The sequence below is a fragment of the Gavia stellata genome, chromosome 11 (genome assembly GCF_030936135.1).
Source record: "Gavia stellata isolate bGavSte3 chromosome 11, bGavSte3.hap2, whole genome shotgun sequence".
In the NCBI taxonomy this organism is placed as follows: domain Eukaryota; kingdom Metazoa; phylum Chordata; class Aves; order Gaviiformes; family Gaviidae; genus Gavia; species Gavia stellata.
The window spans coordinates 30841141-30983547 of record NC_082604.1 but is presented as its reverse complement, the minus strand read 5'-3'; the positions used below and the strand labels follow the sequence as shown (position 1 = coordinate 30983547).

Here is a 142407-nt window from a genome sequence, read left to right as displayed (position 1 = left end):
CCTAGGATCAAATATTTACCATGTAAGAGGAATACCTTGAACAGCAGTGCCCTCTCCAGCCTAGTTCTGCAACACTAAGACATGATCACATACATCTAGTCTTTACATGAATGAAACCAGCTCATTCAACCTCTCCTGGCAGGATCAAGAACAAATCAGGAGATGACTTTTTCCTTGCAGATAGGAATCAAACAGCTCAGGATTACAGAGCAATGCTACTGCTCCTTTCAGGTTTCTGGAAAGATCTTCGCCTTCCCAGTGAATTTTTGCTTTTCACTTGATGGGTAGCCTGCCAAATCAATAATCTACAAAGACGCACTCTTTCCAGAAACACCAAACACACTCTCATTTGCCTCACTCTTATGGGGCTTCCTAGACACATAGCCTTGCTCGCTCACGCACTACACAGCCATACCGTGCTCTGGGTTACACATACAGACCCTATGGTGCACGTTGGTGGTCTGGCCTGCTGCGGACTATGAAGAGGGATCCTTCCTCACCCGGAGAGGCAGGGTCTCTCTTGCCTGCAGCGGGAGAGGCAGCTGCCAGCCGGACGACCTTCGATTTCTTCCCCTTTACCTTTCTCCGGCCTCTCCGGCCTCAGCCGCAGCAGCCCCTGCCCACAGCCAGTAAGTGCTCCGCCCGTCCCTTTTCCACGACGCCGCGAGGAGAGGGAGGCCGGGCAGAGACAACCCACGCAAGCCGGAGGCGGGCACAGTCAACGGCATCCCCGGGGGAGGAACAGACAACCCTGCCCTCGGCGCAGCCTCTGGGAGAGGGAAAGAAGCAGCAGCGACTGTTACTACCGTAGCTCCTTCCCCGCACGGCTGGAGGCCCTCCTTCCGCAGGGACTTCTGGAGACCCCGCTCCTTCCCCGCACGGCTGCTACCGGCACCCGCCTCCTTAAGGGAGAACCAAGCGCATTTGAGGGCCAGCTTACTGCGAGCTTACTGCCGCCGGGACAGGGCTTGCTGGTGGCCTGGGGCTACGGGACAGGCCTCAGGGGAGGTGCCGGCGCTGGGGGCAGCTGCACGGGGGGCAGCTGTGGGGCTGGGGGAGGCTCGGGGGCAGGCCTGGTGAGCTGGGGGGAAAGCCGGGGGCTGCGCCTGGGCGGCCGTCCGCCTCCTTCCCCTCTGCCCTTCCACCAGCCCTCACCTGGCTCCCGGGGTCTGCCCGGACCCGGCCCGCCTCCAGCCGAGCGGGAGCCTGCCGCAGCGGGCGGTTGGCAGCCTCCCGCCCCGCCACCCCCGGGCGGCCGGCGGGCAGGAGACACCCCCGCACGCTCCAAAGGAGCTCGCTCGCCTCACCGGTGGCCTCGGCCCTCACACGCCGCCGGGAACCGCGCCCGGCGCGCCGCCATGCTCCTGGGTACCGCGGATGCGCCGGACGCCCACGACGCGCCGGAGGGACCAGAGCCGGCGCGCGCACGCCGGGCCGCAGTTCCGCGCTTCGGCCACGAGGCGGGAGCAGCAGCGAGCACCCGGCAGAAGGCGCTTGCCCAGGGCCGGCACCGGCGCCGCGGTTCCAGGCTTTGCGCGCCCAGCACCCGCCGACAGCGCGCACGTCGGGCGGCAGCGGCGTTTCCTTACCGGGGGGCAGCAACGAGCGCGGCGGCAGCACCTCGCAGCACCTTACCGGCACGCGGCCGCGCACCCGCGGCGCCCCTCCTGCAGTACCGGCTTTTGGTCGCCGGGCGGCAGCAGCGAGCGCTCCCCAGCGCGGCTCCCGGCAGCCCCCGCCGCCGCCGCAACGGCGCGGCCTCCCCCGCGCCCCCGCTGCCCGGGGATGACAAGGGCAAACTCAACAGACCAGGAGATGACAAGGGCAAACAGACTCTGGGAGCACAAGGCGAAGGGAGAGCCCTGAAAGAAAAACAGGCGGCCCTGAAGCACACCAGCAGGCAGCGATGAGAGGCAGAGTGCGGACCACACCAAGCTGGCAGGAGCGGCTGATAAGCCAGAGCATCATGCTGCCATCCAGAGGGACCTCGACAGGCTCGAGAGATGGGCTGACACGAACCTCGTGAAGTTCAGCAAGAGGTGTAACCGCCAGCCTGCTTTTTCCTTCAAGGGTAGGACTCAGTTCTGTTATTTGAGGAAAAACCCTCATCTCACCTGTCTGTGCTTCTGCCCTACACCCAGACTAGAGCCCTGCAAGAAACTTCGACAGTTCTCAACTCGTCCACCCTCTCAGCAATGGCAGTGTGTCGTGACTGCACAGTATCGAACGGAGACCTCAGATCTTGCTGCCCAGAGAAGCTGTGGGTGCCCCATCCTTGGAAGTGTTCAAGGCCAGGTTGGACGGGCCTTTGGGCAACCTGACTGAGTGAAAGATGTCCCTGCCCATGGCAGGGGGGTTGGAGCTAGATGGTCTTCAAGGTCCCTTCCAACCCAAACCGTTCTATGACTCTATGATGATTCTGTGATCTGAGAGCACTGAGGGGAACGCAGGGTGGCACAGGGGAAGGTTACTGTAGTGATCCTAACCGGAAGACTAATGTACAGTTGAGGAGTTAGAGATCAACATAACAGTCAACCTGAGAAGGCACACGTCCCTGCGGTGCTATGCTGCAGGTATAGCTTGGCCTTCAGGCATGTGTTGTGCTGCACATAGACCTTGGGCACAGGATAAACTTAGCTGACTAATAGTGGCAAAGGAGCCTGTAGGCAGTTCCTACTTGGCACTGGTGATTACATGTATTTGTCTTTAACTTACACTGAAGCAGCAGGTTCTTACGTGAACACTCTCTCGTTTGACAGTAAAAGGATGAATAGAATTCTTTCTTACAAGAAAATCCTGTAAGAGCTCTAAAGACCAAGATGTCAACAGAACCTCCCCACAGACAGGAGCTGCACTGTGGGCCATGCCTTAATTGGAGGTCTCTCTGGTTCTGCACAATGTGATGTTCCCAGCATCTGAAGGAATGTAAGATCACACTATGCTCTTTTTTCCTGCTAGTATTAGCTTCAGTAAATGGAGTTTTGAGCAATAATTTGCAGAGTCTGAGTGCCTTTCTTAGTGGAATCACAATGAACATTAGCTCTGGTGCATGATGGTTACAAACCTCAGGGAAGGTCCTGTTTAGGGTTCAGGGCTTACAGTTGATTATCTAGGGACTTACTTAGACTTTTACATTTAACACAGTAAGTCCTAAAGTGATAAACTACAAATCTCAGAACCCAAGCGGTCATTGGGGATTTAGAGCTTATGGATGAGATTAGTTTTTTACATCCGGTGCCCTGATCAATAAACGAGTCAACAGTAAACCCTGATAAATAAAGAGCCCCACAAAATAAAGTAATAAACAGTAAACCCCTGAGTGAGAAACCACTGAAATCCACAAAATCTAAACAATAAACCATAAGTTAGAAACTCTGAGCACTCAGTTTTAAGCAAGAAATGCCAAAGAATATGCAAGCAGGAAAACGGTAAAGAGAAAAGTAAAAAGAAGATGAGAATTTTTGCCTGTAGCTTTACAAGTTTCCCCTTCATGTGGAAGGGCACCAGAATTGGAATACACACATACCACAAACACTTTGCAATTGCTGTTTATAGGCTTGGTTTCAGCCACCATTCATAAGTGACCATATGTAAGAATCAATCCATAGATTGATTCACTGTACTAAGCTGCACTTCCACTGAGCCTATCTGCAACACAGCAAGCACTAAATCTCCATTACAGACAATTAACTTAATATTTGTGGTACTCTCAGCTCTGTGGGCAAATATCCAGAGCCAGTGACACCTGTAACCACCAACGAGCCTCTCCTTAAGGGAAGTGGTACCTGCTGAGAGAAAGTGTTTGTGACAACTGGTAACACCATTCCTGCAGTCACTAACACCACCCCAAAAGCCTTTTCCTCTGTCAAGTAAATCCCACTCTAAAGACTGACCAGAAAATGCCTCACAGAGTTGCCAGAACAAGGGTAAAACACTGCAGCTGGGAAAACACTTTTTATTATGTAAAATAGACTGGGTTTTTTAGCCTGTTACTCACATGATGAACATTTGTAGTCCAAGGTACCTAAACACTTTGCACATCAAGCAAATTCCCATTGCCAGGCCTGCACATCACTCACCAAACACCCAAACTTCAGCCTCCCAGACACGATTTCCAGCTCCCTCCACCCAGTGGTACCCAGACCGCCACACATCTGTCTCATCCCCAACTAGGGCACAACTGCCTTCCACCCACCCAGTCTCCCTCACCTATGATGCAGCCCCAGGACTTAGCCGTGCCCACACTGCAAGTTGGAGCTTGTCCTTTGCGTCTGGCCGCAGATCCTGCAGAGCTAATCTGTGATGCTCCTTCAACCACCAGACTATGCTTCAGCACCTGCAAAAGGCCAGAATGGCTGTTACCGAGAGGCCAAGCAACTGCACAGCCCTTCCAGAACTATCCCAAATACAAGGCCCATTATTGCTCCCACAATTACAACTGACCCTCTGTGCTGCTTCAGGCATGTTTTCTAGCTCTCCTTCAACACCAAGATGCCACAGCAGTCGTCACAGATGGTCAGGCTTGCTCAGGCACCCAGTTAACTCCAGCCCATGGCAGATGGTACTCCTCAGGGCAACTGCACCACAGGCACTGCAATACTGGAAGTGTCTGTCTATCTTGGCGTAAACATGTAGACAGGTCAAACAGAAAGGAGAAATGAGCAGTCCCCGCTGATCTAGCCACCCTCTCATTCACCACAGGCAGGAGAAGGAAAGTAAAGATTTCAGACTCCAAAGTGACCACCCACCACTGTGCCTGACAGCGCTAGATATTCAGTGAGCTGTCACCAGAAACACTCCTCTCATCCACCCCGAGAGCAAGGAAGCCAGCCAGTCCCGTGCCACCTCTCCAGCCCTTCATCTTTCACATGCAACCCATGCTTCTTCACTTAGCACAGCCCTAGCCCTTCTCCCACTGAAAACACAGGCACACGACACCCATAGCACCCAAAGTTTTAGGTCATCTTCAGACTGCTCAGAAAGCAGCATTCAGCAAAGATAGGGAAAAAAACCCATGGCCTTTAAAAACTCTAAACACAGGAGAGACTCAGCTAGCAGGAAACAAGACTCTATCCAAGACAGTGACAGAAGCAGGGTTTTGCTTTACTCATGTTGCTTAAGAGACAACACAAGCGGCCCAAGTCAAACAGACCTTGCTAGAAAGTCCTAGTGACAGAATGGTGTGCCAGAAAGCAGATTCGGGTCCAGGTTTCTGCTGCACACAGGCAGAAGAGGAGCAGAAAGAGGCTGATGCAAGGAAGACACCGGTTTGCATAAAGACAGATCCATTGGGAAACGGGGCTTGATGCCGGTATCACAAGTATGATTCAAGCCGCAGTGGGAGGCAACCCTGCCTGGGCACTGCCTCATGTACCCCAGGGCCGAGTGTGGCTGGGCTGAGATCCTCAATGTGTTGTCTCCAGGGAGCGACAGCCCCAGCAAGTGGGAGGCATCCCCAAGCTCACAGCCACCGAAGGGTCTTGCTCGCCTCAGTGGTGTCCCCAGGCACTCAGCACCGAGCAGTCCTGAAACAACAAAGTCGGTACCGAGCCCGCGATCGGGACGGTTTTCCGAGATGAATAACTCAATAACAACTAGTTTGTTATTAAGCAGGCATTCTTTAATACAGCGCTGGGCAGCACTGGGGATTTGTCCACCACGAGTGCTCCAACGGGTTAGCAAAGCACCTCAGTTTATATACAGAAAAATCATACATATTCATCAGAATTCTAAAAAGGGCGGTCTTATGTGGATGAGTTCCCGGAATTCATTTGCATAGTCCAAGCATGCGCAGTAAAATTAGAGTTAGGGTCTTTTCACCCTCTGGTGGTCATTCATAGTCTTCCTCACACTGTCCGCTAATTGAACTTCGGGCTTCCTTTGTCCATACATGGTCATGGAATTGGCTCATCCATCCTTTGGCCTCAGAATGTTACAAAAGGGTCAGTTTGAACTAGTTCTTTAGCACTTATCTTGACACAAACGTCTCGAGTCCCTGTTATCAATGATATATTCAGGAGACATAACGAGCTACCTCAAGGCCCATTTGATCTTGCCAGGAAGGGAGTTACACGTCTTGAAACATCCTATTATCAACTCTGCTCAGCAAATAATTAAAACTATGCAAGTAAAGCTTTTATGTATCACACTAGGGTCTCAGCCAGGGACCGTCAGTGATTTAACCCTTCATTCAGTCCCAACCTTCGAAGCCTGCACGCCACTGTCATGCTGGTTGCAGGCACCGCGCATGCACCGGCTGCCAACGTTGCGGGTGGGGGAAGGCAAGGTAGAGGCAGCGAGAAGCGCCCACAGCACGGTACCGCACGGCTCCTGTTCTCTGACGCTCGCCCCCGGCGCTCACAGCGCTGTACCACACCTGTGCCGCTCTCTGTAGTATCGGCCCGCCCCAGCGTCCTCAGCACGGCGGGCTCACACATGCGCACTGGAGCCCGCTGCGCATGCCTCTGCACTGCAGCCCGTCCGCAAGCAGAGGGTGCTGAGGTACAGGTGCGTGAGCACCGCGGAGCAGCTCCGAGACTGCCCGTCCCCACGACGGGAGGGAGCACCAAGAAGCCGACACAGTCTGCTGCCGAGCTGAGCAGCAGGAAGGAGCAGCGAATGTAGTTGGTGCTCTTCCTCGTTACTTGCGGAACATGGCGGGTACTGCGCATGCGGCGAACTGCAGTACTGGGTTGTGATGAACTGAGGGCAGCAGTGAGCCGGACGGCGGCGCTGCACATGCGTGTGCCCCCCACGCTGCAGTACTGGACTGTGATCGAGGGAGGGCAGCAGTGAGTACTGGGTTGTGGTCAAGACGGCGGCCGCTATGAAGACGGCGGCACTGCGCGTGCATGAGAGAGCAGGCTGAAGCACTGTGCTGCGATGAGCCGAGGGCAGCAGTGAGCCCCGCGGCAGTACTCCGCATGCGTACACCACCTCCACCCCTCCCACCACCCCCCGCACAGTAGTGAATTGTGATCAGCTGTAAGCAACCTTGAGGCGGCGGCGGAAGGGAACTGCGCATGCGTAAGAAAGCAGGCTGCAGTACTGTGCTGGGATCAACCGGGGGCAAGAGGGAGCGGGGCGCCGGCACTGCGCATGCGTGTCCCCCCACCTCTGCAGTACTCGCTGTTTATCAACTGGTGGCAACAGCGAGCACGATGGCGGCAGTGTGCATGCGTGCCTCCAGCGGCAGTACCGCGTTGTGACGAGCGGAGGGCAGGTGGGAGTGCGGTGGCGGCACTGCGCATGCGTGAGGTGGAGAGCTGGCAGGAGGGCGCGGAAGCCATCAACGGGGGCTGGAGAGATTGATAGAGAAGAAGAGAGACAATGAGCAGGAGAGAGCGACTGGGAGAGGAAAAGAAGGGCGGCGAGCAAGCTGGACAGACGGCTAGAGTTGGTGGGAAGCATCGTCAGGCAGAGGGATAGAAACAGAGGAACAGGGAGCTGGACAGAGGGATGGAGCTGCTTCTGCAGCTGCAGAAGACCTCTCGAGTCCAGCCGGGTGAGCCGTATGCACCAATGCCTACTGCTCAAGGCTAGCAGGTGCTTTCCAGCATCTATCAGCTCTGCTGCCGTGGTATCCATTGTGACAATAACTTGTGATCTGCTGCTTGCTGACAGATATAATAAAAGACGACATTCTATAAAAGCATAAAGCACTGCAAAAACCGAAAACCCCGCAGAAAAACACAAGAAACCACATTTAGTATACAAATATAAACACTAACCTAATACACACAAACAAGGTAAAGGAGAACACGCAAGCCACAAACACTGCCCCTCCACCCCCATTTTGAAGACTAACACATTCAGGTTTGCTGCAAGAAAGAAATCAGACTAGTCCCTGCGGGTTAACCTTTCAGGAACTTCCTGTGTCCACGTTTTTGGCATGACCATGTCATGCCCCTCCTTAAATTCAGGCATGCACAAGCAGATCCACTTCTTCAAACGCTTGCCTGGTTACCTCCTGCTCATTGCCTCAGATCAGACTACAGAGCTGAATGCTGGCTGGCACCAGGGGAAAGGTACGAACCCCCCAGAATGGTTCATAGCCTCCTGTTTAGGGATCAGGGCCTACAAATCATTGTCCAAGGATTTGGACCTTTTCATTTAACAGTAAGCTATAAATGCTGAACTTTAAGTGTTTGTTAAACTACATATCTTGGAACTCAAATGATCGTTGGTGCTTTACAGCTTATGGATGAGGTTAGATTTTAAATCCCGTGCCCTCATCAGTAAGTAAGTAAACTGTGAGCCCTGACTGATAGATATGGAGTCCCACAGAATAAAGTCATAAACCTTAACCCCTGAGTGAGAAACTGTAAACAATGAACTCTAAACAACTGATGGAACATGAGTGACTGGACTCTCAGTTTTGAGCAATACAGACCACAGCACATAAAAGCAGGAAAACAGTAAGAAGAGGAATTTTTGCCTACAGCTTTTACAGTTTCCACTTCCTTTGGAAGCGTAGCGGAACAGGAGGATACACACCAGGAACGTGATACAGATGCTGTTTATAGGTCTGATTTTAGCCACCATATGCAAGAATCAATCCACAGGATTGCAGTAATACGCACTTCCGCTCAACCTACCTGCACCACCGCGAGCACAAACTCATCTCCATTAGAGACAATTAACATAATATTTTTGGTCTGTTCAGCTCCATGCTCCAACATCCAGAGGCAGTGCCACTGAAAACCATCAGCTGATTTTAAACCATCTTGTCACCTAGCAGGACTCTCAGGCAGGCCTGCCAACAGGCACTTCACTACAAGAAGGACATTGAGGTGCTGGAGCGTGTCCAGAGAAGAGCGACGGAGCTGGTGAGGGGTCTGGAGCACAAGTCTGATGAGGAGCGGCTGAGGGAGCTGGGGTTGTTCAGTCTGGAGAAGAGGAGGTCGAGGGGGGACCTCATCGCTCTCTACAACTACCTGAAATGGGGTTGTGGTGAGGTGGGTGTTGGTCTCTTCTCCCAAGTGACTAGCGACAGGACAAGAGGAAATGGCCTCAAGTTGTGCCAGGGGAGGTTCAGGCTGGATATTAGGAAAAATGTCTTTCCTGAGAGAGTGGTGGAACACTGGAACAGGCTGCCCAGGGAGGTGGTGGAGTCACCATCCCTGGAGGTGTTCAAGGAACGTGTGGACATGGCACTATGGGACATGGTTTAATGGGCATGGTGGTGTTGGTTGATGGTTGGACTTGATGATCTTACAGGTCTTTTCCAACCATAGTGATTCTGTGATTCTGTGAACAGCAGGACCGTCTGTGCCCCAGAGCCACCACGCTCCAGGGTCTGCCTTCCTCCCCACAGCACCCGACTGTCCGTGTCCACAGGGCCGACTGCACACCCTGGCTGGTGCTGGGGAAGAACCGGGGCCTTAAAGTCAGGATGAGGGATGGGAAAGTCAGATCTGCGCTCTCAGCAGACCCTGCCCCGCACGCCCCTGCACTGAGTGGGCCTGGGCCGAGACCCCCCCAGGCCGCACCTCCGCTTCCAGGCAGCCACAGCCACAGCAGGCAGGAGCCATCCCCGAGCCTGTGACTGCCAAAGGTCTCGCTCACCCGACTGGTGTCTCTGACCCTCACCTGCCCCTGCCACGGGGAAAGGGGCCCTGCCCTCTGCCACACTCCTCCCAGGCACCGCACGTGCACTGGCCACAAATCAAGGAGGAGGGCATGTTCCCAGGCACCGTGAGGTAAATTGAGACCTCAGTCTTCTTTTTTTCTGTCTCATACAAGATTCCTCGAGGATTAAGGCAGCCTCCTCTGTCTTCTACTTGCCAGCCTCAATATAGCACATGCAACTTAAATAACTGCGTTAACCGCAAAGAGAAGGCTGAGGAATACGTTACTTTGATTTAAGAGTTACGTTTTTTCCCAAATCTATATAGTCAGCAGAGAAAGTCAACACTGAAAATACACAACAGCATGTGGTTTTAGCACAGTTCCTCTTCTGTGCAGTACTTTACAAATCTAACATCCTTAAGTTGTATCAGATACTATAACCAAATCTTGCAGAATAAGCAATTTACAGTGGTCAGTATTTAGAAGAAAAGCAAGACCAACTGAATGCTCTTCAAGGCAAAATTAAAATCTTTTTTTGACAAAAACTTCAAACAGCAACATAGAAAGAAAGACTCCAAAGATAATTCATCTTCATTAACAGTGCTTTCTCCACCCATTCTTAAATATAGTTGCACTCAAACCTTTGCTCGTGAAATGAGAAGTATTTATGAGGAGAGACTGACTGTACAGGCCCAGCATCAAAATCATACATGGGCTTCAATACGAATGGAGCTTTGACAACACATATCATCTGAACCGAGCTAATGAAATCTGTCAACATTATACACTGAATCTAAGACATGTGGATTAAAGTGGAAGAGAAAAGTCAAATTCTAAATCTCTCAAAGCAAATGTTTCAGTTCCTACAAGGAGCAACAGCTGAGGAAGTTCTGGAGTGGTTAAATGTGTTGTCCAGGTTTGGATCTCCTCCTCCTCCTCCATGCTGATGGACAGGAATTCCCCTTCCCTCTGGGGTACATTTTATACCACATGGGTAAATACGGGGTGGCTTGAAAATACCTCTTTCCTGAAGTCTTACTGTTCTACAGGCAGCACTGTTTTTGATACAGGATGGGCTCTCCACCAAAATGAAAAAGGAAAGATTCAGTCCTCAGCAAAAGTACAATTTCAAAAGTGGCTATGTCTGTGCATGTCAGTTTTCAGACCCATAGCTTGGCTGGGAAAATGAACACTTACAAAAATTTAAGTTGAATTTTCAGATTTTAAAAGATTTGTTTACAGCCAGATAAGATGCATACTTGTTTCTTGCTATTTCAGCCATTAGTAACAAGAAGGGTAATGTTATCTAAGTATTGAATTTTTTATCGTCATACTAAATGCAAGTACAATGTAAGACAATGAAACTTACGCTGCATATAGACCCACCAAGAATTGTTCCAGTTAATTCCATTCCTTTATTGGAAAGTGAACAGAGTTGTAGCTCTGTTAAGGGAAGATGGAGCACAAAATACCTAATTGGAGCAAAATGGGATGCAAAGTATCTTGCAGCATTAGTAGCTGTAAGCCAGCCCCAGTGAAACTGCTGACTGTATCTCACTCTTACATATCACAATCCACTGGTTTCCTAGGGAGGTCTTGCTGTAAAGAAGCTTGGCTAGAGCCCCTCTTATTTTCCACAAGTCTTTCTGGGCAATGGTTTCAAGAGATACTGCCAAATGTCCCTACCTAACAAAACACTCCAGCCTGTCTTCAGACTTCTCTCCCATACAATTATTTAGCTTCCCTGTTCTCTTAGCCTCAACACTGAAGCCTTTTTAAAATTCATCTCATTTGGTGTCCCAGCCAAAGTCCCTGATTTTGTCTCTCCTCTCTTCACTATATCATTGTCATCTCATTGCCAAAAACCCTGAAAGAAACATTATTTTTATTCTTACGGGCCTCTTCCTTTTCCAATTCTGAAAACTCCTTAGAGCTGAAATTCTTTTCAGCCTTTCTTCTCTTTCAATTTCACTTATTCTCATTTATGCTATGACCTCTCCAGCCTCTTCTCAGTTTCCAGAAATCCTCTCCTTTTCCCAGGCCTACCTCATGTTTTTCTTTCTCTCAACCATTTCCCTTTCCTTTACAGCTTTTCCTGCATTCCAACTCGCTATATAGATGCAGAGAAATTGGTTTTTACTCCACTGCAAACCCAGCAACCAAGTGAGTCTCAGGCCCATTTAGTTCAGCTGAGCTCCATCATTGTTTGGCCTGGCTACTCTCTTCCATTCCATAATAAAAGAAATCAGGGAGCTAGGCCACAGCCTATAGAAAATATTATCTGCTGTATGTTCTCTGTCTTTGCTGAAAAGGAACTCTGAGAAATCTAAATGGACAGTTTCAGCTGGCATTGTGAGGGCAAAAGGTAGAGCGAGAGTTATGTCTCTCTATAATTACAACTGGGGCAACCTTGAAACCAAGAATAAAAATATTCTTGTTGCAATGTCCTAACATCCTGGGTCATTCAAAGACTGCAACATAGCAAATAACAGATGCTGAGAAGGCACAAAATATTCAAACACTTCTGTTTTGATGTTATAAAGGACTAATTTATCATTAAGTGTTTATCACTGAATGTATTCGTAGCAAACTCAGCCATGTGAAACGTATTTTCAAAGAATTAGAAGTCCTGCAATGGAGCCCCAACAGAAAGTTGGGAAAAGCAGAGGAAAAACAACATTGGAAATGCGCATGACTTATGCCCTGTAAAGATTCACCCCAAGGAGATGGGGGGGTATCATTTTACTGGTTTGATCTGATTAACTAAAGTTCTAACAACAAAGGGCTGGGAACAACCTCAGTGGTGGCCCTCACATGAGCATGCGTGTTTGCGTGTCCAGGTTTATTCATAGCCTACTCGAGAACTCTACTAGGGTCACGTAGTGGTGCCAGGAGTGGTACCAGATGATCTATACAAATATTGAGAGCCTGCCTGGTTGGATGGGATAACAGTTCGTTGTTTTACAGGAGGTTTACTCCTATAAATGATGTGACTGAATAAACAGCTTCAGAAAAGCTGGGATGTTCAATAACCTTGTTGTTGCAAAGGACAGAAAGCAAAGCTGTAGAAGTTGCACTAATTACTTCTCCTATATCCCAGCACATTTCAGAAGACTGCATGCTGGAAGGCAACAAATACAAGCTTCTGTCCCACTAAGCCCACCAGAGTACAGCCAAAGGTCTAAGTATCAATTAATATGCCTAAGGAAACAAGAAAAAGGTGAGAAATGCACTTAAACCAGAAACTGATACCAAGATCTGTCACAAATGTTACGTGACCCTGGAAAACGTTTTTGCCTTCACAATGTTCAGAATAAGACATACTTGTATTAGGGATTGTGAAGATCAGCATTTCTGGACTGCTTCTGTATATGGTAACCAGTACAATTGCAAGGCTTGAAGACAAACGTAAAAAGTAATAGTTCTTAAATGACTAAAACTCCTGTCACTGCTGTTTTCAGTCTGGTGGGTCCAGTATGCATTCAAGTTTTTCTTCATTCCTTTTCTCATCCCTCAAAAATTAAACATTAGATTTGCAGACAGAGGTATTATGCTGCATTAAACCAGTTGCTATAGCTGTTAAAAAAAAGACAAGCTTTTGAACACTCAGAGGCCTTCATCAGGTCCAAAACAGATGTGGCAGACCTAAATAAAATTAGCTGAGCTAAATACAACTAGAAAGCAATTGCTCAGAGTTTAGCTAGGTGCGTATCAGCTAGATTGTCTCTGAAAGACAAGATAGCTGACAGCTTTGAAATAAAAGAGAAGTTATTAAGGGCGTAAGAGAGGAGACAATGTTAGGGAAGAGAAACAGGCAGTTTGTTGCCTGTGGAACAGAGAGGTTAATGAGAAGGTATATTATGATATGCCGTAAAACCAGTAAGGCTACTGAGTCCACGGTTTTATTCGAGACTAAAGAAGGGCTCATGTGTCCAAAAGCTTGTCTACTTTCTCCTAATAAATCAGCTGATCTAGTAAAAGACCTCTACCTACAAATTCTGTTTCTTATGTCCTGCTCTATTGTCCATGGTCATGTTTCACTATCACAGATGTCATATTTAAGGAAGTGCAACCAGCACTAAAACTCTCTTCGTACCAACCATGATTAGCTCTGAAGGTACATTTGGACATTGAGGTCTTTGAAAGATGTGATGAGCAGTTACAAGACAAGCATTATACAGATTTCCCTATCAGAGTTGTTTAATATGAGCAGCTTTTAAAAAGCTAGATTAAAAATTTAAAGCAGCCTACTGTAATCTATAGCTTCTGGTCCTGTCCATCTTCATTGATCATCTTTATAGTTTAATGACCACGTTCTCCAGCATGACTCTGCAGTGCATAAGAGCTCTCCCACTGATTATCTGACATCTCCCAATCCTTTCTCCTGTCACAGATGCTCCAAATCACTGCTGTCTCACTTCCTGATCTTTTTTCACTTCTTGTCTGGACCAATGCACAGCTTTGATCTCTCTTAACTCTCCAAGTTCAGGTAAGAAGCAATACAAAACTGAACAGAAAATATAGTAATCATTAGGAAAATGCAGCACTCTCTCCTTCATTTCTATTACTCCAGAACAAAACTCTGTCCTCTCTAATACAACCAATCACAAAAGGGTCTCATTAAAGATTTTTATATAATATTTGAAGCCTACCAGTGGCTCTAAATATACCTAAAATGCTAGAAGGAAAAAACACATTAATTTAAGTGAAGCTACGGGCATTAAGTGTGCCAGGGCTGAAGGAGATGCTGGAATCAAAATATTTTCCACTATGCTTTTCATAATTGTTACTGGCTTCGTAAAGAGAGGTTTACTCTGATGTACCTTTTCCTAAATGAAACACATTTCCTCAACATATATTCACATAAGTGATACTGTGCTTCATCCAAATGGGCTTCCTGAACATAAGCCATATCAATGTTAAGTGCTTAATAACTACAGGCTAAATCCTATGATCTCTCAGCTGGACCTTTATACCCATTAAACATTTAAATAAAACCATTTTCAACTTATGTACAAGTGGGGTGGTTTTATTTTTTTTTAAGCAAGAATCATGTCACAAATAATTCTGTACTATAGCACTTATAAAAGCTATAAAATATACATTTAGATTAAAAATAATGTCTGTCAATTCCTACCTCCAAAATTTTTATGCCTCTTGTAGCAGAGAACACGGCAATAAAATCCAGAAACTTCGTAGCAGTCATCCCTATGTGATCTAAAATATTTAGAACATCCCTTGTAAATAATGATTATTAGAAGAACATATAGGACCCCTCAAATAACAAAAAAGATGCCTTAAACCTTTCCTGAAACACTAAAACTGTCCCTTTAAGCAGGGTTTCTTCAGAAGATACTGGGGAACACAGAATGGGAAGGATCTGTAGCCTATACTTAGCACTGACAAAATGTTAACCAGTGGAGTTCACTTCATAAGATGTTATAGTCAGAAGCATTGCAAGGCTTCTAAATGTTTTGTATATTTACGGAAAACAAAAATACAGCCACAAAAATAGTACTGAAAAACTCTAAGGTGTAAAACCCACTCAAACCCACCCGCCTCAGATCTTAAGTGCCAGCCACAACAGCTACATCAGTGTAAACTGCTATAACAAACTGACCTTCATAGGCAATAGGCTGCATCAAAATATAAAGTCACTAGCAAAAGCATCAGAAAGAAGCAAATGGAGCTTCGGCCTTCTTACTATGTCAGTCGTGGCTTTTAAAACAAACAACTAAGTGTCCGTCCGTCCCCAGTTAGTACTAGCTATAATTAAATTTGTCTTCCTATGAGCAACTAATGTAAAGAATGCAGGGCATGGGTAATGTGATTGCTGTTGCCCAGCCCAGTGAACGGAACTGCTGCATCTGCATTGTGAACAATCTGGAAGCTGTGGGGAAACATTGATGAAAATCCTGATAAAAGACAATGAAAAAATAACCAGACTGTACAGTGAGAAAACCATGAGATGTTGTTTCAATGTTTGCACAGGATAAATAATGCTATGGTCTGTGTGAACTGTGCAGCTAGGAAATCATCATTGAGCCACCCCTGGTATACGGGGACCAATTCGTAAGAGAAGGCATTGTCAAACTAATTATGCTCAGCTTCCTAATATAGCTCCAAAACATTTTTAAGAAACCCACTTCATACGGCATATACTGCAGGGTAGCTACATGGCAACTATGATGGAGAGTAAACTTAAGGATCAACCTTTTAACATGGGGATATTTACTTGGAATGATACACCTGAGATAGCAAATGCACCCAGCGCAGTCAACATGGATGCTGTAAATATGACACAGCAAGAAGGTGTTTTCTGCAGACTTTCAACAGAAGAACAATCACCCATCTCTTAAGTGGAATTTACAGTGCTACTGAACACGTCAATCAGCGTGAATGAGGAATTTGTAAGGATGACTCAGTTAGCACTCCTTTAACTGTTCACCAGATACATTTCTGTTTATGTCCAGCCTAAGTATTTTTCAGCACTGTGACAAGACCTCTGTCCTTCAGCCTGTATGACATCGATTTCAGCAGAGAGATGGGGTTTAACACCTACAGACCATTTTGCACTGCGATGGTTTTGATAACAAGGACTTCCGATTAACATCTTGTAACCTTGACTAATGACCTCTTTCTTGCGCAAACCTTAGCATCCTAAGATAAAACTCCACTTAAAGAAGACCTGACTAATTAGCCCTCGAGCACACTGGCACACTTAGGTCAAGAAGCCAGGAATGTGTACCTCTAGGCTCACATCATTCTGCGCTGATGAGTACAAGACCTTGTCGGTGAGGTCAGGTGTGGAAGCCGTTACACCACAGATCTGTATTGCTGATGTTCTGTGCAGTCCTGAGGAAGTCCTGTAAGACAGATCAGTGTTGCCTGAACTGATGGTGTCATGCGGAAACAATGCCTTTGAGGGCAATTAAAATGTCCTCCCAAGCAACACTGCTGTTGCTTTATGCTAGCATAAACTGCAAACTATCTAAATGAGCCCTATAATCTTCTTCAGTAAAAATGGATGTGGTAATAGCTAACTGCTCAGAGATGTGGAATTAATGCTTATATAGGTTTTTGACAACTATAATTGCTGAGCATTATTGTTAATGTATCACTTCTCTAGTAACATTCTAGTCCTAGACAAGGACTCTGGGTTTGTCTAGTTTGGAGAAAAGGAGGCTGAGGGGCAACCTCAACCTCATTGCTCTCTACAGCTTCCTGAGGAGAAGTGGAAAGGGAGGTGCTGATCTCTTCTCCCTGGGAACCAGGGACAGAACACCTGGGAATGCCTCAAAGCTGTGCGCCAGAGGAGGTTTAGACTGGACATGAGGAAGCATTTCTTTACGGAGAGGGTGGTCACACACTGAAAAAGGCTTCCTAGAGTGGTGGTCAATGCCCCACGCCTGCCAGTGTTTAAGAGGGGTTTGGACAATGCCCTTAATGATACGCTTTAACATTGGGTCAGCCCTGAAGTGGTCAGGCAGTTGGACTAGATAATCGGTCCCTTCCAACTGAACTACTTCTATTCTATTCTATTCTATTCTATTCTATTCTATTCTATTCTATTCTATTCTATTCTTGATGCTATTATACTTCTTTAGCTATGAAAAGGGTTGAAGCATCTGAACTTAATGATACTAAGGTTTTCCAAAAGGGAGTATCTGAATTCACTTAATATTAATCAGAAATGTCATTCTCAGTATATCATTCTGATTTTTTTTTTATTTTCACATGAGACTAAAGTTAATTACATGGCCTGAACTGGAGGAAGTACTAGCTTGAAATTCAGCACAACTCTAGCATGGAACTAGAGCATTGTTGTAAGTCTGAGCAACTTGGTGGAAGTATTATCACTGCTTCTTCCCAAATCCCTGCTAGAATCTCTACATCTTGAGAGCTTTGCATCTCCAGGAATTTTATCATCTGCTAGTTTGTTTGTTTCAAGTATTAAAAGTTTTAGTGCTTCCTGTAGTAAGGAATGAAATGCATATTAACATGAGGTACTAAAAGTCTTCTATTTTGGGAGAGTTTAAGATTCTGGTCAGCACGTCTGTGCAGGTAAGAAACTGTGAGATTGATTATTATCTACTGAGGCAGTAGTACCTACAGCTTGGATACATGACTGGGAGTCCCCTGTACAAACACTGAGCAAGAGATGGACTTAACTGTCTTTAGTCAAGTGGTAAAGAGAGAAAAAAAGGGAAACAAATATGTAGCTGCATTGTCTGCCCTTAGCCTCATTGCAAATGAGGAGTGGAACTGGTGACAAACCCCTGCTTTCTGCTCCCAGCCACATGTCCTAACCTGTAGGTCTTGTGGCCCCCCCATCCCAGAAGAATCCCTAGCAAAGGGGAGCAGAGGTAGAATGGAGGGCAGGTTAGGAGGAAAACACACATATGCGTGCCTTCTTTAGCCTATTTGCTGAAGGAGAGGAGGCTCGTGAAATCATTTATACATGGTTCTGTGTTCTCCAATAACATTTAAACCTTTTCATTAAATTTAAGAAAGCGGAGAGAGGTCTCAGCATTACCACTTTTTAACAGTTTTGTAAAGACTGATGAGAGAGGTACCTATTTCTCCAATGAGAGAAAAGGCTTAGCATCAATTTACTTAATAGATGCCAGGTTATTCGTGCAACCAGGAGAAACGCTTCTATTTTAGCTTGCATTATAGTCCACTGAGAATCAAACCAAAAGATAATATAAATTGAAAGAAACTGAGACCTACTTGCTTCACTGCTTCTAAGAGTGTTTATTTTATCATGTTAGCTAGAAGAAATTGTAAGAATTCCTTAGTCCACTAAACACGTGCTCACTGCCCTGTGTTAAGTAACACACACCAAGCAAATGCAAGATTTACAAGATAGAGCCTAGCTTTTCAGAAGACTATCACATTTATGTAACAGGTGGATTTTTTTGAAGGAAACGAGGCCAAAACGATAACTGGCTCTGGGACAGGCAAAGAGAATGCCCATTAGGAAAGGAGACTGTGAAAGGTTGAAAATAAGCTGGAGTGACAGCATAATATTGTGATTATTGAAATAGAAACACCAAAGCCTTTTCAGTCCCATTGGAATAAGATACATTATATTGAAATCATAGCACTATGAAAAATTTGTGCCAAATTTTAAAATTCTATGCAGACTGTTCTAAGTTCTCAAATAATAAGTGTCCAGCCTAGCTTCACAGTAAGGTCAAGGTGAGAAGGGCTTCAAAAAGCAGAGGGGATGACCCCAAACAGCTTCTGTCATCAGGGAGGTTTATGACAGGGCAAGACAGACATGGCAGGACAAAAATGGAATCAAACCTCTCAGTACAGTCTTGAATCGGGCTATATTCTTCTTATATATCCAGCTATGCACTTCACACCGTGGAAATCTCTTTCTTAAGCACACAGATTACCATTTCAGTTGCAGTGTTGTAAAAACTGAATTACAGTACTTTAAACTTGGACTGAATGCACGGAGTTGACCATTTTTCTTTTTTTCTCCAGATGTTGCAGGGGCAGAAATAATGCTTTATTCAATGTTTTATTACTTTAATGGTTGGAGTCACGGTGCACATTTGCAAAATTATTATATAGCTTAAGTATAAATGGCTAATTAAGTGCTTTAGATGTTTACACTTAAGACAGTCTCATTACAGGGGTAGCAGTTTCTGTTACTGCTATGTAAATCCTAACTATATTTCAAAGCTACTTCTTAGTATTTGGTGTTTTGAAATGTCTTTTTACTTAAGTTATAGACAAGCTCCTACTAAAATAACCCTAATACTCAGTCATTAAAAGCAGGAAGTTCTATAATGTGCAATGGTAATTTGACTTCTGTGACATGCATTGTGATGTAATTTTTTAATTGCATGATCACAGGCTCGTTTTCTACAGGACTTGCACCTCATTCAGTGCACCAGTATTCACCTACTGAGCTGCTATGCAGCACTTTGTCCATTCTTTCGGAATGCTGTCTGTCTCTTTATCCAGCAAAATACACTCCTTCCTCCTCCTCACCAGATTTTTATCAAGCCCTGTGGTCTGCTGACAAGTAACACAGTTTCCTTGGCTAGTTCCCATCCTCATATACTTATCTTTCACCTAGTCTTAAATTTATCCTCTTCCATCAAAATTGAGGCCAAGCTTTTTTTTTTGCTCAGCTTGTCCTAGGCTTAGATGTTTTCCCATCTTAGCCCTCATCTCATGAGAGCTTGTCCCAAGCATTCCTCTCTTTTTTCCCTGGCTTTTTTCCTTCTATCCTCATGTCACACGATCTTTTCTTCCACTTGATCTGGAAGCCAATGGGACACCTGATTATCTCTCAGGTTCTTCCTGTTACTTTTCCCCTCCAGATTGTGGGGAAAGGAGCGTAACCAGTCAGCGCAGGGGCACGGATGTATGTGCAATCTAGTCACACGAAGGAACCATAGAATTTACAGCCTGTTCAGCCACGAACATCTGACAGATCTCAAACAAGCACGTGCAAACAGGGATGGGGGGAGCACTTCTCTGTCACACTTTCAAGCTTAACACTGACAAACCTACGTTTTTGGGTTTGTTTGTTTGTTTAACATGGAAACCAGAAGGAATGATGCTCTTTTGCCCCACTCCAACATACTACAAAGGAGCCGGGGGGGCGGGCGGGGAGGGCAGTCACCAACTGTGGCTATTCTATTGTCTTCTCGCAAAAACTTGGCAAAGCAACAAGCTAGACACAGCTGAAATGTGCTGGCTAAAAATTTCTCAAAACTTTCATCTGAGACAGACACAAACCATGGCCAACACCATCACAAAGTTTGTCAAAGCCATGGATACCTGAAAAAGGGCCACATACCAGAAAATATTAGTAATCCCTACTCACATACAACATTACCAGCATCGCCTAGAATTATGATTCAAGCATTTTTATGCATGTGATGTTTTATAAATTACTGGTATGCACTAAAAGGTTTTTTTTTGTTGTTGGTCAAGGAGCTCTTCCCTGATTTGGGTATTTTTTAAAGTAAGCAATTTGATTTTAAAACAGGTGTACAAAAATTGTCTCAGGTCAAACATAATTTCCCATATTGGGGAAGTTTGGAGGTGGAACGTTCTTTGTTCATCAGTTTGCATTTGAGGGTTTGTTTAGTTTTTAAATCCTTTCATGACAAAACCCATTTGCCATTTCAGGTTAGAAAGGAATCCCCTCCCTAACAGACTTTCCTCAGTGTATTCTGGTGAAAAAGCAGGTATAGGTCATTCTCTCGAGGAAGACAATGGATTGCAGAAAATGACCTGGGGGTCCTGGTAAACACCAAATTGAACATGAGCCAGCAATGTGCCCTTGCTGAAAAGAAGGTGGATGGTATCCTGGGCTCCATTAGGCAAAGTATCGTCAGCAGGTCAAGGGAGGAGATCCTTCCCCTCTGCTCAGCACTCGTGAGGCCACACCTGGAGGACTGTGTCCAGTGCTGGGTAGCCCAATACAAGAGAGACACGGACATTACTGGAGAGAGACCAACAAAGAGCCACCAGGATGATGAAGGGACCAGAAATAATCTCTCCTGTGAGGAAAGGCTGAGAGAGCTGGGACTGTTCAGCCCGGGGAAGAGAAGGCTCAGGGGGATCTCATCAATGTATACAAATACCTGCAGGGAGGGCGTAAAGAAGATGGAGCCCGGCTCTTCCCAGTGGTGCCCAGTGACAGGACCAGAGGCGACAGGCACAAAGTGACACACCAGAGGTTCCCTCTGAACATCGGGAAACACTTTGTCACTGTGAGGGTGACCCAGCACCAGCACAGGTTGCCCAGGGAGGTGGTGGAGTCTCCATCCTTGGAGGTATTCAGAAGCCATCTGGACATGGTCCTGGGCAACCGGCTCTGGGTGACCCTGCTTGAACAGGGGGGTTGGACCAGACGACCTCCACAGGTCCCTGCCAACCTCAACCAGTCTGCAATTCTGTGATTCTTTGGACTAACTCATCTCTTCAGTTAGGGTATCTTGTGTATCTATACCCCTCAGTATTTGTCATCATCTTTAATTGCTCAGTTTTGACTAGTAGGTAGTCGTGTGAATAATAAAGGACCTGTCCTACAGTCTTAATACTCGTAATGTTTGCAAGGGTGATAAAGAAGAGCACAAGAAGCTTATGAGCACCCTTCCTATATTCCTGAAAAGGTACAGCTTAAATTTCTTCAAGGACTGAAATCGAGCCATAAATAAAATATCTAAGCATGGGCCTATCTCCTCATTCTTCTCACCTGCTGACACATGCTCCCCAGAGGTGCCAAGCGTTGCCAACAGTACCAGCTGTGCTACCTTAACAGAGGCATGACGGTGTATGCCTTCCAACGAAGGCACTTGCCTCACCCCATTTCTAGGGCCCCTCCTGCCACCCCCAGCCCCCTGCAGCGACCACCACCAAACCGCCTGTAACGCTGCACGCACCAACAGTTGCATTTCAAAGCCCGACAGCGATGCCAACCCTGCCTGCAGCTGCCTGCATCCAGCCCAAGGCGCTTCATGGGAACACCATCCCCAGCTGCCATTTTGCGGCAGCAGCAGGGACGGCTCGCCCCTGGCCGCACTACCCTAAGGCGGCTGCGGGACGGGGGTGTCTGGCAGGTGCGCGTACTGTAAACGCGCTCCCCGCAGCTGCAGGTGGCCTTGGGCCAGGCCTGGGTTCCCCCCTCTTCCTGCAGGGCGTGGCGACCCCGGCGGCAGCGCCCTCCTCCTGCCGCCGCTGCCGCCAGCCGAAGCCTCAGCACCCCGACCTGGGCTGCCGCGCCCGTCCGCGCAGCGGAACGCGCCCGAGCTCCGCTCGGCCTAGGAGGCACCGGGCGCGTAAGAGGCCCTCCGGGCGCGGCCCCAGACGCCATCTCCACGCCCGGCCGGGCGGGCGGGCGGCCCTCACCGCCCAGCCCCGCAGCCCCCGCGCGGACCCACCCCTGGCCGACGGCGGGATGACGTGCCACGGCCGCGGGAGAACATGGCAGAGACCCCGCCCCGCGGGGACTCCTTAGGGCGGGGCCTCCGCCTCCGGCCGAAGACGCGTCGCGCGCGGCCCCGCCCCTATATAAGGGGCGGCCTTGGCGCAGCCCTGGCAGCGCGGCCGCCGTCTCTGCCGCAGCCGTTCCGCGGAGCTGGCGCCATGGCAGGTCAGTGCGCGCGGCCACACCTCCGCGCGGACGCCCAACGCGCGCGCCGCGGTGCGCCAGGGCTGCCGGCGGCGCGGGCCGCGCTTGCGGAGCCGCCGCGCGCTCCCGGCTCGCGCTCTGGCGGCGGCGCGGGAGCAGGGCGGGCCTCGGCGGCGCCTATTTTTAGGCGGTGGCCCCTGCCAGCGGCGAGCTCCGGCGGGCGGGCGGGGGCGCGGAGAGCCGGTGCCGCGGGCGGTGGGGGCGGGCGCCGCCCGCGGGGGGGGGGGCGGAGGCGTCCCGCGGGCACCGCCGTGCAGCGCGAGCGGACGCCCGCGGTTCAGCCTCGCCCCGCGCCGCCTGCCTCGGTGCCTGGCCCGGGCCCCGTCCCCGAATTGGGGGGGGGGGGGGGCGGAGGGGCCGCCGGAGGGCCGCAGCGACTCGCGGGAGAAAGCCGAGCGCTCCCCTGAGACGCCGAAGGGAGCGCGTAACTTCCGCGCCTCGTGGCACCTCACGGCGGGCAGTTCCTTACCGCAACGCCGGGCGCCCGCCTGCCGGGCTTTCCCCCGGCTCAACCCTTACCTGAAGCTGTCGGCGGAGTCGGTTTCGCTTTCAGGTCGGGAAGGCGGCGGGAAGTCCGGTGCTCTGCCTCCCGCTGCACGCCGTGCTCAGGTGCGCCCGTCTCTCTAGCAGTCCTGGGCTCCACGAAGGTCGGGTGTGCTGCACCTGAACAGGGGAGGGGGCGAACAGCGGCGAGCTCTGGCTGCGCCGGTGAGGGTGCTTCTGGGGGAAGTTTTAGAACGCCTGGGGCGAGCGCTCTACTCCCCCCCGCATGCCGTCGAATGAAAGACTGCTCCTAGCTCGGGCTTCCCGGGTGCGCTCAGGTGCGTAAGGGCTGGCGCAAAGACTCTTGCCTACGGATACTGTAGCCTATGACCTGGGTAGCCAAAGATGCCTCCGAAGCAGCTTGGGTGTCCTTGGGTAAATCAGTTATGGAGCTGTGCAGCTGTCTCGCAGTACTGCCTTGCTGTGTTAACTTAGTGGTGAAGGTGCATCCTGGACAAGCATTCTTCTCCTTTTTACATACAGGACTCATGGTGGTTGTGTGCTTTAGTTTCTAGCGTAGGCTAAAACCAGTTCCTTAATTTCACAGCTCGCTGTTGTCCTCTAATAGCTAGCAAGGCTTGCTGTCATGTACTATAGCTGCACCTTGGCTTGCGACGCAAATCCTTGATCCTTGTGCCTTTGCAGCCACGCTACTACTAATAGTTCAGTACGTTTCAGGCATAACAGTGACTGCGGTATGAACATAATCTATGGTGGAGGAAGTGTTTACAGAGAATGGAGAAGGGGGAGAGGGTGGGAAGGGAGACCCACACAACTGAAATACTTGTAGTTTAGGTAGAATGGGCTAGCCTCTTGCAGATGTAACTTCTGTATTAAGCAGCAAGTGGTCTTGCCCAAATTGTAGTATGGGTTAATACATAACAAGTCTGAATGCACTTTAGAGAAGGTATGAAATAGAACATAGTTTATTCAAAACTTTAGAAAGCTGTATGGACTTGGATGCTCTACAAGTTGCCAGTATCCTCCTCCTGTCAAGCAGTTTCCTACTGCAGGTGGGATTTAATAGGGGGCTTCTTAGCCTTTATTCCATCATTAAATTGACTTCATTTCTCTCAGACCTTTGTGTATGAATACTTGGTAAGATGAGAAGACATGGTAGAAGTATACCTGCTAACAGGCCAATGAAAAAGGCTAGTCTTTCAGTGGCAAGGTCACTTTAAGAATTAGTCTTATACTGCTGGGGAAAAACCCAAAACAACATTCAGATGAATGTCGGGTACAATTCCACTTTGTCTACACTGGATTTTTAGTGAGCTGTCTGTCAGCATAGAGTGGCAAACTTCTATTTATTGAGTAGTTGAGGAGTAACATGCAAAGTAAGTAATGAAAAATGCTGCCCTATTAGGAGGATGTTCACACCACTTAAAATGCTACACACTTGCCATTTGTACAGCTTCAAAGAAACACAAAATTGTTCTGTAGATGTGCTGAATTATATGAACTATTACAAATTGGTAACTAAAGTGAATTAAGGAAAAAAAACTATTCCTGACATTATAGAAGCTTTTTTGAACTTTGTAATTGACAACTATAATCTCAATCCCTTGGGACTAGTTGGTTTTGCTGCTAAGCAAAATAGAACATTTTGTAGCTGATCTGTAGAGCTTGCAAACCAGGTTTGTAGAGCTTATAGACAATTATGCTACATGACTTTCTGTCATCAACTGTTAAGATGGTATTAAGTTAAAAAGATATTGATGATGACGGTCTCATGGGCTGAGGAGTTGTACCAAACAACAATCTCTCTGAAAGTAGAGCAGTCACTATTTAATCTTACTACTAGACTTGGTAGTAAGCCTCCAAGTGCTCAGAACCTTCACTCTCAATCTTGATCTAACCTCGTTAACAATTTCTGTAAAGAAAAGAAATCACAGCTTCTAAAATAAATTTGAATGTGAAAATCTACTCTTGAAATTCTTAGGAAGAAGCTGTTTTATTGATGGTGTCAAAAATGGTTTGGTAGAAAAGAGCACACTTCTTTATAAAGTGCTGTAGCTTGGAAAGGAGTACTACATGACGATAGTGAACTGAAGAAGTTCAGAAGTTCCTTGTTTGCTTTTTTCAGTCCCACCCTGGCAGATTAAAACAACATGACAATTGAAAGAATGCAAAGCTTGTATTGTATGGCTTCAATAAGCAGTATATGGTAAAGTGATACATCTTAATCTATTTTTAAGATACACCTGGAGCAGAAGATTATAGTAACAATCCAACCTTACCTCTCTTTGTTTGAAGAGTGAAAACTGTTGCTGCAAGTCTTAAATTGCTTACTGTATCACTGGTTACTTCCCATTTAAATCTTGCATTCTTGTGATAGACCTGCAGCCATGGGTTGCAGAACAACTCATCTGCAAAATCCTGAGCTAGCAAAACTTAATACTGCTGTCCAAGATCTAATTCAATGCTTGCTTTCATTTGAGTATGAAATGTAAGTTTTACGCTGCCCTAGCTTCAGGGTTCAGAGCTGAACCTAGAATAACTCTACATAACTCTACTGTTACTAACTTTAGACCAAACTCAGGCTCACTGACTCCCAATACTTCTAGCTTGAGAACAGTGTATTAATGGCCAAAATAAGGCTCTTTAGACCTTTTAGATTGTCTCTATCATTTGGCATGACTTATTTAACCTGCAGGCAAACTGGGCCTGGTTTTCTCTTTCAACAATCTTGATTTTGGGTTTTTACTGCATTTTGCTGTGTGTCAAGTTACTAAGAGCAAGTATAGCTATGCAAGTATAATCTGCTTCATTGAGCCATGTAGGTAGGCCCCATACAGAGAGTTAAAGAGCATGTCTTAGAGAACTCACAGCACAATTACCTAACAGTATTAGGTTTCTAGTATGTCTGTCTCAGAATAAAGTATTGGATCATGCTAACTTGACTAAGTTCATTTCTTCCAGACCAGTCTTTTGTGACTCTAGCCACAAATGACTCCTATGTGAAAGGAGCACTGGTACTTGGTTCATCTTTGCAACAGTACAGAACAACAAGGAAGCTGACTGCACTCATAACTCCTCAGGTCTCAGATCTTATGAGGTAAGGTCACTTACATACTTCAAACTGCCACAGTTCCTGCTCATGTAAAGGTTGAAAAACAGAAGTCAAATTCCTTAGTAGTAATCTTCCAAAACTCTGGAAGCTTAACAGCTAAACTTAGCAGAATTCAACTGCTAAGTTGAATTAGCAACAATTCAATTTAACTGTGGAATTCTGTAAGTTCTTCAAACATGAAACTGTTGTTTTTTTTCCTTCCATAGGATGAGTTAACAAATACTCTGTAGTTAGAGCAGTAAACCGTGACTTGATACTGATATTTCAACTGGATCTTTGCTCTTTCATAGTCCTACTTAGAACTGTCCAATAATACAACATTGTCTGTGTGTTCACTAGCACTGTGTGTATGCATGTGGAGGTGGGAGTAGGGGATTGGTATTTATTTGTCTTGCAGAAGCATTCCAGACTGAGATAATGTAACACAAGTTCTCTTGAAATCTAGCAGACACTTCAAATCAAATCTTATCATGAGAGAAGGGAATGAGTAGAACTAAAGTAGCACCAAGTACGTCAAATCAGCAGATCAACAGAGGCATCTAATGAGGTCACTGCAGTACAACAAATGACATTAACAGGCAACTGCTTCCTACAGACTCTCTAGAAAGAGTCTCAGTATGGAGCGGACTAGATGCTCTTTCTACATGTAAGAGGAGGGTTAAAAACCAATTAACGTAATAGCTACATGAACTACGGATGATAGATCAAGATTCTCTACATGGAGAAGTTCTTCTGAAAAGATCTCTGAGTTTATAGAGACAGTAGAGGAGTGGCTCAATAAATGGAGTGACTCTCCCTGGGGTCTCAGAGCAGCTAAACAGCCTTATCAACATAAAGATGTTTCATATAGGAACATCCATTCTAGCTTATTAGGTGAGTGAGCTCTTTAAGATGAATCATAAATGTGCTTGTGTACTAGTGTAAGCCAGCTAGTACTGTGTACTAGTGTAAGCCAGCTAGTACTGTGCCCTTAGACCAGCGATACCTACCTACCCAGTGGTGTAACTGGAACTTGCGTTTCTCACTCTGTATCCACTAATGAGGTATGCCTTAAGTTCAGAAGCAACTGTCTATCCAAGCTGTCAGTATCAAGTCAGCCTTGCAAGGCAGAGTTCTAAAACTCACTGACAAGCTCTGTGACTCAAATTGTACTGATAATTGCTGAGCATTCAAGATACACTAGAATAGTGAGACTTTACAGATGCTTCATATTTTAAGCAGCATGAACTCCTTAACCTCTCCAGAACTAATGGTAATGCTTTACTGATGGTAAAGCAAAGGCTGGGTATCTGCCACAAAATTTCACTACGCGGTGTGAAAGTGTCAGTCTTGGGTGAACATGATGCTGGGTCAAAACACTGCTGTACCCACAGCCATGATTAAGTAAGTCTTTAAAACTTTATGGGATAAAGAAAGTTTTAGCAACTGGGTCTAGTCAGCTGTCCCTAACAGTCACAAATCCAGAACAGTGTTGTCATAACTATTGTATAAACTTCTGTTTCAGCTGTTCAGGATTCAGCTACTGTCCTCCTCAAGCTACTCTAACAGCTTCCCATTTCTTAATCGCCTGCTCAAAGTAGACAGTTAACTTGCCAAAAATGAGAGTCTGGCTGAAAAAAAGCTGTGTGGAAAGTTTGTACTACATAGCCATGACCTACTGGACTTGGTAGCAATGCCAACTAAAGCCCTGTTTGCAGAAGAAAAAAACCCAAACCAACTTCTTTGTTCCCCAAAATGTGCCCATTACAAACCTGCACAAACAGGTGTACTTGTGCATTCCAACACATGCAGTCAACTCTTACTGATGGCATAAGAAATACTGCCAGGTTCCCTGTTATTCCATTTCTCTTTATGGCATCTGTCATGTGGTCTGGTGATGGAGTAACAATAGAACTAAATCTTGGCAATTCACTCTTTCCCCAGGAGCGTGCTGGAAAAAGTCTTCGATGAAGTCATACTGGTAAATGTCTTGGATAGTGGGGATTCAGCACACTTGGCGTTAATGAAAAGACCTGAGCTGGGTGTGACACTAACAAAGCTTCACTGCTGGGAACTGACCCAGTTTTCAAAATGTGTTTTCATGGATGCAGACACAATGGTAAGTGGTCATGTCTCATGGTACCTCTTAATGACCTAGTATGGGGGATGTTGGATTTTCTGTGGGTTGTTTTTGGTTTTGTTGTTTGGGGTTTTTTGAGGGGGGAGGGTTGGTGTTTTGGTTTTTTTGTCTTTTTTAAGAGGAGGGGTAACAGAGGCCTTTTTGCTATTTGGACTAGTAACTCTAAAAAGGTTATGTGCCTTTTTATCTAAATTAATTGTAACATAGTCTGTGGGGACTATATCCATAAAGTACTGTCTTCCATAAGACAAGAGCATCAACATGAGAACTTCCTTTCATGTCTTAAGGTGTATATCAAAATCCATTAAAACGTGATACCCCAATTCCTAACCTAAAAACCAGAGAACAATTTTTTTTATCCCCTTTATAACTAGGTTTTGTCAAATATTGATGAGCTTTTTGAGAGAGAAGAGCTGTCTGCAGCACCAGACCCAGGCTGGCCTGACTGTTTTAATTCTGGAGTTTTTGTTTACCGACCTTCCATTGAAACATACAATCAGCTGTTACAGTTTGCCACAGAGAAAGGCAGCTTTGATGGTATGTATTAATTTGTATTTCAATATAAGTTAGACCAAAAACGGTGGTAGTGGTTGGGATGGCTCAGTTAACTACATACATGTCATGGGGACTCTGTATGATAGAATTCTGAACTCAATGTAACTACACAAAAATTATCCTTCTCACAATAGAGGCTATCATTACAATATGTAGTAAAACTACTTTTTTCAGACTTCATGAAATAAAAAACCTAAAAGTTTGGCCTCCAAACTAGCAGCAGTAAGCATTAGCAATGTAGAATCATGTAATAAGAAATCTTAAGCTGCAGCAAGCACAATGCATGCATTAACAAATAAAACATCAGTACTATGCTTCATGAGTTCCTAACACTCAAGGCTTGAATGTTCTATGCTGACTCAAGTTGATGTGGAAAAAAATAGTACTGATCAACTCGTATGCAGCTTCAGAGAAACAAACGTTTGAAGATGCAACTATCTCTTCATATGCTGTGTGATAGCTTCCTGTCATTATAGGGTGGTGACCGTCTTTTTCCCAATATCAAGTGCATGTAGCCTTGGCTGCTTCCCACTATAGGTCACTTGGGATTGGTCACTGTGCCAGATTTAAGCTTGAGAAGCCAAGTTCTGCTGTCCTGTAAGTCTCCTTACCAATCTATTACCATTGTAGTAAACACATGTGTTGCTTGAAGACTGCTGTAGTTAAAGGCTTCTGAATGACTATCACTGTCTCCTGTCACTTAATTTCATTATGTAACTACTGTGGTACAAAACAAAGTCTAACTGAAAAAGCTACAGAAAATTACATAACTAAGACTGTAAAATGGAACTCTTAATAGAAGCTAATTAGCCAGCCTGTTGACTTTCAGTACTTTGTGTGTTAAAAAAAGAAAAAATTTCTAGATGTCACTCCTAGTCTGCAGAATAATCCCTGTTACTGTGTGGACTCCTATGTGTGGTCTCTTAAAGAACATGAGTCACAGTTTGATGCTTAATGCTACCACGTGAATAAACTCTAGTGAAAATGAGTATTGCAATACGATTAAGGGTCTGTCTGTACCTCGCTACTGACAAGGTAGCAGTTGGTAGCTCTGGGAGAGCTCTGAAATGTTGGGTGTAAATTGATCACCAGCTATGGCAAAAGCTGTAGCACAGTACTGAATTTTTGCGTTTAAAAAACCCAAACAAAACAACCTCAAACCAACCCACATCTTTGTGCAAACTGACTTTTGAGTAGCTCCAGAAACATCTGAGATTTGGTTGCTGTTTCCTGAGCTTTGTGCTTGACTGTTAGCAGACCCCTTCTTCTAGGTCTAAGGCCCCTGTCCTTTAAAATAGTAGAGCTGCTTCCACAATATACTTTCTGACTTGAAAGCTAAAGCCACACAATTGTGAAACTTCCTCAATGTCCTAAATATGAAGCAATTGTTGCAGCTCTTAATGGCAAAAATGGTGGGTTAATGGTTTAGGTACCAAATTTCTAGAACTGTAATTTGTACTTAGGCTTTAAAATTAATCAGTTTTTATTAAATGGTAGCACTGATCTGAGAAATGAGACCAGAGACTTATACTACCTGCATAAGCTGCTGCTGCTGAGCTCACAAACTCAGTGGGGAGAAAGGGGATTTTAAGTTTAAATTGATCTAGACAGTAAGAAAAGTTCCTAGGAAACTTCTTGTAAGAGAAACACCTGTGAAGGGTCACTGCCCTTAATAGGACACAGGAATACAAACTCAACAGGCTACCAAGCTATGCATAATTGAAGTCAAGTTCTAAGTGCACCATCTGCAGTAGTAGTAACTAGGGAATGCAAGACTTTCCAGAGTATTTCCTAACAGCAGACAGATGCCTCCTATGTATTGCTGTTGTCCAGAAATGGCAGAGTGATGGCTACTTATGTAGACAACTACTTTGTCTATTTGAACTTTGCCTTTCTAGATAATGAGCAATATGTCATGCAGTAATTCTAGATAACATCTAAAAATGGGGGGGGGGGGGAAGTTTGGTTTTAAAAGAAACCTGGTAGTACTGATACTGATACCTTAAGAATATTGCTTTGACAATCCTCTGGCTCTTTAGACTGGGATCTAAAATGGTTGCTTTTACATATAAAGATATAATGCAGCAAGACTGTATCTGTCGATATGCAGCTAATGTAACTACTGCCTCCTTCACCTTATGTCTAAGGTCCAGTTGATACAACAAGACTGTTGAAGTCTGAACTAGGACGGCTAAATGCTGCTTTCAGTGACTGCTTTGGCACAAAAGCATGCAATGTGAAAAAAGCCAAGTATGTAAAACAATCTGAGTGAGAGAAAGTCCTGTAGAGTAAGTTAAATCCATTGTTGCTGCCCCTTCAGTTATGAGCTATCTTCTCAGAGAGGGCATCCCAGACTTTCTTCTCTTTTAGGTGATCGTACTGTTAACATATGCATTTAGAAGTTATAATGAAACATAGCTGAGTAAAGACCAGAGGATTTGTCTGATTTCTTTGAATCTCTTCTCTTGTGATGGGCACAACTTCTTCAAAAGTGTTTTCCTTCCTTTATGGGTTGAGAGGCAAGTCAGAGGTTTGAAATGACTGGACTGAGTCCCTAGGCAATTTCTCACTCTGCAGTGTGCATGTATGCTGACAGCTGTAACAGGATACTTTAGAATTTATATTGCCAGTGTACTGTCTGTACATCTAAGTTTATGCCCAGTGCCTAGATACTTCAGTTGCAAAAAGCAAATTCTGCTCAAACAGCAGTAAGGGTGTAAACCTCAGTACTGCCCTAAACCTAATCATAGGCCAATAAATAAAACCTTTTCTGAGTCAGCAGAGTCTGAGTGCTTTAGAAAATTAAAGCTTAAAATAAAATGTTGTCTCTTTTCTAAGCTATCCATTTACCTACTCTTTAGCAGTACTACTTGTGAATGCAGTTACAGGCGAAGGGAAGACAGCAAATGAAAGTTGAGGGACTCCCTTCAATCTCTGTCATAAAGAGGAACTATTAGCACTTAAAGACTAAGTATATTCACTGCAATAAAGAATAAATGGATATAAATAAGTAGGTTTTACTTCTTAGTAGCTGCTTATAAACTAGTCTGTACTACTGACATACCAAGCAACTTCAGACTCATTTGACCTCGTTAGATCTCCTACTTGCAAACTAAGAGGTGACCCCTCCCACCACAGTAGATCTGGCCATAACTTAGATTGTCATCCTCACTTAGGGGTTAGTCAGCAGCTTTTTAATACAGAACTAGGAACATCTATTGCCTGTTAAGGGATTTGATGAAGTTTTACTAGAGTTGTCAGCAAGATGGAACATGCTTTCCCTATCATATCACAGTGTAGGTAGATGCATCCAGACCACTGATACATGAACTCTGGTGTTGAGATGTTGGTCATGCATCTGTAAGCATAAGTAATAAAACTAATTGTTGGTACTTGATCTTCTGAGCTACAGCTTTCCTGATGCTGAACATACTCGGTTGTCAAGTCCTGTTTTTGTGCTGCCTTATACAGCTTGAACTTAAGCTGTAAAAGAAACTGAATGGCAGGGTTTGTGAGCAGCTTGCTATCTTTTAGCAAAAGTAACCCTACATATACTACCTTTTTCATTCTCTGCAGTTTTTGGATTTTCAAAGGCTGCAAGGTTTACAGGGTTGTTCACAAATAGAACTCTAGTACTCTACTGGACATGACAACTGCATTACCAACTCTTAATTAGTGAAGTGATTAAAAAAGATCCTAAAACAGCTATCTGATGCTTGTAGCCTATTAATGCTTTCTCTTTCAGGTGCGGATCAGGGGTTATTAAACACCTTCTTCAGCAGCTGGGCAACAACAGACATGAGCAAACATCTACCATTTATTTATAACTTGAGCAGCACTTCTGTATATTCCTACCTTCCAGCATTTAAAGCGTAAGTTCAAAATTCTAAGATGGCTTTCAGAGCTTATATAAACTAATTTCTTGTAACAGAATTAACAGGCACAATGTGAACTTACAGTTTTTCTAAAGGTAGACCATTATTGTCACTAAAAGAAGGTATAATAGTTTCCATTCTTTTTGAAAAAAAACCAAACCCTTGAATTAATACTAGTTAAATGAATCATCTCATGATAAATGCGGAGAGAAAGCTGTATCTGTAGCTTAAACCACTTGTCCCTGGTGGTAACACCGAAGTTGATTTAGAGTAAGCGCATTTGACAAAGGAAAATGTCTTCCTTTGCAAAAGGAAGAACCACTACTTCAGTATGGGATACTATTTATTACGGCTCTAACCAAAGGCAGTAGTTCTTGGATCAGCTTGAGCTGAACTTCAGCATGTCACTGGTGGTATTGTTCCCACCTAGATAACTTGCCCTTTCCTCACTCAAGTTACTTAAGGTATTTAACAACCAGTACAGTTCAGCTAATCAACCTATACCATTCAAATGAACATGGTGAACAGACTTGTATAAACCTAGAATTCTCTCCCAAAAGTCTTTCTAGATCTCAGACAGTTCCTTACATAATAGCGAGATAGAACAAAGACTGCATGCCAACCACCACACCATTGCACGTTTCCTGTGTAAGGAAAACAACTGTATCCTCCCTAGCTAGCAGTGTTAGAGTTGGCATGTGAGTAAACCATGTGTCAGTGGCAGGGTCACTCAAAGCATTATAATAAACACAGGAGGAAGGGGGAAAAGCATGGGAAGCTGAAATGTTACACAGAAACTCTTACTAAGAGCTGCAAAAGTTGGGGGGGGCAGAGGGAAAGTACCAATTGCATAAAAACAATCTGATCTCTGAATGACATCAGGTTACCAGTGTCTAAAGCAGCAGCTAGCATAAGCAGGACTGTTGCTGGCTCAAGATCAAACTATGTCTTGTGATCAGCATACCATTTGAAATCCTGTCATGCTAAAAGTGGAACACTTATTTAAAGAAATATATGCAAGCCTAAGAATGACTAAGTAGTTGGATAGCATTTGATAAGCTAACATCTATTGTAAAGTATGTCCTCTTTCCATGTCTGGCTGGTTGTTAGTCATAGGACTTTAAATTTACAAATGACCTTGTTGCCACAAAAGACTAATGAGATTTGGGGGCTCCTGACAAAAATTCCATTTAACGGATTGAATCACTTGCCTAACTGAATTCAGCAGACCTTCAAAAGTAGAATGTTGGAAGTGCAGCCCTTTTAAGTAGAATGCCCTGCTCAACAGGTGGAACAATTTCCCTTGGTTAGATCAGCAGCTACACTCCTGATAATCAGCAGTTGGAATAAAGTGAAATTTAAACCTACTGACATCAATAGCTAAGTTTTTCACAGCTTTGTACAGCGAGACTAGATTTCACAGCAGTCTCAGTAATCCTTTTTCCAAAAGAAAATGCCAATTCATGACAAATGCTAAGTTCAAAACATGGATGAAGGACTTTTCTGGGAAATGGGGAAAGACAGATTAGTTGCTGAGGCCAGTGTGGACATAAAGCTTCCTAACAGTTGAGCTTAAATGGCAAAGAAGGTATCTAGAAAGCAAGTATTGAAAATGTTGTAGAGGTGTGGCATCTGTCAACTGTTGTACAGGTCCTAAGTGGACAGAATACCAAGAATACACTTCTCCCTTTGCAGCAAGTGTAACATAACACTTCTTAGGCATTCTCTATCTTAAATAGCCTTGATTTTTAAACAATGGCAAGTTTCCTCAGAACAGCTGCAGAAAATGAAGAAAATTCAGGCTGTTAAACAGTGCTGTGACAGCTAATAAAACTAAGGTAGTCCTCTTATGCCAAATCTTGACATGGAGTTTGAAGTTAAAGCCCAGGAACTGACCTCTTGAAGAGAGATTTATATTATTTTTCTTGAAATTAGCGCAAATACTTGACCTTGCTTCACACATGCCTAGGTTTTCATTCTGCAATAAGGTCATTTGTGTTCAAAACATTGAACATGAATATTGAAATACAGTTGAGGATTTTACAATAGTACTGCTTCCCCCCCCCCAATGCATGCTACCTTGTTTTTAATATTCTGAAGTTTTTGAAACGTGGCTCCATAGCCTCCGTATGTAAAACTCCTTAAACATCTGAGTCCTGGTCAAAAGGACCAGGGTGTGTTTAACAAAACGGTAGACAAACTAGTTTGGCATTATTATCCATTTTAATTGTATTATGTTGAGAAGAAATCCTAATGTGATGCAAACTGAACTAGGCGAGACAGTCTCTGTTACTAGAGAGTCTGGTATTGCTTGTTCACAAAACTGACTCGAGCTGAACTCTAGTTCTGGAACCATAGAATAATGGAATGAATGCTGTCTCTTTCAGTTATAAGTTCTTTACTTCAAAAGGGGTGCATCTCATCTACACTCTTAATGCAAAAGAACATCCTCATAACATTTGGGACAAAGCTAGAAGTCCATGTCGAAAATGGAGTTAAAATAGTTTTTAAAAGAAACAAACAAAAAACCCCACCCATGGCTAAACTAAGGTTATTTAGAAAAACAATGGTTGGCTGTCTAGCAAGACCCTGCTGCACCAACATCAGAAGTCCTCTGAAATGCCTAGGTTATACAAAGCAATTATTTTGCAGGGACACAGTCTTCCTGCAGCAGGGCCTTCCAACGATCCTTTTCTATAGGGATGTAAACTGAAAGGGTAACTTTAAAACTGACCCTTCTCTACATAATGCTTGTAATGCCTATCTGGATCACTGACTTTGGAGTAGAATCTTTTTCACTTTTAAAACCAGTTCCGATTGCAACGGCTGCTTGAGACTGCTCTCTCCTGAGCTATGGACATCACTCTACCTAAAGACTTGAGTTGGCTGTAAGTACTTAAATAGCCCAGACCATTAGGTTTTGGCTGTATTCTGACTAGCATAATGTAGAATTCAGTTTGCATTTTTTCTGTTGTATAGCAATGCTTTCAGTCCCAGTAGGCATTGGCCCTTTGATCATTTAGTGTTTAGCCTCCTAAGTATATTAATATGTCTGTTTTCTGGACACCTACAGAAACTGCAGGTTACAAAATTGTCTGCCAGTCAAAACTCTTGTTTTCTAGACACCTGCACAAACTGTGAGTTCTAACTGTTTCTGTCCAACAGGTTTGGTGCAAATACTAAAGTGGTGCATTTCCTGGGAAGCACAAAGCCATGGAACTATACATATGACTCCAGAACAAAAAGCATAAAAGGCAACATGGATGACCCTAAAATAGTTCACCCAGAATTCCTCAACATGTGGTGGGATACCTATACAGCTAACATTTTACCATTACTAGAACAGCATGGAGTTGTTAAAGAAACTACTACAGGTGTAAACACGGTATGTGCTTTAATATTCTTGTAGAAACTACCAAAGTATGGATGACAGGTTCCTTACCATTCCACTTATTTCCCTTCCCTCTGTCCAACTCAAAGCATGAGTGTGGTTTAGTTTGTGGGATGCAGGGTTTTTTGGTTTTGTTCTTTTAAGCTTGCAATAAATAATACTACAGAAGAGAAGCATGCTATAGTGGTCTTGAATGTAGTTGTCTGCTTGCCTAAAACAAACTATGTCAGTAGCTAACGGTGCACCAGAAATTATACTGTAGTAACTTCTTTAATATATAGAGAAGGGCCCTAACTCTTAATGTGTTTCAGCTAATAAGGTTCTCAAGCAGAAGAACCCCAGTTCAGCATGCAATATGTACATACAGATCTTGCATGGTGAAACAAATCTAGGATAACTAGAGAATTAGTACTTATGTAGACTGGCAGTGATAAATCCCAATTCTTATCAAAGCCAAAGTAATGCTTCTAACTCAGTTCTCATTCAGAGTTTAGTAGCTTGCATCTGACTGAAGATATTACAGTCTTAGCTTAGTACATGGGCCAGTTTAAGTTCTCAGCCTTTCTAAGACCAAAGTTACTGATCTCTTAAGATGTGCTTTCTCTTGTTAATCTTGCATCTTTCTAACAAACTATTTGCAGCTATCGGGCTTGGTCTATACTCTGGCTTTCTCTTGTGGCTTCTGTAGAGAGGTATGAAGAACTTAAACTTTTTTCTTTTTTTTTCTCTCCCTGCTAGCTTCTGTAACTGCTTTGTTATTTTGCTAGGAAAGCTGCACAATCCCTGCCCATTGGCAATGCTTGCTGCTGCGCATGAGAACATCTACTTCGTTGTCCCCTTCTATGGCCTGTTGCTCACTTTTAGGTATGCAAAGTATTTCTGTATTTTGACTCTGCCTTTCCTTTTAGGCAGAGGTTACAGAGGCAGTGTCCCACATATCAATATCAGCACCATCACCGGTATTACCAACTGTATCATCAGAAGAACGCAAGGAACGGTGGGAACAGGGCCAAGCTGACTATATGGGAGTGGATTCCTTTGATAACATCAAGAAGAAACTTGATACCTACCTACAGTAGAAATGCCTGTCTCAAACAGCGGTGATGCAAGGACTTGTTCCAGAACTAACAGCTAGAAAGTTGTAGATGGTGGTCAGTTACACTTGCTAGTAGCTTGATGAAAAACTTCTCGGCTGAAGGCCTCTGCAAGTGCTACAGATGAAGACTGAGCAAAAGCTAGGAAGCAGAATTCCTTGGGCCACTTTAACTGCCCAATTTCCAATTCTCCCTACTAGATAAAACCAGGTATTTTCAGCTTAAATTTTCTTCTGTTGTGATCAATTGGCTCAACATATTCCTTGAAACTGGGTTTGTAACCTCACCTCATTAAGGTGATTAGCATTGATTCCTTTGCTTGCTGTTTTAGATGTAAAATCTAATTCCTGGGATTGCTCATACACTAGAGTGGTAGCCATTCTGCTTTACCATAAATGTATTAATGACACTGGGATACATAAACATGTAACAGTAATAGCACTGCTTTGCTCTTCTAGTCACAATTGCACTGAAGTTTTGACCAGGTTCTTACACACAGTGCCTACAGCACGGCAGAATGCATTTTTCAGTTCTGTATACTATGGGACTAGTAAACTGAGTTTTATCTGTTACTTGCAATGTTGCACTTGATACAAAAATAAAAAGTTGTCATGCATTTCTGGCTTCCCTATACTCTTGAGCAATTAAAAAAAAAGAGGGAGCTCTGAAGCAGTCTAAAATATTCACCAGGCATAACCCTTAAGCTTTGTTAATGCTACTCTAGCTACCATTAGCAAGTGTACAGCTTTTAGTTCTGTAATTATTTACAGAGTATATAGTCATTTACCAGGGCTTGCCCTAAGTATAGGACAGGGCAGTGGAGGAAGTACCTCCTGAAGCTACTCACATAAGCAACACAGAGCTTGGGAAGAGGGAATTTATCTTTTGGTGACTAAAGAAAGATCATCCCTAACATAACCCCTGTACACTGTGAATTTGTTCTTAAACACAATGGTGATGCTATTTGGGCAAAGAAAGACTAAATAGCTGCTTAAGTAACTGTACCCATCCTGATAAGGAAAACTACTCTTTCCATGTGTGCAGAGTAAAAGAAAGTGCTTTTTTGCCCCCCTCAGGCTACACATTGTATTCTAAGACACATGGAAAAGCAGTAAAAATACCACGCTAACAAGCATGCTGAAGACAGACAGAGATCAGCTGTTATCTATACAAAGTTTCAGATCCATCCCTTAGCCAAAAGTCTAAATAGAATGAAATTACTTAGTGTTTCTGCACTAGTACACAGTATAGCTGTCAGAGACAGAACACTAAGAAAGTATTATTTCCTAATGAAGGAGGATTTTGGCAGGAAGCTAGTGAGGGTGCTAAACTTTTAGCCTAGAGATAAAATAAACAATCAACAAGGTCTCACCCTTTGCTGGTAAAGCAGAAGACAATCTGGGTAGAAGAGTGAGTTTGGTTTAACTTGTTTTTGCTACTTAATTGCTCTAAGATTCCTTAGTCACCATTTAGCAACAATGCTAAAGATGAGGTCCAAACCAAAGTAGTTTGCAGCTATTTAAAACTACAGAGCATCTTAACTCCTAGCTGTAACTACCCCTTTCCTCTGTGGGTTTTTCTTCTACTGTGTTGGGTTTTTTTTAACAGAGACATTTGAAGTTGTGTGAAAGCAGGATGGATTATTAGTTACCATCTGTAGTGACAAAAGTATACTTTATCCAACAAGTATTGGAGTTCTGCATGCTCACAAAATACTCTCTGGAAAAGGGTAAAATAGTCTTTTGAAGACTGCTGAACAGTCTTAGTTTTGCTCCCCTTGTCTGCATTTGTAGTAGAGAATAGGCACATTATTCCTTTTTAAGCTTAGTTGGAGAGAATTGAAAGTGTAAACACATGAGACTATACCAACTTGAAAGTTTGGTTTAGCATGTAACTTTGTTATGTTAATATGAGAAGATAAGGAGATGCTGAATAAGATGAAAAGCTGCATGTTTTGGGTTAACATATTAGTTAGTAAAGAAAGAAAACCTATAAAACCATTCTGCCCTAGCCTCTGTCACTCATACTATGGTCAAATGTTTACCCACAGCCTCAGGAAAGCTAAAGGTACAGCATCTATACCAAAGTCTATGCAGCTTATTTTCAATAAAATGACCTTTATGTCATTATCTGCCACTATATCCTTCATAATTACTGCAGGCAGCATTTGCAGAAAAATAGAGATCCCTTTTTATCCCTTGTAGTAGTATCACCTGATACATCAAACAATTTTCTGCTCTAAACTGTAGGTACTCAAACAATAACTGAATTAAAGCACTATACTCAAAACATCATTATTCAAAAAAATCATAGACCTGCTTAGATCGTGACTCAAGTATTGGAACTCCATTTACCTTTAAAAAAACATATAACCTAAGGTGTTCCTTAGATGGTGACAACTCAGAGCAACTCTTAGAAGTTTAGAAGCTTTTTTTTTTTGTTTACATCTTTATGTAGGTGGTAAAAAAAAAAACCAAACAGAATGATGGACTACTAACTCAGTCTTTGGAATTAAAAATGTTAAGTTCATAATTCCAGAAGCTCATTTCTAGAACATGCCACAGAACATACTGTTAGAACTCCAAGCAAGAGAATACCAATAGCCAAAGACTACTTACTTGCTGATCATGAAAAGCAAGAATAAACCCCAAACAACCAAAACACTGATTTTTAACCACCTGAGTAACTGAACAGCTCCATCAAATCAAACAGGACTTCTCTGCTCTCAGCTTTGACCTTCGGCTGTTCTCTTGAATACATTAATGGCTTTCTTGGGAGAGACCTTAACTAGTCATACAGCTTAATACTAACTCCAGGAAGTTTTTATTTGGCTTTGGAACATGGAAACCATCTAGTAGAAGAAAAATGATACTAGTAATTGTTTTCATAATCATAACTCAGCCACTCTACAAAATGTCACCATATTTTAACAGAAGTAATGATGTAGCTTGACTAGCCATTGAAATGGGTCTCTTCCTCATGGAATTTTAACTTGGAAAATGGAAAGAATGGCCAAATCTCTCATTCATAATCAGGATTTTTTTTCTCCAGCTTATCTCTAAACATCAGAATCTGAACCACAAAAACCTAAAGAAAGTTTAACTTACATAAACTCTATGATTTTTTTTCTTTTTTTTTCCCAATCAGGCGTTGCTCTGTTTTCTTGTTCTTTCGTCAACTTTCCAGTGACACCCAGTTACTGGGGTTCACTCTTGTCTTCCGTCATGCATGTCGTCTTCTGTCATTCATGTCTTTTTAATTCTTTCTCTAACAGACTTAAAACACACTTTTTTCCATAGCTAAGATGCTGGCTCCCCAAAAACTGCATCAACTTGTTACGTTACGTATTTTGAATTCCTTTCTCACTCCTTCCATTGGCTCACTGTTTCTTCAAATATCAGGCATCTTCCCTTTATTTCTCAGTCCTTTTCCACTTCCTATGTTTGCAATTCATCTTATAATCAGCTGCCTGGTATTCTAAGACATAAGAAAAGGTGAAAGGCATTAGAAGCAAATCAGATTTCATTTCTCTGCTGCAAATACACTGCTGAATCTAAACACAAGATCTAAACAGGACCTAAACATAGCAATCTCTGCCTCCAATTCTAAGTCTGAGTGTTATAGGGAAGGCAGCATAGTGTTAAGAAACCACATAACACAGAATCACGTGGAAAGAGATAGAAGGAACAGACAAGAATATTCAACTAATACTCAACTGAGATTCTTCAGTGCTATTTATTACTTCGCAGTACATGAACATGAGTAGTTTACCAAATTCTTCCTCTATAAATCAAGAAGCATGCAGATCAGCATTCCATTAAGACATATATGTGGGATTGGAAAAGCACTTAGCAGTACAAGAAAACTGTTAGAAAGTGGCAGCTATTAAAATAGTTGGTTTTGTTTACTTTATTTTGCAAGTGCTAACTGATTCACTGACAAGTAAGTGAGTGGGTCATATTCTACTTTGAACAAGATGACTGTGCTATATGCAAAGCGTGTACAGAAATTATTAGAAAGCATGTTATCAATACAAGCCTATGAGTCTAGCATTTTATCTAAATCAAAAAACCTTTACATTTACAAAAATCAGTGGAATTCTGTTTAAGGGAAGTAAAATACTAAAAGAAAGTGTTTTACAAATTTAAGTACTTAATTTTAACTAGCTCCTGGGAAGTAAGCAACAGAGGAACTCCCTGCTGCACCTGTGTATTATTCAGAAATAGTAAAAAAATATTTTAATTTTTGCATTAAATACCATCTTTGAACATAGTCTGCAAAAGTAAGAATTCCTTATAAAGTGATCACTGACCAAGTATTCCGAAACAAACAATCCAGATGATCTGTTTGGTTATCAGGAAACATGTCCTTCAGACAAAACCCTTACATTATTTACCTTTTGTTACCTTGTGACCTCTAAAAAGAGATTAAATTCTTAGAATACATGACCACGCATTTCTGGTTTGAGGGATTTTTATGTATTCTTAAGCATTGTACATAATAAGCAGCATTTCAAAGAAATTAACACTGGAAAGATTTCAAGAGTGCAGAACAAGTTTGTGAATTTCTAAATTTACATTTAGGAACAAATTAGTTTTTATAATTTATTTGAAGCATTTCTGTTTTGACCACAAAGACAGCAAAACTAAAAGTTAGCATGAGACATGTAACTTGAAGAGCAATATTAACTAAAATATTAAAAATAGTATTTACTAAAAATACCACCGTTTTAAACTATAAATCAATTAGAGCCTTAATTTCATTAATTTTGGTTTGTTTTACTTCACTTGCTGAAGGCTTTTTGGTAGCAAAGGCTCCTGCTGCAAGTTCCCTCTTTTTGTTCTGAATTTTCAGCATATTTTCTTCCACCGAATCCTTCACAATGAACTGAAATACAAAAAAAGCCCCAGTGAAATGAAGGTTGTTTTGTTTTTTTAAATTAAAAGTTTAAGATGAGAAATTTAGGTACTTTGGGGGAAAAAAATTAAGAAGCTGGAGTACCCTAAAGCATAGTTACATTATTTCGTTATCAGTTTGTAAAGAAATCACAAGAGGGAAGGGTTATAAAGCAGCTAGAGGAAAAGGTTTGGCATTTTAATTTTTTTGCCTTTTTTTTTTTTTTAGACATTTATTGGAAGAATATCTCTCTCTTCTTTCCTACTTATATTAGAAGAGAACCTGTCTTCAATTTCCCAAGTAATATTTTTGTGACTGGGTATTAATGAGACAGACCAGCTGCTCTTCTGCAGCTAAACAAGCTGCTATGACAAAAGCAAAGCATTCTACATACCTTCGAGACAATAAACTGGCTGTTGCCAGGCTAGGCAACAGTAATACTACCCCAACTTAGTCACTCCAAATAGCTCAAGAGGGACTTCTAATTTCTAAAATTATTATTTCACAGGAAATAGGTTACATTTAATAAAATCTTAAAATCAAAACCCCACACTTCAAAAAAAAAAAAAAAAATCACACCACAATTTAAGTTTACTGGTGAGACATATGTTGTCACAATTCTTTTAAAAATACCGTAAAGCTTTTTGGAAATTAAATTATTTATTCATAACCAGAAAACTGTTCAAACAAATAATCTCTCAACTCACCTTAGTAATAACAACATTATGCTTCTGACCCAGCCTGTGACACCTGTCAAAACACTGGTCTTCTGCAGCGGGATTCCAAGCCTATCAGTAGCAGCAATAAACAAGTTAAATAAACAAGTTAAATAACGTCCCTTCAAAATACATAGTAAGATGCACATGGAATCACAAAGAAGTTATTGTACCATCAGGTCTTGAACAAATACCACTTGCAGATTAACTACTCCCAACCTAATGTCTCACTCCAAGTATCCCACTGTAAAGAAAGCTTTGAGACCTTCTGGTTATATATTCATACAAGCAGGAACTTCAGGTAAATGCTTTAAAAAATAAGTTTGTGAGGAGTTTGGAAGACATTGAAACAATCTCATTATCATTTTAATTCTTAAATAAACACTGCATCTACTAACCGCCTCAGTACCCTTTTCCTGATAGCAAAATCTAAACCAGCTGAACACCAGCAGTTACTTATCAGTAGACTAAGTCCCCTGACTGTTAAGAAAGCCCATGTACACTTCCATTAGTATATGCAATAATTGCCAAGTTAGGTAAACAAGAAACCTGCTGAACACAGAATGGTAGTGTAGCTGTTCCTACTTATGCTTAGGATATAACACTAAATACAAGGATTTGTGAAATGCCAAGTCTGTGCGCTGCATTTTTCCAGCATGTTTTTTTCTATCTAAAGGTATAGTGCTACTAGTTCTTACAGAATGGATATTTAAGTCTACCTAAAATGTAATAAAGTTCTGTCTGTGATAGGCAAGTCTTGTGCAATGGGCTCACCTTGCCATGTCACCCACATACTGACAGTTATCTAGGAACTCATTTCTTAAGGACTCCTTTCTATAGAAGGGGGGGGAAACAGCACTAGGCTAGCACAAAGAATTAATTTTAGATTGCAAGAACCTCTGATGCCTAAACGCACTTATGACATCAAGCTGCAAGATAAAAGCTAAACAAGCCTGGTTTCTCCAATCTAAGGTCGTGAGCAGAAGCGCAACAAATGATCTGTCACTGCAAGATGAACATTCCTGGCAAGCTATGTACGCAAACCATTCTAATACTAATCTGACTGTACAAACACGATGATGTATTAAGGAAAGACCTAGCCCAAACACACACACACACACACACACACGGATGTTCCATTCTATCTTTGCCGTAGTCGAGGAGGACCAAAGTGTACTACTCCTACTCGTCTTCTCTCATCAGTCCAGCAAAGGAAAACTGAATTGCAATACCTCTATGCCTTTCTGCAATGTATCATACAAAGGATAGTGTATTTTACATGGGAAAATATGGAGAAACTTAAGCCTCAGAGAAACACCTGTATACTTGTTATACTCTCACATTAAAGGTTTGTATTTCTTCCTAAAGGTGAGAATTCAGCAGGTATGATTGTATGTAAACAAACAATTAAAAAAAAGGGAAGAAAGTAGTCTATGGTTCGATAAATGTTTCTCTCTTGCACTATGGTATAACACCTCTCAGAGAAAGAATGCAGACCTCTAAGCTACAGAGATATTTCTACTTCTTAAATCCTATTACTGCTGCTAATTCACCTCAAGGAATGCTAATGCATGACCAAATCTCATTTGGCACTGAACATTCCAAAGTGAGATCATAAAGGATCATATAGTCCCACCACCACTTCATCAAATACAAGCAGTCAGCCACTGCCACTTGGGATGGTTACCATCACAGGACGGTTAGCAGGATGAGGACAAGTTGTTCAATGGTGTATAAAGGCTGCAATTGTATGTGGCTCTGGTTTGTGAGGCACAACTATATACTGTAGATAACAGTGTTAACAATGCTTAGCTTATTTTCTTACAACTGCTTGCCACAGGACAGTGTATGCATTATACCTCATTAATTATCTTCACAGAAAATGGAAATTCTCTTGGACTTTCCACAAGTTTTCTTCAGAGAATTGTTTTAAAAGAAAGAAAACAAAAAAAAGCAGTTTGACTAGATGTTGGTGTAGGTCCTTTTAACGGAACTATTCAATGCAACACATACAGAAACAGTACTTGCAAAGATGTATCGCAATTCATGAAAAACCTTTTTCCAAGGCAACTTCTCCATACTCTCAACTCATATTTAATTCCTTTAGCTTATTAAGTAAACAGCTTTTGTTTTCATGCTGTTACTATAACTAACCTAATGTCCAAGCTAGTACTTTTTCTTTACTATTTGTGTTACCAGATGCCTGCGTCCAAAGCTACGCTATTATTTTTATTTATTTTGGCTTTGTTTTCAAGTGCACAAACTGCAGAATTTGTCTCAGCTTCCAACTGCCTAAAAACTAGGACATCAGAGCAGAGGAGTAAATAGTGGGGAAGGGAGGAAGTGAACAAAAAAACTTCTTCCATTTTGTACAATGACACGACAAGTCATGAACCAATTCTGTTAATACCATTTTGCTATCAATAAATGTAATTTACATTTTTATTCAATACAAATAGTTTTGCATTCCTAAGTGCTTTAATGAAAGGAAAAGAGATATCTAAATTTAGATATCGCTATCTTTCTCAGTCTCCTACAATCACAAAAAACCAACCTCAGACTAATGTCTATTTATAAATAAATTCACAAAAATAATAGAAGAGACTACAGCAGAGAAGCACTGCATTATAGCACAGAAAAAATTATACTGTTCCTGAAATTCCACTTTATGGCTTTTGAAGTTATTAAATAGAACAAACAGAAAACCACATTCAAAAGTAGAGGACAGGAGGTAGGAACAGGTATCTAATGCTACACCGGAAGGTGTCACACCACTTTGTTAGCAGTACTACTAGCATCCTTTCCATTCACAGTAAGTAAATGGACAGCACAAAAATAATTGTGTTAAAACAAAAACATACCAGGGAAACAAATGAAGAAAAGCCCTGATTTGCTCTTTAACAGATACTCATCAGTGTCGTTTAGTCTCAGAGGGGCTTTCCTTCTACCTCTTTACCTAGATTAAGGCAGATCATTATGAACAACCCATTACTCACAGGATCCATTAAAAACACTCGGGAAGCTGCTGTCAGATTTAATCCAACTCCACCTGCTTTCAGAGACAAAAGCATTACAGTTGGGGATCCTGCTTGGCTGCTTTGGAAACACTGAATTGCTTCTACTCTTTTCTTCTGTGCCATTGACCCATCCAAACGAGTAAAGGCAAACCCTGATTCTCTGAAGAGAAAGTAAAAAAATTCAATTTAACAATCCACGTTCTGTGACAACAGGAAATAAATTCATTAAAATCCTGACCTCTACTTGGAAAGGTTTATTTAAAATTCTGCATTTAACAGGTGATACATTAAAAATAACAAGAATGAGAGTCATGGCTTTATTCCAAAGTATTTAAGTAATTTGTTCCTCTTCTGAAGTTCTAAAAATCAAAATACTCTTTGAGAGATCTTTCTAAAACACCGTAAAAGCACACATTTATTAAAAATTACATTAGTTCTACTTACTTCAAGGGATTTTCTATCAGTGACAGGAAACTTGTGAACTGAGAAACAACCAGACATTTAGCAGTTGGATTATCCCTCCGTAGTTCTATCAAAGCATGCATGAGAGCATTTATCTGAAATCAAATGAAGACTTATGCAGCTTAATCTGACTTCGTTAGATTCCACTCCTACAGGTGCTTTGATAAAGTTCACATCAATTGAGAAATGACTGTTCAGTAATACCTTTTAAATGAACTAATCTTAAATTCTGTGGGTAGGGTTTCTTTTAGTTTCAAAAGGAAACTAAGGGTTGAGCACTTGTAATAGTCGCAAACTACAGGGTGATTGATGGTGCTTTGGGGAAGAGGATTCACAAACCCGCTTTCCAGACTGTCAGGAGTCAACAAGTCCCCTACCTGCAGGGCATATGGGAAAAAGGAAGAGAGTACTGGAACTCCGAAGAAAAGTAAGCAAAGGACAGCCACAAGGCAAGTGCTCTGCTGTAGCAATATTCCAGAGCGAGAAAGGCTTCCCCCAGGAATATTCAGGCAAATAAGCTATGCAAGACTTGGCTAGGTATGACACAGGGTAAGGAGGCACCAGAAGCACTCTTGGGACCAACATGAGAACAAAAGGAGCAAGGAATTGGATCTGAGGCAGAAGAACACTGCCAGTTTTCTCATATAAGGATTAGCTATGATGAGGTAAAGAACCGCTAACTAGAGAATGCAAGTAACTGCACCAGGTAAAAAAGAAAAAAAAAATTAAAAAAAAAATATCTTTACTTTATTCTAGAACACAATGTCTTAAATTAGTTATTAGGTCTCCACAGAAAGATTTTTAGGGAATAAATTTATAGTCAATTTTTGAAAGAACAATAACTTAATTACAAATTAAAAATTTAATGTTTTAGAAAAGCAAACTCAAAAACAAGAAGGTCAAAGTACAAGCAGGAAGATTTAATTTCTGGCAGTGAATGCACAATGAAGGTGAGGCAAAAAATGATGTGGCACACCTTGTGAAACAGGTCTGCAAAGTAAAATAAAAACATCTCACTAGTTTATCTGACAAGTGTTTTATTGAACATGATACTCATTTAGTTGTCCCCTCTAGAGCAGAATATATATTCTTTAGACAAGTCTTAAGAAAGAAGGATTTATTTAGATTTTTAGTTTCCAAAAGTAAATGAAGAGCTGAATAGTTTTGATACCAAAGACTTAAACAAATTAGTTAGCAGACAAAAGCAGACCCCTTTGTGCAAACTTTGTACAGATGAGTTAAGACGATAACTGCATCACACAAACTGAAATATGCATTAGTTTTCCCGGAAACAGGCTGGCTCTGACTGGCTGTGGCGATTAGCTCTATTGGGTTATGTTAATGTTGTCTACCTGGAGACAAAAGTATACTGAGATCTAGCACCTGATACAGCCTCTGGGTCTCCTGATAATGGCTGATATGCAAACTTGGAGACTTGGCCAAACAGCAAAGTCAGTGAAATGCCCCAAATGGGTGCCCTAAGGCTGACCTACCTCATTATAATGCTAAAACCCACACCTCCTAGCTAGAAAAGCCCCCAACCCAAATAAGCCCCCTACTCTCTGGGCATGTGTAGTGAATTAAAAGAGAACTGTATCTTTAAGATGAAGTAAGAAAGATCCTAACCAATAGTTAGCTAAAGGGTGGGACCAGTAGGCATAACTAACTTTGTTAACTGTTTAAATACCTGTCATGATTTCAACTGGGTGTGCATGCTAGGAGGAAGGATCCCCCATGCACCCAGCGCTGCAATAAACCAATGTCGGCTTTTTAAACTATCATTTGGTTTGGAGAGTTTTCTTGGTTACGATTTTCGGTAACAGCTTCAGTGGTTATAGAACTACTCTGTCTTCAGAAACAGAAACAAAACGCAAAGCTACAGCTCTTTTATGGGAAGTCTTATTTAATTAATATGCATCTATGTACTGCACAATGACCAGCATCAAATTACAACTGATGCACCTTTTATCTTGTTTCCATGCTGCAAAATTTGTTTGTGATGAGATTTTATTACGCATTTTCTCCTGTGCTGGCTAGGCATGCTGCACAGACTTTTAAATAATAATTTAATGCATGTTATGCATATGTAAATTATGTTCTGCGTACTTGCATAAAAATTCTAGAGGGTGCTCTACAAAACCATAATGGAAGCCAAGTAAAATGGAAGCCAAGTAAAACACAATGGAATGTACCTTTGAACTGGATATCCACTCCTGATCAGACTTCTTTCCATTAGTGGAGTCTATTTCCTCTTCTAGGGGACATTCCACCAAGTGCTCTACTCGAAGCTCATTCCTACAGAGAGGGCATTTGGCATTTGGCTACGAAAAAGCCCAAATAACATTAGAAGAAACATATGAAATCAAATTATTTATAATGACTATTAAAGATCACCTTTACAAAGCACTTTTAATGAAATTATTATATTGGTGTTCATACAAAAAATCCTCAAGGAGTGCATTCATTCTTGTAACACACTGCTTTGTCATTTCTGACATAACAACTGAAATACTTTATTTGTGAGAACATTAAGGTGACATAAATGTTACATGTTTTAAAAACACTCAGCCTTCCTTAAAAGCAGTTTTCTTTCTGAGCATATTTATACTTGAAGTAAGCAGCTCAAGATTTAAAAGCAAGCAAATACTTGGGCTATGGGGAGAAGACTATTTAAAATACTATTTAAAATACCAGCAAAATAAACCATCTTTCAAAGACACGATCTTCCTTAGTTACAAACAAAGAATGACCTTTTACCCTTTTTCTTCAAAGCCTGCACAGAAATAATAACAGTCTGATGAAATATGCTTTGTCAGGGCCAGATGTAGGGTATCTTCTCTTTTTCCCCAACAGACATGAGAAATGAAACATAATTTAACACCAAAAGCTTTTTTCTCTCTGAAGCATACTCTAAATAAGACGAAGTTTAGAAGTTATACAATAGCACTTCCATAGGACTACTCACAAAATTTAAAAGACTGTGTGCACTATACAAATATACAACTTTGCAAAGCAAAAGTAACAGACATTAAAAACTTTTGCCTAACAGAGCAACCCTTTAAAATTAGCTAATTCAGTTTACATAGTAATCTGGCCACAAAACCAAGGCATCTTTAGACAGGCTGCAAAGCAGACCTCACAAAGCAGATGAATACTGGGGGCTGCTAATCTGGAACGAACCTCTAGCTGATACCAAAGACTTAAACAAATTAGTTAGCATACAAAAAAACCCAGATCCCTTTGTGCAAACTTTGTACAGATGAGTTAAGATGATACTGCATCGCACAAACTGAAATATGCATTAGTTTTCCCGGAAACAGGCTGGCTGTGGCGATTAGCTCTATTGGGTTATGTTAATGTTGTCTACCTGGAGACAAAAGTAGACCTAGCACCTGATATAGCCTCTGGGTCTCCTGATAATGGCCGATATGCAAACTTGAGACTTGGCCAAACAGCAAAGTCAGTGAAATGCCCCAAATGGGTGCCCTAAGGCTGACCTACCTCATTATACTGTTAAAAACCACACCTCCTAGCTAGAAAAGCCCCCAACCCAAATAAGCCCCCTACTCTCTGGGCATGCGTAGTGAATTAAAAGAGAACTGTATCTTTAAGATGAAGTAAGAAAGATCCTAACCAATAGTTAGCTAAAGGGTGGGACCAGTAGGCATAACTAACTTTGTTAACTGTTTAAATACCTGTCATGATTTCAACTGGGTGTGCATGCTAGGAGGAAGGATCCCCCATGCACCCAGCGCTGCAATAAACCAATGTCGGCTTTTTAAACTATCATTTGGTTTGGAGAGTTTTCTTGGTTACGATTTTCGGTAACATAGCCAATTAAAGAGGCTGGCAGTTATAGTCTGTATACATTAATTTTATTGCTGGTCTCCAATAATATGGTCTCCAAGGTTGTAATACAATGAAAGGCCAAACTTTCAGCAGTTTTGTGTTGGCAGCTTCATATCCCATTACTCACTGATGGCTTAATGCTCTCATTTGTATTAATAATGGAAATCACAAGCATCTTGCCTGGAAAAATCCTGTTTGAACCCAAGCTGTTTTGGGGGAGGGGGCGTGTGTGTGTGTTGGTTTGCTTTGTTTTTAAGGTGGTAAGTAAAGTACTTCCCCGAGCTATTTAATAGGAGAGTTGCATTGTAACCATTCAGGCACAGGAACTACCCAACTGAGATCAAGCACTAGGACAAATACCTATCACGTGGAAACAGTGAATTCCCCAACTCTGGAATTTAGATGTCTGTCGGTATTTTTGCTGGAACCTGCAAAAACTTCCTTGGGAATTGATTTAAATCAGGACCAATTTGGAATGTAAGAAAGGCTTACTCGCTGCTTTATAAACTCACAATAGTTCCAACTTCAAAAGAGCCCAATCTACCACCCACCTCTGTTCAGACTTCACTACTATGAAAGCAATCTATGGAACAATGTGGGATTGGACAAAGGCCCTAGTTCTGCAGATTCCAAGGTCCCTTCTAGGCAAAGCATAGTAAATAACTTGACTGTACAGTGAAGTAATACAGGTTCCATCACGTCATAACCCTATTTATGTCTCTGCATGCCTAAATACACCTGAAGGTCCAGTAGCAGCACTGACTCTACTACAGACACATCAAGAACCTCTGCACTGGAAAACAGCCTCTGCAAGTGCTCTTTCCTTAGAGCATAATTTCACATCGCTAGTTTCCCTCAAAATTCTCAGAAACTCTTGACTGGGATATCTGCATCAGAACCTTGCACATCTGGCAATGAAACAAAGTCAATCTACATGCCAGACAGACAACACTTCCTGCCTTTATCTTACTAGGTTGACTGATTATGCACAAGCAGGGACTAATTTGTCCCTCCTGCCTCCTATAAAGAACACCACCTATGTTTAGCCTGGCACTTGCAGCTCTACTGTGGCCGAGTAGGAGGCAGAAAAATTCCAGAAAGGAAGCACAGCAGCACTGGATACAGATGGCGAGACTACCACACTATCAGATTGCCCTAGAAAGGAAAGGGCAAACAAGGAGGAGAAGTATAGCTTAGAAGCGCTCAATAAATACTGTTTTTCAAAAAAAGCAATCAAAAGACACTCATCCACAAGCTTATTCTGGAGAGAGTCCAGAGAAGGGCCATAAAGATGGCCCTCTAGCAAGGCAGCTATTTCACCATAGAACATTATCAGCTTGGAATAAGGAGAGTAGACGTGATTTTAGTTCAACAGTCAACTTCCAATACACAGCTTTGGTCTCTTTCAAGCACAATATATACATGCATCACATGACATACAAGCAGAGAAGAGGCATCCAGCCATACGGAGGTATACAATGCTGCACTGGATGCCATCACTTTTACCCTAGGGACAAAGAACGGTGAGAAACAGGGAAAAGGTCTTTGAAAATACTGATGGACCTTAAACACTGTTCAGTTTGACAGCTACTCTCTCCACAGTTTGACTTCAGGCCAAGAGTTTTTATAACCCAGCTGATGAACAGTATAAACCTAGTTACCATTTATGATTTAAAAGAGCAATAGCTAGACGGCCTTCTGGTGATACCAGTTCATCACTTCTGAATAGCTATTACAATTAACTGTAACCATAGAACAACCAACCTGTTCACTTCTGATGACTTCATAAATACATGGCTTACAAAACACATGTGCGCAGCGTGTTATCACAGGAAGAGTCAGTGATTCCAAGCAAACTGCACATTCTTCATCTGAACCAGAGTTCAGAACCAACTTCATTTTACTCACTAATCTCTCATGCAGTTCTTCAGGAGTTTTATTATCTGCAAATATACGTCAACACAGTTTCATTCATCAAAATGCAATTAGGACAGTTTCTATTCAATGAGGATATAGCCTACAATGTATAAAGACACAAGCTGCCAAATACTACAGAAAATTCCAACCTACTATTTCAAAACACATTAAGAGCAATCTTACTTGGAAAAATGGTAATTAGAATTCAAAGAACCTTGACTGCATGCTCGCTGATAAGTACATGTGCAACACAATGCCTAATGGGAACAAGCAATTTTCATATAGCAGCTGTTCAAGTAGTAACAATACTATGGAAATGACACTATTTATAGTTAAGATCACTTTATTTTTTAAGTAAAGAAATTCAAATCATACTTACTAGTTGCTAATTAATTTCTAAGTAATTATTGAACAATTATCCAATAATTTCTGCATCCCGTATTTTTCAGGAAGAAAAACGACAACCTTCTACAAATGGTTCATATGGTTCTGGCCATATCTCATTGGTCTTTCGGTTTCCTGTAACATCACACCTATACCAATGGCATCTCAAAATAGGATTTTTCAAAGTATTAAATTTGAGAATTCTCAAATTTAGAGTATTTCAAAATAGACTATACTTTCTTCTGCAAGAAAAGCATATAATTTTTAACACTATGCAGCTGTACAGTTCTGGCTTGTCAAAATTAAAATTTCACTCTCCTTTCAGTTCTCTGTGTTCACCCTTCCTTACAGCCATAGCAAAGTCAACAGTTTCCTATTCTGCTGAAGGGGCAATGGTTCTGCTGACATGGCTACCAATCTACAAGCCATTCCCCAAAGCTCCTCTACATCTTCTCTCCTGAGGCAAAGAAAAAAATTTTCTGTAAAAGCACTTCTGTAAATTGTTCCAACAACAGATACACTGCTTTTTAACAAGCCTTCTGCATTTGGCTCTGCAGAGGTCCTCTTCGGTCATTTCTGTATGGGCTGTCAAAGCTTATTAACTCCTCCTTCTAGCCTTCGTAACTACTCATGCTTCATTGCTTTCATTCATATTTGAGTATGTGCTCGAGTACCCACTTCTCAAATATATTCAAACATACTATGGTACAAAAAAAAAAAAAAAGGTGGTAAAGCTAAAGTACAGTAATTCAAGCTGAAAAGAGGAAGGCTGAAGCTAGAAAGCTTGGAAAACACACAAACGCGTTTCTGTTCTTGAATACAAAGCACAAGTCCTGTTTTTAGAAACGCAGGAACCAAAAGCATTCACTTACCAGTTGAAAAACTAGAAGATGATGTATTTATACAAAGATGAGGATGACAACAAAGCTGCCTCAATCTGAGCAGGACACCAAGGATATCAGCATAGTGAGCTAGTACAGTCCCTTCACTGAAAAACCTAAACAAGAGTTTCTATTGTTAGTGTGAAATGCTGCAGCCTGAAGTAATAGATAACATCAAATGATCAAGTTTAGCTGTTAAAATGATATTCTGATTTTTCACTTTTCTGTTTGAATATATTTTCTCAAATCCTCTTCTGAAACAAGGTACAAAATGCTACCAGTAGCATGTTCTACTAGAAGAAATGCTAACACATGGTGACAAAAATTTTAAGGCCATTCTTCACATATCTGGTATCCCTTTCTGTTTCTCACAAGACAGAACTTCTAATATATAGTTCTGCAATAGTCTCTACTTCACCCTTCAGAACTGAACAGATGCTATGCTAATTTGCAATTATTAGCTTACAACATACAAACTGACACACTTGGCTACTAGAGCTAACATAATCAAAACTTCCGAAACACAAGTTTGTGATATCAAACTTCAACCTCCAGGACTACGAAAGCCTTCTACTAACCTGCTAATAGCAGCTTTGCCCTCCTTCTTCACAGACTGATAGATCTGTCTCTCTCCCTCTGTAAGGGTAACATGCTGAATAAGTACTTTACGTTCTGGTAACTCCAAAATGGGTTTTCCTTTAACTTTACTTGTTTTGGTTCTTCTAAGGGTAATACTCCTAATCAGAGACTGTAAACGCCTAAAAACACATATATAGACAATATATTACCCGGCTGATGTTGCTTTGTTGTTTTGGGTTTTGTTTGTTGGGGTTTTTTTGGTTTTGTTTTGTTTTCATTCTATTGCGTAAGTCCATGTTCTGTACAAAGTCCAAGCCCAATAGTACAATATGATTCATTAATCTGAAGTATTAAATAATTTGAGTTATTTAATATTTATTAATTTGAACTAAAAAATTGAAGAACTGATCACACATGCATTTCAATTTTAAACGTGAAACACTAATTTGTCACATTGCCCAAGCACTGCCAGTCATAATCTTTCACAAAACCTTTGGGAACACTTCGTACCCAAGTCCTCCTGGAGCTCCCATTGTGACTGGACGTTGAATTGTTCTGTGCCACCATTCTCGATCAGTAAAAGGTTTCAGTTTTAAGAAGGAAATAAGAGACCACAAATCCTTTACAGAATTCTGAATAGGAGTGCCTAAACAGAAAACAAACAAGATTGTAAAACCTCAAAGAAACTAAAGAATACAAATTTTTAGTCAAAGTGGAAGCTCTGTGCTTTCTCCAAACCATACACCATGGACAAGGTCTTTCATAACTAGGTTGACATGTCATTTAAGTATAATACATATTACTTTTTTAGTTAAAATATTACAAAACACCTAAATATGTAAGAGTGAGAAAACTGCAGCTCTTAGTGCTGGGAAGACTTAGATTTTAACCTTTCCATTTCAGCTTCACCAGCAGTGGTTACATCATGATCTTCTTTAAATTACATTTAAGTATCATATGCTTGCATGGTCCCTGGCAGTTTTTAGGATGACTATTACATTTCAAAAAGCTACTGAGGTTCAGACAAGTATTTAAAAGTGTGAGCTTCTAACCAGATGTAACATGCCAGTTCATAAATAGATCCCTTTTTACTTACACTTGCACCAAACCTGCGTATCAAAAGTTATTTTAAAATTTGTGTCTACGAACTGAATAAAAACAAAAACTGAAAAAAAAAAAACCCCAAAAACCAACCACAAAACCAAGCAAACAAAATCAAAAACAACTGAAAGAAGATACGTCTAAATCACTGCTCAAAGACAAGTTTAAGAACATTCCAAATGAATCTGATACAGACAGACATTAACCATCTACCAGAAAAACCCAAAGTTGAAACACCAAGTGGGAAACACAAGATGGTGCTATACTAAGATGATTTGCACTGCATTTCCTCTGGTGTCAAATATTTTACCTGTCAGGACCCATCTTCTGTGTCCCTCCAGATTTAAGGCAGCTTTAGTTTGCTGAGCATTTGGATTTCGTATAGTGTGCCCCTCATCCAACACAATTCTCAGCCACTTGACTTTGTGTAAAGGGCTGTCACCTCTGATCTGAAACACAGTATTTTTTTAATCTTTCACTCAAATTAAAATACTTTTTTGCAATTTGGATTAAGCAAGCTATTAATATAACAATTCCACAATTAATAATGAATAGTATTTATTTGCATCTTGTTTATTTATCAGCACAGAAGAGCAAAACTAGGAATGAGGCGTTCCTTCTTTTAGATTTAATGATTCCTGGAAAACGTTACCAGTCTTCTCATACTTGAATATGAAGAAGGAGCTACAGCAGAAATAAGCTAAGCCTGAAAAGAAGAAAGGCTTCAAAGACAGAGATATGGAAAATGGATCAGAGAGCTAAGTAAAAGTTTATAGTAAAGGTGTAATCTTCAGGCTTTTAAAATGGCTGGAATTTCTGTGAAAACATCACTTTACAAATACACCTCAAGCAATGAGCTACTTGATTGCAGCCCATGTGCAAGAAGAACTATGGAATTATGTTTTTATATGCTCTATATTCTTTGAATTTGATAGGGGAAGGCAGAAATGGCAGCCTCATGCCACTGAGATTTGGGGAGATTTACATACTTGCCATCCTTTTCTATCCTTTTCCTTAAGCTGTCGTAATTGCAGCCAAATAATTTTCTCTACAGGAGCAATCAATAAAAAAACCTCCCTTCATTACCACAGCGAACTCGTAAGAAAGTATGTAAAGCAAAACTACAGCTATAAGCTTTTGACTGCCTACCAGAATTGCACTTGAATATACTGCCATCATTAGCCCAAACACCGGGTGCCTTGAACAGTAAAGGATCTTCAAAGAACACTTTCTCATCTACTTACTCCGTAATCAGTAGCTAAGATGTTATATGTTGTCAGTACGATGTCTTGTTCTGAAAGAACCGATGGGTCTTTGCTACGGTCAGAACCGTAATAAACATAAATATTTACATGAAAATCTTGGTGGATATGTTGTTCAAACTGGTCCTGAAAGAAAATTTGTCGTAAGTCATCCAAAAGATACTGTGCTACTGCATGATTGTTAGAATAAAATTCTTTTAAGTGGCCTTAACTAAAAAACACTTCCTCTAGCTCTGTGACATTCTACATCCACTTATATAACAAAAGCAAATTGAATTTGGGTTTATTTTTTTACCTCTCCACCCGGGTGAGAAGAGGGACCAGAAGTAGTCACCTCAGTCATTAGTAACAGACACAGTACCACATTCCAATAACTCTAGCTCTACTTCTTGCACAGTATTAATTCACATCTTCATGGTATATGCACTTCAAAAGCCACTGTTCCTCCCAAACTGTAACAGAAGAGCTTTTATGTTCTTTTTCACTTTCTACCTTCATCTTTGTTTATTCTTTCACTGTTCATTTACAGCTTCTTCCCCTTACTGGGTTAACAACCTAAGTTTTAACATAAATGACGGCACGATTGTCAAAACATTAATTTTAAAACCGGTGTTTATTCTCCCTACATTTGTTCTGTGAAGCACTCAGCATACAGTAATCTCAAGAGCCAATAAAAATCAACAACTTGGTTTTTGAAGCACCAGACTCACAAGTTTTCTTTTTAAATACTTAATTTGGTTTTGAATTGACAGAGAGTTTTTTTTTTTTTTTTAATGCTATTTGATGTTTTCCAATTATCTGTTTTTAATGTTTTACCTATGGTCTGAGATTAAATTGTTTCCTTTTCTTATTAATGTTCTAACCACAGACAGCAAAAACATCCAAATAAAACATAACTCGAAAGTTAAAGATAACCCCTTAGTATCTGCATTCAAAATTTCATGAAAACAAAAAAAATTAACTAATGCAGAGACAGAGCTAGAAGGACCATTCAGCCGGTTCACCCTAGCAGACCTACTCCCACAGATCACCAAATTACTGAACACCTCTAGTAAATGAAACATCACATGCATTATCAATGAAGTACAATAATATTTTATTCTGAGCATGCAAGAAGGAACTGTCTCCTCCACCTTCCTCATCTGGTTTAAGGAGTTAAATCACACAGGTTCCATAAATGCCAAAGTGAATCTGCCTAGTCAAAAGCAGGGAATGGAAACTGAGCTCGCCCTTTCTGATAGTGGTGAGCTCACTACTCATGGAACTGCACTCTCATTACAATACTACTCCGGTTTTTAAATTTCTATCAAATAAACCTCCCTTGGGAAAGCAACTCTGTTTCATAAAAAAGGAAAACCATGACCTTTTACTAGCATGAGAGACTACAGATAGTACTATTTCTACAGCATCATAATCAAGATATATCACATTTACACATTAAAACAGCTTAGCACTTACAATCCAGTTGCTTAGAACAGACAGCGGACATACAATCAGTGTTGCTCTGGGGCCATCATGAGAATATTTCTTCTCAACTGACTGAATGCTAGCAGTACCTTAGAAAACAGAAGTCATATTTAGTGGTGTTACAGTTCACTTTAAAGCAAAGTAGAAGTTCAAGAAACTTATGGTTCCCTGAAGTCCCTCCTAAATTTCTTCACCTGAACAGCATCAAAGCAATTTACAAAGACATAAGCTTCATTTATTAAGTCGAATACATATAATACTTCAGCTTCAAAAAACTCAGAAATTACTATTATGTTTATCCCTTCATTACCTTTTCTCTTTGTTTGTCTTTTAGAACAAGTAGATGAAGGCAGAAGAGCAGATGCAAAGCCTGTATCTTCTTGGATAACACAGGAAGTTGCTGCAAAAAGTCAAACATTTTTCATACCATGCAGAACACATGCGTGCATTTATTTTGTATGACATGTTTCACATAAGTCAAACCTGTTAACCAAATTACTTTTCCTCTCCCGTACAAGAATGTAGAATATCTTGAATTGGAAGGGACCCATAAGGATCATCGAATCCAACTCCCTGCTCCTCCCAGGGCTACCTAAAACTAAAGCATACAGCTAAGAGCATTGTCCAGACGCACCTTGAACTCTGACAAGCGTGTGTGCAGAAATACAGTATCTTATACACCTATTTCAAGTTATGAATCTTCAGAGGAACGCAGTTTACCAGTCATAAAAAAAGTAGTTTAGCAGAGGTTTCACTCCAAGTACTTTAAACCTAAACTTAACTGCTTACTCCGGAGTACCTGTAGCCCTTCATTTTCCTTCCATGCAAGATACTTAGTTCAACAAATGACACACGTTCTTGCCTTTTCATGATCACATTTCAGGTATTTACCACAAAAAGATGGACTTAATTTTTTGAATTTATTTTTCCAGACCTAGTGCCCCGACAACAAGTCTATGTCAAATTCTAAAAATCTTAGCAATTCTGTTTTTCACCATCCGTTTGACCCTGCTCATAGCTTGTTACACCACCACTCATTCAGCTAAGGAAACAAACTACAACACTTAGGACTAAAACATTGCTTTCCTGTTCAGCAATTTCTAAAATTTTCTGCTTGAAGTTTTGGTTGAATAGTAATAAAAAAACCCCAAACAAACAAACAAAAACCCCCACGTAGTTCAGTTAATTCCTTTTCTAGTTAATCAGAAATCCTTTTCAGTTTGGCTTCAGAAAGGACGACATCAGGTGTCACAGTAACCAATTAAAAAAAAATTCCTTGCAACTTACTTCCTGCTTGTTGCAGTAGCCATTCTTCAGACTCTCGCAAGTCACTACTTCCTGAATATCTGGGTTTCTTGGCTTTATCTCTAAGATATCATCAAGAAAGAAAAAAAAAAATCCCACAATGCTACTACTGCTTGAATTTACATATCAAATCTCAAGAGCATAAAGCAAATGAACTTGGTATCACAAATAAGCTACCATTGTGATTTGAAAATTTTCTCTTTAGAAGGGTTAAAAAAAAGGGAAAGCACAGAACACAGAGCTACAGGGTGAATGATGCTCATAAGACTTGGTACAGATTATCACTGAAGTTCACACCAATTTTAAGGAGGCTAGTGTGGTAGGATGGTTCAAACACATTAGTAAGCTTCACAACTTCATCAGGTCAAAGCTCTCTGTCAGAAGCATGCCTGCAAAGTATTTCTTAACCACTTAAAAACCCAGTTGATACTAGAAGAAACATTACTTCACAGCCGTTTTTTTAGATGCCACACACTGATGTTATTAGACACCTTCACTACTGAAGGAGACATCCAAGCAAGCAGTCACGCAAGCCACGTAGAATGAGTTAATGTTTTTTTAATATATTCCAAAGGACAACACAGATACAGAACACCTAGGATAAAATGTGAGCAGAAGTACAGCATACTGAAAGGTGAGGAGAGAGCAGGAACATGTTTTAGGCTAAGGTTAATCATAACCAAGTACCACTTTATTTTTACTCAAAATCTATGTAGCAAACCAACAAAATGAAAAAGATTATTCCAGCTATCTACCTTTTTGGAAGACAACTTGAGTATTTCAACGGAGTGGTTTCAACCTTTTTTACGTTAGAAACACCAGGCTCCATCACATTGCTAGAGTCTTCATAAAGAAGAAATTCGTATTTATGAAAAATATACATAGTCTTCAGCTTGGTTATCAAACCAACTTTAGCATAACTTGATCAAAACAACTTTAGTTCTGCATGGGACAAGTACTGCTGATACTGTGATTGCAAATGAAAAATAAAAATACTCTTAAAACAATCTTAAATATTTACAAAGTCAAAATGTGTATTGAGTTTGCAGATGGTCAAAAACAAACTGTCAAGAAAAGAGGAAAAAACAAATGTAAGGACCACACTGTTAACAGTAAGGGTAAAGTTTTATAACGAAGTTTTAAATAATGCTAAATGGTAAAGGTTTTTTACAGGTCAAACACTACTAATTAATGATTTCTACATTGTGTAAAACTAAATTAATAACAGCAACATTAACAGAAAAAATATGGTAACATCACAGATGCACATGGGGTGGGGTCGGGGGAGGCCGTGGTGGGGGGGTGTTTAGTTTTGTTGGTGCTTTAAGGTCTTCTATCAGGTAGTGAACAAAACATCACCTCTGTGCTCTGCCAGTAATAGCATATCAGAAGCAAATGTGAAAAAGAAAACGTATTAGGACAGAGTTGGTATCAAAACTGAAAGCAACAGCGCTTGCAGAGGGAGTTTTGCTATAATTCAGGTAAGTAAATTCATGCTTGAATTCCAGATTTAAACTTCAGTAAAGATATTTTTTTTTTTAATATTAAAAAAGTTCAATATAACCCTGAAGATGGCAAAACTTGCAAAGACTCAAGAAACTGTTATCAATTTAACACACAATAGAATAAGAAATGGGGGCGGGGGGTGTGTAAGGGTCTCAAAGACATTATCATCACTTTTTCAGATTAAATAATAGTAGATACAGGCTCTCCCCTCACTGCTGTAAATAGTATCTTGTTAAAATGCTTGATGCTCTGGAAAAAAATAAGTATCTTGGATGCTGCTAGGCATTTCAGCTTTGGTAAAGGTTCTGATTTCCCGGTGACACTCATATTGACCTCCATGAAAGTCTGCATTTTCTCCCTTCCAGAGTACTGATAAAAATAACTTTCACCAGAGGCAGTTCATACCAATGTGTTCTCTCCTTATCAGTCCCCTTCATTTCTCCTGTGCTATCAGTTAGGCCATCCATATTAAAATTCCTTGCATGGGAGGACAGCAAGGGAAAGTTACTGCAAGAAAACTTCAAGCCCCATACTCTTCTTCAGTCATTTTCAAGAGCATGATGAGTTACAACACATACTAACAGCACGTATAATTTTTCATATACACCTATAAATTCCCCCAATACAACCTGACAACTACAGGTGTGATAAAATCCTTCTAAATAATTGTCATTTGCTCATTACTTAAAAATATTCCCCCCCTCAAGTGACTTAATACAGAACCTAATTACAATTTAACTACTAATGTTTACTGTTTAAACAAACAAGATTCTAAGAGACACACAACTGCTCCTGTTTTATCTACAAGGAAGGAAAAAGGAAAGCAAAAGGAACCCAGAATCCATTTCCTGGATGTGGTAACCTTCCTGGCAGAGTGCAACTTTCTCACGAGGCACTTAGTCTTCTCATATGTTAACTGAAACATCTTTAAAGGTATGTTTTAAATACTTCTCTGAGATACTTAGTTTATCAAGAGTTTGTGAAGACTAGCACTGACGACAGATTAAGAGTACCCCAGGTAATTAATTATCATGCAAACATTACTGGACTTTTCATAGTTTGCTGTCACCTTTACATAGTCTGCGTCCAACGCTGTTCATGCGGTTAGTACCAGATTCCTATTGAGGAATGGAAACTTTTATTCTTTAATGTAGCAACTGGAAAAAATGCCAATAGCATTATTACACTAATCTGACCAATGATTAATTACTGCTCTGGAAACATAAAAGACTTGCTCAGTGGCAAGTCAGACAGTCACTTAAAAGTGCTGAAAGAGCTACTTTTTTTTTTAGTAGCCACATACAGAGTTCAAATGAAACTATAGAGAGGCAGAGGAGAGAAACTCAGTCTACACAGCTGCCCTAGAAAGAAAAAACACACTAGTAACATTTCCCAGTTATCATTCTGAGGTCAAACACAAAGCATTATTTTGTTAAATTTAGACACGCGTCATAAAATGAAACAAAACTCCCAGCCTTAATACTGTCAGGGGATACTGCATAATAAATCACCTAATCCTAGCATTTAGTTTATTTCATAGTCTTGAAAATCGTATCATAATGAAAGCAAAAAGCACTTAACTACACTACCTAAGAAGAGCTTGCACATTGGTGTTAGTCCACTAACTGCAGTTCCCCCTCCTCTCTTCATTTCAAGAATATGGCAAAAATCTAAACAGAGATTTATTTACTTTATACCAAGACCCTCTGCTTGCTATTTTGGTTGTTTCAGGCACCTCCTCCAAACCACACAGGAACTATGCATGCACACCCCCAGAAAAAAAGCCACTTCTATTTGTGCAGTCACAACTTGCCTATAGGAGAAATTTGTAAGAAACTTAAGAATTTATAAAACTTAACATTGAACATGTTTATGCCTTCACAAATTCTTCCCTGGAGAATACTTAAGCATACACTCCTAATATAACATGGTCTACAGCTCAATTATACACTCTAAAGTAACATAGTCCACCTACCTTCAACTAATCTACCCTACTCCTCCTCCTCTTTGATGTACTTGAATAACTTTTTCTACAAAATGTATACAAAGTTCACCATACAGAAAGTTACCAGGCACGGGTTTTTTTATTAACTGCTACATTAACTCTGTTAAAACAATCTTTTTCTTTCATCTCACCTCATAAAACTTATCACTTGTGATCTTTTCAACAGGAAGAGGCTTGCCATCTTGAAAATTTGTGAGAATCAATGCAATAGTAGTAAGCGTTTTACCCTGCATAACAGAAAAGAATTGTCACTATTTTCCACAGATTAAAAAGAACCCAATGACCAACCAATCAAGAAACACGCACACGTGTTCTGCATTAAAAAAACCTCAAGCTTGGCAATTATTATTACCAGTCCCATATCATCAGCCAGTATTCCTCCAAGAACGTTTTCAGGTCGCTTTTTTTCCGAGAAGTTTGTAAGTACATTGTAATAGAAGTTACTTCTCTCTTCCCAAAATGGTGGCAAATCATTACTGTTCTCACGTGAAACCATCCAAGCTAAAGCCTGCTTCTGATGGGGAAGCAAGAGTGTGCCAACAGCCTGCAAATTAAAGAAATACATTATGCACTATGCACATTTATATTTTCATAGAAAACGGTTTCTAGCTTAAGAAATACCTCTGCTCCTTCCATTTCACAAGTTTTATCATCTTCCTTCAGATCCTCAAACAACTTGTCAAATTCACTTTTAAGCTGCATAAGTGAGCACAAAAATTGCAATTAAAATTATTGCAATTAAAAATAACCTCACTAAATAATCAATGACTCTATTAAATTACAGTTACCTGTCATACGGTAATCAGTATAGATAGGTCTACTGCTTTAGACCTGATTTGCTGGAATATGTCTGTTAGCTACTGCTATACAAAAATTAAGTTCAGTTTGTCCAAGACAAATACATGCCAATACAAGCAAGAGATTGAGAAGAGATGGATAAATAAGTTCGCATCCTTTTACAACGCTCACTAAAGTAACTACTTCACTCTAATTTGAAAGAGCAAACAAAAAGCAAAACCAAAAACAAACTACCACCCAACCTTTCACATATCGCCCTGGGCCAAATCTGAAGACAAGAGTCTGGAATTCTGATTTTATTTTCATTTGAGAATTTAACATACTTGTTATGTGGTAAAGCATTAGGACAGAGAAAAGAAAACACACCACCACAACAATGTAAAAAAAAAATTATTGAACAACCAAAACCTCCCATTACATGGGACTTATGGCTGTCACAGATAAAACGTCTGTTTACAATATAAAAATGAAAAAGCTCAAAAGCTCAAGATGACTTCAAAAGCAAATCTGTGGTTCAGAAAAGAAAAAAAAGCAACAGACTTCCACTTCACAAGCACTGTTTTGTTAGTGAAAAAGTTAAAGCCCCCCACTGTTAAAACTCCAACTTTCAGGTGTTTAAGTATAAAATGCAAACCTGTTCAGTTGTCAACTGCACAGCAGCATGAACCGGAGCGCTGTAACTTGGACCAGCTCTCCCAGAAATCCACTTTGATCCAAAACCACATTCTGAACCTACTTGCCATTAAAAAAGATAGTATTTTGAAACATAACGGTACAATGACTTCCCAATCTCAACCTTCACTGGCTCATGCGTAACAATGCTGATCAGACTGTGGGCTCTAAGACAGTATCTTTCACCATTTGTCTTTTAGCTTCAATTTATCCTTTACTTTCAATGGGCCACAAAGCTTCATAAGACTCACAGGCAATGAACTATGGGCTGGGATCCTTTGAGGTGGCAACTGTGTTTCTTAAAAATTGTTGTGTTGCATGGAATTTGACTTGGTAACAGTATGATGACTGATAACGCAAAATGCTTTTTTTAATGCCAAACTCTTCTTCTGTTAGCTACGTGCAATAGAACCTATAAGATAAACACTGAAATCTTACTATATGTAAAAACAGATGTATCCCTCACCAAGTGTTTATTTTTGTATGCATCCTTACTCCTGACTACCACTGCTTCCACAAAGCATAGTTCCAGCACAGGTGCTTTTCGTGCGAGGCTGGCTCTGCAAAGCATGAGGTCTGCTAAGCTTATTTGTTCAGAGACATCTCATCTCTATTTGCTCACACCTCACTAGTAGGATACACATCCTAGCACTCTGCTAAGAAGCAGCGCTGGTCCTGAAACTCTCGCCCTATGAAAGGGTCTAACCCGTTTCTTAAGAAAACTTTTTTTCAACTCTGGAGAAATGCAGGGAATCATTATGGATTTTTAAGGAACTTATGGAATCGAGTATATTTCTGAGGTTGCTCAAATGCTTCTCCAATTGCTGGCAAGTAACATAAAAGACAGGACACAAAAGTATACTTCCTGTGAAGCTTAAAATTAATAGCTGTGGGCTCTGCATTATTCCCCAACTAAGTTAAAAAATAATTTTGTGAAGGACAAGACTATGATGAGGATTAAGCCCTCCAACATTTCTTCCAACCAGTGGCAAATTCAGTCCGAGTATTTTAAAAAGGAAAAAAACCCAAAACTTCAAGACTTACTTTTCAGAGGAGGAGCCAATTTAAATCCGTGCCTTTTTAGCTGATCTAGCACTGCTTCCTTGTTTTCTTCTTTTCCCCAAAAGCTCATTTGGATAGGCATGGTAAAGACATTTTTTGCTCCATATGGGACAACCCTGATAAAAAACAGGAAAAAACCCCCACAACAGTAATCTTTTAATTATTTATTTTTTTTATAATAAACCTTGTTATTTCTTCAGCAAGAGTTATTCCAAAGTGCTTTTTTTTCATCAAAACACAGAATGTTCCAGATAGGTGTTAGTAACCACCACATGCAGTTAATTTAAGAATTCCACAACAATCTTTAAGGAATTTACTCTCACTAGTATCTCTATGTTTTATCATATAAGGGAAAGAATGAACTGTATGCAAGTAGTTCAACAGAAGAATAAAGAGTCTGAAAACATGAAGCTTTAATATATTACCAAGAGCTGTCATTTCTGTCAAAAGAGAACACTTATAAATAGTTTCCAGAATTTGCTACTGCAGCAACAAAAAAAAAAAGTTTCCATTATTTATATTCATGGAACCGAAAGCATAATCTTCACACTTACCCTTCTACTAATGCTAGTTTGTTGTCCATAATGCCTGCCAATGCTGCCGCTAGTTCTTTTTTTATATGGCCTACCTGGTCTCCATTCACATTATTTACTTTCACTGCATTTTTATCGTAAGGATTATTGGGCTCCCTCTGAAGTGCAACCATTTCATTGTTACTAACCTAACAAAGCAAAGCAAAGCAAACAAACAGCAGAACACATTCATTTAGTTGCAAATTATTTTCAGAAATATCTAGTATACATTTACCTAAATATCATAAAGCTTAAAGATGAATTTGGTATAGCATTCTGTTCAGTCTAATAACCTACTTCTTGTTCAAAATACCAAAAGCATGACAGAAGAGCTACCTGACAGATGTCATCAATTTCAAAAGCGTTCCTGAGAGGAAAAGCTACCTTCAACTGCTAACACATTTTGTAAGGAAATAAACACCCCTTTCTGTCTGTGTAAACAGTTCAAAGACCTATGTAATTTCCTGTTTTCAGTCACTTTCATTTGCCTTATGTGGGTGAGCAGAGCTACCAAGTATCTAAACTAGATTTGAAAGCTTGCTACCTTAATTAAATTTTGAATTCAAGTTTTAGATTAAGTACTTCCCGTGAAGAATGCTGAATACAGCATGTTAGGAAAAAAAAAAGTCTCTTAAGCTTATACTTGGTCAAAAGTTCTAGGAATTTTTAAAATTTAATTAAACGTATTTTTTCTGAAGCTGACAACAACTTTTTCTTCTGCTTTATAATTTATCATACACTTACAATTCCTGTGTAGTATCGTAATCCAACAACACTTCCTCGCAAAGTTCCATATAAGATAGCTGAGTCTGTATCCCCCTCTGTTCCAGAAGCGTCACCTACAGAGGGGAAGTCTTCCAACCCAAGACTGGAGTAAAAGTCAGAAGAGGAAAAACGGGAATAGTTTCTCTCTCCTCTGCAGATGTTATATTGAGAGCATCCTCCTGCAGAATCTCTGCAGAAAGACAAAGTGGGAAATATTTGACAACGACTTTAATAACCGTAACAGAATTATTATTTCCTTGTAATCTATGTCACCCCTTTACATAAGGCCACCTACAAACCCCAGTTTTACAACTTTGTTCAAATAATGTTTACCTGGAAACAGTCAACAAAAAATTTATATTAGGAGAAAGCGTTGCCCTTTTTTAATCCCCAATAAATTAGTTTAAGCCAATTACAATAAAGAGCTGACAAAACTGGCTAAACTACAGTGTTTGTTCATTCCGCCCTACCTTCCCTCCCAGGATTATCTTTGTCAACAACATCAAAGACGTAACTAAATCTGGAGAATTCTTAATTACACCTGGCACAGCAAAATTTCCATGTATTTTCCTAACACCAATTTTTTTCATCTAAGAAAAAGGTTTAAAACCCCCCGTTTGTAAGTGGTTAACTCTGCATAACTTCATGCCTGTATCCACAAAAGTTGAAGCGCTAAAACAAGCGTTCGCTACATATTTATTAAGCTTACCTTCACACCTTGACATCTATTGTTAATACTTTGTAATAAACTTCAGAGATGATCAGCTACTCCAACCTAACGTGGGTAACTACACTACGTATCTCTAATACAAACTTCCCTCAGCCAGGTTCCCCTTTGGCGAAGTGTAACTCATGTTATAGGCGCGAAGAGCTGGAAACATCTCCGGCCATGCATTTAGCACACGTCTGAGGGAAGATCAACGTCGTAGCGGTTGTTTTAATCAAGTGTAACAATAAAATCTCAATACAGGCTTCAACCGATAGATAAAAATCATGACCTTTGGTACATCCCAGAAGTACCCCGCTGCGTTGCTGGATTAATTTAAGAGTACCGCCAATTAAAATAATTAGCTTCCATATACTGTTCAGAGCTTGGCAAAGTAAACTTCGGTTTCTTTTGCAAATTATATCTGAAGTTACCGTATAACCGGCATTCCATTTCCCCTGACAGAAAAAACCCAGTTTAAGAGGCTTTGCTCTGAGCTAACTGCAGATGAACCAGCGAGGGGTTACCCAGGAGCCATTTTGCCACCGCCCCGCTGAAGACCTCTCCGGGAGCCCTGCCAGGGTGCAGGAGCCCCGCGAACGCCCGCGGCACCCCCATCAAGGAGAGAACTAGGGCGGCGGAGGCTCAGCTTCCACGCCAGCCACCTCAGCTCGCCCGCCGCCCCGCTCCCGCCGGCCGCCGCTCGCAGCGTACGGCGCGAAGCGGCCGAGCGCAGGCGGGACCCGCCGCGACGCGGATCAGCACAGGCGCCCGCCGCCACCACCCCCGTCTCACCTGGGCAGCCTCCACGACATGGCGGCAGCAGGGTCCCACGGCCCGCAAAGCCCAGCCAGCGCTACCTCAGCCACCGCTCCCCAGGCGGGCGCTTGCGCCCGCGCTCCAGACCCGACAGCGGCCACCACCAATCCCTGCCAGAGGCTTCACGGAGGTTGGCCAATGAAAAGACCACGGACAGGAAGAGGGCGCTTCCTTCCCACCCCTAGCCGCCTGCCCCGCCCACCAGCAGCCTTCCGGCGGCGCGGGGCCGGCCCCGGCGCAGGGGTGCGGGGCGGCGCGCGCGCCTCTCCCCGCGGTACCCGGCCTAGCAGCACACCGTGTCAACCGCGTCCGACAAGTGGTAGTGTTAAAACACTCTATTTACACTGGTAGAGAACACGTGCAATTACCCGTAAGTTACAGGCAAGAAAATGTTGACGAGCTTGCAGAGATGCCAAGAACATGAAAGAGGACGCAAAGGGCAAAGTATGAGGTTGTCAGGATGTGCTTTGCTGAAAGTTTATCTTGTAGTAAGAATCTGATTTAGAAAGTAGCATCTCTAGCACACCGAACAAGGTAAAAGCATCTGGTACGCTACCTTACGCAGAAACAGTACGTCACAGTATCTGTGTGTGAGCTCATCAGTCATTGCCGTGGTCAGTGATAATTAACAGCATTTCATCTTGCAGGAGAGAGCCTTTTGAAAAAATACTTTAATGTTACTTAAGCGAAACCACTCTGAAGTTTCCTGCAGCTCCTCCCAAAAACTGTAACTGCATGAGCCGTAATTTAAGTCAAATAGATGCTGTAACCAACAGCAGATGAGGAAAACAGAATTTTTCTTCTTCATTGGCCTACTGTTAAAAAAAAAGACGAATGAAATTTGATAGGCTTTAGTTAGGCAGTGATAAGGAATAAAAAATGTGCATTATAAGAGGCCTAAAAGAGCTTGGCTTACTTAGTGTACTAAGACAAAGACTGAGAAATAGGATATGATTAATTTTTATACACATATCAACAGAGCAAACCACTGAGAGAGGAAAAGGATTATATAACCTAACCAAAATTGTTCACAGAAGCACAAATGGTTGTGGCTACTCATGCATACATTTAGACCAGAAATAACTAGAAAAGATACTAACGTGAATAGTTGGGTTCTAGATAACCCTTCCAGAAGGAATGAGAGCAAAATAAATGGTTATCTTTGAGATCAATTTATAATAGGAATTCTGTGACATAGCTGCCTCTGTCAGCAGGGAACTTGCTCAGTACATCAACATCAACGACATACCAGTAAATGTAAGAAAATCAGTAAATCCCCATAATTTGGTACTCTCAGCAAGCCAATGGTCTGAAGATGCAGGAAGGAACGTATCTGGAGTCTTGAGACGGAGAGTGAAATAGATCTGTGGGTCACTATGAGAGAAAACAGTAGGCATCTTGGGGGAATGGTAGAGCTCAAAGAGTCTAAATCATCCTGTGGAAGTACTTTTCTCTTCTCTGCTTACAGGAGGAGTCTAGAGCAACTGGTTCACAAATAAGCTGTGCACGTTACATGGAATGGACAAGAACCTCTGTCCCTGCTGTGATTCAGACCAGCTTGAACTATTGTCACATGGGGCAGGATTTTGAGGAGTACACAGCAGATTTGCCTAGCGATAATATAACCCTAACATATTCATGCGTCCCTACGGAAAGAAAAAAATCCATCTTCTTGTGAGGGACTTAACAGCAAACAAGTTCACAAGCTAATCTGTTTTTATGAAATTATAAAGGTGTCAGTGTTCATCTTTGCATGTTTTCCATTACACTTACCTTAGAAAACCCCAAAGCACTGCAATTAGAAACACATCAGCTTGGGTTAGGCTCGCGCTTAACATGAATTAAGCATCGCTCCACTGGCTTCAATGAATTAAGAGCAATTTCTTCATCTTAATTTCTACCAGTTCTTATTGTTAACAGCAAACCTATCATTTGCTTTTCCTTGGGGTTTTGGGGGTGGGTTTGTTGGTTGGTTGGTTTAGGGTTTTTTGTGTGGTTGGTTGGGTGGTTTTTTTGAGAAAAATAAAAGGTAAATGGCTATATCACTTTTGGTGAAAAGAACAAGATGCAACTGATTGGTGTTAGCAGATGCTTCGCTTCACAAATGGGTTCTACATTTATTCTAGGTGGAACCTCATTTGAAGTAGCCTCTACAAAGCCTATTTTATTCTAAATCATGGTATAATTTTATACAGTTTAACAAGAAAAATAAATGAAAAGCATCAGTTTTAGTCTAATTTCACTACTGTTTTAGCTACTATTTCTGGTAAAAATGAAAAAGAGGTAATCAGATTGTTCTTGCTTAACAGTAAAAAAATATCTATATGGAGAAATTAATTTATGATCTTCATCGTAAATATCCTAAAATTGTTACAGGGTGGGTTTATTTGTTTGTCTGGGGGGGTTTTTGTTTGTTTGGAGGTTTGTTTTTTTTTACAGTTTTATACTTAACACAGGAAATACCATTAATTACTGCACAGAATACGTTGTTTTACCTGCCGATTACAAAAGTGTAATATAAGGAAAGGTCTAGAAATTAATAAATTAATGTAAACATTGTTAGTAATGTTAACAATATTTTAATCACTCTAATTTTCACTGTAAGAGGGAATATGTTTAAAATAATGTAAGTTAATATTGTACTCTATCATCTTGATGCAGCTGAGAATAAACAGGAGTAGCAATTTTTCTACACTACAAAGGAACAGATAACGAGTATTAGATTTTAAGGGTCATTAATTATTTGTTAGGATAGCCTACATGGTAGGAAAGTTGGATGAATCAACAAGAGGTACTGATTAATGGAACTCCACAGTGCTATCAGATCTACTTGCATTTTATAGCCTAACAAGAAGGATGTATAACCTGCCCATTGCAAACCAGTGTAGCCTTCAAAAATGCTTGCTTTATTAATTGCATTTGTGGCTGCTTCTTTACTAGATGTGCTAGTTTATAGTATTTTTATACTGTCTTCCTGTTTGTAAATGGTCTAGATTTCTACTATTTGCTAGTGAATTATAATAATTCCTGAAATCTCTCTGCCAATTAGGGCATACTCTATTTGTGAGTAATTACATGTTTCTCCAAACAAGATGCTCAGCATCGAATGATACTAAGTAGTTTTGATAAGGAGGAAGGGCCCAAGCAGTGTCTTGCCTAAAGTTAGCATAAAAGGTATTAGACATATTGATGAAAAGTTAAGAATGATATACTCGTAAGTGTTGTCACTAGCTAGGAAGTCACTGGAAATAATGATACCCCAGGAATGATGGCGTGCTAAAAATTATGTCATAACCACTTTTGCCCTCTCCTATTTTAATCCCTGCCCCATCTTGGCCTGTACTTAAAGTCCCGTTTTACTGCAGAAGAGTAAACAATAGGCCTTTATTATTGGCTCCAAATGACTGGCTGACGGTTTACACCAATATAGGAATAATTTACAGATAAAAGAGTCAGAAAATGAAAATGTATAAAAAAAAGTTTAAAAAAAAAAAAAAGATGTTTTAAAAAAAATGTGAAAGGACTTGCAAGAGGAAATGGATGGGGAGGGGGCAGGGAAAAAAGAAAAAATCTTAGCCAAAACATCTGAAGACCCTCAGTGGGTTTACAGACCCAATATAATAAGGACATAAAATTTTATTCTAATGTAAAGTCTGTCAACCTTTACTACTCCAGTGTATTTCAGGATTCAAACATACAAACAAACACATGTACAATTGAGAGCAAATGCACACTGAGCACATCTCTATCAGATCCAAGCTGCGCAAGAAAAACAGGAACACTGAAGTTAAGGGCACTATCGCTTTCAGAAACTTATACATATTGCCTTAGTGTACTTCTGTTACACTAAGACAACGTTGTCTAAACAAAACTAAAGGTATTGTTCCTTGAAAGCGTGTTTTCTGTCCTGCATGCACTGAGGGGCCGGTCCAAAAAGAGCCACCTTTGAAGTATTATCTATCTGGCATTTATACTGAAACCCACCATCATTTAAAGTCACCTCCCTAACTTCTTCAGAAAAGCTACTCACAGAAAGATCTGTAATATGATACTTGATTGTTTTCAAATAATCCAATGCAATTTTATAAAGATGACACATTTTCACATTAATATATTAAAAGTAGAACATAAAGAAACCTTAATTTTAGTAGGTTATTCATAGAAAGAAAACCCCAAAGATAAAACAGATAAACTGTTCACAAGCAAATCTGTCGTGTGTCGTTCCCCCCCCCCCTTTTTTTTTTTTTCCCAAACTAAATACAGGAATTGCATTCAGCTTAAGGGCAGTTTCAAGGATTCCCAGCACTGTAGGCAACATACCATTTTCCCTGTATCCCTTCCAGAAAACGGAGAGGCATGGAGCAGGGACAAAAAGCAGCCGTGACATGCCTAAGAGACTCGGGCTAGCTGTTCCGAAGAAAAGATGATTCGAAGGAAATACGCAAATGCCGTTGCTGCTGAGCGGTGTCTCAGAATGGGAAGAATCAGATATTGGGCAGAAGCCCTTTCTGGTTTTCCAGGCTTTATATGACCGAAGCTAGGACTTTACGCAGGAAAAGTGCCTACACTTAGAGCTGGCCCTTCTAATGCACTGTTTATGTAAAATAATTCAAACAGAGATTTTTTTTCACTCTCGAGAAATTTTACCAGCTTTTGTCCTTCAAAATGGAGTTACAACTCACGCACTAAAAAGCAATGATTGTGTGGATGTAAATCATCATAAAGAACTGGACACAATAAAGTGGCACCTTTAAAAATGAGGACAATAAATTAACAAAAAAAAAAAGCCAAAATCGGCCTATTTTCAAAGTACTTTGGTGTTTCTAAAACTGCATCTTAAACAGACTCCTTAGTCACACTGCTAAAGATAAGCTTCAGGATGGATGAAGCACCAACACCACTGACAGAATTACATTCTCTTTTATCATGGCAATCTTCATTATAGTCCTATGACTTTCAGAATCAAGCTGTACCCCTACCTCTTAAAACTCTCCTCTCCTGGGCTTTAAGTTAACTGTAAGGCCAAAGTCAAATTTCAACCGTAAACTAGGTCATCCTTAGTACACAATTAATTTGTCTTTGCAAGCCTTTTCTACGCAGCAGGCTTGAAAGGCTCCATAATAAAGGAAGTATTTCAGCCTTTGGTACCTCTGACTTAAAATATAACCTCACCACTAATACCAGTCTCAACTTAGGATATGATTACGTGTGTGTGAGAGTTATCTCACTTGCTCACTCCTAGTCTTCTATGTATTAAAGAACGAACGTAGCAATAAACCAGCCTAATCCACAACCTAACCAGAGATACAGACATACATATATTTAAATTATGTACAAAATATTGTGTGTAAATGAAAGCAAGTCATGCCATAGATCTTCTTCAGCTCAATATTCCATAGAATATTGACCCTATAAAAGGAACAGAAATTTAAAATGGTAAAAATCCTATTGTTAGATTCTTGAGTACAACTGAAAAAAATCTGTTTAGTAAGAATATGGCCATATTTGCACCAGTTCTCAGGTATAAACTGCTTTTCTAAAAAGGTTTGTTAGAAGAAAAAATCAATAGCAGGAACAGGGCATTAATCTCAGTTTTAAATTGCTCCCTCAGATGTAGCTTTACATGCAACTGGTTGTAAATTATGGAAAACCTCATATAAAAAGTGGATAAAACTTGCATTGGAATAACTGAAATATCACAGAAAAATACTCTAGCTTCAATCTTAAAAAAACCCCCCAAACAATAACAAAACACTACTGAGTTTTGTACTTTCTTTTGAAAGGTTTTATTTTCTCTTAGAACCACAGACACATAGCTTGTATTTTGCAGAGAAACAGTACTTAACAACTCCCAAAAATCAGAAATCAAGCCTTGTGGGCAGACACCTGAAACAGAGAACATCTTTTGCTCAGCGCATTTTTTAAATACAGAGCAAGGATACAATTCATAGGAATAGAATGTGAATAGGTTGACATTTATAATAACACATGGAATTTCTTTTCCCATTTCAACTTTCAGGCAGCGCTCTCAAAGTTTTTCCTTCAACTTTCATTCACTCTGTGATAAAGAGAATAATCTAGACTGAGTATTTCTATAGAAAAAAAAAGGACTATTTGATTGTAATGCCTTCTTGTCCAATCTTGACTAGGAGTACATTAAAATAAATGAAGACTTCTAGCTAGATTTCTTTCTGTGAGATTTCCGTCGTCCTGTTAGGCAGAACTAACATTACAGAAAAACCACCTTCTCTGCTGCTAGTCAAAAAATGCATAGAGCATTTGCTGCATTTCGTGGACCAATCTGATCTAATCCAGCTTCATGTACCCACCAGGAAAATCCTCCATGCAGGAATGCTGCATGGGGAGCATTACAGGGGATATGTTGACCACTGAAAAGAAGTAAGTTTTGACGGGAGGGAGGAAAGGGGGGAGGAGGCAAGGAAAGGGAGGGAAAAAACCCACCTGGGGCACGGCTGCTACTCCAGAAAGCAACGGAGCGTGCTCCCTTCAACTCCGGACATTCAGCTTCACCTGTCCAGCTACCGCCTTTTCCTCCAGGCTGCCGGAGGTCTCCCCGCCCCGCCCCGAGCTGCGCGCAGGCACTCCTGCCGTTCCGCTGACAGGCAGCCGCCTTCTCGCCGCCGCGGGAAGGGCCCTCAGCTCGCCACGCGCGCCCCACGCCAGCCGGCCCTTCGCAGCCGTCCCCGCCTCCGGCCCCGAGCAGCCCCCAGAGCCGGCGCGAGCGCAGCTGCCCGGGGCAAGCCCGCGCCGGCCTTCCACCACAGCCCCGGCAGCAGAGGGCACCACACGCGCTCCCCGAGGCGCCTCGCGACACCCCAGTTTCCCGCCTCGAGCTGACGCGCCGTAGCCGCACCCCCAGGCCCGGTGCCGCTCAAGCCCCGCCCTCTGGAGGCAGCCCTGCTCGCGCGCTTTCAGGAGAGCGTGTGGCGATCATCGTCCCACGTGGGGAGAAGAGCGCCCTCGACTAATCGGCGGTCTCCGTTCGCCTCTAGACCGCCCGGGTAACAGCCAATGGGGAGCCAGCACGCGAGGGCGAGGGGCTCGAGGCGGTTAGCCGTCGGCGGTTGGCGCTGCTCGGCGGGCGGTGGCGGGCGCGGCGCGGCCGGAGTTCCTCAGCTTACCGCGGCGTCATGGTGGGGAGCGGGGTCCTCGCGGCTGGGGGGAGGAAGGGTGTCTGGGAGCGCTGCTGCTGCGGCGGCGGCCGGGGGCGTTTACGGCTGCGCGTGCCGCGGCGGGACTGGCAGGCAGTCTCTGCGCGAAGTCCCCGCGGTGGCAGGAAGGCAGAAGGAGTGGGGAGGAGGAGAGGGATGAGTGAGTGTAAGAGTTAATAGTTCAGGGGAGGCGAGGCACGGAAACTGGCTGGCAGCTAGTAAGACAGGGCACGGAGAAAAGCGAGGGAAGCCTGTTCGTAGTGGGCGCCGCCCGCGCGGAGCCGTGAGGGGCAGACGGAACCGGCCGCAGGCGGCGGGAGAGAGCGCGCTGAGGGCCCTCGGGTCCTTCCGCCGATTCGGGGTCGTCTCGGCCTGCGAAGCCGTCGAGGCTTGCGCGCAGCCAATCGGAGGAGAGGGGTGTGGCCGGCAGCCAACGGCGTGGCACCGCGTGCCCTTGACAGGGCGGTGGTGAAGGGGCGGGGTCGGTGGTTGAGAGGGGCCTCTCGCGCCGGCTCCGGGAGCGGCGTGGCGGTGCCGGGACGGGAACGCGTTGGGAAGGCGGTGTCGGCTGAAGGGAGGTGGAAGTAAGCCCAGAGTTAGTCTGGCTGGTGAAAGGCTTCTGACGGAACCACGGGGGTGAGGACTAAGACATGGGCTCAAGGATACAAGTTTTGAGGAAGCTGTCAAGAAAACAGGAGAGAGCAGCCCAGGCACCCTGCGGTTTCTTTTCCACCTCTCCTTTTTCCTACATATGCTGTAACAGTTGGCTAGAAAAACAGCTTATTTCTGTCTCGGGTTTAAGACAAAATTGAGGTATGGAGAGATTAAATGTACATGGCACAGTTGCTTAGAATCAAAGGAACTGGCTAAAAGTGGGAAGATGACATTCGACTGGGACTCTCGGATGATCTCACAGAGGAACTCCAATATGTATGAATTGCCAGGGGCTAAATATCTCTAAGCTTATAAAGGAAAAAATGCTCGGTGGTCTTGTGCGGTAAGGATTCTTGCAACAGTTACCCAGTATATGATTTGGCAAAAAATCAAGGGAATTTGGGGATATTCTATAAAGAAGTCTTCCAAAACTAAAGGAAGGTGAGAAAGAGAGTAGGCAGAATATTAGCTATAATATATGTGCAGCATGGTAAGGGATGATGAATCTGTATTCACCCTATGTGTTGATAGAGACTATGTTGTCTTTAAGATCTTCCAATATTCTCAAAGTCAGCCCAGGTCAACTAAGGTGAGTAGAGTCTTGCTAGTGGCAGACAATTTGATCAGTTAAATTGTCACTCAAGAGCAACCAGGGAATACTGCAGCAGAGAAAGATCATGGAAAGATACAACCCACAGACAGCTAGTTATTGTGAGAGTAAAATCTAGAAGACAGGTAGCTCCATATCTCATTATCATTGTTCTGTTTTTGATTTGCAGCGTGAGTGCATATCCATCCACGTTGGTCAGGCTGGTGTTCAGATTGGCAATGCGTGTTGGGAATTGTATTGTCTTGAACATGGGATCCAGCCTGATGGTCAAATGCCTAGCGATAAAACTGTCGGAGGTGGAGATGATTCATTTAACACTTTCTTCAGTGAGACAGGAGCTGGTAAACATGTTCCCAGAGCAGTGTTTGTGGACCTAGAGCCAACCGTAGTTGGTATGTACCCAACATCAAAGATCTTCAGTGTAAAAGTGAAAATCCGCTGTGATTCTCTACGGTCATTTTTGTTCGTTCAGAACGCTACAGTTTTTAAAAGATGTGTGTCTGGATGCCATTTTGACATTTGAAGTTATTGTAATTTGAAAGAAATGAGATAATGGTCTATGGGTAACAACATTTGGAAAACAATAGAACTTTTTTACGGTCTGGATAATCTTTCTAGACTGCTGCACTCCATCCAGAGTTTTGTTTAATTGCGATCTGGAATCTTGTCTGTACCTGCATGTAGTTTTCTGAGTGACCTCTGTGTTCGTGGGTACAAATACTGCTTTGTGAGTGCCTGATGTTTTCCCCTAAACAAAGGGGCTGAAGTTGTGCCAACTTTTTAGGCTAGTCAGACAAGCTGCGTATCATCAGGGATGCTGTCCACACTCTTTTGACATGTGCACTTGGTGAGTAGTCACTAGGCAGCACACACAGAACTGAACAGATCAAATTTATGTTGTGGTATTTTGTTTTGTTGTAGATGAAGTACGTACAGGCACATATAGGCAGTTATTCCATCCTGAGCAGCTCATTACTGGGAAAGAAGACGCAGCCAATAATTATGCCAGAGGCCATTATACTATTGGGAAAGAGATTGTTGATCTAGTGCTAGACCGCATTCGCAAACTGGTAAGAATTCATGCTGCAAGTCAGAATTTAAAATAATTGATAACAGCTCTATAGCTATCTATAACGATGGGTTGCTATGTTTTTTCCCTAAGAATTTTGTGCATAGTTGATTGTTTAAAACAAAACAAAACTTGTATCTCCTTGCTCCCTGCCCCAGTTAAGTAAAAATTCAGTCAGTAAAACTTAAAACATTTTAGGGTCTGAAATACCATTATTTTAAAGTATTTTAAGGGTACCTCAGAAACATACTATAAAAGTCTTAAACGAGTGTAACAACATTGTTACGCTTTTTTGTTTGTTTGTTATTTTCAGTTTGAATCATGCTGTTATGTGTCACGCAAAATATTTCTAGTACCCTGAACCTCAGGTTTTGGTTGAATGCTTAGCAATTTTCATCCCTTCTCTAGTTTTTTTTTTTTATCTTGACATTGCATTGTGAGAAACTCACGTAGGATGATATGATTCGAAGTGAAATAGTGATTGTCTATTTAAAATTAAAAAAACCCCAAGTTTTCAACATCTAATTGATACTTGCTGAAAGCTAAAATGGGAATATAAACAGATTCTAAAGCTGTAACCCAGCTATAATTTATAGTAACTTGTCACAGTGGCACGCAGCTGCTCTTGCTTACAGTAGTATTAAAATGGCATAAAAGACGATAAAGCAACTTTTTCTGAATAGGAGTATTTTAATGCTTAATAGTTGTGCAGAGGCACCAGTACTTTTGAGTAAAAGACACGCAAGAAAAAAGGAAGGCCACCTTTCAAGAGTGCTGTTTTTTTATCATAACAATCTAAAACTAACATAAGAAAGAAATGCTTTTAAATGATTATTTAAATACTGCTTTCTCCAAAATAATAACTTTTCCCCCCCCCTTTTTTCCCACCCCATTGTAGGCTGATCTGTGCACAGGGCTGCAAGGTTTCCTTATCTTTCATAGTTTTGGAGGAGGCACTGGTTCAGGGTTTGCATCTCTGCTCATGGAAAGGCTTTCTGTTGACTACGGCAAAAAATCTAAACTGGAGTTTGCGATTTATCCAGCACCACAAGTTTCCACTGCTGTAGTGGAACCTTACAACTCAATTCTAACTACCCACACAACATTAGAGCATTCAGACTGTGCCTTCATGGTAGATAATGAAGCCATTTATGATATATGTCGTCGTAACCTTGACATTGAACGTCCTACTTATACCAACTTAAACCGATTAATTGGGCAAATTGTTTCATCCATCACAGCTTCACTGCGTTTTGATGGTGCCCTCAATGTAGATCTTACAGAATTTCAAACTAACCTTGTTCCATATCCACGAATCCATTTCCCCCTGGTCACATATGCCCCTGTCATCTCCGCTGAAAAAGCGTATCATGAGCAGTTATCTGTGGCTGAAATCACCAATGCTTGTTTTGAACCAGCCAACCAGATGGTAAAATGTGACCCGCGCCATGGCAAATACATGGCCTGCTGCATGTTGTATCGAGGCGATGTTGTTCCCAAAGACGTCAATGCAGCTATTGCTACTATCAAGACCAAACGTACCATTCAATTTGTGGATTGGTGCCCAACTGGATTCAAGGTACTTATGTAGCTTTTTAAGTACTTGATGTTTGAATTATTAGGAATGGTATAGTATTCAGAGGTAACAGTCATTCTACAATGTTGTCCTGTCCCCGTTAAATATTTTGATGAAGTGCAAAATAACTGTAAGCTATTTTATTTGTTGGTAACCATGGTGATTTTTAATTGTGAACAGAAGTAAGTCTTTAAGCCCTAGCACTCATAAGGAAAGTTTTCATTTGTTTTGTTGAAGGTGGGCATTAACTACCAGCCTCCGACTGTGGTGCCAGGCGGCGACCTCGCAAAGGTGCAGCGGGCTGTGTGTATGCTGAGTAATACAACCGCTATTGCTGAAGCATGGGCTCGCCTCGACCACAAATTTGATCTCATGTATGCTAAGCGTGCCTTTGTGCATTGGTATGTTGGGGAAGGAATGGAGGAAGGAGAATTTTCTGAAGCCCGGGAAGATCTGGCTGCCCTTGAGAAAGATTATGAAGAAGTCGGCGTAGACTCAGTAGAAGCAGAGGCTGAAGAAGGAGATGAGTATTTAGAAAACTGAAGTCTGGAAAAACCTATTTAAAAAAAAAAAAAAAAAAGATTTGCAGAACCCTGTTCACTTGTTTGATTGTTTTCAAATAAAGTTTTAAAGGTTCTACCTTCTATTTTTTTTCTTCTTTACTATTTATGTGTATACTCACTAAGTGAGGACCATTTGAGATTGCAGGTTTTGGTAGCATCTAGTCATGTGCAGATTATAGAAGAAATCAGGAAATTGCGTGCGCTTTCCTGTCATCCAAACATGTTCTCAGACATACTCTCTTTGATTTTTGGTTTCTCACAAGCAGGAAACTGCTTCTACTGCAGGTTGTTAAGGTACTAATAACACCGTTGCTATTCCAAGCCTGTCTACACAATACAAAGGAACCAAATCTTTCCTAACGGTGTTTTCCCAGTAAGGCTGGCTTCACAGAAGGCTTCTGTTAAAATCTCCAAAGTTGACTGAGTAGTAGTGTACTCCAGTAGTTTACCTGACATTAAGTGCCATTATACTTTTGAACAGAACTCGCACTTACTACCACATTACTTGCTAACAACATAAAATTTGCTACTTTTTAAAAAAAAAAGGGGGGGGGGGTGTGACATTATGCAGAGGAAAATAAAATTTTCCAACCAGCACATGCCCCTGCATTTGATTCAGATAAAAGGGGGGGGGGGGGGAGCAGATCTGTCACCTGCTTCAAAAGAGCATTGTCATTTTTTATGTTCCTACATTGGCCTAGTAAAAAAAAATTGTCCTTTAACAGTATGTTCAAATGAATATGGGTTTAGAGACAGTTGGGAACAGTTAAATCGTAGGGCGCTCAGCTCAGGTAAAAATTGCTGACCCACTGTCTTAAATTTCTTTAGTCCTGAATCCTGAAAAGGAGAAAAAACTAGGGGTTTGTTCTGGGTTTTTGTAGGTTTGGGTTTGCTTTTCTACTTCTGTACATGTTCTATAAAAACAGGAGGGAGAAAAAGGGCTACAGATGCTGAAGATACCCAGGAGTGAACTATCTTCAGAAGTACTTGCAGCTGGACACTGTGTCTGCACAGTTTATGGCGTTCTAAAGAAAGAACTGCTGCACTTCAACCCCAAAGCGCCTGGTTTTGCCGGGTCCCGGGCCGCGGCAGGCTGAGGCCTTGGGCACGCTGCCGCTGGCGGCCGCTGCCCCAGCTCCCGGCTGCGTTCCCAGCCGCCAGCATCGCCCGGCCCCGGGCAGCGGCTCCCGGCAGCGGGCTCCTGCGTTCCTGAGCCGCCGCTCCCACTCCCGCCTCAGCCTCCCGCCCGGGAGCTCCCCCGGTGCGCGGAGCTGCTAGGCGCCGACGGCGCCAGGCGCTCCGCCATCACAGAGGGAGCGCGGCAGCGCTAAGGTAGCAATGAAGTCACGCCGCCGCCGCACGGACGTTCGTGAGCAGCAGCCCGCGACAGGGCGAGGCGCCCGCTAGCGGTGCAGACCACCCCGCCGCCGCCGGACCCCCCCCGCCTCGCCAGGGGGAGGCCGCGGGCCCGCGCCCGCAGACGGACGGCGGCGGCGGCGGCCGCTGCGCGCACCGCCCTGCCGGCGGCTGCCGACGTCGCCGCGGGCCCGCCGAGGGGCGGGCGGTGCACACTGCGGAAGCGTAGGCCACCGCGGCGGCCTGTTTCGTCGAGCGCAGCCCCGCGGGTGCTCGCCCCGCTGCCTGGCGGGGTTTTTCGGGGACCATGGTGCAGCTCTACAACTTGCACCCGTTCGGGTCGCAGCGAGTCGTGCCCTGCAAGCAGGAGCCGGCGCACTTCTGCTGCGGCCGCGATGTGCTGTTCGTGGCCAGCACGGCGGCCAGCTGCAGGGTCGAGGCGTTCGCGGTGCGCGACCAGGGCCGCTGCGAGCCCCTGGGCTCCTTCGCCACGCTGGGCCCCGTGCTGCGCATGGCGCACAGCCAGGCAGGTCAGTGTCGTTCGCTGCTGGGCCCGGGAGCTCGCGGCTGCGGAGGCTGGGGCGCGTCGGGCTCGACCGCGGGGAGCGGGCTCCTCCGCGCTCCGCCGGGCGGGGCGGGGGCGAGCGGAGGCGTTCGGCCTGGGCCGGGCCGGGGCGGGGCGGGGGCGCTGAGGGGAGTGAGGCGAGCGGAGCCGCTCGACCTGTGCCGGGGCGCTGAGGGGGGTTGAGGCGAGCGGAGGCGCTCGACCTGTGCCGGGGCGCTGAGGGGGGTTGAGGCGAGCGGAGGCGCTCGACCTGTGCCGGGGCGCTGAGGGGGGTTGAGGCGAGCGGAGGCGCTCGGCCTGTGCCGGGGCGCTGAGGGGGGTTGAGGCGAGCGGAGGCGCTCGGCCTGTGCCGGGGCGCTGAGGGGGGTTGAGGCGAGCGGAGGCGCTCGGCCTGTGCCGGGGCGCTGAGGGGGGTTGAGGCGAGCGGAGGCGCTCGGCCTGTGCCGGGGCGCTGAGGGGGGTTGAGGCGAGCGGAGGCGCTCGGCCTGTGCCGGGGCGCTGAGGGGGGTTGAGGCGAGCGGAGGCGCTCGGCCTGTGCCGGGGCGCTGAGGGGGGTTGAGGCGAGCGGAGGCGCTCGGCCTGTGCCGGGGCGCTGAGGGGGGTGAGGCGAGCGGAGGCGCTCGGGATGCGCCGCGGCACGTCGCGGGCTGGCGGCACCGCGGGAGGAGGCCCTCGCGCTCCCTGCCCGCCGCGCCCCGGGGCGGCTGCCTCGGCGCCCGGGCCGGGTTCAGGCGCTTCTCGTCGGAGCGGGCTGGCGGCACCGCGGGAGGAGGCCCTCGCGCTCCCTGCCCGCCGCGCCCCGGGGCGGCTGCCTCGGCGCCCGGGCCGGGTTCAGGCGCTTCTCGTCGGAGCGGGCTGGCCGCCGCGGGTCAGGAAGCTGGGGGCCGGCGGCTGCAGCGGCACGGAGTGGTGCCGGAGCTGTGCGAGGGGCCGGCGGCGCTCGGGCTGGCCGGGAGCGTCTGGCCAGTGCGTTGCTTTTTTTTGCCGCCTTCCTCCGCCCCGGCTGGAGTCTGTGCTCCTGCCCTTGCTTTTTCTTGATCACAGAGCACGGGGCGGGTGGTCACTGCGGCCGATCCCGCAGCTCTTCCTGAGCCTGTGACTTCCCCTGGCCTTTAGAGAAGAAAACGTTTTCTCGTTAGTGGATGTTCTGGGCGGGGGGACACACACCTTGTCTGCAATCACCAGTCATAAAGTGGAATCCCTTGGGAGTTAGTCTGGACCTAGATCTGTAACTCCTTTTCTGAATGGTATGTGAAGTGCGTTGCACCCAGCAAAGAAACTTTGGATTTTGTTAGAGAAAAATTGGTGAAAACTGTTTTTGAAATTTTATGTAAAGGTTGAGAATTTAAGATGTTCTTTGTAATGTACTACAGCAGTTAAAGAGCTCAAAAACTGTGTCATCTATTCTTTAATGGTATATCAGTACCGCTGCTTTCTTTTAAGGAGACTATCTGGTGACAATTGAAGAAAAAGGCAAAGCAACTTTCCTAAGAGCATATATGAACTGGAGATGCATGTCTGCAGGGAGTTCTCGTGTTTGTGTTCGGATGGTTGGTCACAAGATGGAAGAATCATACAGTGAAACCTTAAAAGAACAGATGTCAGTTGTGGAAATGCCGCTTTCAGATCCTCCACTGTGCATTTCATGTTGTCCTGTAAATGGAGATCTTCTTGTGGGCTGCAAAAATAAACTAGTCATCTTCTGTTTGAAATATCTGGTCATAAACCAGAATTTGACTGTGTTAGACTTTGAACGCTCCTTAATTTTACACATTGATAATCTCATTCCTGCTGAAGTTGCATTTTGTGCCAGACATATAGCCGTAACAACAGAGCTGGATGTTCTGATCCTGAAACTGGAACTGGTCCAGCAAAGCGCAGACAGGGCAGAGCAATGTGCACATAGAGTTAATACACTAGAAAAGCCTGTGGATGAAGGTAAGTACAGAAATTACAATTTTTTTATTTCGAAGAATCTGCTAACTGATTCCTGTTATTCTCAAAAGTAGGCTCAAACAAGGTCATTGCCCTTCAGAAAATATTTCCAGATCATCTTAGGATTGTCAGCTGAATATTCTCGTGCATGAAAAGTTGTACCACTGCACTTGGAGGTAACACTTCAAACAAATATGCCATCATTCTGCAGACACGTTCAGGATAGTGCAACCTCTACAGACATAGAATTAGGTCTCTGTTTTGGGGTGCCACCATGGGCCAAATCAAAGTGGTAGTAGTTCAGTGTATTATGTTCAGAAAAATTATTCCATCAGTGTCACTGCCCAAATAACTGTGTCTCTTCTAAGGGACAAGTGGGAGGCCAAATGGAAGAAGCATCTCATGAACCTTGAAATGGACCACGCATACCAGCTTGCACATTTAAGAATGCTTCTGTGACAATGCATGTGCACTTTTGCATAGGCTCAGAACCTGCATAAAAAAGGTGTCAGCAAATTCTCCTTTTTCAGTCCTTTGCCTTATTCAGGGGCTTGCCTTAGAATCTTAGAAATCCCAGAAATAGGTTTACTCAGTAGGTTTCATTCCCGCATACTGCAAGAAATCAATTCCTACCTTTCCAGAAGTATCAGGTAAACACCAACAAACCTTAGGAAAATCCTTCATTTATAATTGAAGGAATTTAAAACAGAAAAGGATGGTCTTTTAGAAATGGAAACTGTACCTAGAAAAAATTTAAAGGTAAATGAGACTTGTCAGATAGGGAAAATATAAAATGGAATGTTCTTCATTGAGTGAAGATGGATCTTAACTCAGATAATGGCATCCTGCCTCTAGTTCTTTTTATTACTAAAAACTAAATAGAAAAGTTCAGATTACTTTCTGAGTGCTGTTGGGATTTGCTTTCCAGAACTTAAGTGAGTTTAAGGTAACAAAACTTTCTCTCATAGCTGCCTTTTCCTTCTTAAAACCTCCAATCAAATCACATTTTTTGGTGGCCAGCCATTTGCAGCACAGGTTGCCTTGGACTTGCCTTATAACGAACAGTTTACCTGTTCTTTCAGAAATCTTGACTCTTAGGTATTCAGACTGTTGTATTGTTCTCATCTTCTAGCATAGCTGTTTTCAAAATTTCGTGGTTTGAGGAAGCCAATGCTAGCTAGGTAGCTGTAACTGGAGTATTTAATTGATACTGTGTTGTATAATTTTCTTACTGCTAAATGGAATGGTTTGAACAATTAATACAGCATTTTCATTCTTAAGGTGTAAAAAGTGAAGGCCCTTCAACACATACTTTGCAGCTTGAATTAGATGAGTTCATCGTATGTCAGAAGCCAGTGGAACTGCTTGGGGAAGAAAGTAAGCTATGTGAAATACCCGTCACACTGGAATCCACAGGGTTACCTACAGAAGACACAAAGCACTTTCAAGTGCAGTATCTGCTTTTCAGGTATTACAAATATATTTTCCCCTTTATGGGTTAATTCACTACAAGAAACCAGAATGAGCTGTGGCTTATGTCATGTTGAAAGAAAAATCCTGGTATTTTGACTTCTGGGGTTTTTGTAAGGATTGGGGTTTATTTGCACTGAGGAAATAATGTGATACCAAAGAAAGCCCATTATACCTTTATCCAAAACTGAGGAAGAATTGATGTCACAGCCCAGCAGTGAATTCCAAAGCGAAGCAGGAAAAAGGATGGCACATAGTAGGAAAGAAAAATAGGATTGGAGGTGGCACTGTGTTACATATAGCTCAGCTGAATAAAGAGAGAGGGGAAATAAAAGGTTAAATTAAGGTTCAAATCAATTGCAACATGTCATCCAGTGACCCCAAACTTTGACATGTCTTGTAGACAAGCAAAGAAAGAGGATTTTTGGTTGCAAGAACTCGAGAGTTGTCTCTAGCTGTGCCACATGCTTTTTGGCTTTGCCATACCAATTAAGGAGTGCACGTTGTTGAGTATTAAAACATTAGCTATGCCTATTATAGGTAGTGCTGTTTACTTGTCCAAAGTAGCTCATAATAATTTCTCACTGAGGTCGCATGTTATTGTTTTGGATTTTTTTCTCTAGACGTTTTACACCTGACCAGTCGCCTTTTGGGTTTTGTGAAGAGACGAAGTTGCACTCTGTTCAGCTGCTTCCTGTATACCAGACAGGTATATGGATATGCATGGATGCATTATGGCCTATGTCACAGGAAACCTGGGAAAGGAAGGAGTTTCTTTGTATATTCTGTTTTGTACACTGTTTCTGTATAATTTGTATTTAAATTAAGGTATTTCCTCTCTTTTCGATGATTTAAACTGAGTTTCTATTAACAAGTCTTTCAAGTTTCTCCGAGTTCTGCATAAACCTTGAACTAAAATATCAATTCACTACACCAAAAGAGGAAGACTAAATCAGCTTTTATCAGTTCTCTACTGATTAATTTTACATCACAAAACAGTCACTCTTTACATTGCATTAATAAAATTATCCTCAGTGTTATAAGATACTAGGCTGCCTCTCATTAGACAACAGTGGATATCAGAGTAGTAAACCTTAATAATCATTAAGATACAGGTTACCTTTCTGCCAGGCTTTAATTAAAACTGCAAGGGATGAATGCAGATTTTAGGGGTTCACTAATACACACTAGCTCAAGCCCCACAGACCTGTGGAAAAATTTAGTGATGTATGTTATCAATCAGCTTTACTGACTGCTCACCCAGTTTGTGGTTGGTGTCTGTCTGCTGAGTAGCAAAGCCTCATTTAAGTTGCAGCTGACTCAAGAGAATGAGCTACTTGCCATTTAACTCCAGCTATCTTATGTTCTCTTGTGATTTACACTCTTTGACAAGAAGGTCCGTAGAATCTGAACACAGCCTTTACCTGCCGAAGTGGCTTAATAAAGAAATTCTGCCATTCCCAGCCTTTCTTTCCCTTAAGTGAGGACCTGTATTTTGGTGCACTGCAGCTGCAGGTCTGGATGAGCATTCATTCCAGCACACAAGTAGTTGTTTAAGATCAGTCTGATCATTCAATCTGTGCATGCTTAGTTGTGATGAATCTGCCAGGACTCTCGGATGCTGTTACATCTATAGAATTTCTTCACTCAGTGGTGTATCCACACTTCTGTTGAAAATGCCTCCAAATGAGATAACATGATGTACAAATTTTTGACCTGTGCTCTGATCCAACCTGTACACTGATCTTCGTATAGTTCTTTTTCTCTTCACTAGCTACTAACAAAACCAGTCTGCAACCTGGGCAGGTTTGATAGTATCTTTTAGGCATCAGGCTTGCAAAGGAATTGCCAGGTTTTGATTTATGAGGTACATAAAATGCCTTTCTTATTGTTACATCTAGGAAGTTCTGTGACAGCCCATGAGGAAACTGAGAACAAGAGAGAACTACTGAGTCTCTTTTGCTTTTTCTCTTTACCTCATGTTGGATATCTCTACTCTGTTGGGAAGTTAGTAGAACTGATTTCTACTTACCAATATTCAGAGAAGTCAGAGCAGGCAGTTCTCACTCCACAGTTCCTGCACATCATTACAAGGTACTATGTTTATGATTTTGCTGACAGTATGACTGCGTTTCTCTATGCTGCTGCCTTCCCCCCTGCCCCCATACATCCTTCATAGCCTCCTGGAACTCTCTGGGTAGGTTCATGTGATAGTGCAGCATGCCCTCCTGCTTAGGCTTCAAGGCCCATTTCAATCAAGGAAAAAGATGTGATTCTCTGTAGTCTTGGCTACTTGATTTTTGCAAGTCTTCATTTTTTTCCTTCATTATTGTGGTTTCTTCTTTCCTTCTAGTGAGAACCTGCAGTGTTTCACAGTGCGGTGCAGTGCAGCAGCAGCTCGCGATGAGGATCCATATATTGATACGACCGTGAAGGTGAACCTCTTGTTATCTCGCTAAAAGAATGGGGGTAGTAGTATGGCACTTAGTTTCCTTATGTTTCCTTCTGAAATCCTGTTAGCTTCTGTTGGCTGAACCAATCAAATAACATCCAAAATTAATATTGTTAAATGATTTATGTCGTAGTTTTATGAGTATTTTTATTCTTGCTTAAGTGAGGCACTCAAAGTTAGGAAAGCCAGTGAATGTTTTTAGTGTCAGATCATTGAACAAAGGTTACATTTTTTTCTCTTTTATTTAAAGACTCAAAGTACTTACTAACTGAAATTATAAAACAATCACTTTCCTTTATAGGCTTGTCCACCTGTCACACTGGATGTCTGCACATTAAGAATGCAGCTTTTTATAGGACCAAGAGCTATCTGTCATTTCAAAAACCATATAATTCTTTTGACTAAGGCGGACACAGAAGATATTACTGAAAGAAGAAAGCCTACAAGAAGGATGCTGTAAGGATTTGTGTCTTTTGGGGGATGATATTTATAGCTCTGCTTACAGTGCTGAATTTATGGGTGTTGGAGTTGAAGAGAGGTTCCTCTGTGGAAAAACTGTTTGGAAATAATTCCCTAGTTAGTGCATGAGAACAGAAATCAAGCACTTATTTTTTTCAATTCTGCTGTTATTAACTGACATAGAATAAATGAGGGTAGGGTCACAAATGGTTGAAATAACAAAATAAGTTACTCAAGATTGTAAAAAACTTAACTTTCATAAGGAATGTTAAAATGACATTACTAAGAACATATCTGCTACTGAGAAGAAAAAATATTTATCTTGAGAAACAAAAATATGTGGGAGTACCGAAGCTACAGGCTAACGAAATGCATTGTAGCACAAAATGAAAATGTCTTACATTTGGCTAAGGGTTCTTCCCAAGAAAAGTTATGAACATCACTATAGTAATCCATGACAAAAGAAGGATCAGACTTGGGCCCAAGATACTCTTGTAGCATGTATGTAGCTAGAGGCATTTGTGACTTTTTATCTACTTCCATGAGAACTGCTACTCCCATTCTTTTTTGAGGGCTTTTCATAAAACAGCTAAACAGCTATTCTAAAACAGCTATTCTGCAATCACATTTATTAAAATCAGTTCAAGTTCATTAACAAAAGTAGGACGGGTATAGTTAATTGAAGAGTTATTTGAACCAGTATTTCTTAAAGTCTAGGACAGACATTATTCAGGAGAAGATGAGGATTATCCCATCAAGGAGAATGGTGATTCAAAATACTGGAGTTTTCTGTCTATAAAGCACAGTTTATTCTGCCAGTTGTGCTGTTTCGAAAATTATAGTTGGCATTTGAGGAAGATACGCTTTTTGCCTTCTGTAAAGAACAGAAGTTGAACAAACATTAGTCCACTTAAGACTGTCATTTGAAAATAAAGATGTAAATATCCCAGAAGAGTTAAAACAAAAGCAAAACCCCAAAAAACAGAACAAAAGGAGCCTGTGTTTTCCTACAGTGTTTTAACCTTAGGGCATTACAGGAAAAGCATTCAAATATTTTTTTATGCCATGTCTTGGCAAACACTTTAATAGAGCTGCAGGGGCAGACGTGCAGTAAGTCCTTACAGAAAATAAGTAAACATCTTAGATAATTTGAATTACTTAACTTCATATAAGTATCTGATACTACCTGGCGTTAAGCCCAGGAGAAGATGTAGTAGATAGTTTTTTTGATGATGTACCTGGTGTATGAACATGCCTATCCCTGTTTTGTTATTAGCCATTATGACTTAAATTCACAACTTGACTCTCAAGCATTTACTAACCTGCAAACATACCTATTTATGCATTTAGATTATCAAGTGAGTGGGGTTTTTTTTCTGCATAGTGTTTGTTTGGACACTGACAACTCAACTCTTTTCCTTCTCTCTAGTTCCAGAAAGGCTGACAGCATCAAATCCAGAACAAATTCTGAGTCAGAGCGTGGCTGGAATTTATATATTATAAACACTGTTTCAACCATTCAGCTTTACAGAGAAATGGTATTGCCCAACTCCTGCTTTTGTTGTTTGGTGACTAAAAATAAGTGCTGTTTAAATTAATCTCTGATGCATGTAATTGCTGAATATAACATAATATATTTACCATGAATAGCCCATAATCCTATTTCAAATGGCTCCTGCCCTCATTAGAATTGTTCCTGTATATTCTTAATTTTTGCCAGCAGCCTAAGTGTATCCTGTGTCTGTTCTAGGTAGATTATAGTAGAACTTACGAAAATGTAAAAACTGAAAGTTGCATCCATCTTCTAAGCGAGGCTCACTTACTGGTCAGAGCAGCTATAATGGACCCTAGTTTCCTTAAATCAGATGAGAAAGAAGAACTTCTAAGAGCATTCAGAGAAAGTTGTGCCTTCTTAGGAGACTGCTACAGCAGGTATGTTTTAGATGTCACAGTGATATAGGTGAGCTTTTGTTTCCAATAATGTAACCTTAAAATGAAAATGCATCATTCTTTGCTGTTTTACATTAGTATTGCATATATAATACAAATCTTTACATTCTACGAAAACAGCTTAATCTAGTCATCTCTTCAGTATCTGGTTGTCTTTGATGTCATTGAACACAGAGTACAACATTATGTTGAATATGAGCTATATATTTGCAGATACTGGTGTGTCTGCAGCTTTGTTTGATGTATTATTTTCATTCTTAAAAACAGTAATGGCAAAAGTGTTGCCCTTACTTGTTTTGTTCTTTTTTTTCTTCCTCTCTGTTGCCTTCAGGTTTGACACAAAGGATTACCACCTTGCTTTGCCATACTACAGAATGTCAGGCTTATCCATGACCGAAGTTTTAAAGAGACTAGTTTCAGAAGGTGATGAAATACAGACATATGAAAGAGGATTTATATTTTACTTAACTCACTCTCTTAATGAAGACTTACATGAAGAATTAAGTAAGGTAGAAAAATTTTTTTGTTAATCTGTTGATTTAGTTCCGATTTTAAGAACTGCGTATCAAATTTTAATTAAATTCCCTTTGAAAATGCTGAGCTGCTTATTTTGTTTTACAGTTGTTCTTTTTCACATGGTTTTTATTTTCCCATTTTTGTTGACAAAATAGCAAGCAGCACCTGTGATGCTTTGGGCTGCTTTCAAGCAACATATTATGGGTTTGGCTGTGATGATGCATGTTGCTAATGGTTTGGTTCCCACTTGCAGACAGAGACAATTCCCTTTTAGGAAAGCTCTGCCTCAAATTTCTTTCATGTCCCATTTCTGTAACAAAAGAAACTGTTTCTTTGAACATTGCCAAGTTGTACAAGTTGGTAAAACCAATTCACTGTGGTGGTGGATGTTCTCGTAGCACCCCAGAATATGGGTTGAATCACTGCCAGTTAGAGATCCTTTGCTTTTACCAGTGGGGAGGAAAGAGGCAGGAAAGGCACTGTGTTTTGATAGCTAAGCTGTACTTGTCTGTTTTGTATAAAAAAAACAACAACCCCCCCAAAACCCGCAATACTTTCATATGCCATAGAAGACTGTATATCTGGAAAGGTCTAAACTGTCAAATGGCTTTTATTTTAATAGGAATCAGCAAATAAAGTTCTCCAAATATTCTGTCTTGCTGACCCTGTGCAGCTGCCTCATATCCTCTGCAGCCCCTGCATGAGAAACGTATGTCCTTTGACAGCTGTAAAGTATCTTCAGAAAGTAGAGAAGATTATGCCATCAGTGGTCCTGACACTTACTAAGGCTTTCATGGCTCTGAAAATGGGAGACCTGACGATGTATGAACATGAGATGGACTCCTATAAGGAGGTAAAGTATGCTGAAAGCATGAGCTATTCATGCTTTGCAAAGCCCAAGTCAGTAGGTTTGGCTTGTAGTTGTATTTTACGCTAAAAGAAACTTTCAGTCACTCCTTTTCCTCCCGATATGCTGCATAGGCTCCACTAAATGTCTGCAATAACAGCAGGGTCGAGGGCTGGCATACACTGGAACTGTACTGTTTACCCGGCAGGTAGGGTAGTCTTACCTTGGCAAGGCCTTACCAAAGAAGCAAAAGTTTTGAAGCTGTTATTTCATGATAAATAAAGTGCTGTTTACTGAGGTGTAACAAGCTTTGCAGAGCCAGTGCTCTTCAGCAATATGGCAGGGTTGTACAGTAGCATTTTTACACCCCTCCACCTGTAGTTAATATGTGATATGCCCATGAAAACACCACCTGAATGCAAACAGCCCTTATAAAATTGCTCTTGAAGCAGAATGTCCATGCTGCACACAAACTAAACTTTCTGTATACAATTTCCCATCTTATGTGGAATCAAAGCACTTAACCCTTATCAAGGTCAGATCACAACCTACTTCAGTGCTATCAAAGTAAGAATTCCACATCAATGGGGGAAAAACGTTAGTGAAGCAGTCTCTGCCATAGATGTTCACATGTGGTTTTAGGCTGAGACCACTTTGTAAATTGCTTCTTGTTAAGGTTGATCAGGACTGTTGAATATTTAAAGGTGACAGAGCTTGAAATATGGACTCTTTCTGAGAGTGAGATACTGGAGGTGTAAAAACCTTTAAAATAAACTGATAGCTGTTCCAAAGTTAGATATCATGCTTCGGTAGGAGAAGTCCTGGAGAGCTTTCAAAATCAGCAGGTTTTGAATTGCAAGGTGGGAGCTGTGGAGAGCTGCTTCAACAATGATATTCAGCACCACCTGCTTTCTAACCATTTGCAGCACCATCAAGTGAAGTTGCCATGCTGTGAGCAAACATACACATTCCACTGCATGGACATTATTTAGAGAATAAGGTGGCGGGGGTTTTGGTGTTGAGTTTTTTGGTTTTTTCTTTTTAATCAGACCTATTAAAAAAATGTTCTATTGCACTCACCTTTTAAAAGCATTTTGTTGCAAAGTAGAAAAAATAACACTTTCAGAAAGATTGTGTGCATAGTGGGGTGAAATCTGAATTTTCCTCCTACGTCTGCCTTATATTTCCTGTGTAATTAATTTAATCTGCTTAGGTATCATGTCCCCACTGTCTTTAAAGTGGAAATAGTATCTTGTCATGCTTACCTTCAAAAGCACTCAGATATTCAGAAACAACTTACTGTTGCACATAGTGCAGAACATTTTGATCGTTGTTCCAGGGGTATTTTAAAAATAAAAAAATCATACTTTAGCAAAGTAGTCTATTGAAATTTCAGCCAGTGATTTTTCAAAATACCGTGTGTATTGAATGTCTTGGATTTCATGGTGGTCTGTCTTTCTTATATGCACAGTAACTTCAGATTTCAACAGTGTATTACTTTCAGTGTTCAGGCAAGTGGCCTGTTGCTCAGGACTTACTGCTCTGGCACACCGTTTGGAGCTCGGTCTCTGGAGAGCTATTCTGTAAATTGTAGAAAGGATTTATTTCCTTCACCTGACTTTCCTTCATTTCATCTGTCTAAACTTCCCTGCCTGAGGAAATACCGAGTTTGCTGAGTTGAATCATATGTGTATTGAATTCTTTACCTGATTTATATCTGACTATGTTTGCAGACAATACTGGCTTGTGGCTTCATTGGGCAACCAAAACTCTTGAGACAGCATAAGGAAGGAATTGTTATTCCAACTGAGTTTGCTGTTCACCTAAAGGAGATGCAGCCTGGTTTACTGGTGGCTGCCACGGTGGCTTTACATGAGAACAGTAAAATTGAACTGGAAGAAGCAGATACCTTTTTCAAGGTTGGCCTGCGATAATTTTTTGCTTCTGTTTTTCTCATAGTGATGTTGTTATGGGTAAGCAAAGCAGCCTTGGTTACTCCTTCACTCACATTTCAGCATTTCTTCAGAAAGAGGGAGATGAGGTTTGGATATATTCCAGTCATGATAGATGACTACAGAGTCAGAAACTGGACCTTCTGGAAAGAAGTACTGATTAAATCTAGCAAAAAAAAAATTCCATTAAGTTCTTTGTTTTGACCCTGTCATTTGAATTGAGAATACCCTGATCTCAGAGATCTTTCAATGACTTCCTAGTAATTGGGCTTCCTAAGGCTACTGAAATTTAACAGAATTTAGATAAGTCACTTCCATAAGGTCCTTTTGAAGAAATCATTAGGATTGAAATGTAATACTAAAGAATCAGACTAATATATGAAGGTATATAATGTTCTGATGTTCTGTATAAAGAACATCCTGTATAAAGAGTGTGTCTCTGCAGTTTATGAGAAGAAAGATAAATAGAATAGTTTTTCTGGTGTCACTGAAGTTTTCTTTATTTAGATTGGGAATAGACAAACCTTTTTTATTTTCTCTACAATGAACAACATTGTTTGGATTAAAACCATGTATTCTTCAATGTAGGTATGTTGCAGTCTTGTATCTGTTACTGTGAAAGACCTGTATCAGAAATACCAAGTCATGAAACTCAAATTAAAACAAGTGGTGTTGTTTAAAGTCAGTTGGAAACCAAGTAAAAGTCCTTTTCGCTCACACACACCAGACATTAAAGCATCTCCCTTGTGGGTCCTACCATTATACCCAACTGAGCTAAACAGCATCTCTTATGATGGCCTTTAGCTTCTTCTTTCGAAGACACCTGCTTGGCTATTGGCATATATAAAATCCTCCAGATTAGCAGTCTGTCAATACTTGCTGACAGTGTGCTGACATTTCTGGCAGTGGAGTAAATCTTGAAGAAGAAATCAAATCTATTGTTTAGAGTTCATTACTTTAAAATCATTCCATGAACTTTTTACTTTGCTTACAGCTGTAGTATGCGGAAACACATCCATTAGAAGTGCGTCAAGACAAAAAAGGAACCAAAATTCTGCTTCCAGTAAAAGTGAAAAACTGTTCCTCCTGTCTCGTCTAACTTCTGCTATTAATAATTACCACAGTCTCTGCTAACTTGCTGTCTTCTAACGTTTTTGCTTTTAGATGTTGTGTGGTAACAGTGAAAACACTATTCCTCAGCTCTTGGTGGATTTCTGGGAAGCTCTTCTTGTAGTGTGCTCCCAGGAAGAAATACTTCAGGAGCTTTTGTTGAGAGTTACTTCTCAGTATGTTTGGAGAATATCAAAGAAGCAACTTCCTGACACTAAGCCATTGAAAACAACAGAGGATCTGGTAAGTATACCACTCAGAGGAAGTTTTATGACTGCATTGTGCCTCCAAAACCTAGCAAAATACTATCCTTAGTATTTTAATTCTGGGCAGTTTATCTCCTAAAAGAAGCAAGACTGAAAGCAAATAAGGTAGTGTGCAGTTACCAAATACTGAAAGCAAATAAGGTAGTGTGCAGTTACCAAATACATATTGCTGGCTCTGGGGAGTCCTGCTCTTTGGGGACCTTTGCAAATAGACTCCCAACAGGAAATCTCAGTTCTGGAGAGAAATAAGGGCTAAAATGAAACAATGAGAGTTTGTCAGGTGGAGTGTTTGCAATTTTACAAAGCTGACTAAATGAGAAAAATGTGTGATTGATGCATTTTAAAGGATTCTGAATGGGAAATCTGAAATACAGAATTAAACAGAAGTTTCAGTTCATTTGTTACTAAATTGTATGAACCAGAAGAAGGAGTAGCTGCTATTATAAATTATGCTATTTAAGAGAGAAGTTTTCTTCACTTGTGGTGGGTTTCACATGGAACTGTCACTTACAGAAATATTTCTTTTATTGCAACTTGATGCTTTCTTCTATAGATAAACTCCTGTAATCATTTTGGGTTGATTTTCCCATGGGTAACTTCCATAATGTCCGTGGGATCTCCATTTGATAAAGATTACCATGAAGATATCTCAAAACTACAGGTATGAAACACTTAAATCTTACTGTGTACAGCTTAGATCCATTCTGCAAATGTTCATGTATGTATGAACAACTTTCTCTAGCGGACTCCCCTTCTCCTTCCCCCCCCAGGTTATCCAAGTTGCACTAAAAGGCCCATTGAAATGATGGAAGAAAAAAATACTGAAGAGATATATCGATAACAATGATATTTACATTTGCAGTCCACTCTAAACTTACTTTCTCAGTTTTCAGTAACATTTATTTAAGGAAATATTATTTCAAAATTATTCTGATAAGTAAGGGCTGCTGTTCTAAGGTTGTGGTTCGCAGTTTTTTGCAAAGTTTGTCTTAAAACCAAACAACGCTTTTTCTTCTTTCTTCAGTCTCTTTTATGTAGTCAGTCAATCAATATAGCTTCTGCTCTGCCTGTCTTGGAGCCTCTGACAGAGGCTGGCAACGTCGGCCTCACCATCCATGTTCTCTGCAATACCCGTCTAGGCAAGTATGAGGAAGCCATTGACCAGCTTCTCGAAAGGTGTCCTGATGCAGCTGTATTATATGCTCAGCATGAGCTGAAAGATGACAATCGGGTGAGCAACTTTTGTTAAAGTTGTTCAGTATTTTTTGTTCGGTTTTTTTTCTAACTAAAATGCTATTGTGTACAGATGGACTCTGGATGGATCAAATAGCCCAGCTTTCAGATAAAGTAAATTGCAAGCTGCTTTGAACCTCTTGCTTGTTATTTAAAATCCATAACTCAGTCCCCACTAATTTTAACGGAATTTTTTTTTCCCAGTTTGTTCTGTGACTTCTTGCATTCATTCCAGTAAATTTAAAGCATAGTCTTTTCAGATGGCAGAGTGCCTCAGAAAAGGGAGAGTAATATGTTCTTTTTCCACTGTAATGAAAAACTAGCTAGTTTCTCACTAATCAGTGTTTTAAATTGTTTGACAGTGTTGTATAATGTGAAATTTTAGTTGTAAGCTAACTGATAAGAGAACATGGTCCCTCAAATAAAATCACACTTCAATATGTTCTTCCTGTGTTCTAGTGACATCGTCTGACCTTGTAACATGAGAATGGTACTGGTGCACTAGTAGAAAGATTATGTTCTTTATGTTGCATTTTCCCCTTAGGCCTCTGTACAGTTTTAATTTTGGAACTGATTTTGTTCCAGTGTTCCAGGAGTACAGGAGTTTGCTCCCATTGCCTGTCACAGCTACTCAATTAATTGTACAGAGTTTTGCTGGCTGGAGTCAGCAAAGGTGGTCCTCTACCAGATGGACGTACTAGAACTCTGTTCAAAACCAGATTTGTGCTTTTCATTCAGATCTGAAAATAGTTCCTTTGATTGTTTCCACATTAGTTAGAGTTGAATGTGAGGCTGCAGGACTGAATCTGAACACATGGAAGAAAAGAGTTGCCACGTTTAAAAAAGAAGGAAAGAAATCCCTTCCCCTTCTCTCCATTCTTATGAAAATTATACACGAAACATCATTCACTACTGCAGCTGTGGGAAGTAGATTAGGTCAGGAGGCAGAGCAGTGTTCTTACAGTAATGCTGTTCACCACTTTGCATGGAGCTGTTTGGAGGGGAAAACCTTCATCTTCTGACTGCATCAGTCTTGCTAGTTATGTGAAGTTTTCTCTCATAAGCTCTTACCTATAGAGGCACAAGGGGGCACTGTGTAAGAATTTTCGAGTATAAAAAGATCGCACTGAAAACTGAAAATGCAACATGTGCAAATCCACTGCGTTTCAAATTAATTATTGAGTTCATCGTAACCTACCTTTATCTGTACACATCTGAGCTTAGTTCAGTGTATTTTTAGCAGGTCTTTCATACTCTTAATTGCAGTCCTTGTTAATTTACACTTTTGCTGTGGGTTTTTGTGGATCAGGCTGTGTGGTGGAACAAGCTGCTTCCTGAACTTTGCAAGAGAACCAGACTTACTGGAAATGACTGCCCTGTTCTTATTTCATCACTGAAAGGTAAATGAATTGTTTGCAACTCAACTCCAGAAGCCTTTGTACGTCATCTGACATTCTAAATACTGTTTTGGCTAAGGACTACTGATGTGATAATTTGGAAAAAAGAGGGGACCTTTTTCTATGGTTAAAGCTAATACAGCTCAGCAGGCTTTCTAGTCATTAGCACAGGATTCTGCAATGTGCAGTGTGTTGCCTGATAGAAAAATCATGGCATTCATTTTGTATTGAAAACAGTTAAATTGTGGGAATCGTATTGCTTCTATATAGGTCAAGAGGGGACACCATTAAAAAAACTTACTGAATAGAACTAATAGATGGTAATTGTTTTTTTTCCTAGGCTAAGTGACTATATGGTTCTAAGCAATGACAGCTAACAGACTACTATTGATAACCCAGTGGGCGTTTCAGTGTGTATTGATGATTAGGTCATAGACTGAAAAAAACACAAGGTGTTACTACTAGAAGTAGAGAAACTAACCCTGGTAGTTGATGTAGTCCTATTGTTACATGTTTGTAGGAAGTCAGTAATACTGTGTTTAGCTGAGGGGCCCGTGTGTTTGTTTTGGCAGAATAAGAAGATTGAATAAAGCACATATGTTTAAAAAAAATGCCAATGTAATGTCTGAAGACAGAAAAACAGCATACGGGGTTGCATTGTGCAGCAGAGGTTGCCATGCTCTATTGTAAAGTTCTAGTTTCTAGTGCTAGAGTTTTTTCTTTTGAAACATTGTTTTCATGCAGTAACTGTGCTGTAATGGCTTGAGAACATAATGCTAAACAGCTTCATCTGAGAAGCTGCTTGCAGAACATCCCATTTTACACATAGTACTGAATTAGGGTACTGGTATAGATTTCTAGGGCTTCCTTTGCATTTGATGCAAAACATGTGAAGTACTAGATCAGCCTTCCTTAAACTTTAGTGCCACATGTAGAGCTGATGAGTCAAGATAGAGGTATGGTTTTAATCTAAGACATAATTTCAGTTTACTTTTGAGATTTCCTATAGCTGTTTTTGCTCCCAAATGGGTGTGTCTCAAATTTCATTCCAGTTGCAGTATTTAGATAATTTGATTACTTCAATTAGTAATTACGTTGTTAATATTTTTCATTTCTTTGTTCTAAAGCCAAAATACCTAAACAAGATTTTCTCCCCTGCTCTGAGCAGAAACTTTATCAGTTGTTGCAGTGGAGCTGGAACTAAGGGATTTCCTCAGCCTTCTTCCAGAGGATGGATCTGCAGCATTTTTCCTGCCACATCTTCTTCACTGCAGCCAGAGGAAGCTGCTGACCTAAACCAGTGAAAGTCTACTATGCACTCAGATACAAAGAATGTGCTGGACTAAGAAAGTAAATGAAACAAACAGTAAACCTACATATAAGGTACTATGGGACTCCCCTCACATAAATCACATTATTTCTCAGCTGAAACCTTATGACAACTATTGAATGACAGCTATTGTCTGAGGCAAAGCATCTGTTTTGAAGCTAATACGACTACACTGTGACAAAGGTCAGCAAAGGTTGAACTGAATGGTGGTTGGACTGGTAAAAACATAGCTACTCAACTGTTAGGCAGGATCACTTATCTTCTCACTGAGGGTGAACTTACCGCCAAAGCAGCTAGAAAATACAGACCGTACAGTACAATTGGACATACAGTGTTCTCTGAAAGTAAAGCAGGGAGTCAGTCTTAATTCTATGTTAGCTGGATCACTGTCCTAGGGAGAAGTTTAAGCTTAGGCATGTGTCTAACTGTATGAGTAAAAAGGTAAGTGCCTTACTCTTCCAAGTGGAATTGGGCCCCACTTAACTTTGTTTTGCAACATAGACTTTACCTTGAATTCCAGCTGGCAAAACCAGTCAGCGGCTCTGTCATCTTAATTACATACCCATGCAAGTGTTACACTGAAAATGTTTTCATTTAGCAATTCACAAAAAAAAGCCATGAATCAAAAGAGAAAGGGAGGTGTTCCCAAGCGCCATGGAAGATACGGACTGCCGCTTGTTTGCTGTTTTTTGTTTTCTTTCTTCTCCTGTTGTACTCAGTCAGCAGACAAGTACATGAAGTATCGCTACGTCACAAATCTAGCTGAAAACTTTTATTTCTTCTAGGTTTTTTTGGTAAGTGTCTCAGGTACTTGTGCATGTGTGTACTGAAGTTTGTCTTTCTTTTGGGCAGAAAACATTCTTCTGTTCCTTCAGCTGGCATTCAGTCATAATAAACTGTCACAATGTTTATGACCTTCTTATGAATGCAGTTTGTTTTTTTGAGAATCTACCACAAATAAAGCAATGACTCTATGATCCCATAACCATCTAAAGGCCTAATTAGCTGACATTGACTCTATCAAATCCATTTTCACTGAAGCTGGAATGTTATTTCAACCCATAGAAGTCAGTCAGAAGAGATCATCTACATTGCAAATATTAAAAAAAAAAGAAAAAAATAGTTTAACTTCTCTATGTAACATTCCTGCTACAGCCAGAAGCCATGATGTAATTTACTAGTAGGGATTATGCTGGTTGCAGTAGAATCTTTCTACCTTAAAAAAGGCCAAAGTGATTTATACTTGTTACAGAGAAGCAAGTTCCTTTGTTCTGGTAGCTGTAAAGCCCAAATGTTTTGCTTTGCCTGCCTGTCCCATACATCCTTCCCTCTTATTTGACACAGGTCTAACATATGTGGAGTTGGGCTATTGAAACACAACTGGACAGCATGATGATACCTGCTCTTAATGCTTTTGATGAGCATCAGCCATGCATTAATACTGCTACCTTCATCTGTCAAGGAATGTTTAATTTGTCTAGGTCTGCACTGCATAACTAACAAAACAGCAAAATGATTCCACTGCAGGAGTTGTTTAAGATTCATCAGAGCAAAGCTCTTTGGTGTAGTAGTCACCAAATTTTGCCCTTCAGTGTCTGAATTTCATCAGGCTTATTTCAGCATAACTTTGTCTCTCTTGTAATTATTTTCATAATAGAAAAACAAAAATGTCTTGTGCAACCACAATCCCTCAGCCATTGCATCTTCTAAATTCACTATCTTGAAAGATGTTACTGGACAAAACTGTAAAATAATTCAACAGTAAGAATAGAACTATTCTGTTAGCTGTTCAATTATACGACAGTATATATATTTTAAGTGTGAACCTATGGATAAAGTGATAAACAAATTCCTATTTTCCAAGCAGTAACTACTAACATAACTGACTAGTAAAATGTGACAGCAGATACCTAAAACAAATTTTGCTGTTACACAGGATTATTTACGAATTTTAAGGAAAAAAAAAACCCATTTCATTTGGCTCTTCCATGTTCCTCAGCAGTTAAATAACATGCATTAGGCATCACTTGGAATATATTTAGCTTGCAAGATACTATTTTTATTTAGAGAAAAAGGTATTTATAAGCTGTTATATCCATTCAGCTGTCTTAGTCTATGGTCCTTTTGTTAACCGCGGGCCACCAAATTAAGTCTTCCAAAACACATGTGGAGATGAGTTGTCCAGGAGATAGTATTTCTCAAGAAATGCCTCACTGAGGGTAGACCTTGGAGAATCACTGTGGTAAAATGTTTTCATCATTCTAGTCTGCCTGCCGTATCTTTACACTTGAACTGATTCAATAATCTTGAGAACAAAGACTGTTTGTCTGTAAGGGGAAAAATAGCTTTTGTTACATACATTTCATCAGAAGAATAGTCTATGCATATGGACAACGGAGTCCAAAATGAGAGCATTGGATCCCAGTACCTTCTAGACATTGTGAGTTAGATTTAAAAACAGCTTTAAAATGCACTGAAAGATACATTTTAATGCACTTTAGATGGCTGATAATGAAAAATCCAACATACTGCTTCTAAAAGTTGAGGTCCGTTTCTACATCTCTTTCTGTGTACTCTTAAGTCAGCTTTTTTATTACCTGTTCAAATCTGGCACAATGTATTCTGTAAATCAGAATGGTTTATAAAATAGAACTAGATTGTGTTTAACATTCCAGTCTGTGTTTTTAGTATAGATACACATGTACATTATAGAGTTGTGTATCTGTATATATAAAAATACATACATTTTGAAATGTTCCTAGTGTTCTTTTTCTGTCAATTAACTATATCTATTATGCTCTGTTTTTTGAGTACAGGAAAGTGTTGCTTTTAAAATTGTATTAACTTCGTAGAAACAAGAACTTTCAAAATTCTTCAAGATTCAAGTTTTTTCCCAGCTAATATTGCTAAAGCAAGGTAATAGTGTCAGTAAAGCTAAAACGTCATTTAGAAAGAAAACACTAGTTTTTCAGTACTTTAACTGTTAGGGATGATGACTTCAGCTTTATTTATCAACTGTTCTTTTTGTTTTAAATTAAGATTGAGAGGGAGTCTGATGCTACTGACACTTCTTGGGTACAGAAATACTCTGTCTCGTGAAGAATTCTTTTTAAATAAAAATCTGTCACTTCAATTTCATTGATGGGAAGCTGAAGCAATAGTCAGTTAACAACCAGTCCTTTAGCTACTTCTGTTTTCTGAGTAGCAGCACTGAGGCAAGTATGATCAGGTGGCTTGCAACATTCTGGCCTCCAGACATCCATATTAAGCCATGAAATACTGCTGGGTGCCTGAACTGGTTCAGAGAATGCTGGCCTGTCTGTGAGCCCCATTCCACATCTTTAAACATAACGAATGTTACTGAGCTAGATAAGCTCCTACCTTCCTTCGGGAGCACTGTGTAGGTTGCTTCCATGCCTGCGTGGATGTGGTCAGTGACGTGACAGTGTAATAGCCAGGTTCCAGGGTTCTGGGGGGTCATTTCCACCGTTTGAAATGTCCCAGGGAACAGATCAAAGACATCTGCCCGGTAAACTTCTGTTTGCTTCAGGACAAAAGGAAACAATTGTTGAAGAGTGTGGCATTAGCAGATGGCAGTAAATTAAGCTGCCTTTTACACATATCGCCACCAAACTTTTTAATCACAATCATCTCCTGTATTCTGTCATTTCTACAGAAGCATCACTTTGTATATCCACTTCATGCTTAAAAGATTAATAAACTAGCAACTAAGTGGAAATGAAGGAAAACTACAGCTGTTGTCTTATCACAGCCATGAAAATTCACAGCTACCTCGTCAAAGCAGCTTGTGAGGTTACTGGTCAGCAAATGCTACTAGCAGATATTCTCTGTCTCTTGTATGTTGATTTGAGTACAGGTTTGGGGCATAAAAACTTTACGGTCAAATTACAAGTCCTGCTTAATATTGTAACAGCTGATTTTTCACCAGAGATTACAGGCCATGGTATTTGATCTGCCTCTCATTCTCAACATAGCAAGAAATGAGTGGAATGGAGCTGTTACCTTATACTCAAAGCTGTGGCCATGGAAGTGTGCTGTGTGGATGTCTATTTCATTGCCCATTCCCATCAAATACCAGCTTACTTTGTCTCCAACATGCATGGTCAGACCATGTAAATTTCCAAACACCTTTCCATTAATGGCTAAAAAGAGGGAAAGAGCAAGACAGAGAAAACAAAGATGATTTGGTGTATTGTTATTTGCTAAACTTTAATAGAATATAAGATTTGAAAGCCAATGCTGGGCAAAAATAACAGCTTTGACTGGTATATAAACCCAAAACCATCGGAGAGCATATTATGAATAGGTCTGATTATATTCCATATTTAACTAGAAAGTAAGATGTAGTTAAAAGGTCTTTACTGTACACCATTGCTAATATTGCAGTTCTTAAAGATCTGCGTTTCCTGCAGCTCTTTGTAAAGGGTGAGCTTTACCAGGACATGCTTTCAGGATGTACATTGCCTTTCCAACTTATCCAGAACAGTTGTTTGCTGACATCAAATAAAAATTTCAAATTTCATTTTTATTCTTTCTCTCCTCTACTTTCAACATGGGACCATTTATTTTTTACAGGTTTAAAAAAAAAAAAAAAAGTCATTCTGTGGCATTAACAGAGTTTTCAAGTAGTTTGAGTGAAATTTTTCAGGCCTTCTGCCCTGGAACTGGAAATTCAGAGGGGATGAGAAAGTAAAATTTATATGCAGTACTTTCAAATACATAATTTTGTAGAGTTTGCAGAGTTACATTAACTAAATTGGGAAACCTACCATGTATTTTATTGCTTTCAAGGAATTCCTCATCCTCTTTGTCAACAAGGTGCGGGTTGGTAGAATAGGTTTTAATGTTTTCATCCAAGTACCATGACTCATTTTCATCGAAAACCATAAAAAGAAGAGCAAATTGAACTTTCTTTTCAGTATGAAATGATGGCAAATAATGCCTATGACACACAACAAGTGTGCCTATTAATCCACTGTAAGTGTCCTGAAATTACAATGAAAAATCATAATTACAAGATGTGACTAAGCAGAAGCACTTTTAATGCCAGACATGAATTGTCTTACTGTTTTTACAGCTGTCAGTATCTGGGAATAAAGGTAGCCAGTGTCAGACAAACAAACAAGGTTATTTCTTCACTGTTACATGCTACCCATGGATCGAGTTCAATGGACTATGAAGAGTAACTGCCTCTTTTTCACATCTTGCTAGAAATAAAAATTTATTCCATTTTAATTTCTTGCCCATCTTTTTTTTTTTTTTTTTCAAATTCTTTTTAGGTTTTAGGATTTTGAACTTGGGTTTCATTCAAAATGTACTTCTTGACACTTTTTTATTTGTATTTGCTGAGACATGAAGGAAGGAATACATAAATTTCCATTAAAAATTATTAGTCATGTTAAGTTAATGGGTGCTTGTACAAAAATGGCAGATTTATGTTCCACAGTTGCATGTTAGTTTTCCCACACATGACTGATTAGATATTGAGCAAGCTTTGAAAATGAAATCTGAGTGAGGTGATCTATACCAACAGCGGAAGAACCAGGGAGCAAGAACATGAAGGGCTGTGACTCTCAAATCCTGCCCTGACTTTCTTGCATTATTCAAGAGACATTTAAATTCAAAGGTATGGTAATGGGGGGACTGACTTGACAGAGAAAGCAGAAAAGTTTCAAACTCATCTCCCTTTTGCTGTAAGTACATCTGTGTTGAAGCATGAACAAACTCCTTTAGACTGATACTAAAATATACCTTAACGATGTCCACCGTTGAATGGTATGCCCATGCAATACAGTGTGGATCTCCTCTCTCCGAACTAGATCTCTCTGGGATTTTCCAGACATACATTTTTGTTTCACCTGAATTAAATAAATATCAATGATTTTTAGAAGTTTTCTGTGTGCTGACCTATAAGAGGTCATCCTGAAACAGGTGTTATCTCCATTTACAGCTTATATTTGTCTTGAGCTTCCTCTTCCCAATTACTGCACTGGCTCGCTTATTGTTATTTCCCTTCTGCAGATCCCTGACTCTTCTTGCCAATGTTTTTTTTGTGTAGCTGCACTGTCCAGTTTACTATTCTTAATAAAAACAATTTTATCTTTTGTAAAGATCACAGAGGAACTTCTGAAATAACAGCTAGCATAAGCTGTGCTCTCCCTACGTAGCCAAATCTGTTTCCTTTCATGAAAGGTGCAGCCATGCTGCGTCAAAAAATTACTGATCTGTCAAGGGCTAGGATACATAGCAATAGTTAGCAGGGCCATTTTAATTGTAGAAATGTTTGTCATAATCAGCATCAAAAATTTAAGAACCTGAGGTAAAAACAAAAAACCAAAACCACAGTCTTTCCTGCTATCCGGAAATGAAAGCTTGCTAAACCTTACTAGAAGGCTTGATGCTACCTGGTAGAAATAAACAAGGATGCTTTGATACCTGGGTTGGTTACAGCAACAACAGAGCTGTCTGTTTTCACTCCATGGGCATGTATAGAATAAGGTCTGGACGCCAAGTTCTTAAAAACTATTATAATTTTATCTCCAATATTTGACATAAGCAGTGGCCCTGTTGGATTGAAAAGAAAGATTAACTTGGTTTTACAAAAGATCAGAACAGAGAGAGAGAGAGACAGTTTGTTGTGTTCAAATACACGACATCATTGACTTTTATAATTCAACTAAAAACTATACATGGATAATGTCAGTCACTATGATATCCCAACTTGAGTAGCTGAACTTAGGCATCTAAGTTGAGGCTTGTTTTGAAAGCTCCGAGCACCTACCATGTATTTGAAGACAGTTTGGATGTTGCTGGCCAGTTTTATGCTGACTGTGAAAATACTGACCTGTGACCAGGCAGCAAACCAGAAGGGTTTTCTTCTTGTAAAGCAAGCAATGTAATCTTGCAAGGAAAGCACCATAATAAAAGTAGCAATTCCATGTAGGTTTGTGTGGGTGGAACTATACTCAGTATTATTCAAATAGTTTCTTCTTGTTTTGTTTCACTGCATTTTTCCCAGTTTCAGAAATGAACTTCATGATGACTATACCTTGAATTTCCAGGTGCTGCTGCTCCTCTGATCTGTTTTTGGGAGTACTGAATGTCTGATCAGTGTACTCGCGATATACTACCTTTCTGTATTTTGAGCCAATGAATTTGTCGTCTTTATTTAAAAATGGATTGCCAGGGCTGAAAAGAAAAAATAGAGGTAGGAATATGTTGTACATTTCTTCATGTATTTTAAAACATCTTCTGCAGGTATGTCAATTAACCATCAAACAAAAATCCAGCTCAGTGAAACAGTAATCTCATAGACTACTTGTGTCTTCAACACAATAACATTCTTGTTAAGCTGGGAGGTTTCTCTTAACTGGAAGGTTAGAAAACCACTATAAATAGACCAAGTCTACATCATAGTATTTGAGAGAATGCTGAGTGCTCGCCCTGGCAGATATTTAAAATTGCAAGAAGTCATCCAGCAACTTGCATACCGAAAAATAGAGCCCTCAGTGACTTCTGTAGATCTGAAATGAAGCCTGAAACTTGTAAAGCTTAAGCGCCTTGCTGAAATGAAACGTGAGGCACTGATTCTCTGCTGAGATCGTGGGGGCTGGAGACAGTGGGGAAAAAAAAAGTCTGATAACAGCATAGTCCATATTACTTGTGCTTAGAACTGTGACAAAAGTCCACTGTGTCATACCGGGCAAGGAAGTGTGCTATGAAGCTAAGGAAAAAGAAGAAAATATAATTAAGTCAATAAAAAAATATAGGCAGTTACAATCTACTACTTCAACTTCAAATGCAGTTATACAGGTGGAACACATAGAAATTCATTAGTTCATTGTTTAGCCTCTTCTGCTAATTGGCATGAATTATTTGATCCAATCAGTTCCCTCTCATTGATATTCAAACACTAGGAATAAAACACCAAGGCAACGTGCTTCACTGTGAATGGATTCTGCCATGGACTTATCTTGTATAAGCTAACGAACTTGAGAGGAGTAGAAAAGAACCTTACTCAGAGTACAGATAAACATGAGACAAAGACATGTCACATATTGTGAGTAATCAAGTATCAGGACAAAGTAGTCATTGTATCTACAACTTAATGAACATTTTAAGCATTCCACATCAAGGACCGTACCAACATTGGTAAATAATAAATGCACATGCACTATCCAGGATTCATGAAAATCTGCAGCTGCCCCACAGAAGATTTATGCTGGACCATTTCATGAACATCATGCTGTCTGGCTCACAGTCAAATGGCAACATTACTGGAGAAGGACCACAGTTTCAAATGAGCCCTAAAAATACATATACAAAGAAAGTGTATCTGGAAATGCCTGGAGGAGGAAAAGGTTCAGAGAAGTGAGTTGCTCCCTTGCTTTTATGCATTTTTCCCCTTGTGCATATTCCAAAGTACCTTTCCTCATGGTATTGATGCCGCTCAAATTCCCATGTCCTGTTAGGAGAATAGTCCCATTCAACTTCCACTGCAGCAATATAGTAAGTCTTTTCATGCAAATACATAGACAGATCCACATTCCACCAATGGCATTGTTTCACTTTGTAATTCTGTTTCATGCCCCCTGTGTAGTGATCTGTTGTCAGGCACGACACTTCAAAAACTCCTAGAGGTTGTACAAGAAACAAAGACTTGAGGACAAAAATCTGTTACTAGTAGATCCTGAGATTGTATTACCTACACTGATTTAGTCTTTAGAGACTGAGACACAGGCTGTTGCTCATATAAGATCCAAATTCTTTGTGTAGTATGGCTACTTGTAGTAAAATCCAGCATACATAGAAGCAGGAAAAATCAAGGCTTTAGCATTAAGAGCTTACATCCTATGAACACAAGTTTGCTGCCCTTCAAACACAGTTGTACATAGTTTTAGCACCCAAAGGATCAAAATATCAGCTATTTAAAGCTTGTTTCTGAGCATAGAATGTTCATAGGTAAACAGTTTCTAAACTAGTAACAGAATTTTTAAGACAGACATTTACCTTCAGAATCAGGCTTCATAATAGCTGTAAGAAACGTATGTGGAAACAGATTTGCTGTATCCCTTCTTGCTCCTTTAGTTACGAATGTGTTTTCTGAAAAGTATATCCCATGGACATCGACTTCTGACCCCAAGCCCATCAAATGCCAGGAAACCACATTTCCTTTACACATCTCAAGACCAGGTTGATTTCCATACATATAACCATTAATGGCTGTAGGAAATTTGAGGAAGCAAAACCCACCTTGATTAACACATTACTTAATTTTGCAATACAGATTAAATAATACACACTTCAGATGTAATGTGATGCCTTAGACTGACAGAAATATCAATGATAAAATACTTTATCAATTCAAACCAAACAGCTTTTAAAGCCAATTTCTAACTGTTCTTCTTTTCAATGTCTAAAGCACAGATAGTAGACTTGACCAATTGGAACTTCCACTGCTTTATACCTGTCAAGCATGCAGGATGCATAAAGCATCCTGCTTTATACACTGCAAGTCCAGCCACACAGTGGAGACATCTGAAGTAGTTTTTAGTTTGAGTTACTAATCCTTTGTAGCTACTCCTGTGCAAAACTTTCAAAGCCTGGGCCTCACAAGGTACCACTGAATGCTCAGTATCAAGGCTCTGTAAATAGTAGGAATGCCCCTGAGGGCAAAATTTAAGAGAGAGCACAAGTAAATATGTTTAAAGATTAGGACTTATTTGCAGGACTATGTACTGAAGATAAAAACGTTCATTCACATAAAACTTGAAAGAGGTTTCTACAGTACCAAAATACGATCAGTGTGAAACTCAGTTTTGCCCTATTGAAGAAGAAAAGATTTTCATTCTAAGTGGGTCTCAGCGCTGATAAAGGAATCCAGACTCAGCCACTGACATAAAATGAGCCAGCAATGTGCCCTTGCTGCAAAGGCGGCTAATGGTATCTTGGGCTGCCTTAGAAGAAGTGTTGCCAGCAGGTCAGATTATGAAGGTCATGTTGCAGCTGCTGTTGTAGAAATGCTTCATACAAATGGAGCTGGAAAGCAGCTTGGCAGGAAAGGACCTGGGGATCCTGGTAAACACCAAATTGAACATGAGCCAGCAATGTGCCCTTGCTGAAAAGAAGGTGGATGGTATCCTGGGCTCCATTAGGCAAAGTATCGTCAGCAGGTCAAGGGAGGAGATCCTTCCCCTCTGCTCAGCACTCGTGAGGCCACACCTGGAGGACTGTGTCCAGTGCTGGGTAGCCCAATACAAGAGAGACACGGACATTACTGGAGAGAGACCAACAAAGGGCCACCAGGATGATGAAGGGACCAGAAATAATCTCTCCTGTGAGGAAAGGCTGAGAGAGCTGGGACTGTTCAGCCCGGGGAAGAGAAGGCTCAGGGGGATCTCATCAATGTATACAAATACCTGCAGGGAGGGCGTAAAGAAGATGGAGCCCGGCTCTTCCCAGTGGTGCCCAGTGACAGGACCAGAGGCGACAGGCACAAAGTGACACACCAGAGGTTCCCTCTGAACATCGGGAAACACTTTGTCACTGTGAGGGTGACCGAGCACCAGCACAGGTTGCCCAGGGAGGTGGTGGAGTCTCCATCCTCGGAGGTATTCAGAAGCCATCTGGACATGGTCCTGGGCAACCGGCTCTGGGTGACCCTGCTTGAACAGGGGGGTTGGACCAGATGACCTCCACAGGTCCCTGCCAACCTCAACTGTTCTGGGACTCTGTGAAAATCCTCCTTTCAGCTACATCATCTGTAGGGCAGAAGTTGGTTTTCTCCTGCTGCCTGGTTGCATTCATATGGGTTGCACGTGGGCTACAGACCTAATTCCTTCTTCTGTCTGCTCAAAGTGGTACATAACAGTGCTAAATGCTCGACTGTCCTGCAAAACACTGAACAGCTGCCATTATATTTTGGACTACTACATTTAGCTGAAATTGAATTGCATTAAAACATGGTTTTGTTTCCAACGGAAAGGAATGAAATGTCTCTGCCACTATACCGTTTCCCAGTCTCCAACGTGAGATCACAAGAGTAAAAACCTTATTGTAGAAATGAATATTTGGTTAACTAATGATTTTCTTACAGTGCATTTTGTTAGACTCTTGGAAGTCCTCATCATCTTTGTCAATTTTATTAGGATTTAGTGTAAACATCAAAATATTGTCGTCCAAGTACCAGCTCAGATTCTCATCAAATACTGTGGCAAGTAGAAAAAACTCCATGTTCACATTTTTCTGTTGAGAACAAATAGTACAAAGGCAATAGAAATGAGTGAACAGAAAATGTCAGGAAAAAATTCTATGTGCATAATAATTTCTGAGTATAATTCACACAGTAAGATAGATGCATACATTGATACTTCATTCCAATAATCTTGAAGCTCTCTAATTGCTATATCTGGTGACTAGATATCTGCTGCTAATGCTTCTTCTACCAGTAGGAACCACCTCTGGAAATGAATGTGTGTTTTAGTCTTTAAAGTCTCTATATTTTTCTAGACATTCTCATCCTAGCTGAGACTTGAATGCCAGTGGTTGCTCACTGCGATGGTGGTTTCACAATACAGCCTCTGTCTATCTGGAGCCAGACTGATTTTCCTTTTTTTTAAAAAACAAAAGCCAAACCCACTTTCTTCATTTTATGTATTCCCCTCAGCACATGGGTGAGACTGTGATGTGGAGAGGAGGTGGTGCTGAGTGGTGCTTAGTGTGGCAGGCCCTGAGGGCACAATTCAGGAAGAGAAAGCAGATTCAGCTACAATGATGCAAATGCTTCCATTTTTCTTCTTTGACTGACCTGTTTCCCAGAAGGAAGCAGAGCTCCTTTCCTGCACACCAAGAGAGGACCCACAAGGCCAGAACTGGTGTCTTTGACTGCGTCCACAGCTGAGTAATAAAGCCAGGTTAAACAGTCTGGATCTTGGTCCGTGGGGCCCACATCTTCTGGCACGTTCCACTCATATGTAAACGTAGCACCAGGACTCACATGAGAGGCTGGAGATTCAGTACCTATTATAGAAATCAACATTAGGAAATATGCCTAATGAACATTGTTCATTTTATCAGCTTTAATACATCAACATGTACAACAGCTTGTTCTCTGGTGCTTGCAGGATCCCTGTCTATAGGCGCACCTCTGGAGGCGGCACCATACAGTGCCCCCTCGCTGCTCTTGCTGTAACTCACACCATGGGGCTGAATGCTAAACGGGCGGCTGGCGTTGTTTCGGAAGGTCACCCTGATGCTCTCACCCACCTCAGCCTTGATAACGGGTCCTAGAAAAGAGCACACGGTCTAATTACAAGATGTTTCTATCAAGCGACGTACAGATCACCATGAGCTTATAGCAATCAATGGGTGGCTGCTTTTCCAGTTGCATGGGGAACTGCCCCTGGGCCTCTGTGGCCACAGACCAGGTCCCTGGCACACGGCCTGAATCACATGGCAGCCCAGCAGCAACTGGACTGCTCCGTTCCCATTTCCTCATGGAGACCCAGTGACATGCAGGACAGTTCCTCCCTTTGGAAAGGGACCGACAGATGTTGGCGCCAACCTCAAATTCAGTCCAGAGCCATGCCAGAAGCAGCCAGGTTATAAATAGGGCTAGACCTGCCTAGCCTGGACTTGTAATTCAGAGCCTGACCTTCAGAGACCATGGCATATTCCCACAAGCAAGTTGGCGACCACCACAGCATTGCCTTCAAGAGCTTGCTTAAACCCTGGGGTATCTCTTGAAAGGGGCCACAGGCACCGGCATCTTCAGGGGGGAGGGAGAGCCGAGGGCCCCTCCATTGGAGGTGGAGAGGCACTGTTGGCTAGCCAGTGGAAGTGACAGTTTACTCTCATAAATCTTTGACATGAAATAATTTTAGATATCTTACCTAAGAGACCAAGATGTGCTTCCTCTGTGAGTCTTTTTTTACGTTCAGTGAAAGAACCATCTGTGTATTCTTTGTAAATGGCTTTTTTATAAGAGCCACCAATTCTTGTCTCACTTTGTTCAAAAAATACGCGAGATTCACTGTGTAAAAGAAATTGCAATAGATGCAAAGAGTTCAAGTTATCATGCTCAGCTTTACAAAGGCAGTCAGGACCTCAACCCTATTTTCTGAGGTATGACGTGCTGAGTTTGTCTTTTAGGTCTCCTTTCGGTGATCTGGCCACACACTTACATGCAGTCCCATGTAAGGAGGTGCAGGAATCCATTATCCTTCACTATGTTGTCTTTAAGAAAAAGACACTGTGCTGTGTTGCCCTTATAAAGTCAGCATGCTTAGAGACTGATCAACAATGATTTCTAGTCAACATTTTGTAACCTGAAGTTTACTCTTCTTTTTAATAAAAGGTACAAATAATTCAACAACAATAGATACAAACACTGAGAATATGTAACATCTAAATAGAAAGTGAGAAGATTTAGTCTACACTTCTACTCTTCAAAAAAGGACCTTTCAATGTTTTACAAGCGCTATTCAAACAATGAACTGTGCCTCATCCCTTGTGGAGCAGGTGAGTATTCTTTAATTCACAGATGAAAAATCTGAGGAATCAATATTTTCAGTGAATTGATCCAGGTCTTAAATATGTAAACACAGAGCAAAGGGCAAAGCTACCTTGTGCAAGTCCTTTGCTAGCTGAGATGCTGTTAGCATGATTTTCATCAGCGAGGGAGATGATCATGAATTCCTAGCTTTGTTCTTGAACTCAGAATAATCAACGATTTTGAATCATCAGAGGTCACTGCCTACATATGACATTACAATTCACCTTCATCCCAGCAAAATTACTAATGTTACAGAAAAATTTATAGTAAGATTGCAAGGAAAACAATAGACCTAATTTGGTCTGACATTTATCCTGGCATTAATATTTAAGCAGGGGTGAGGACAATGAGAAATTCTGCTTAAAAGTCAGTTCTACCATAGGGCTTACCTTATTTAGCATGTTTATATCACTTCTGCTTGGAAAGTAAAATTTCTTTAATTAGAAGCATTTACCTGTCAGCGATTAATTCTTGTCCTGTAAAATGGTTCATTGCAGATGGGCCGTAATTCCAGATGATCTCTTCAGCAGCAATGAAGTACTGTCTTATCTTTGTACTCTCATTGTCAACTGTTATGGAATTCCTACAGTCTTTTACTTTAAAAAGGGCCTGCATACCACCTGGAAAAAAATGTGGAGGTAGAGAAAACTAGGGAGAAGGAACCGCACTTTGTTTTCCTGCTTCCAATAGCTCTTCTCTTCCCTGGAAAATTCCCATACCATTGATGGATATGCAAATCACAAGTGAAAAGGAAGATGAATGATATAAAGGAATGCATGCCAGCTGAGCTAGGATGTAGAAACACAACCATGGCGTTTGCCGTAGGCAGGTGTGGTGAAGTGCATTCTGCTTGTACAGTTGGAACTGACATGGTAGGTACAGAGAAGCTCAGGGTGGCGTGGAAAGAGTGCTGTCAGTTAGCACCTCAGTCACGGCCAGGTGCTGCCAGACCGACCATCTTCCCTCTAAATCTAATCAACAGCTTACTCGTGAAACACCTGGGTCTCTGCACCCAAGGAGAAAGGTCTGTTAGCAAATCCGCTTGCTGGAGATACAAGGTAACCAAGAGAGCCCTTTTACAGCTATGGATGAGGCCAATTTGTAGGCGTTAAGTCTTGCCCAGGATGCTTCAGCCACATCAGGATGCTGCTTGACCTGATAGCTGTTTCAAAGCGTACCACCTCTGTGTAGTTGAATCTGTAGGTTAAACATACTCCTTTTCATATCAGAATTTTCAGATCTTGGAGAATGATTTGAGTTCTGTGTTCCTTCCCACTTTTGTGACAAATTACTTCTCTAACTCGCTTGTAGGGATACAGAGCATGGAAAAGTAGGATATAGATCATGGAAAAGCGTGGAATTAGGTTCTCAGTATTTCATATGGTTTACAAACACTGGAAATACAGGAAGATACAGGGAAGAGAAATGCAGATCATCCCTGCTTATTAGCCAATGTACTTTCCAGCACATGTCTTTGTCGGCAGGCAAGTTAGCCTGCCTGTCCTGTGCCCCTTGCCCAAACATGGAATGAGCCCCAACTTTTTTGCTGGCAAACAGAAACTTGTGATTAATTGCCTTCAGTAAGAGGCAAACATCATGCTACTGTTTGTCTAAAGTTGAGGCTTGCAAAAGTGCAGCTGTGCCAGTTGCTGCCAGCTGATAACAATTCCTGTTACAAACAAGAATTTCCTTGATTTCCGTGGCTATGTGCTCAAGCCCATCTAATACACTTCTAGGCATTTCAATTACTATAAGAGTTTTGCTACTTAGAGGAGAATATTGTCTGGCATATAACCAGGTCAGGAGTACTGCTAAAGCGACTCAGTAAAGAGTTAGCTCAAGCTAAAAAAAATTCTGATCACTCGAATTTATTCTGTACCTTCGATATGGTCATTCACTTGGCAGCTGAGCAGCCATTCCCCAGGACCCTTTGGTATCATGATGGCATCAATAAATGTGGCTGGGAAGAGGTTGATGGTGTCAACTCGATGATGCCTCTCTATTAATGTCTGTCCATGAAAGTAGGCTGAATGGATATCAGCTTCATTGCCCATGCCAAAAAGATGCCATTTTACCTTATCTTCCACACACATTGTGAGGTTTGGGAGGTATCCGTACATGTACCCGTTGATTGCTAAAAGAAAAGTTATTTATCACAGTTACCTTCACAGACCTTAGGATCTTTTCTTCAAAAGCAGGTGTCATACAACCATTGCTCTATTCTTCAAAATAGAAAGAGGCTCAAAACAAAACTCTGCACCTTTGAAAGTGAGCCAATATCAGACACACACTTCATCTGCACGACTACCTGCATGACCAGCAGTTCCTGCTATTATGCTGGAATCCATGTCAACGCTGAAGGTATCTTCTTTGTTGACACTAACAGTAAAACCTGTTTTTCTAAACTGTAATATTATAGTACAGAGTTCAGGACTAAGAAACAGAATAAAATAACACAACTCTGTTCAGAGCGCCTGGGGAATTATACTGGCAAAGGGGTTCTTGGCCCCTAAGAATTTTATATCACAACTCTGAAGGTTTGATTGTACAATACTTGCCATCACTTTAATTTTATTTTTTTTTAAATTTAAATGGATCTTTCTTAATCCTCCAAGAAAAAGCCCTGCTTAAAAAAAAAAGAAATTATCTACAGGTCGTCTTTAAAAGAGACAACACATAAAAATGACTTCACCATATCAATGACAAGCAACATTAATATAACATTCTCTCACAGTGCATTTTATTGCTTTCCTGGAAGTCCTCGTCATCTTTGTCAACTTTGGAAGGCTCAGAACAGTATGTCTTGATATTATCCTCTAGATACCAACTGAGATTTTCATCCATCACAGAAAACATAAGGATAAATTCGGCATCAAAGTGTTTATTGTTGCCCTTACTCATTGTATCTGAAAAAGAAAGTGGTATATTCAAAGTCTTTGGCAACTGATATTATCTTTTAATCAGTTTTAAGTGTAGTATCAGTAGGGCTAGTCACTGTTTAGTTCACATTTTTTCACTTTTCTTGAGTGTGAGTGTACACATAAACTTACAGACACGTGCAGAAAACAAAAATTGGTTTTGATAGATACTGTAAAATAACTTTACTAAGAATAAATATTGCATGTGATAAGATTACACTAAATTTGTTTCTCATATCTGTATTTACACATCCTTTTGCATTATTAGCATGAACACATCTCACTCATATGGATTTACGGACAAAGCATTGTGCAAATTATATTTGCTGTCACACACAAAATCGAACTACTTCCTATACTATTGAAAGGCAGTTAATTGAGAAGGCAAAAAGCTGCTATTTCAAAATTAACTGAAATCTTCTCCTTTCCAGTAGATCATTTCACTGATATTTATCAATAACCATTATCAATCACCTTGCATATGTATTTATTTACTTACTTACTTATTTATTTATGGTTTACCTTTCCTGCAAATTATTAAAGGCCCAACAAGCCCTGAAGCAACATCTCTTGGAGCATCTATGTGGGAGTGGTAAACCCTTGTTATGCAGTCTGCATCTCCCTTAGCTGGACCTTGATCTTCTGTCACGTCCCATGTATAAGTGTACTGGCCTCCAGGCTCCACAGCATCATCTCTCTTTTGTAAATCTTTGGTGTTGTCAGGATAAAAAGCACCTGAAGAATGCCATGCAGCCACCATTAACACAACACATTCACAACAGGGTGTCAGGATAGCACCTGCCATGCTTTAAAGTTGACTGCATGTTGCAGTAACATGGACTGAACATCTGAGTACAGGTAAAAAAAAGATCTTTAAACTCAGGTGAGCAGATCTTTCTTTTCCTTCTCTTTAGGAGTCTTTTTATTTGCCTTTGAATTCCACGAGAGTGCTTCGATTAATGGCACATTAAATTTAGTCCTTAATTTATTAGGAGGGCACTATGTACTTCTGCTAAAAATATTCAAATATTTGTAAAACATCTGTTAAATATTAACCTTGGAAACTGTTCAAAACTATTGCATATGTTCTCAAGGAATATAAGTGTCACTGGAATGAGAGCAACAGAAAAAATAATGTAAACGTTGTTCCAAAAAGTGCATGTACTGCTACGTAACACACCATTCTGCTCCCACAGAATACGTCTGTTTCAAGCCACATGTTAGTTGTAACGAAAAACTTCACTAAATATTAGAAGTTAGGCTGGTACTTCACAAATTCTAATGAAAAATTTTTAAAGACTGCTTTTGAGACAACATCATATTCTCAACAATTCACACACTGTTTTCAAGGCCCACTGATAAAACTTTCAATAGCCATGTTCTGCTGCCATCTGGGGCAGAAAATCCCCCATCGCCTGAGTGTGGCAAGACCAGCTACTGCAAGGGCAACTCGTCACTAATCCCAATAGCACCCCCTACAACACATCTTGAAGTGTGTCAGACTTCTATCTCATTAATTTATTACTAAGCAGGAGCTGTTTGCCCATTTTAAGAAAGTCTTGTGCACATTATATACAATATAGAGAAATTTTTCCTTTAGGTATCCTCAATACTTGCATCTCTTACACACCTTTTTACACTTATTTCAGGTGAAAGATAAATACTCTTATTTCAGGTGAAATGTTGATCTAAAAAAATGCCTTCTTTACGAATTCCGTTTTTGGCTTTGTATTTCGCTCTTGAAAAAAACTATCAAACTTCTTAGCTCCTGTTTTAAATTGATTGTGTCCTGTTTTATGTCTTTATTTACTTGACCAGTCTTGTCTTTGATGAGAGAATATTGCTTACACTCAGAGGAATGATTAACTTTTGATACATTTTGGCACCAAATGGACTCAGAGTTACCTTCATTTTCCTTTGTGTAGCTTACACCATGTGGATGCAGCGTGTAGCTTCTGGAAGCAAAGTTTTTCAAGTGAATAATAATGGAATCTCCAACTTCTCCCTTAATGATAGGGCCTAAAAAACCCAGCCAGGAAGGTTTGTCAACTATCACATCATATAAATGATTGGTGTACTGAGTGTAGACAGCCTTCTTGTAAGTGCTTCCTATCCTATGTGGTCCTCTTTTGAGAAAGACTCCAGCCTGCCTGTAAAGAAAATACACAAATGCATCTGTAGTGTCAGATACTCATTTTATATTTGGATGGTGTTAATTAGGGTCTCAAATAAAGACCGGGCCTCCGTAGTGCTGTGCACAACTATATCTGTGTTTAGGAGCAAATATGTCTCTTAGCGTAAAGAGTTAGGCATACATATAGAGATTAAATATTATGCACCAACATGATTTTTTTTCTACCTATTTTGCAGACTGAAGAGAAGGGTATTTGATACAATTCTGGGCAAATTTGAGACCGTGTGGACAAGACAAACAATAGTTCTTATTGCTCGAAACTTTTGTACTTGCATGCTTAAATTGCTGTATAATTTTCCATGGCCTGTTAAAAATAATTTCCATTACCACGCTATTACATTGACTGCATAGTCCTTGCTCCATCACAATAAGAAGCAGACTTTTCAGCTGTAACATTTAAAGATGTCTGGACATGAGCAAGCTAACATCCAGCGTGTGCATGGGGGGGGACGATGACACGCAGAGTGCTGAAATGAGTGAGACCGAGCCCTCAGCTTGCTCACCAGTCATAGATAAAGAATAATCACCGCCTCAGAGCTCGATATGGATTTACTCTAATAAAGTCTCATTTTTACAGATTCAGCCCAAGAATATACAAACAGGTTACATGACAGCAGGGAATTAGCAATGACCTCTTAAATTACTAAGTGCCTCAACTAGAGGACCATTGCTCCTCTCAATTAATTACTAATTATATTAAAATTAATTACATTAAAAATGAGAGCTTCCTTAGCGAAGCACAGCCTAACTCATGAGACTGATGGATATGGTACTTCCTACACATGGTATCAATACCTCTGAATGGTGTAGCTGTCTTGGATACGCTGCCCAAGCACCACCGCAGGCAAGGGGTCACGACGTGTCTCTGACAACTATCAACCAGGAGCCAGCCTTTGCCTGTGCTGAGGGTCAGGTACCTTTCACAAAATATTCTCTGAGAAGAGTTATCTTCATGGAAAAAGTGCTTATATTCGCTAACCACAATGGTGGGAGAAACTGCCAGCACTGGCTGTTGAAACCAGTAGTGCTACTATTGGCTGATGCTGTTAGCCCAAGTTCTAGAGCCTCTTCAACAGCAAATCCTCCTGCAGATTTCCCTGCCCATCGCAGGAGGACTAGCTGTGGAAGTAAACCTACTCCAGGAGGAGGCAATCCCAGGGGATAGGGCAACACTGCCTGAAGTCCAGCAGCCTCCTGATTTCTCATCTTACATGATGAGAAACCAAGCCAACTTGGTTTCATATTCCTGGCAGGCCATATTGTGAAGCAAATTAATACTGCCCAAAAATGAAAAGTAGGACAGTAGCCACAAGGCCGAGCATTGTTTGAGCATGTGGGGAAGGAATTGTTTCTACCTTGGCAAGCACATGTCTGAAGTGTAATTAAAATGCCAATTCAGAGCTCCATGAAACTTGGAGAGCATAAACTTAGTTGCAAAGGCTCAGTTACTGGAAGTCTAAGTGCATGAAGCTTTTTAGCCACAAATTAAATCAAACAAATATGTTATGGCTCTTCTTGGGCTGTTTAAACACCTATCATTTAATTGTAGAGTATTCCTTCTAGCAGGTACACTGCACTCTTCCCTTCTCCTGCTCTTCCCTGCCTCTATAAATATCAATCTCTGTACAAGCACAGCCTCATAGTTGAAGGGTTTGGGAGGAGAGGAAGAATCGGAGAAAATGAAAATGAAAAGTACAATAAAAGGGACCAGCTCCATTGCAGGCATACAACCACTGAAAAACTGGAATTAATTTTGCATGCTGCAGGCTGTCACAGAGTAAAGAAAAACAGTGAAAGTGCTGTGAACGGTGGTGGCTTGTTGTATGACAACACCACTCTGCAATTTTCAGACAAGATGCCCTTCTTCCCCCATTTATCAGAATTACTAGCCTGCTCAATCACTGGTGGTGTCTTACACATCACTCAGTTTATGAGTGTAAAAAAAATAGTTGACTGCTTTGCCTCATGCCTGATGAAGTGGCAGATTATGGCTGAGATATTGTTGGCTCTCACTAGAGAAAACGAACCACAGGAAATCTTCTAATCCCTCATCTACAGACTAAATGGGAACTGTATTTTTGAGATTTTTCTAATTTCTGATTTCTCTCTTCATTGTTTCAATTTTAGTATAGTCCTATGTCATTTTAAAGGCACAGAAAAAAATGGCAGGAACTTTTTTCTCTCTCAAATATTTCTCTGATGCCTTTTATATCTGATTTTTCTTTATTGATTAATCATATCTTCAGGGTGCTTCCCTCCTCCTCACCATACTTATCCTCACCCTACTTATTGCTCTCACTCAGCACAGGACCCTCCTTGTCTTCACTGTGGGTGGAAGGACCCAGTGCACCTCCAAGTGAAAATGACCATAGCCAACAATGAATACCTAGAAAGAAAACCTGTGCCCAATAGGAAAGTTTTAAATTTGTCAAACTTCTGCATTTAAAAACGTAACAGCAAAAGCCTTCTCTTCAGCACTGGCACCTTAGTGATTCAAAATTGAACACTGTTAGATGTTCAGGATCTTTTTCTAGTCTCTACTTAGTAAACATTTCATTCCAGCAAATTCAGAAAAAAACCCCTGCATATTCCAATGCTTTTAATTAGCGGAGCATTGGAATTCAATTCTCAAGCAAGCCAGGAAAAAAAAAAATAATCAAAATTTCCTTCTATGTCTGACAGAAAACCCACTGACACCATTTCACTGCCTTCACCGGGTTTTCAGTCTGGTCCCAGTGCCTAAAGCAGACAATGCTGTAAAATCAAACTCAGCCACTGTAAACTGTTTTACTTACTCTTCTTCTGCAAAAAGTTGTCCGGACACAATGTTTGTATCACCAGGTGCGTAGTTCCACACTGTCTCCTTAATGCCGATGTAGTACTCCCTCTTCACTGCCCCAGCCTGGCAGCAGCAAGAAACCAGAAAGCAACTTAGGAAGAATAGCTTCATTTTGCGTTCATGAACCTTGTGGAAAACGTGAACTAAAGCCACAGGAGGGGCACAAGCAATTTCCCTTTATATGTTCTTGTCTCTCCCCCCTCCCACCCCCTTTACCTCCCCCCAGCTCCTGTTTGCTTTGGTGAACACAATAAAATGTTGCACAATGTCTCTGTGTGTCAAGAGTAAACAAAAGATTCTGGTAACCTCGTCAGTTCAGATAATCTTCAAAGAAATTTTTTTCAATTTCTGCCAACCTTCTATCACGCAGATCACCATTTCGACCGTTATCGGATTGTAAACTTTGTAGCTGAATTGAAAGTACTATAGATTTAAACAGATTTACAGACTTAAGCTTAATTGCACGCTTCACTATCGCCCTCGCTGTAGCTTGTGTACTGCTGAGAAAATAATTTCTGTGAGGTGCGGCACAAGAGCACAACTGTTTAAGCGCGGGGCGAAAAGCTCTATCTGGCACGGGTTGGCTCCGGCCTACCTGCCGGCGTGGCGGAAGGCGAGGCAGGCCCCGCAGGCCCCGCAGGCCCGCACTTTCTGGTGCCCACGTCCCTTGCGCCTGCTGAACCTCCAGACGCCGCTTCTTCCCTCTGCCCAGCGATCACTGAACTGGTGCAACACAGATGAGGGAGGACCGAGGCTGCTGGTGTCAGGGCAGAGCCTGCATGCTAACAAAGGCATGGATAAGCGCTGCTAACTTGCTAACCCCCCCAGGTCCCTTGGAAATGTAATTTTAGCACCGAGTGTAGCATACCTAGCTGGAGGTGAAAAGGACTGGCATTTCACGGGTGGAGGGGGGGGATGTTTGCATCTCATTTCGACGCAGTTTCAGTATTGCCCAAATGGAAATGAGGCTCAGAAATTCCACAAAATTAACTCCCTGTGTTATCTTCCTCCTGCTCTATCACCAGACAGGATAAGCCACATTCTTCAAGGATTAAAAGCATAATAGATGTATAAAGCTCAAGATCATCTTAATCACTACTGTTATCTAAATGTACTACCCAGTGCAGAAGGCTATACTTTTGCTTTATTCAAGTTCTGTAAACGTTTTGTGTCTGCTAGTCTCATTGAAAAAAATAAGAACAAAATTGGACCTTAAATATGGGATGTTTAAAGAGCACCTAACCAAAGTTTGCAATGGCATTTTTTTCAAGCATACATCCATTACATCATGGTTGTGTTTGAAGCTTTAGACATACAAAGCCACCTGGAAACTTGCAAATTGTAAAGACTTCTATTAAAAAAACGTATATCTTCAGTCACTTCAGAGAATCAAAGAATCACTAAGGTTGGAAAAGACCTGTAAGATCATCAAGTCCAACCTAAAAAAAAAAAAAAAAACCAAAAAACCCCCCACACCAACAAACACACACACCAAAAACCAACCCACCCAACACCACACAGCACCATGCCCATCAAGCCACATCCCACAATGCCACATCCACACGCTCCTTGAATACCTCCAGGGAGGGTGACTCTACCACCTCCCTGGGCAGCCTATTCCAATGTTTCACTACTCTCTCAGTAAAGAACTTTTTCCTAATATCCAACCTGAACGTCCCCTGGCGCAACTTGAGGCCATTTCCTCTTGTCCTGTCACTACTCACTTGGGAGAAGAGACCAACACCCACCTCTCTGCAACCTCCTTTCAGGCAGTTGTAGAGAGCGATAAGGTCTCCCCTCAGCCTCCTCCTCTCCAGACTGAACACCCCCAGGTCCCTCAGCCGCTCCTCATCAGACTTGTGTTCCAGACCCCTCACCAGCTTCGTCGCCCTTCTCTGGACTTGAGAATTCTTAAAAAATCTCTTCTGCACTCCGAGCACTGACATAGTCACACTGATTCTAAATGACATTTTTCATTGTATGGCAACTTAAAAATATCTGTAATAACCACAGTTGTCTTTGAAGCTCTCTTCTTAGTGGCCAGAAAAATTATGATTATTTTGGATAGAAGACTAAGATTCAGAACGGAACTAAAGTATGACAGGTTTCCTTTAATGACATAACATACAAATCTAAAGCTTATTTTCCAGGACTGTGGTATACTGATAAATTACCAATTTTAATCACTATTCATATAAAAAATGTCAGGCACTGTCAGAATCCTGAAGTTCATGATCTCACCTTTTGGAACCTTCTACACATCTGCACTAAATGGAGGATTGTGCTTCTGTCCAACTGATTGTGGCCAAAGCCAAGTTTTCGAAATCTGACTGAATCTATGATGAAATTCTGGAGTTTCCCAGACTGGCATCACATGCTCAGAATGATTTCTGTAGGGATTTTTTTTTTCCTTTGCCACGGATGAAGGTCAGTGGTTCAGTGGAAAGATCAGCTTGTACAGGTTGCATATGCCCCATCTGTAAATTAACTGAGGTAAAAATGATAAAATGTTTATAATCTCCTCTTATAATACTTAAATTCAAAGTCATTCCTTAAGACTCAGCTAACAGAATTTTTCATGTATTATTTATTTTTGTTCAAATTTCCATTGGTCTGAGGAAGAGAAAAAACCACAGAAGCGGTCTGTCTCCTTGAAATCTCCACATTCATTTGAAGGTAAAAATGAGCATTTCTTTGCCTTAGTCCCTTGACTCCCCTAAATTACTTTTTCTTGATTTGCAAAGGAACTGCATGTTGTTTTTATTTAAAGATAAAACAAAAACTTCTGACAGGCAAGATTTTTCCATTACAGCTTTTAATCGCGCCTCACACAAACTTTAAGGTATTCATGTGCCTGAGCACACTCCTGTTATCCTTCTCCCAAGGAACTCAAAAAACTGACAGAGGTGACCGAGCTTCCCAAGCCTGTATTACTATCTTCAGAAGGTGTTTGAAGAACAGGAACCTCTCTTTTCTGGTAGACAGGGCCTAAAAAGACTGAGCACCTAATTTAATTGGTGAAATTACGAGCCTGCAGTTTGGTGTCAGGAATAACCCCTTGTTGTTCTAAACCACAATACCTCATTTCTCATACTGAGGATGCTGAAATGCTATGACTGTTCAGAAAGTCCTCAAAATTGCATTGAAAATATAAAGCTGATGTCTTACTTCAAAATTCTTCCTTGAGGGAAAAGAAACCAAACCCAAAATGGAATATTCTGACAAAAAAGTCTCAACAAAAGCTCCCAGTGAGATTGAATGGAAAACCCATAACTCCCTAATCTGAATGATGTGTTTATAGTCTGCTGCCCATGCTGCTGTTCTGACCTCCTGCAGACCTTTGCAGGTAAATACCCTTTAAAGTTCTGGGGAGCTTCATTAGTCTTCTGCCACCCTATTCTTTTTCAACGTGGAAAAAAACCTCCACCCAACATGTGAAGAATTAGAATTGGGAATCAGTGGGACTCACTTTTACCTACACAAGGAATAATATGCCCCAAAATGCAAAGGTGGATGGGACTCCACAGCATTTTACTACAAATCTCTGCCCACAACCGTTTGTGGTCAAAACTGAGTCCCTACAGCTATTTCCAGTTGCAGTGTTTTAAATGAATGACATTCCTGTTCCAGACACAGCATCATAATACTCTGGCAAAATGCATTGGCTGTGAGGAATAAATACTGCTGGAACTCTTACTCGGAGCTTTCAGCATTAACTCCTTACTTACAGAAGTTTATGAACTCAAATCTGCAGCTTTCTTCCAGGTGTGCCGGGGGTATTTTATGTGTGGATTTCAGCAGGCAGCACATGCACTTCAGGTTCAGGAGTGCTTCTTCAAAAAAGGGTTTCTCGTACAGAAGCATGGTGTGAGCTTTGTCCTAGGTCTGTGGCCCACTTCTCTCTGCTGTTGTCGGGGTGAGGTCTGTATTCTGCAGCTGGAGAGCCAGATGGTCATGTTGCCTCAAACACCACCATCAGAGTCGCCAGTTATGTATGGATTTCAAGTCAGTAAATATTCCTTACAGGAATCTTGATTTTGCTACCAGGCACAGTTCATAGCACCTCTTGTTAGAGACACCATTATCTGGGATTGAATCAGGACTTACCTTGATTAGACCAAGTTTCACTTTGCCTTACATCCAAAAGCCCCGTCTGAAACAAGTTGTTAAATGCAACCCACTGTTAGCCTTTAGTATTCTTGCCACCAACTTCAAATTAATAAACTGCCCATTTAAAAGCTGAGCTGTCAAGTCACAGTTGAGTCTGGCTTATGGCAATGGAGATGCCAGGATCTGGATTATGGATAAAGAGTGTTGCAGAATCAATACGTCCAACAAGAACTAAATTACACATCTCTCTCTTTGATTTAAGCCACTAAAATAGGAGATACCGGCCTGTGGTAGAGTGGAAATGTAAATTCATAAGACACAATCACAAAAAAAAGGATGAATTAAAGACAGCCAAGCCTTGCCAGTGGTTAGGTACAGTCACTAATAATAGTACTATGGAAAAAGCTGTCAAACTAGATGCTGTTCTTCGTGTCTCCTGTCTGCCAAGCTCAAGACTTTCCGTGATCAGAGACTGAAGCTGTTGAAAAGTAGAAAGGACACATACAGGAGCAAGACAAAGGGTTAAGAGTTTCCAGGTGTAACTTTAAGGTATTTCATCCAGCATAGCAAAATCTATCTCAACAGACCCTGTTTGCCTAAACACAAGCCTGTATGCTCCCCATGGTTGAGCTAGAGTCTGAGTAGAATACCCTGTTTGTTTGCTTTCCTCAGTGAAATGGCACCATTCACCTCAGGAATATTTAGCAGTTCTAGGGGTTTGCTGCTTTGAATGTCTACCCCACACATACGTTGGTCATCCAAATAACCAAAACCTTTTCTCAAATATTTCTAACATTTTCAAAACAAACAGCTCCATGGTTTGCAGGCATGAAATCAGCAAGATTCTCCAAGATGTCTGGCAGGAGTACAGGTTGATCGTTAAGTTTTCTTTCTTTTCCTTCTGTCCACAAACAATATCCATAAATCCATAAGAATGTGGGATTATCATTTAAGTAGATTATGATGATATGATGTGTGTTTAAGCCTAGGGAAAAAAAGTGTGCAGTTGCAAACAGTCCCCATTTTGTAATCATGCCTTTTTATCACGCATCTCCGAACATCCATGACACCTTGAACTGTCTCCCAAAAGACTATCCCCATTCTTAAATGTCATTAATTTCTTTATTACTTCTTGCAACTTAATAGAAACTAAGCAATTAAAACTTTAGATGCATTCTTCAAATCCCACAGGAAGAAATCAGCTTTTCAAAACAATCTGATAAAGCAATATCAAGGCAAAATCTCAATATTGTCTTGAAACAGAATTAAATGACTGATACACTCTATTTTTTCTAAATATCTTACCCACAGCTGCCACTTATCGTACGGTTTGCAGTTCTATCAGTGTTTAATATTAGATGTTGACATAGCTGAATCCCACTAGTTCTGATGTAATAGGGATATGTGCATTACTGCAAGTCTGAAGTAGATGTTTCACTTTCCTCTGGGTGTTCATTCTCTCCAAACCAGAGTGCTGAATACAGCCCAATGCTGCCCATGCAGCTGGAAATGAGCCATAGGTCCACTTTATTGTGAACCCCTGAATTTCCAGTCGTAATTAAATAATAATTCTTTGGGGAATTAAAAAGACTTTTTAGCTGATAATTTTAAACAGATTATTCTTTTTCACCTTACTATTATTGTCAAGAACGTTAGCCTTCCACTGCAGCAAGGTCAGGGCATTTAGAAGAGTATTAATAAGCTAGCACTGGGTGCTCACAAGGTTGCCTCATATATTCCCTCAAGTCACATAATACTTGATCAAAAAAACCCAAAAGTTTGCCTCTGAGTATAAAATACAAAGAAACCCAGTGCAGCTATTAACGTCTACTAATTAGCTTGGCTGACTTCAGAGCTCTCTATCTAATCTTTCAATCAGGCCTGGATGCCTTTCTAAAAGCCGTACCGCAGGAAGACTTGATAGACCTTTTTCAGTAATTGGTTTGTGCAGTTAAGAACTTCCAAGGTAGAATGAGCAGGATAGGCTGCTGCCTTTCGTGACCATCATGGTCTGTCTGTACCTAAAATTTATTCATTTAGAAATCATGGCTTCATCCAGTGCACTAATTCTCAAGGGAACAACCCCTCCTGACATACTGGGCTTTGAGTCAGGCCCTTGCGGAACAAGTATTCCTATCTTCTAAACAAAGAGAGGGGAGTATAAAAGCAGTTCTATAGCAGCTTTACAGCAGTTTATTCAAACAAAGGTGATTTCAATACAAAAGCAGTTCCATGGTATTCAAACCTCCCTATTGTCAGAATGAGCTGGAGGGTAAGAAAATGAAGAGCCACTGCCAGGGACAACCGGACAGGTTAGAAAACAACTAGAAAAATGCGGATGTCAAACACTTCAAATAAGTTCATCCAAAATAGAGAGGCTTGAGAGACAAAGATTTAAGACAAGGGTTTCATCTGTCTTTGCAGCACCCAAATCTACCATCGCAAATGTTGGAGAAGCCATTTCTCACTTTTTCTGGGGGGTGGAGGAGAAGCAGTGAAGATTTCCTTGCCATTTTCAGAGAATCCCAGCCTGAAAATGAAGAAGGAAGTAAGTAATTGCCCTCTTTTTTTCAACTCAAGTTAATATGGAAGCTGTTCGACTGTTCAACACCCACATTCAATCTAAACCCAACACACACTCAGGGCTCCAGAGGTGACCCTGCTCCGCAGGCTGACAGTATTGCTTTTGGCTTCACAGGAAGCTGGGCTGGGCCCCTGGTTCTTTCGCCGCGGGGGGGGGGGGGGGGGGGGCGGAATGTTTGGAGAGAAATTGCCTCAGGCCTTGACCTTACCGCAGGTTGCTGTTACGGCGAATTCCTACAAGAAGCGCTTCCTCGCCTGCTTGCCCAAGGCCTCCACCGTGTCTGCAGCTCCCCTGCCCTGGCTGACCGGCACTGGTCAGGAGACTTCATGCTGCAGAGGCATTGCCATCCTACCTGCTCTGCCCTCCCCGCGTTTCCCACTTACATGACAGAACTATCCCTACTCTGGGTGTGTGCAGGTGTACATATGTGTATATATGTGTGTACGTGCATGTGGCTGTGCATGCATGCTTTGGGGGGTGCTGCTTTTCCTAATTAGAAATCTTCCTCGGACCTGCTGTCATCGCTGAGATTGTTGGCTGCATAAAAACCCTGAGGGCTCCTTGATCCCAGTGCAGATGGACAGGGAGGGGTAAGCGTGTCTGATTTCGCCCTGCCTCCTAAGCTGGGGAAACTGCATGCCACACTAAACACACCACTTCACACCAGCGTGGGGGTGAGCAGCATCAGTCACTTGAGCTCTGGGGTTCCAACTAATTCTTCTGCCCAAAGCTGAGCCCTCCCAGTTATTGTTTCAATAACCCACTGAAACCACAGTAAAAACTGATGCCTAGATCACGACTGCTACATATTACCTCTTGTACCTTCTTCTGTTTGCTGTGAAACGCACACACTTTAAATTGAATGCTAGAAGAGAGGTGCTCAGAAACCTCTGCTGACATAGGAGTAATGGACTCAGCATTGGTGCTGAATTCCCAGCCACCTGTTTTTCTTCTCAATCCCAGCCTTAAAGGTCAGAGCGAGCAGTCGCCAGTCCCTGTATACCACAAGGAATTAGTGGCTGAATCAAACACAATAGATTTATTATCAGTACGTATCCTCTGGTAATAAAAAAGCAGTAGCATAGAGAATGTATAAACCAAAAGGGTGGGTCCTCAACTGAGAGAAATTGCTGAAGCTAAACTGACTTGGAGACGCTGAAGAAGTTACCTCAGATATTTTGTTACCTGGACAAAAACAGAATAGGTCCCACAGAGTGTCCGTTTCAACTCAGCAGCCACTTTGAGAAAGCAGATGATCAACTGCAGTCCACTAAGAGCTATCAGAACAGAGAGTAAAATGATGTTCCACTCCACTATGTTAGCAGGTTCGGTGCACCGAGACCAAGTGGAGTAATCTGTGAGGTACCTATTGGAGAAGTAGTAATGTGAAATAAATTAAATGTGGTGGGTGCAATTCAGTTTAAATACATGCTATTTTACCTATAATATATAGAAAAAACATACTGGGCTTTATATGCTTCAAGTATAGGAGCCAGACGCTAGTCTTGCATTATGCCAGCATCACTCCTGCATAGGTTTGTCAAACTCAGCTGAGTGAAAAGACTTATTTTCCTCAAATACATCTGCTTCATTAGTTTTCCTGTCAGACACCCAATTGATAGAAAGACACTGCCATTTTTTCAAATGGCAGAAGCCAAGTTTAAAACAGGAGTTTTCCTTTTATTGATTTAATTTCAGCTTTAGGTTAAGTCCAGCTGACATCAGTATGTGCAGAGAGCGGGATCTTCTTCCACGCCATCACTTGGCACTGCTGGACATGGTTTAGTGGGCATGGTGGTGTTGGGTTGATGGTTAGACTTGATGATCTTACAGGTCTTTTCCAACCTTAATGATTCTCTGATTCTGTGATTTTAACCAGTGCATGCAGCCTAAATGGCAGAGCTGAGGTAAGTGTCACTGACTGCAATTTCCAGTTGTTCTAGAGCCATGAGGATCATAATACACACAACTGATGTGCCCTTTTAACTATGAGGCATGCTATAGCCTGGAGGTTAGTTGCAAGAACCTTTGTTAGACTCACTTGCTCAGTGTCAGTTGCTTTTTTCTAAACATTCATAACTGAAATGCTTTGAGCCAAATCTGGAGTGCATTATTCAGCATCCGGCCCTTTACGCTGAACTCAAACTCTCATTTTCCTATTTCCAAATGGGATGGTAATGCTGGTGATACATAGCAGAGATTGCAGGATGCACTTCAGTGTTTGGAAATAAAGCTGACTTAAGTCAGAGCGCACCGTAGTTTAGGAACAATTCCTGTTGGATGCTGAAGGAACCTGTTTGTGATCCTCTGACAAAAGCAGTCCTCAGTGTAGTCAAAGGCAGCTGGAAGAGCTTGTCATTATATGACTTGAAATATTCAAGTCTTATAAAACTTTGATCTTTTAAAGGGAGAATGTAAAATCTTGCGAAAGCAGCCTCAGGTTACAGATCTGAATCAAACCTTTCATGCCTCTAGGAGGCTGGGACATGGACAACACTTTGTCTACCTTGCTTAGGTGTTTTATGAGATACAGCAGCTGCACTGAAAAACTATCGGTGATCAGACCACAGACTTCATTGAGCTTTAGGAGTTAAAGAGAAACCTACCGAGCTGTTAAATATAAAAATGCCACCTATAATCTTTGAACCAGAAACTTGAGGAATTTGAGGTAACATTCTGAGAAAGTATGCATCTACACTTGCTCTAATCTTATATTCGTTACTACACATATGATCGTGACCACCACCAGATAAAGGACACTTAGCTAGATGGACCTCCAGGTCTGATCAATACAAAGATTCTTACATTTAATCTTTCCTTACAAGGAGGCAAATACCTTTCTTTGAGGATTCTGGTGCTCATTCAAGAAGTTGAAAAACCTCACTCGCCAATATAGGTCTCGTGTTCAAGGGACAGTGCCATTTTGTGTAAAACTGAGAGAATTTGTTTGACCATTGTCTAACTCTTCCAGAAGAGTTAGACCAATGTTTCTTACCCTCCAGCAGTGTCTTTGAAGATATAATCCCATCCACCTGTTGAATTGCAGAAGGGGCCTTGGATCAAGCCCAAGGTAAAAATGATGCAACTGTATCCAGAGAAAGCAACTCCAAGCAGGGCTAGCACGATTGAAATAAAACTCTGAAGTAAAGAGAGAAAAATATTATTGTGTGGGAACGGTGTCCACAGCAAATACAGTCATTCAGCCTGCCTAGCTACTTACTTCCTTGGGGTTGAATTTCGCATTAGATTGTCCCAATCTTCAATATTCAGAAAGAAAAATACCAGGAAAAGCATAGTAAGACTACACATACAAAATAAAGATTAAGACAGAACTTAAGATGGTTTCACAACTCTCAGTTAAATATTATTTGGGGATTTTTTTTTTTTTTTAAAAAACCTGCATTTTTGCAAAGTTGTTTCCCGAAATGCTAGAGGAACACAATGACGCATTAAACATGTTTGCATCCCAGATAGTGTATATTGAGTTGTTACTGGAAAAAATAACTTCCAAGTAATACAAGCAAGGGGACGAAGCTATTTAGTTGGGGCACTTCACTGAAACTCTCAGGCCTTCTACATTCTTAATATATTTTACAAGGATTTTTTGGTGGGGGTTTTTTGTTTGGTTTTCTTTCATCCTGCTTATGCATCAGAAGGAAGGAGCTACACTTTCTGTGACCTCTCAACCCGACTTAGAATCCTTTTCTGTGAAAGGAAGCAGAAACAGAGCAGCGGAGAGGGCAGAAGGATGTGCTGGAAACACGGGAGCAGGAAGGCACTCAGAACAAATGCTGAAGAGATGTAAAAAAATAGAACACAGACTCACCCTGTAGGTTTTGTTACAGCTCTCACTCTGGCAGCACCGATAGAACACGCTACACTCCAGTGTTATTAGAATTACTGCCAACAGAAGGATCTGTAAAGGGACATTATAAGGTCAGTGAAGTGACTGCAGATATTAAGCCAAAGTCTCTTTCACCTTTGGAAGGTAGGGACTGCATCTGTTATGCTCTGTTGAGATTTTACAGCTGCTCAGTAGGAAAGCACAATTACTCAAGGTGCACCATGGAACTGGACTGTTTTTATTAGGCTGTCACTGTACTTGTCTCTTGTACTTGAAAGACAAGAGTACAGTGTCTCCTATCACAGCGAAGTGTTACCAGCATGGACACAGCTATACCAGTGAAGCTGAAAGAATAGAACCAAGCTCACAGGTAAAAGATTCAATACCAGTGAAAGGAAGGATATTTTATTGATACAACCACATCAGTTCAACAGCTTCTTGCTGACACAGTGACACGGATCAGGCTATCACCTTCCTTACCAACACAGTTATGCTAGAAAAAGTCAATAGTACACGCTTTTCGTTAAATTCACCCAGACTTTCATTTGCTTTCTCTGTCAAGTATCCATACTGCTTTTCTCAGACTATTGGATTAATTACACCTGATACTAGAATCACTTCAACAAACCAGATATGGACTCCAGAACCACAAACTGCCACTCAGAGAGGCACTGGTTTGAAAGGGGAAACATGAAAAGGGAATGCTTCCGAGTCACAGCACTATCCTCTCACATGCTGCTGCCCTGTTTGTAACAGGATAATACATGCATTTTTAATAAATTGGTAATGATCCTAAGGCTAAAAATGCTTCAAAATATGAGTGTCACCGTTGCAGTTAACTTTTTCCCAAATTTTCAACTATGCTTTTCTGTTCAAATTCTCTGTCTGATAGCTTTTTCCTCCGCTAGAAAAGATTAGGTTTTTCTTCGGCTTTACAAAGAATAGACAATTTCAAAATAATGCCTCATGTTTTAATAACTCTCCCAGTTCAGCACCTTCATAAAAACACCTTACTTATGCAGATGAGATCTTTTTAAATACTGATTGTGTGCATGCACTCATACATAAGTACATAACTGCTTTCTGTCCCTGAGGCTACAGTTCTTTATGTACATAGTGAACAGCAGTGGGCAACTTTATGTTAGTTTATTACTGCAGATGAGGATATTACAAATGCAATGCAGAAAATCCTACTATGCCAATCACAGTGAGACAATCATCTTCTGTATTCAGCCTAACAACAGTGGCACTTGATGCATTGTGAACTGTATCCAGTTCTCTAAATGCTGGACTGCATACAGCTCTTAGAAACATCTGAATGGTTATGAGAAGCTTTTTATTTTTTGGGTTGTTTTTTTTTTGGTAAAAGAGCTCTAACTCAAACTCCACAGAGGACTAAATCAACATAGTGCCTGCCTCCATAATACAAGTGTAAATTACACCTAAACAAAAAGCCAGCAGAAAATAAAACCAATTAATCAACCCTGCAAAATCACTTACATGAAATTAAATAGTACACATAGTATGTCACTCAGTATATTCACATTTTTTTCAGTTTGGTCGAGTTTTTCTGCCTGCAGTGGTTTTTTGCCAAAGTAATCCACATTCTCTTTAAAAGCACAGTTACATTGCTGCACAGTAACCCAGTATTATTTGCAGTAGAAAATGCAATTCATTAACAATCCATAGAATCAACACTTACCATCACACCTGAGAAACAGATCCCTTCAAAATACCACACGTAGTTGGGAAGCTGGTAACTGGCAGCATGTGAAGCTTTCCCATTAGGGAAGTATAATAGGATGTTAACAACAATACTCCAAAGTGCAAGAGGTATCAGCAGACAACTCAAGCAGCTTCCACATGTCTCTAAAGCCATCTCTCGGAGAACTTCAGAAGTATTGCTCTTCTAAGCTAACAAAAGATTACAAGGTTTTAAATATGAAGAGTTTTAACCTCCTCAGTTTGATTCAGTCATTTCATATTCACAGGAACTGGATGACTGGGGATGATTCCAGAGACAGAGAAGTGCTTAACAGTTAGCAGAACAATAGATGAATATTGCTGTCTAAACTCATTGTCCTTTCTAAGCGTATGTCTTTAAGTAGCAGTTTCCCTTCTGAAAGAGCCTCCTTTGTGATCTTCTGTATGAAGTAAGTCTAGAAGTCAGACTCAGGAAGGAACTTCAAAAATCTCATTTCCTAGCGACTGCTTAGAAATGTGCTCCTCCCGAGAGCATGGATTACGGTGCAGATATTCTGTGACATGAGGCAGGTTGCTCAGCCTTACTGCAGCTCAAATTTTTTCTACCTTACATGGGGAAGGGGGCTGTCAGATGATAAATAAGTCCAGTCCCTGTACAGAAGGCCACGCATCATTGTCTCACGCTACAGAGAATTAATACCAGAACTTGGCAGATACGGCCCTAAGGGTAAACCAACACTTGCTGCTAACTTGGGGCAGCCTCACAAAAACACCAAGCTGAATCTCAGCCACTTTGCAGAGTACAGAAGCCCAAATAACATTGGTTAGAAACTGCCAGGCAGACTTATGGTCACACTTTAATTAATTACTCTTTTCCATAGCATTGTGCAGCTGAACTGTTTAATGAATTAAATCCTGTGATTTCTGCAGTTGTTTCACTGTATGCTTGCAGCTGAGTATGCGTAGCTGCAGATCTGACCTAAGTACATGTGACTCCTTGTACAGGACAAAAGGTCTGGCTGTTTTTTGAAACGCCTGCTGTTTTGCACTGTGCAAGGCCAAAGCCAGACAGTTTCCCCATTTTCACGTGTCATCATTCCTTAAGCTGCTAAACAGCCATCCCAGTAACAGAGCCAGAGCTGTCTGAACGCTCACAGCACGACCCAAGCCTTCTTTCCATGCCCCTGTGAGTCATCAGAAAAGTAACTCAAGAATGAGCTTAGGGTTTACTCAATAGAAAGTCATAGTCGGAGAACAAAAAAATTGGGGCTCTATCAAAAGCAAGAAGGCCGATTTTAGAAGCAATGATGTCATGGCCTATTTTCCTTTGCTTTCCTCATGAGCTGTTTTAGGCTCTGCACACATAAGGCTTCTCTCACAATCTCATAACAGCTGTTTGGGTTGCATGTTGTAACTAATTCCTTCCTATTGCTTTGAATGAGATCACCCAAGGAAATGGGCATGGTGGTACTTACACAATTACACCATTTTTCTACCTGTTCTCTGCTGTGACTCTCCCCTTCTTTTTCTAGGAGGTTTTATTTTGAAGAAGTCCTCCGACTTTACTCTGAGGATCTTCCCATATTTCCTGTTTTACTCCCTAATCACTACAGACACTTTTTTCAGGCCTCCCTCTAATTGAAATTAGTGGCAAACCTCCCTTTGCAGGCTCACAGGCATGGACAGAACTCCTATCATCAACACTGCGCCTTACAGCTCAGAGAAAACAGCTGAATTAAAAGCAGGCACATCACATCCCCAGGACTGATTTTCTTATTACAAAGCTCAGAGATCATGTAATAGGCCAAAATCTTTTTTTCTAAAAGCAGAGGCCAAAATTCCTAGTGAGCAGCTTAGTTTATAATCAGATTTGCTGTTACTTCCCATAGTAATCTATTCTGATTAGCAGAATCTTACTTGGAAAATGACACCTGAAACAGCATTCATTCTGCAGTACAGTGATCCACACCATGACTTATTTTGTATTTAAACTGAGCTCTGCAAATACCAAATCAAGGCATGTTTTTTTGCTGGCACACTATACTGTTAGAGCAGGAAGCAACCATTTTATACTAAGGGTTAAGCAAACCTGGCAACCAGTTTCTCAAATATCTTGCCAAATGTTGCAATAACTGCTTTCCCGGTGCTGTCAATATCCATGAGTTGACGCCGAGCCCATTACCAAAAGCCATGTTTATTCTGGATGAGTGACTTCTCTGCTAACTGAAATGAATTTAACCTAAAACAACCGCTTCTCCACGATGTAACTGATAAAACGCCCAAAACACTGTCTTATGCATCCGGCAACAAAGGAATTCAACTGGACTTTTTTTGAATGACAACATAAACAGTGAGTAGTAATGCTGTACATTAGTGCTACATGGATCTGAGCTGAAGTTTTAATTCTACACTCTAGCCTAATCATTCTGTCCATTGGAATTTCTAAAACTGTTTCAGTTCTTTAATTAGTTGTGTGTACTGGAAAGACAAGTAGCAATTATGCAAGCATAAAGGCAAAAAAGCAAAAATCTATAAGTTGCATGGGAATTATACCCTATTCCATCGAGACCCTTTTTTCCTCCTCCTCCTCTCACTCCACACTTAATTTAAACTTGCAGATCCTTTTTCAGACAGTGCTTCTTCACATACAAGGACACCATACTGCACAGCAGCACGGAATTTTGTGTGTTTATACATGTACACACGCATATTCTGCTCCCTGCCATAGCAGGGCAAGACAGGGGTAAACTACAAGCAAGAGTTCTATTAAAGACTGCCCTCAACCTCTTCTATGCATTCATGTATGAACAAATGATATTGCAAGAAGCAGGTATCCTGAGATTCTAAACTCAAACTTTCCCCATCTGTGAGTCTTTCGTTGCTGTGGATGTGTGTGTGCGCAATTTCATTTTCACGGTTAATTTCTTTTTGTCAGATATGCATTTGTACTGGGCAGACTTGGCTGTGAGGACAGCCTGAGATATACCTCAAGGTTCTGGCTACCTTTAAAGACCACCCTCCTAGTTACAAATAGGACTAAGTATGCGCTGACACCCATGGGAAATTCTTTTCCTCCCATAAACAGAAACGAACTTGCCTGTTTTCAAAGACAACATTAACTGCTAGATTCCGAAACTGAGCAATAATGGTAATCAGCCTAATTTCTTTGAAATAAATGGCATGTCACGTTTTGTTTTTCACTTGAAAAATGCCATTGCCAGTAGCATACTGACCTTGCCAACAATGCCGTGGGCAGCATATCATTCAGATTTACTTACCTTGTGAAAAAAACGTTCACTGTAATATGCTACAAGCCACACTTCAGAGGTTCTTGCACAGGATCTTAGAATACTGCCTCCAGGCTGCTTGCTGGTGAAGTCAAGTATTTTAGATAATTCTATCACTGCTGACCTGAATTTGCACTGTATTTTCTGAACACTGCTGCACCTGCGGGTCTGCTGAGTGAGGTGAAAAACAGGACCCAGACCCCCATTTGTTTTGTCTCAAGACTCCGACTAAGCAGTCAGGAGACAAGTCCCCTCCGGAGAGCAGCAGAAGGGACACACAGCTGTGGCTCAACTGTGCGGGAACCTCCCTCCGCTCCTTCGAACAGCTGTCAGCAGTGAATTGCTAGCCCAGACCCAGGACTAAGACTCCACGTACACAGCTGCATGTGTCACAGAGCTGTCATTGAACTGTCATATCCTTGTTGATGCACAATTGCCTGGCTCAGCTAAGTGATCTAAACCAAACAGTGAAGCAGTTCCCACTCTGACAGAGCCTGCTGGAGAGGAAAAGTAGGTTATAACCTGACTGCTTTAGATCCATGTTCTCATGCCACCACTGTCCTTTACTCCAAGAGCAGGAAAGCAGTGTTTCAGCATGGGCAGGGAAAGAATCACTGACACCTGCTGGGTATTTTTAATACAAATCTTTATTTGTGAAATACAGGAGAAGTTCAGAAAAATCCTGAAAGGGTGAAGTGTATGTATCTGCCCTCGATCATCCACATTTTACTGCTGCTTTGTTTTTGCTCCAGCTGAGTATTCATTTATATCCAGGCCAGACTAGATCGGGTTTGTGTTCATTCCAACATCAGAATGAAAGTGAAACTTCATTGGGAAAGCAGCATGAAGTACAGAGCTGTTGTGTCAGTAGAAGGAAAACCCCCACATCTTTAGTGAAGTGTTCAGGCAGTTGCCTGTACTAAGATGAAATGAACCAAAGAAATTCAGGTTACATTTTGCCTTTAGATACAGGCAGGTTAGTGGAAAACCTGCATATGACTCCAACAACAAAGGCTGGCCCCAAGTCAGTTAAATTGATGGCAACAGCACAGTTTGACAACAAACAACGTGCATTTTGGTATGCATGGAATATAAAAACACAAAACATGGAATACTGAATACACCACACATGCACCGATGTCAATGCATTGTCAGGTTTCTAGCAAGCGTATGTCTGTGGGGGGAACAAAAAGAAAGAAACATGTATTAAGGGGAAGAATGCTAATATTGTATCCAACTGTAAGAGCTGAAATTAACCTGACCACATTTAGACAACCATAGCATGGCTCTTTTATACTGCAGTTACAGCGTGGAAGACAGGAGTGAGAAGACAATAATAGCTTTGAAAGAGCCCCAATATTCAATTACGTCAATTAAAAATGTGAAACACATTCTTAGCCATAATGTGTGTGCGAGATAAATCATAACTGGTTCATACCTTAAGCCATTGCAATTCCAACACTACCACTACAATACTGATTCTAACAACATGCTGAAACTGTTTAACAAAACCCTAAAGATATTTGAAGAAAATTCTCCTTCCTCACTCAGAAAAAACCCACCTTCAAAAAACCCTCAGATCTGTTTGCAGGTTTTGTTAGCCATGTGCAGTTTAACTCCCCTTATCCTACTTATACTAAGCAAGGCCAGGATGCTGCCGCTTTCATTACACACGGCATATTCTCAGTAGTCTATCATCTGCTGTGAGAAAAATACAAGGCTAAAGCAATATAGTTAGAACAAGCAGCCTACCACAAAACTGCACCACGCTATGCCACAATGGTTTAGGCTATGGCAAAGACCACCACCACCAGGAGATCTGTATTTCAGTTATATCATCTGTATAGTGCTGATGACCACACGTGCCATAGGGGAGGAAAAAGCCTTCCAGCTCCTATGCAGACTAACTTCACTGTGACAGCTGAGGAACCAGCTGAAAGCACGTGGTCAAATACTACATGAAAATGCTGAACACAACACCGAACACAGGGCTATAAAAAAAGTTGTACATGAAATTGTTGCTTAAGAATACCTAAAAAATAGCTGCTGAGTAAGACTCCACAGTAGCATCAGTAAGAACAGTGTTTTATGTTCATCTGAGAAGCACGGTTATAACTACAAATGGCTTACCTCCTCATGACCGCAGCACAACCCGCATAGTCCTCCAAGAATGCCATTGATTATCTGTATGAAGCACAGAATGAACTCTATTCCCCCCAAGACAAGGAGGATGGAAAAGAGGGTGACGTTCCATTCCACAATGTTTCGAGGTTCTTGACATTCGGACCACTTGTTATACTCAAACAAATACCTGCACACAACAATTGAAAGCATATTAACATTGTGACAGAGCGGGATGCTTACCGTACAAATAGAACCAGATTACGTCTAGTCTGTAACGACATCAAGGATAACCACTCTAAGTGAGAGCAGAAAATGCAATGGTTTATTCCATGCAAAGTTTGCTCTGTTTAAGAACGTGTTGAACTATCTACCATACATTTTTGTTAAGTCTTAATTTCTTTTAAACAACTACCTAAGCTATAATCTTCCATCACTGATTAAAGCAAGACACAAGCTCAAGAAAGCTGAAAGCGCAAAGCTATTTCTCAAAACAACCACAGAGCTTTTCAGGACTGGGTCTTTAGAATGAAGACAGCAATTACTAATCTGAAGCAAATGGGTCACTTCCTCTCTTGTGCTGCTGTCTTGGGGCCCTCACATGGCTCTTCCAGAGTAGGCAAACATAGAACAAATTTAGAGGATTACTGCAGTATTCCAGCTGTTACTCCTCACCCACAGCTTCAGAACATCAGTGCAGACTTAACTCAGTTCTTCTATATTCAGTCGTAGTTGGGGGGGAAGGGGGAGGAGGAATGCCCCTCTTGGGAGGGATGCAACTGAAATGTAACATTCAAACTCTCTGCTGCAAAGAATCTTGGTGTGGCTTCTCAGTACTCAAACTGTCCCTAGTGTGCCATCAGCTTTAAACAGTTACTAGAAACAGCCTCAAGGTCGCCACCATACAGACACTGTGAAAGCATGTCATGACCCAAAACAAATCCTCTTCCAATCTACATGATTGGGGGGATTAATGGGGAATAGCATACAACTCAGCTACATAGGCTTGGTTTGCTGGAGAACCCTAATTAGGGATAATTAAGAGCAGCTGGCCCTGCCCACCCTGCAGTGTACAAAGATTCTTATAAACCTTTTCTAGTTTCATTTACAAAGGTTCTATGCCATTGTCACTAATGAAGGTATTATGCCAGTTTACACTGATGCAACGCAACTTCAGAAGCAAGCCTCACAAAACAGATTCTTACACAAATAAGACAAATTTCATAACAACCGCTACTCATGGTTTGTAAATCCCTCAAAGTCCTAAAACTTAAAGTTAGAGATGTTCATGGACATGATTAGTATGTGGTATATAGATATTATTACCTATATATATGTTCAGATCCCTTTTTGTAGGGCAGAGGATTTATATTGCTTTGGTTTTAAACTGTAGCAGCACGGGTAACTGACACCATCTGTTTAGTCCTTAGTGAGTGAGCAGCATAAACTTATGAATGGATCTTAGTGTATGGTACTGGATATTGCTGAAAGGTACTGGAATAAAGACCATGTGTACATGGGGGAAGATATAACATCCTCATGAACAGACAACTTACCCTCCAGAGGATTCAGTGAAAGGATACATCCAGTTTCTTTGTAGGTGAGTGAAACAATATGGTCCATGAGACAAGCCCAGTGCTGAAATGATTACACAGTATCCAGAACCAAGGATCCCAACAAAGGCTGCCAGAACTGAGGACAGCATCTGTACAGCAAACATAGACATGAACTTTCAACAGCCATCACCTTGTCTTCAGGATTCTCTGGGACTGGAGCGTAAAGGCTCACTTACCGCACAGCTTTTCCCACAGTCCTCACGGCCAAAGCACCCACAGCAATTGTCATTGTGAAGCCCAATGAATACTGCAGCTGGAATGAGTACCTAGGCATGAAGGAAACAAACCACACTGTTCTATTTTGTTGCACAGACAGGGCAGATGAAACACAGTCCTCACGCTGCATTCATTTATATTGCTTCTTGGCAGGGGAGCAAGGGGCAGCCTGCATAGATTATTCAGTTTTACTCTTGTGTAACACCATGGGCATCTCACTACTGGTATCAGTAGTGTCAGCACCAGGATGGGTATTTCTATTTCTGCTTTGTGTATGCACAGCACTTAAGTGCATAAAGAGCCTGCCAAGGTGTTGCTGCAATTTAAAGTACTTCAACTTTAAAAGTTTTTGTTCACATTAAAGGCTGTATCGTGCAAATAAAATGCTTTGCAAAAAATGCATTCACTTTCTGCCAAATGTGGACTACAAGATAAGTCTCTTATAATTATTTTGTTAAAAAAAACCAGCCTCTACCAACATATCAGTTACTGAAGAGTGGTCAGGACTGCCTGTGTGATGATCCAGTCTGACCAGAGTAGAAAGTCTAGGACTATTTTGCCCAATTCAGGCAACCGTCTCATTACAGACATCTAGCTTTTTCTAGGCTTCCACAACCAGTCTCCAGCAACAGAAATGCAAAGTAACAAAGCAGAAGCTATCTGTAAGAAACAGAAATCATCCACACTCCAGAGCCCAGTTGATTAAACAGAGTATCCTCCCCACCAGCACTAACAGCACTTATAAAGACTCTACACCCCAGAGTACCTTGGAAAACCATAAAGAAAGAGCAAAGTTGTGACACTAAAATAAAAACTATCCAGTTGAACAGTCACATACTTGTCAGCCCTTACTCAAACCAATTGCTGAGCCCCAGTGCTGCAGGTCCAGAAGAGGTTGTACAAGCGTGTTCCAGGAGCAGTTCCATTGATTTCACTTGTATTATTCTGTGTGCAAAGCCCAGCCTTTGCAAAGCCCAGCCTAGGTTCCAATGGGGCTGTAACACAGCTGTAAGCAGCTCTCACAAGACAGAGGCCTCATCATGCAATTGTTTTGAACCTGTGATTTGCAGACACCTTGGGATCTGTAGCCTATTTCTAAGAGAACTTTTTTAAAAGCAAATGAAAGAGGAAGCTTAAGTCAGGGAACTTAAATATGCTACAATGCCGTCCACAAAATTGAAAAGGTGGAAAAGAATAGCTTCAGATTAACAATGTCCCACAATGAACACACTCAATGCTTCACCCTTCGCTGTTACTCGAATGCAAAGCTCCGATATCTGCCACTAGATTCCTCTGAATAAAGAGCTAAGGCGGAGAAACAACTGTCAACATCTCCAAAAATAGAAATTAAGGAATTATAACTAAATGCTAGTTATCTAGGGACATTTAAAAGGAGAATAGTTCAATAATATAACAAAAATGTACGGTTTAACACTTTATGCAAACCGTGACCTGCTGAGAGGCTTGGTTCCAGTTCTGCATTTGGATTCTGCGGCCTAAACCCTACGATTTTCTCAGCTCTAAAGTGACATAATGTTGCAGATAAGATAACCAGTAGTAACTAATAATACCCTATGGGGTAATATAGCTAATTTCTTCTGATACAACTCCAGAAATTCTTACTGATGAGATACTTGATCAATAAATTAATGTAACTGGTAAAGAAACAGTAATACCAAGTAGCTCCAAAATAAACTTGAAAGAAACCACTAGCTCATTACTTACCAAAAAGCCTCCACCTAGAATGCCATGAAGGCACTCCACGTATTTGCCGAGATGATGCTCTGAAGCAAATCTTGTTTCGCCATTGGGAAAATAAAGTAAGATGTTGGCCACTATGCTGAGCAAAGCAAGGATGAGCAGCTTAAAACCAATGCATCTAGCACACCTTCCAAAACACATGTCCTCAGCTTTACAAATCCTTCTTTCACAAGTCCAATCCAACCTAAAAGAAGATCTGCCTTTATTCTCACCTCCTTAAATACTCAGGGTTCCCTAGCTACCTGGATGACGTTTACACCTCTTCGTAACTACCATTCCCAATTGCAGCGTGAGGGAACAAGGATGGCAGAAGGCCACCACCCTGTTTAAATGCAATAATTGTTGTCAACCCAAATGCAATCAAGGAAATACTGAATACTAGGTAATTTCACTCTAATCACCAGCGAACATGATTAGACATGAACAACAGGCTTAAACCACAACACAGGTTCTGTTAGGAACTGAAGGAAAAAGGTTTTGTTTTCTTTGTTAGAAGCAGCTTTGAATTTTAGGTTTATAGACTGATTCAGAACAGCCTGAAGCCAGGGAAAGACTCAGCTGACTTCAACAGCATTGAGTCAGAGTTTTTGGGTATAAACAGAATAAGGTCTACAGCAATGAGGAGTATGTAGAGCAACCTCTCGCTTTGCTATCCTGTTGATGGAATAAGAGCAAACCTCATCAGGAGGTTGGAAAACAAATAAAGTGGACAGGCAGGCTTCTAAGGAGTGTCCTTGTTCTTGCCATTATAGACAAGCTGAATTTAGATTAACAGCCATTTGTTAAAGCTAAACCAAGCAAACACTGGTGAAAAATACTGCTTCAAAAAGAGGATTATAAAGTACAGTCCTTGAGCTGAAATTTCATGTATAGAAACACAAAAAGAAAAACCCCAAACAGAGAGAAATGTATTCCATCCGGGGTCTCCAAACTGTGTTACTAGTACCAGTAACATTAATTTGCATAGTAAATGGAGATACAAAGTGACCTGGAAAAATTAAGATCTAGCTTTCTCTCTTTTCCCTC

The 142407-nt window shown here is 41.3% G+C and overlaps 7 protein-coding genes across 11 annotated transcripts; 3 read left to right on the top strand and 4 right to left on the bottom strand.

Annotated features, from left to right (window-relative positions):
- The first annotated feature begins 22643 nt into the window (after positions 1-22643).
- On the top strand, positions 22644-37411 carry GYG1 (glycogenin 1). The gene is made up of 7 exons (XM_059822926.1): positions 22644-22702; positions 26207-26342; positions 28281-28455; positions 28851-29013; positions 32777-32903; positions 36072-36291; positions 37206-37411. The coding sequence occupies exons 1-7, from the start codon at positions 22696-22698 to the stop codon at positions 37374-37376; spliced, it is 999 nt and encodes a 332-aa protein (XP_059678909.1). The 5' UTR covers positions 22644-22695; the 3' UTR covers positions 37377-37411.
- Positions 37412-40613: 3202 nt separating this feature from the next.
- On the bottom strand, positions 40614-68170 carry HLTF (helicase like transcription factor). Of its 3 annotated transcripts, XM_059822484.1 has the most exons (25): positions 68109-68170; positions 66587-66797; positions 65825-65991; positions 65253-65386; positions 64171-64268; positions 63360-63434; positions 63091-63282; positions 62870-62965; positions 61803-61851; positions 59983-60070; positions 59210-59289; positions 58233-58322; positions 57914-58011; positions 56438-56581; positions 55504-55642; positions 54603-54738; positions 54092-54271; positions 53505-53629; positions 52096-52274; positions 48675-48803; positions 46465-46577; positions 46000-46180; positions 42995-43075; positions 42174-42278; positions 40614-40868 (listed from the first exon to the last, which is right to left on the bottom strand). In XM_059822484.1, exons 1-25 carry the CDS (start codon positions 68126-68128, stop codon positions 40842-40844), a joined length of 2937 nt encoding a protein of 978 aa, XP_059678467.1. In that variant the 5' UTR covers positions 68129-68170; the 3' UTR covers positions 40614-40841. The 3 variants fall into 3 exon arrangements, with proteins under 3 accessions (XP_059678467.1, XP_059678466.1, XP_059678468.1); XM_059822483.1 differs by lacking the exon at positions 40614-40868 and having other exon boundaries at positions 41183-42278; XM_059822485.1 differs by lacking the exon at positions 40614-40868 and having other exon boundaries at positions 41183-42278; positions 64171-64262.
- Positions 68171-76737: 8567 nt separating this feature from the next.
- On the top strand, positions 76738-79756 carry LOC104252323 (tubulin alpha-3 chain). The gene is made up of 4 exons (XM_009821849.2): positions 76738-76960; positions 77490-77638; positions 78536-79216; positions 79451-79756. The coding sequence occupies exons 1-4, from the start codon at positions 76840-76842 to the stop codon at positions 79754-79756; spliced, it is 1257 nt and encodes a 418-aa protein (XP_009820151.1). The 5' UTR covers positions 76738-76839.
- Positions 79757-81439: 1683 nt separating this feature from the next.
- HPS3 (HPS3 biogenesis of lysosomal organelles complex 2 subunit 1) lies at positions 81440-99529 on the top strand. 3 transcript variants are annotated; one of them, XM_059822682.1, is made up of 17 exons: positions 81440-81662; positions 83141-83635; positions 84929-85100; positions 85726-85811; positions 87004-87196; positions 87456-87537; positions 87856-88010; positions 89443-89551; positions 89764-89945; positions 90295-90472; positions 91102-91332; positions 93060-93245; positions 94443-94631; positions 95208-95315; positions 95679-95885; positions 97197-97287; positions 98453-99529. In XM_059822682.1, the coding sequence occupies exons 1-17, from the start codon at positions 81440-81442 to the stop codon at positions 98578-98580; spliced, it is 3015 nt and encodes a 1004-aa protein (XP_059678665.1). In that variant the 3' UTR covers positions 98581-99529. The 3 variants fall into 3 exon arrangements, with proteins under 3 accessions (XP_059678665.1, XP_059678666.1, XP_009805789.2); XM_059822683.1 differs by lacking the exon at positions 83141-83635; XM_009807487.2 differs by lacking the exon at positions 81440-81662 and having other exon boundaries at positions 82742-83635; positions 84914-85100.
- Positions 99530-100580: 1051 nt separating this feature from the next.
- On the bottom strand, positions 100581-120249 carry CP (ceruloplasmin). Its single transcript, XM_059822410.1, has 19 exons — positions 120095-120249; positions 117011-117255; positions 115628-115840; positions 114920-115093; positions 114067-114321; positions 112642-112807; positions 111526-111665; positions 110779-110919; positions 110442-110653; positions 109729-109879; positions 107645-107857; positions 107061-107268; positions 105684-105823; positions 105071-105199; positions 104387-104493; positions 103405-103621; positions 102638-102777; positions 101996-102158; positions 100581-100941 (listed from the first exon to the last, which is right to left on the bottom strand). The coding sequence occupies exons 1-19, from the start codon at positions 120247-120249 to the stop codon at positions 100871-100873; spliced, it is 3240 nt and encodes a 1079-aa protein (XP_059678393.1). The 3' UTR covers positions 100581-100870.
- A 4998-nt stretch (positions 120250-125247) lies between these two features.
- Positions 125248-132786, bottom strand: TM4SF18 (transmembrane 4 L six family member 18). The gene is made up of 5 exons (XM_059822927.1): positions 132379-132786; positions 130659-130748; positions 129828-129970; positions 128018-128198; positions 125248-126778 (listed from the first exon to the last, which is right to left on the bottom strand). The coding sequence occupies exons 1-5, from the start codon at positions 132553-132555 to the stop codon at positions 126764-126766; spliced, it is 606 nt and encodes a 201-aa protein (XP_059678910.1). The 5' UTR covers positions 132556-132786; the 3' UTR covers positions 125248-126763.
- A 4040-nt stretch (positions 132787-136826) lies between these two features.
- On the bottom strand, positions 136827-141522 carry LOC104260203 (transmembrane 4 L6 family member 1). Its single transcript, XM_009815836.2, has 5 exons — positions 141346-141522; positions 139581-139670; positions 139345-139493; positions 137798-137978; positions 136827-136841 (listed from the first exon to the last, which is right to left on the bottom strand). Exons 1-5 carry the CDS (start codon positions 141520-141522, stop codon positions 136827-136829), a joined length of 612 nt encoding a protein of 203 aa, XP_009814138.1.
- Between the last annotated feature and the right edge of the window lie 885 nt (positions 141523-142407).

Excerpts from the sequence above, each read along its gene's own strand:
- CP (XM_059822410.1), bottom strand. The coding sequence starts at position 120,249 with ATGAAGCTATTCTTCCTAAGTTGCTTTCTGGTTTCTTGCTGCTGCCAG. Across the intron at positions 112,808-114,066 it reads AGTGAATGACCATATCGAAG|GTGGTATGCAGGCCCTTTTT; the intron begins GTACAGAATAAA and ends ATTTTTTTCCAG. Across the intron at positions 110,920-111,525 it reads AGCACATCTTGGTCTCTTAG|GACCCGTTATCAAGGCTGAG; the intron begins GTAAGATATCTA and ends GCTCTTTTCTAG.
- TM4SF18 (XM_059822927.1), bottom strand. The coding sequence starts at position 132,555 with ATGGCTTTAGAGACATGTGGAAGCTGCTTGAGTTGTCTGCTGATACCT. Across the intron at positions 130,749-132,378 it reads TCTGTTTCTCAGGTGTGATG|ATCCTTCTGTTGGCAGTAAT; the intron begins GTAAGTGTTGAT and ends GTCCCTTTACAG. Across the intron at positions 128,199-129,827 it reads TTCAAAGACACTGCTGGAGG|GTACCTCACAGATTACTCCA; the intron begins GTAAGAAACATT and ends CTTCTCCAATAG.
- GYG1 (XM_059822926.1), top strand. Across the intron at positions 26,343-28,280 it reads CAGGTCTCAGATCTTATGAG|GAGCGTGCTGGAAAAAGTCT; the intron begins GTAAGGTCACTT and ends CTCTTTCCCCAG. Across the intron at positions 36,292-37,205 it reads CTACTACAGGTGTAAACACG|GCAGAGGTTACAGAGGCAGT; the intron begins GTATGTGCTTTA and ends CTTTCCTTTTAG.
- HPS3 (XM_059822682.1), top strand. The coding sequence starts at position 81,440 with ATGGTGCAGCTCTACAACTTGCACCCGTTCGGGTCGCAGCGAGTCGTG. Across the intron at positions 90,473-91,101 it reads TACATGAAGAATTAAGTAAG|GAATCAGCAAATAAAGTTCT; the intron begins GTAGAAAAATTT and ends TTATTTTAATAG. Across the intron at positions 95,316-95,678 it reads AAGATATCTCAAAACTACAG|TCTCTTTTATGTAGTCAGTC; the intron begins GTATGAAACACT and ends TTCTTTCTTCAG.
- LOC104252323 (XM_009821849.2), top strand. The coding sequence starts at position 76,840 with ATGCCTAGCGATAAAACTGTCGGAGGTGGAGATGATTCATTTAACACT. Across the intron at positions 77,639-78,535 it reads TAGACCGCATTCGCAAACTG|GCTGATCTGTGCACAGGGCT; the intron begins GTAAGAATTCAT and ends ACCCCATTGTAG. Across the intron at positions 79,217-79,450 it reads GGTGCCCAACTGGATTCAAG|GTGGGCATTAACTACCAGCC; the intron begins GTACTTATGTAG and ends GTTTTGTTGAAG.
- HLTF (XM_059822483.1), bottom strand. The coding sequence starts at position 68,128 with ATGTCGTGGAGGCTGCCCAG. Across the intron at positions 63,435-64,170 it reads TGCAGTTGACAACTGAACAG|CTTAAAAGTGAATTTGACAA; the intron begins GTTTGCATTTTA and ends TCACTTATGCAG. Across the intron at positions 52,275-53,504 it reads ATCTTCTAGTTTTTCAACTG|ATAATAAAACTCCTGAAGAA; the intron begins GTAAGTGAATGC and ends GTATATTTGCAG.
- LOC104260203 (XM_009815836.2), bottom strand. The coding sequence starts at position 141,522 with ATGTGTTTTGGAAGGTGTGCTAGATGCATTGGTTTTAAGCTGCTCATC. Across the intron at positions 139,494-139,580 it reads ACTGTGGGAAAAGCTGTGCG|ATGCTGTCCTCAGTTCTGGC; the intron begins GTAAGTGAGCCT and ends TTTGCTGTACAG. Across the intron at positions 137,979-139,344 it reads TTCACTGAATCCTCTGGAGG|GTATTTGTTTGAGTATAACA; the intron begins GTAAGTTGTCTG and ends TGTTGTGTGCAG.